Source organism: Medicago truncatula, chromosome 3 (genome assembly GCF_003473485.1).
Source record: "Medicago truncatula cultivar Jemalong A17 chromosome 3, MtrunA17r5.0-ANR, whole genome shotgun sequence".
Lineage (NCBI taxonomy): Eukaryota > Viridiplantae > Streptophyta > Magnoliopsida > Fabales > Fabaceae > Medicago > Medicago truncatula.
The window spans coordinates 46,110,209-46,251,827 of record NC_053044.1 but is presented as its reverse complement, the minus strand read 5'-3'; the positions used below and the strand labels follow the sequence as shown (position 1 = coordinate 46,251,827).

Sequence of the window (141,619 nt, the reverse complement as noted above, 5' to 3'; positions counted from 1 at the left end):
TTCTTCTAACTTTCTACAGGGTCAACATAAGTATAGATATGACTATCCATGCTAAGGTACCAGCAACCATGAAGTACATGATTAAGCAAAAGCAGTACTCAAAACTCAAACATTATCTTGGAATTAAAATCTAAACCAAAATGAGCAGAAGATTAAACATTTGCAAATCCATATCTTATGTGGTCCATTAGTGGTCTGACTGCTGCTCCCCACTGTGTCATTGTGGGAGATCACATTTTCACTGCTTATCCTTCCTTTCCCACATTTCATCAATGAAACTTTTGACTCCTTGGCCCTGCCCACCTAAAGTGCCACATTCATCTTTGCATATATGACTTTACTCCTCACCTTTTTTTGGTGGGAGCTCTAAGCTCTTCCTCCCTCCCCTCTCTCTGATATGTCCATTTATTACTATAGCTAGTTTTACTTTTGCCATATGTTATGTAATTGCATGTTTAGTATCACAGCAATCAGTTCAAATAGCTCCTATATCTAACTATTAGTTCTCCTGACTACACTAAAAAATGGACATGCTACTATTAATTAAGATTTAGGATAAATTAGGGGGAAAATTGAGGTATATTATAATGTACCTTTTATTTATTTGTTTTCTTAGTTACTTTCTAAGAGGGGGGAAAGAAAAATTAGAGATTGAACTCAATCTAGTTTTTGACACAACCATGAAAGTTTGTGTTGGATTTTGACAACAAGCATAAACACTTTAACCTTCTTGATTTGGACTAAACTTTTGAGTTGGGTCAAGCTCTATGCCACGTCCATCGGTCCAATACCACATTCGCTATATCAGCATGGCCTCACAAAACTAATAAGGTATGTCACATTCTAACCCTAACACCTACCTCACGCTTACACTGACTTGATCGTTGAAATGTTTGCAAGTACACTCCCTCTATCACCATCATCTCCACCTCCTTGAGTTTTGGCCTCCACCTCCACTCACGGAGAATTCCTTCCACCGATCCACCATCGTTGTGAGTCTCTTTACCCTCTCTATGGGTAAACTCTGAGTTCTGCTGAGAACACTTCTCTATTTTATTTTATTTTGGTCAAGAAACACTTCTTTTTTTCTTTTTTTGAAAACTTGGTATCTGGCTCAAAGACTGACTAATTTGAAGGATCCAATTTCACCGTTCACTTGTGATGTCTCATTTAAAGTTACGAACTAGCCCATCGAAATTGGTATCGGGTGAATCGAATGTGAGACCTTGAGATGAGCACAGTCCAAAGTCCTATGGCACACCACTAGGTCAACCTAAATGGGTTGTCAAGAAACACTTCTATTTTACTATGTGACTAAATTTTTCAACAGTTTGTATTAAACCTAACGGTGTAATTAATTATTGGATTTTGATAAAAATTATACTACATAGATAGAGAGTACAATAAATGCAATTATGGTAAAATTAGAACAAAGAATTAATAAAAATAAAAAGGCAATCATTAAATAAGCAATAATAACTAGTAGAATACTTTCCTTTTCTTCTTGAGAAACACATCCTTAATTTTGCTGGTTGGTTATGAGCACAACCTTACTGTTGTGTGGTAGTTACCCTGTGTCAGCGAGGTAGAGTGGAATGTTGCCAAAGAAATAGTTCTAGACTCTAGTCCTCAACCAACCAGTTGTGTAAGTAAACATCAGATCCCAAATGGGAATGAAATTGAAGTTGCTTGGAAAATGGACTGCAATGCAAGCCTGTCATGGAGCACAATGCACGTGCACTGACCATGACAGTGTAATGTAAGGTAGTACTCTGACAAACATTACTGGTTATTTATGCAGTTTTGATGAAAGGAATGAAAAGGACAATTGCATATATTTATGGATGATCTCCATGAAATGTATGTATAATAATGAACAGCTAAGGAAGCACAATGTAGAGCAGCTTGGATCATGTGCACTGCAGAATCCAAACACTACCCCCCTTTAAATGATTTGTTAGAATTAAGGAAAGTTGATTGATGATTAAGGAAAGTTGTTGATATCTAGTATACATATAGGTTGCTCTTATATGTACTTACTAACTTGAAAAATACTAACTAATGTGACCTTGAATAAACAGGTAACTTTAAACTTATTTGCATTTGTTAAAAGTCTCATATTTATATTTAGGAAAATGTTAACCGATATTTCTAAGGCACTGATTAAACAATCAAAACTGGTAAGTTTTTATAAAAAAAATAATGTAATTATTATTTTATCAAAAGTAAAAATTTACATTTTCAATACAAAATTGTTATTTATGAATTCCTTAATCAGCACCCTAAGGCACAAGAAAGTTAACATTTAAGGATTTTAACATTATAAGTAGGATAGTCATGTTATGTTATGCTGTGAAACTTAAATATAAGGAGTGCAGTAGTTTTTGGATTAGAAAGTGTTAAAGCAACGTTAATATGAGTGTGAGTGAAATTTATTTATCCCCTCATTATATTCTGCACTTTCCCGCCTTTTTTTAGTATGCATTTCCCGTCTTTGACTTTCAAGTAGGGACACTGACCCATCATGTCTATGACTTTTGCAGCTATTTTGAAAAGAAAATAAAAGTAGCATAAATAAAATTATTAATAATAATGTATCTCCTTTCCATTGTTGGCCATTAATTCGTTACTCCATCATATACTTTTTGGTCTTTATATACAGTATTGATTTCTTTATAAGACACGTTTTCTTTCATCTGCTGAGCTAGCACAACACTGATATCCATAAAAAACATACCAGCTTAGGTTTTCTGGCAGCATGTGTCTCTGAGCTTTGTGTTCTTAATTCGTCCTAGCTAGTTACTCAGGTTCAAGTTTATTTTCTATTCTGTATCATCCAAAATACATCTTCCGATCACTATTATAAACAAAAATTCATTTTTTAGGTTCATTCAATAAATGATGTTGTGGTTTATTATATAGACTACATATATCATTTATTGAATGGATCTACAAAATTGATTTTTGCTTATAATAGTGACCAGATGGTGTATAGTTTTAGTAAATAAATATATAACCATAATAACTTTTTTTGTTATTTTTCAAAATATTTTGGTATGATTACCGTGACAATTCTATATTTGGTATGGCTATGTGTTTTACAAAGTTAGTGTTTTTTGTCTTCATTCCAAAAAAAAAAAAGTTAGTGTTTTCTTTACTTGATGTTTCATGCCAGCAATTTTCCTTTATATATCTAATAATATGTTGAAACTAATATACCTTCGTGTCATCATTCTGTTAGTAGTTCAGGTCTTCTCATTTTTCTGGTGTCTTAAAATTTATTTGAAAATATTATTGGTCTTGCTAGTTGCTACAATTAATTACATTAAATAAAATAAAATAAAAAAAGGTTGTATTCTTTTGAAAACTATATTCTGATTTTCTTTCATTCAGGTTGATGTATAGGACAAACCAAATTCCATATTGTTGTGTACAATTTCCTTCTGATCAATAGACTCATAAATATAATGGACCTTGGTTTAATTATTATCATATCTCTACCAGAAATTAAATAATAATAATACTGATCAAACACAGCAGTACTTCCCCTCATCAACAAGAGCAGATTGTTAAAGTGTGAGATTGGGAGAGAAAGAGAGTGAAGGGGCTTCCTTCAGCCCATGCATATATTTGGGATCTATATGAGTACTCATTCATTCATCAGTTAATACAATATATGAATGAAGTGGAAGATATATGTTTTGCATTGATCCCTATGTATATGTGCTTGGACTGAAGGGGAGCTCCTTCTTTCTCTGTTGTCTCCATTACTATGTATATATGTCGTCTCAATCAACTCATATAAATTCATCAAATATCCCTCAGGTTCTTTTGTAAGTATGTATTATTTAACTATAATAATTATCCAAGATTTGGCTATAGCTAATAAAATGATGCTCTATTAATAATTTGATTTTCTTCTTTTGTCTAAACAAGGTAGCATTCACGCACGGGTTCCTTGACCAGGGCAGGACCTCAATGGACGACAAAATTCTCGATCAAGAGTTTTGTAGTTGTTGCATTTATTATATTGCTGGATTCAAACTCAACACATCAAGTGAAATTAGAAAAGATCCAAAAATCTCATTCTAGGGTTCTTTGGTCCATTAATAATTTGCATATTATCGTCTTTAATTACATTTAAGAATCTATACATAAAAAATTATTAATCAAAATAAGACTATTTAATATACATTGTGACTATAGACTGCAAATAAGATTTGAATAATTTCAATTTAGAAAAGCTTATGTTAAACCATTATTTTATATAAACTATGCATTTATTTAAAAAATAATTAACTTTGAAAGGAAAGGGAAAGGGAGGGTTGGATGATTTTGCATAAATTATTTCATTCGTTCCTTTTTAGTTTATTTTACGCCTTCGTTCTTCAAAATAAGTGAGTCATTTGAAAAGAAAAAAAATTACCAAAATAATTTACTCATTTCAATTTTCAATGCAATATTAATAACTTTATTCCAATTATAAATGTAATTAATACTACCCTCCCTTTCCTTTTAATTCCAAGAAATTTTATAATATGTTTGTATTAACTAGTAATATTGGTACTGGTTAATGATTTTTTTTTGTCAAGTAGCTTAGTGATTAGAGCTCATGCATTTAAACGTGGAGAAGTAGGGTGTCCAGGGTTCGAACCCCGACCCCTGCATAAAATATATAATATCCTTACCAACTGAGTTAAGCTCACAGACATATAAGTTAACAATGTTTTTAATGTTAATATTTCTCTTTTTATTTCCTCCACGACAGTAGTTAACACGAGTCATATAAAAACAACTCAATCACAAAATAAGAAGTGTTGAAATTGAGAATATTGAATAGTCAAGGTTTACAAAAAGAGGCCTCTAAACAAAATCATCGTCAAACCAGAAAAATATGATTAACTAGCATGTAAAACCACACGTAAACATATGAGAGGTTGAATGCTCCGCTGACAAAAAAAAATTAGATTTAATCCATGATCATATCAATTGTTTAACATTCTTTAATAAAAAAAACGTGGGAAAATGATGCATTTATTACATTAAAAGTTTAAAATGTAATTTTTCAAACATAAAACTTATAAATTATTTCTATTTTAAATCCTTAACGAATGCCTTTGTGAGACTACTTATCATAAAACTTAGTAAAGCCTACAAAAAATAGTTTAACAATTTCAACAAATGAACCTTATAGATAATCGTGATTATCGAAAATCACATAACTACGATGCTTCTAAATTGGTCACATACAAGCTAACCAAATTAAATAAAGACAATCTTTTAATTTCTTTCCATGAGATATCAAATCTATAAATTACACCACATGACAAAATGTGTCGTTTCTCAATACACAACTTATTCCTAATCAAGATGGCTTTGATTTTTCAAAAAACAAATGGTTGGATATTTAATTTAAATTACATCATTCCCCAGATTGAGGTGATGTTAAGGTAATCTTAGATAATAAATCTCTACACTCCTCTACTATCTCTACCTTTCAAACAAACAATTTTTTTATGGATATGTTAGTCGAAGAGGCTTACTCTCGCTAACAAATGGTTTTTTTTTTTTTTTTGTGGTGACTGGGATTAGAACTCGGACCTTACACATATTATGTATTGTCCATATCAACTGAGTTAAGCTCATTAAAATGCTAACACATTGTTCTTAAAAAAATGATTCCATTAAATAGAAGTAATATGACACACTAAAAATAAAAATAAAAAAATTATCAAAACAAGTTGGCTCTAGTTTCTCTTTTAGGTTTTCTCTTTTATTTTCTTTCTTGTGAAAGTAATTTTGGATCAATTTTTTTTACTATAATGACCCTTCATCATCTTCTTTTCCTATTTTAGTTTAAATATAGATGATTTCACATAGTGATATGTTTTTTCTTCGTGATTTCGTTAGTCCTCTGAATGATAGTAAAGTCTGACAAAAAATTATTCAATATGAATTGAATTCAATTTTTTTAAACAATTTATCAGTGGTGGAACTCATTAATCATTTGAGTTCAATTATTTTGTTTCCTCTATCAATTATAACAAATGGATATCATTGTATAATTGTATTGTTGTTCTAAAAAAACAAAAATATTATTAATTAAAGGATTAATTAATAAATGGTCCCTATAAATATTCAGAATTTTGTTTTTAGTCTCTACTAAAAAGTGTGATTTTATTTTGTAGGGACTAAAAACAAAACTGTGAATATTTATTGGCACTAAAACCTTAATTAACCCTTAATTAAATATAATAAAATAAATTGACCGTAGTTATCCAAAAATAATAAAATTAGTTGACCGTTCAGAAGATAAGTACTTCCTTGCCAACGTAGTGCACAGTTTCATTACATTACATAACAGAATCGGAGTGAACAAAACGCGCGTCGAAATGGAAGCGCTTTTGTGCAGAAAATTGGGTGACCCAACGGTGAGCGTGGAAGACGAAAACAGCCCAATAATCATATCCAAGAATCACCCAATCCCTCAATTGGATTCTCCTACATCGGTTAGAGTTAGGATCAAAGCCACAAGCTTGAATTTCGCTAATTACTTGCAGATTCTTGGCAAGTACCAGGAGAAACCTCATTTGCCATTCATTCCTGGATCCGATTTTTCAGGCATCGTTGATTCCGTTGGTTCAAATGTTACCAATTTCCGTGTTGGGGATCCTGTTTGTTCCTTTGCTGCTCTTGGATCGTATGCTCAATATCTAGTTGTTGATCAGACCCAATTGTGAGATTCCGTTACTCCTCTTCGTGTTTATTTAGTGTGTGTTTGGTTCGTGGTTGCAAAATTTGATTTTCATTGATTTGAATTTGTAGAATTGATTTTTAGTTAAAAATGGGTTAAATAATAGAGAAATGATGTTTTGAAATCAACATTTTGATGTCATTTGGTTTTTATATGTATAGTTGAAATGCTTGTAAGCTGTAGAAGATGAAAAGTACGAGAGATATAGATAAACATATATACAGTCTTAGATACGGTGTATATATCTTGATGTTCAAATATCACTACTCAATAATAATTGTGAGCCTAAAAATCACATTGGAAGGAAAAATTATTCAAGTTAGAATCAATTCTGGTTACAAAATCAATTCTGATTGTGAACTCCCAAACATAAAAAAATCAATCTTAATCTTTAGAATCACTTTTGGGAGCTAAAAGTTAATCCAAGAAAGCATTTTATTTCATCGCATCACATCATGTTTGTAATGTTTTTTAATTTGAAGGTTTCGCGTACCGGAGGGCTGTGATTTGGTTGCTGCTGGAGCACTTGCTGTGGCATTTGGCACTTCACATGTTGGACTTGTTCATAGAGCTCAGTTGAAATCTGGTCAGGTATGATCTAGTGTTGTTTCACTTCACTTGTTGTTTGCCAATGTATGTATTGTTCTGTTTGCTGGTGGGATTAAGTGGGTTGTGGAATTGTTTGTAGGTATTGCTAGTTTTGGGTGCAGCAGGAGGTGTGGGCCTTGCAGCTGTGCAAATTGGAAAAGCATGTGGTGCTATTGTCATTGCTGTTGCTAGGTACTCTTCTGCTTTTGTATTGTGCTTAATGCCATTATGCCTTTGAGTACGGTTCATTTTGGATTAGCTTCTAGCTCCCATGAGCTTCTTAGCCTATGTTTGCATTCACGTTGCCGCAGCACATTTAGCAACTACTACAATTTGTAGCTTCTTAATTTTCACGGTGTAATCACATTGGAACGCGATAATACATATTCTACTATCAAAAGTATGCTTAGCTAAAATGAATTTTGGGTTCTGTCTTTACACAAAAGTTTTTGTAAAGTTATAGTTGTTTTATGGGTAGGTTAAATGAGAGTTTCTGAATTTTTTTAGATGAGTAAGTTAATTTCAACTTAAATAATGAGAAGCTTTTGTTTAAATACACACAGGTATGCATGAATTCTGTTAACATCTTTTTTTATCGATGTTTTTTGAAAAATTTATACAAACATGCTCTAGATTTCGCATTTTAATCTCTAACTTGGTATCCCTTGGAAAGTTGGAGTTGAGTTTTTCTTGTTTGCATAATCTGGTTTTAGGGGAGCTGAAAAGGTGCAGCTCTTGAAATCAATGGGTGTTGATCATGTGGTGGACTTGGGTAATGAAAATGTGACTGAGAGTGTGAAAGAGTTCCTTAAGGTCAAAAGGCTTAAAGGGATTGATGTCCTGTATGACCCAGTAGGAGGCAAGCTCATGAAAGAATCCTTGCGGCTTCTGAAATGGGGAGCGAACATTCTAATAATTGGGTTTGCAAGTGGAGAAATTCCTGTCATCCCTGCTAACATAGCTCTTGTTAAGGTACATCAGGAATAGATTTTGGACTATGTTATTGTCTTGTCCTGCTTGGTCACTAAATAACTTCATGCCTGATTGTTTGTTGCTTGATCTGATCATGCTTTATTCACATAGATTTTGAATTTAAAATCACATTCTATGATAATCAATTTGGAATTAATTGGGAAGGGATATCGAGGGACCACATATGACAATTTCTTATCAACATTGATTTAATCTCTTCTTTCTTCGTTTCAACGATTGATACCATATCATGACTGTTGCTTTTGCTGTTCGGTAAACAACTAGATATCCCACTTCCAAAATAATGTCATCAGCTACATGCACCCGTAGTAGGGTTAGCAGACCCATACAATTTGTGCATCTATTTTAATGTTGCTTCCTTTTAGTCATTGTTGATTTGCTGACCAGGGTATTTAATATGCTAAGAAACAACAGTAAAGAAAAAGAAAAAAACTATACGCCACTGTCAAGTGAAAATCAATGCTGAAAAATATACAGGGAAGTGATTAATGTAACAAAAAATGACATATGAATGGGAAGAGAATTTTGAGCAGGAAATGCTATACTGATTGTAGACAGTTTATATAAGTAAATAGATATGTACTAAACATGGTAGTTTTGAATTGTCAAAGAGTAGTTTAAAATAGATATGTACTAAACAATATATACAGCGTAAGTTTAAAAGCAGCCGCTTCACAGTTTGCTAGATTTTGGCTGCCCTAACTAACCTTGAAAAAACTAACAGCCTGCATGTATTATTGCAACAATGTGAACTGTCAATTAATTTGCTTTCCTTTTAGATAGTGAAGCTGAAAGCTCCTGCTTAAATACTACCGTTACTTTATGCTATGTATCTAAAGCAGTACAAAACCAAAAGCCAAACAAAATGCCAGTATGATGTAGTCCTTTTCTATCTCATCACTAAGAAACAACTGACCTATGGGTCTATTCCAAAGTTGTGATATATATCCACACACACCTACTTGTTTGGTATATAATGAAAAAGGATGAAACTGAGAGCTGAGACTGGGGAATTTTTAGTCATCTGGCTGGCTTTACAGATAGCTTATCTAATCAATGACATAAGTTTAAGACTACATTAGACAATAAAGGAAAGAAGACCACGACATCTAAGAAACATATTGAATACCTAGGTGGGTAGGGTTCTCTCATCTTTATTCAGCATTTGTTTGATAATACAAATAATCAACCCTGAAGAGCAATGTAAAATCCCATATAAATAAAAGAAAAGGCTGTTACCTCATACATATGACTAAATCCTTGATTCTTAGAACCTAATTTAAACTACATGCATAAACACCATTGTGATTAAATCGCTACAATACTCTAATGGCTGAAAATATTTCTATTAGCCCAACTAAACTAGTGAGATCTTTGGATCTGCAAACTGTTGTTGGCTGCTTTTTTTCCCTTGCCCACATTGCATATTTACATTAAGAGAAATGCTAGGAACACTCACTCTCTTATTGAGTGAATCCCATGTGGGTCTCACCACTTTATGTGGGATCCATTTTCTAAGTGTGAGACCTACATGGATTTCATCCAATAAGAGAATGAGTGTTAGAGAGAGTGTTAGAAAGATAGTGTCCATAGCACTCCTCTTATGTTAGTTCTGCTATAGCTGGAAGTAATTGTTGCTTATTTTTCCTTTTTGTTTGTTAAAATCACTGTGGCAGAATTGGACAGTACATGGACTTTATTGGGGTAGTTACAAAATACATCGCCCAGCTGTTCTTGAAGATTCTCTCAAGGAGCTACTGTCTTGGTTGGCAAAAGGCTTGATTTCCGTTCACATTTCTCATTCTTACGGCCTGTCAGAGGTCAGAAAATCCCTTGTCTATCCGTTCTAATAATTTGTGTATTTCTTTCTCTTTTCTAAAATTCATTGTACATTCAAGGTTTCAACTATTTGTTAAAAGAGATTTCACCACTGTTGTAACTCTTTAAAGGAAATTATTGCTTTAGATAGTTCACTTTTGGGATAAATCAGCATGCTTACTGGCCTTGTTCAGGTTTAGTGCTGACTTAAGTAATAGGAGTCTCGTAATATTTAGTTCAATGTTCATTTTCTTGGGGTTCTATTTGACCAGGTTAAAATTTGTGAGTGGTTAGGGTGGGAAAGTTGGAAAGTTGGAAAAGTTATTAACATATTCTTGCAATTTAGACTTGAAGATGACAAATCATTTATCTAAATACATGATATGCTAGTTTGTGACTTGTGACATCAATGACCAATGGGCAATTAGTAAATATGATTAACTTCATATTCTCATTAGTTTTTGAAATTTTGGTGAAATATTTTATGGATTATGTTGGTTTTATTATTTTATTCCCTATTTTTTTTAGTTTAAATTTGATATACTGTATACTTGGGGTCATTATAACAGTTGGAATTATCATCTACACATCTATTTTTTTGAGAGTTGAAACTATTAGTCAGTAATTTGTATCATTTGCCTATATGCTCCATTGATGTTCAATGAGGACTAGTACTATATGATGGTGTAAACAATTTCTTATTGTTGCAGGCCAACCTCGCCTTCACTGCCATCAGAGATAGGAAAGCTATAGGGAAGGTGATGATTGTATTCGATGAGAAAATTACAAGATCTAAGCTGTGATGATCTTTGCTAAAACTATGCTTGACTAATATCTTCTGGGCACTCAAACATCATAGGTTCATATTAGAGACAAAGGAGATGCTAGTATACAAAAGGAAACCAAATAAATAATTGCCAAACTGTTGTAGAATAGATGCTATTTATTACTAATAATGGTAATATGATTCACGCGAATTGCAATTTGTTCACCACGCGTGCTGCACATCTCTCTCTCTCTTTTATCTGTTAAAAGTTATTATAATTTTTTTGGTGAGATACATGTAGCAATAGTTCCTAATAATAAGCGTTACGGTCACTTTTCCAGCAAGGAACTAGTAAATAATATCCCCAATTCCACATTTGTAATATCCAGTTTACCTGTAGTGTGAACCTTACCGCCTGTTACCGCAAATAACTCCATCTATTCCTATAATTTTGAGCCTATATTCTGGAGTTGAGTTTTATAGGCTTTTACATCTGGAGTTGAGTTTTATAGGGTTTTACAGGGGAGAATTTTGGAGGACTGAGTTTATATGTCAATATATATATTTGATTTTAATTTTTTTTTTTAAGAATATTATGATAAATGATCATATAATATGTCAATTACATTTAATTCATCCTAACATGTATTTAATAGTGTCATTAATTAAAAAAAAAGTTCTCTTTTCTCTACCTTTCAAAATCCTTCATCCATGTAACAAAAAACAGGAAGAAAAAAAAAACCTTCATCCAAACATATCTGAGAAAAAACCCTCTATATTTCTAGGGCATGCTCACTATTTGATATTTGGAAGAGTTTGTTTACTTCCTTTAAAGAAAAAAATTATTGTCATGTTGTATTGAGAATAGGAGCGTATGTATGCTCTAGATGTAATCAAGAGACGATGATTTGATAACATATGTTGAAGTATAGCTTCTAAAAAAAAAAATAGTATATTTCTTATAATGGAATTTTGCTATAAGTCATCATCTTTAAAGGATTTCAAAGAAACAAATAAAGAAAACTGTTTTTGTCACGACGTTTTTTAATGCTAAACTTGAAATATTAAAATGTATTTAGAAGGGAAACTTATTTGATGTTTGTAAATACCCTTCTCCTCATTCTATCTAGTACAGATTGTAGCTATATTCTTCTACAACTCACTTAGCTCCTGCATATCTCAGAAATTTTCATTGAAACATTGACAAATCAGTAGCTCAATCAGGTAAGTCCATTCTATATTCCATTTCTTATGTTCGCTTATCATTCCATCTCTTCTTCTCGTAAACACCTTGTCCTAGCCATTTTGCATTTGTTCGAACCTACTCGTACTCAAGTTGCAAAATCCAAAGATTGGATTAAGGCTATGAGTACTTAATTGAAGGCACTTGAGGATAATAAAACTTGGATTTTGAGAGATTTGCCTTCTGGTAAGGTATCTATTAGTTGTAGATAGATTTACAAGATCAAATACCATGTTAATAGTTCAATAGAACATTACAAAGCCTGATTAGTAGCAAAGGGATACACACAACAATAATGAAGAGGTTTATATAAAGCTTCCTCTTGGTGTGACTTCCTCAAATCCTATTCAAGTTTGCAGATTACTGAAATCTCTTATGGTTTAAAACAAGCAAGTCACCAATGGTTCTCCTAACCATCTAGTTTTCTAATCTCAATTTGTTTCATTCAATCCAAATCACATCATTCCTTATTCATAAGAAGAACTTCTACTATCTTTACAACGTTGACGGTTTATGTAGATGATGTCATGCTCACAGGAACATCCATTTCATATATAGATTCAGTTAAACTCCTTCTTGATGACAAATTCAAAATTAAGGAGGTCTTAGGCTCCTTGAAATACATCGGTGGTTTGGAATTGGCTCAACTTCACAAATGTATCATTTTGAATCAAAGGAAATATGATTTAGATATTTTATCTGATACTAGGTTACTTGCTGCAAAATTGTGTTATACTCCTCTTGGTAAGGGTCATCACAAACATTATCCCTATCATATTCCATACCATGATCCTTCAAGCAACTTTAGATATTTTATCTGACAAACACATTGCTTTGGATCCTACATTTCATGAGCGCACCAAGCATATTGGCGTTGGTTGTCACATAGTTCGTGAGAAGTTACACACATTTTTTTCCATCTTCTTACTATCACCTATATGAATCTATTGACCGACTTTTTCATCAAGGAACTTGAATTTGCTCCCTTTTAGAGGCTTCCTTTCAAACTAGGCATGTTTAATGTACATGCTCCACGTTGCGGGGAGGGAGGGTATTAGACTCAATTACTTGAAGTTCAAGTTAGACATAGTTAGTTATGTAACCATAGTTCAATTTGATAGCCATTAGTTAGTTAAATTTAGTTAAAAGCAGGTATGAAGTTGTTAGCTTAATTTCAGTTAGTTCCCGCTATATATACAAGTGCTTGAACTCAATTTTAGTCAATTCATTCAATAATGATTCCACATTTACAAATTTCTCTGGTTTTCTTTATACAGGAACTTCTATTTTTTTACTCGCTTAGTGTTTGAACTTGTAGCATATATCTTATCGTTTTCTTTCAATTATATCGTTGCTATTTGAACTGAAATGTTAATTAATAAATATACTTTTATGTTATTTCATATTCATCGTATAGTTCAACTATTAATTTTACAAACATTACAAATTCAAACTGCTAGATTATCTACTATCTACTATAAGCTCAATCATGATTAGCTAGTTTATCAATTCTCCATTATTTTTCACCTAACAAAATACTATCATCAACTTATTTGCAAACAGGTGAACGTAATTATGAATAACGAGGACTAAGAAGGTTCGACATGCCAACGTACGTATTATATAATAAAATAAGTTATACATAAGTTTCTGCTACTTATACATAATTTTTAATATTTTTTACTAATATTCAGTTTGATTTTTATATATCTATTATTTTTTCTTCAAAAAAAAAAATATATCTATTATTTTAAATACTTTGTTATATTTTTATATTTTCAATAATACTTTTTTTCCAATTTTTTTTTAAATAACTTTTTTTCCAATTATAAATTTAAGTATTAATGATTCAATTAATAATTATATTATGTTTATAATAATATTCAATTTTTTTTATAAGATTTATAATAATATATATTGTTTCTAACTCGGCCCTTCCTCATGATTAAGAAACCCTGATACAAGAAAAGCCAAACCACAAACAAACCCTGGTGAAGAATAACGATATTCATTGCATCGTAAAGACACTTCTCAGCACTATAAGCCGCCACACCGGCTTCCAGCACGACGTTGGATCTTTCATGAAGTCCAGGTATTACACACTAAACTATATGTTTATCTTGCTCTATATGTTGATATTGATTTCATTAGTTGATGGCTAGTATTATTTAGTAACTAAATTATAATTATCGATTTTTTGTTATACAGTTATTTCTAGTTTGAACATGGAGCAGCATACGATAATGATTGCTTGAAGAAGAAGGTAATGAAGAAAGCGTTTTACTTTTGTAGGAACACTTGCTGAAAAGGCACTTCTTGCTATTGAGTGGGAGCGTCCTAATCTAGATGGGGTGCCATTTGATAGGTTGAGTGTGGAAGAGAATGCTAGTTTGGTGGCGCCTTTTTCGATGGAAGAAATTGAAGGGGTGTTGGAGGATTGTGAGGGTGACAAGAGCCCGGGTCCGGATTGTTTCAACTTTACTTTTGTGAAGAATTTTTGGTACTTGATCAAAGGTGAAATTCGTATCATGTTTGATCAATTCCATGGGAATGACAAGCTTCCAAATGCGTTGTTGGCTTACTTCGTGGCTTTGATTCCTAAAGTTAGTTCGCCCATGGAGTTGAAAGATTTCCGACCAATCTCTTTATTAGGATGTCTTTATAAAATCTTGGCGAAGGTTTTAGCTAGAAGGTTGGCTAGGGTGATGAATTCAATCATCTCCCTTAATCAATCGGCGTTTTTGAAAGGTAGGAATTTGGGGGATGGTGTATTGGTGTTGAATGAACTTGTGGATTTCGCCAAGAAATCAAAATTGGAATGCATTATCCTCAAGGTGGATTTTGAGAAGGCTTATGACTCGGTGGAGTGGAGCTTTTTGGTGTACATGATGGAGAGGGTGGGGATGAGTCCTAAGTGGATAGCTTGGATAAAGGCGTGTGTGTGTGGGGGAAGGATGTCTATTTTGGTTAATGGAAGTCCAACGGAAGAAATTAATATTCATAGAGGATTGAAACAGGGCGACCCCTTAGCACCTTTTCTTTTCCTATTGGTGGTGGAGGGCTTTAGTGGACTTATGAGGAACGCGGTGCGGTTGAGCTTATTCGAAGGTTTTAAGTTGAAGGAAGAGGGGAAGGTCTACTCCCATCTTCATTATGCCGATGATACTATTTGTGTGGGGAAAGCAACGGTGGAAAATTTGTGGACTTTGAAAGCGTTGCTTAGAGGTTTTGAGATGGCTTCCGGTTTAAAAATTAATTTTCATAAGAGTTGCTTGATGGGTATTAATGTGGATCCGGCATTTATGGAGATGGCGAGTAACTTCTTGAATTGTAGTCAAGGTCATCTTCCGTTCAAGTACTTGGGAGTGCTGGTGGGAGGGAATCCGGGTAGAGTTGCCACTTGGGATCCCTTGCTAGATCAATTGTCTAATAAGTTGTTTTCTTGGGGTAACAAACACCTTAGCCTTGGAGGGAGAATTGTTCTTCTTAATTCCGTTTTGAATGCGATCCCTATTTTTTATCTTTCCTTTTTCAAAATGCCGATTGGTGTGGTGAAAAAGGTAGTGAGAATTCAAAGGGAATTTCTTTGGGGCGGTACGGAAGGTGGAAGGAAGATTAGTTGGGTTAGTTGGAAGGTGGTTTGTCAACCAAAAGAAGTGGGTGGTCTTGGTGTTAGGGATGTTTCCTTGGTTAACTTGAGCCTTCTTGCGAAGTGGAAGTGGCGGCTTTTGCAAGGAGATAATGCTCTTTGGAGGGGGGTGTTAGAGGAGAGATATGGATAAAAGGTTGGTGAGTTTTTGGAAGGAGGGGTGGGTATGTGGCCGGTAAACGCTTCTAGGTGGTGGAAAGATTTGGTGTCTTTAACTAAGACTAATGAGGTTGATTGGTTTTATGAGGAGGTAGTGAGATGTGTTGGTAATGGGGCGACAACGTCTTTTTGGAAGGTGGTGTGGAGAGGAGGAGAGGCTTTTATGTATAAATTTCATAGACTCTTTTCTATTGCTATTAACCAAGAAGCAACGATTCAAGAGATGTAGTTACCGGACTCAAGTGGTGGCCGATGGAATTTTACTTGGAGGCGCCAATTATTCGTGTGGGAAAGTAATCTCCTTGATGAGTTATTGGAGGTTTTGGAAGGTTTTGTGTGGAATAATGAGGAGGATAGATGGAGGTGGAAGCTAGAGGATAATGAATCCTTCTCAGTGAAGTCTTTGTATCACAAGTTGGAGGGGAGAGGGTTGGGGGAGGTAGTTCGTCCGGAAGGGGAAAGGAGGGTGTTTCGTCATATTTGGAAGGTAGCGGCACCGTCAAAGGTGAGGGCCTTTGTGTGGAAATCTCTTCTTGACCGTATTCCGACTCGTATTAATTTGGAAAAACGGAATTGTTTACCTCCCGGAGTTGGTAGTAACTGTGTTCGATGTGTGGCGGGGGCAGAGTCTTCCTCCCATCTCTTTCTTCATTGCGATTTGGCGTGGAATATTTGGTTGAGTTTGATGTCTTGGTTGGACTTGCATTTTGTTATGCCTCCAAACCTCTTTATTCATTGGGAGTGTTGGAGTGGGGGATCTCTTAAGAAGAAAGTCCGTAATGGTTTGCGTATGATTTGGGAGGCCGTGATTTGGGTAATTTGGAAGGCTAGAAATGAGTGCATTTTCAACAATGTCATAGCGGGATGGGTTGAGTTAGTGGAGGAGGTTAAAGTGTTGTCTTGGAGGTGGTTGTTAGGGAGATCAAATTGTGCGCCGTGTTTATTTTATGAGTGGATTTGGTGTCCCCGGGAGTGTCTCTCGAGGTAAACCTGGTGCTGCCCTATGGGGTTTGGCTGTTTCGGCTGAGTGGTGTTCAGGCTTGGTCCCCAGCGCTGCTGTCATCACAGAACAGTTGCTGCTGGGGCTGTTTTCTGTCATGCGCGCAGCTTTTCAGCTGCTGTTTTTTCCTGGCCAGCGGCTGTTGGTGCGGTGTGTCCCCATGGGGCAGTTATGGTATGGATGAGGCATAGCTATGGGATTGAATTTTGGTGTTTGTAATTAGATTTCAGAGTCATAGCTTACGACCATGTTTGTTTTGTAGTTTGGTTTTTTGGTGTCCTCGCCGGATTGGTGTTGGAGGTTGGTTGTTACGCCTATAGGCGGCATCCTTGGATTGTTGTTTATACCGACTCTTTGCGTCTTGCATGAGTTTTCGGTTCAATAAAATTTTGCCGATTCAAAAAAAACTACGTCGACGACGTCGAGAAGAGTAACATGTTTGGTCGGTATCTAGAGTAACTCGTTAATTGGAAAAGAGTTAAGGTTCCAAGTTGGTTGACTTACCAAATCCAAGAAAGTCACATGGTAAGAAAAAGAAGGAGAGAAAAGCTGACGTGAAAGGGAAAGGTGGAGAAGGTTCTGTTGCTGAAGCTGGGAAAGTAGAAGAAGAAAACTCTAAGAACATTCAAGAAGCTTTTGTGGCTGAAGGTGAAATATCCGAGAAGGTTCTGTTGTTGAAGGTGACAAAGCGGGAGAAGAAAACTAAGAACGATCAAAAAGATTTTGTGGCTGAAAGTCAAATCTATGAGATGGTTCCATAAGGTTTTTTGGCCGAAGGCGAGAAAGGGGAAGAAGAAAACTCTAAGAACGTTGATGAAGGTTTTGTGGCTAAAGGTGAAATCTCTAAGAAGGTTCCAAAATGTTTTGCTGAATACAATGAGAATGAAAAAGATGGCATGCTCTTTGTGTAGATGCTATATTAAAGATAGAAGATGAAAGGATTAAGGAAGAAACTAATTCCATTTATGTTTGAAAATCTTAGATGCAATTAGTTCCCCGAAGACAACTAATTGCAACGAAGATTTTCAAACATTAAAGGAATCAGTTTCTTCCTTAATCCTCTTATCTTTAGCATAGTATCTACACAAAAGCATCGTCTTCATTCTCGTCCTCGTTGTATTCAGCAGAACCTTCTAGAACCTTCTCAAAGGTTTCACCTTCAGCCACAGAACCTTCTTGAGTTTTCTTCTTCCTCTTTCTCACCTTCGGCCGCAAAACCTTCTGGAACCGTCTCAAAGATTTCACCTTCAGCCACGGAACCTTCTTTAACGTTCTTAGAGTTTTCTTCTTCCGCTTTCCCACCTTCAACAACTGAATCTTCTCAAAGAATTCACCTTCAGCCACAGAAGCTTCTTGAACATTCTTAGGGTGTGTTTGAATGGAGGGTTTAGGAGGGGAAGGTTTACTTTGCTTCTTAAAATTACGGACATTATAAAATGATTTTTTGAAAATTGAATTAACAACATGATAAATGATCATATAATACTTCAAAAACACTTAATTTATTTTTCAAAAAAAAGTAATTTAAAAAATAAAAGTGAGTCCTCCCCTCCCTTCCCCTCTTAAACCTTCAATCCAAACACACCTTTAGAGTTTTCTGCTTCCGCTTTCTCACCTTCAGCTGCAGAACCTTCTTTACCGTTTCATTTCAGCTTTTTTCTCCATCTTCTTATTCTTCCTCAGTGACTTCCTCGGATCCGTTAAATCGACAAACATGGAACCTGAACTCTTCGCCAATGAACGGTAACTCTTGCCACCAAACGTTACTCTTCCCAGCACCGCCAATGTAGTCACTACCGTTTTCAGTTTTGTGTTTTCTTGGTGTCATTTCTCCCAAATGCTCTCTCTATTTTTCTAGTTATGTCTATGATGTAATAATAAAAGCGAAAAAAAAAATGGTGGATTGAATAAACAAATAAATGTTAAGAGACACACTAGATCAATAACGAACAGAGGTGCATTTTTATTTGGAGAGGCACACACCAAACCAAGCAATAAAGACAGTAGTAGCATGTAATTATGATCTTAATTCAAAATTAAGCTTTGGATGATTAATTACTTTTCTTGTTGATGAAATCCTAACTGATAGAAGGTGATGTGGTATTTTTTTCCCTTAAGAAAAGTCAAAATGCAAATATAATAATCTAAGTGGTAACTTGTACAAGAAAACAAGGACATCTTATCTTAGTTTATGTACAAAATACAGAAAACTTACTATTAAATCTTTCTGTTTGTAGGCAGTATGGCATCGTTTCGATGGACATATTTGGTTTAAAAAGAAAGGGAGGGATGTTATTTGCTCATCTATAGAGGTACCTAATTTACCACTTTGTATTGTATACTTTCATTTATTTATTTCATTCGCTGTTATGCAGTGAGCCTCTCGTTTAGGTGTTAGTATTCTTTCTTTGTTATATTGCTTGTTCTGGTGTGTACTTCTCGAAAATTATAATGTACCTCCATTCATTATTGATCTAGTGTGTATCTCTAACATTTATTTGTTTATTCAATTCACCATTATTTTTTTTAATCAGTTTTATTATTATTACATCATTGATATAACTAGCAAACTAGTTGAGAAATATAGAGTGAGAGAGTATTTTGGAGAAATGGCACCAAGAAAACACAAAGTTGAAGAAACGTCACTGACACCGAGAAGAGTAACTCATTCTTTGAAGAAGAGTTCAGGTTCCAAGTTTGTCAAGTTACCGAATCCGAGAAATTCTGAGTCAGAAGAAGAAGATAGAGAAAAAAAGTTGAAGTGAAGGGGAAAAGTAAAAAAGGTTATACAGCTGAAGGTGAGAAAGTCGAAGAAGAACATTCAAGAAACTTATGTGGCTGAAGGTGAAATCTCTTAGAATGTTTCACAAGATTTTGTGGTTGAAGGTGAGAAAGCGGAGAAGAAAGCTCTAAGAATGTTAAATAAGGTATGGCTGAAAGTGAAATCTTTGAGGCGGTTCCACAAGGTTCTGCGGCTGAAGATGAGAAAGCAGAAGAAAATTTTTAAGAACATTCAAGGTCACATGGCTGAAGGTGAAATCTAGGAGGAGAAGGTACAGCTGAATACAACGAGACGGATAAGGAAGACGATGATATTTGTGTCGATGTTATGATAAAGATAACAGAAGATCAAAGGATTAAAGAAGAAATAGATTCCATTAAAAACAACTAATTGAAACGAAGAAATGGAATAAGTTTCTTCTTTAATCCTTTCATCTTCCGTTATCTTTATAATAACATCGACACAAAGAGCATCATTCTCGTTGTATTCAGCAGAACCTCCTGGAACCTCAGAGGTTTCACCTTCAGTCGCAGAACCTTCTTGAATGTTCTTAGAGTTTTTTTCTGCTTTCTCACCTTCAACCGCAGAACCTTCTCAAACTGTATTAGAGGTCTCACCTTCAACCACGAAACCTTCTTGAACGTTCCTAGAGTTTTCTTCTTCCTCTTTCTCACCTTCAACCGCAGAACCTTTTGGAACCTTCTTAGAGATTTCACCTTCAGCCACAAAACCTTCTTGAACGTTTTTAAAAGTTTTCTTCTTCCGCTTTCTCACCTTTAGCTGCAGAACCTTCTTTACCTTTACCTTTCACTTCAGCTTTTTTCTCCATCTTCTTCTTCTTACTCTGTGACTTTCTTCTAGTAACTTGACAAACCTGAACTCTTCACCAATGAACGAGTTACTCTTCCCGGCATCGCAGACGTAGTCGCAGCCATTTCTTCAGCTTTGCATTTTCTTGGTGCCATTTCTCCACTATTTTGCTAGTTATGTTAATGATGTAATAATAAAACTGATTAATAAAATGGTGAATTGAATAAACAAGTAAATGTTAGAGACACACCATATCAATAAAGAATAGAGCTGCCTTGTAATTTTGGAGAGGCACGCACCCGACCAATAAAACAAAGAAAAGGTACTTTGGTTTATGATTGAGAAAATCAACCAAACAGGTTCCCAAATCATTAAGAAAATGAATCCACTAGAATTTTCTTAAACCAAATATGCAGTTAAGTAGAACCAGTAAAGTATTTGTCTTCTTCATTGGTACATGAGTACTTGCATGTTTGATAGAAGAGAAAATTCTCTTGCTTCCACAAAGTTTCTGAACGGGAATAGATAGCTCGATTTTCTATAGTTAGAAGGATTGAAAATAGCTAAATTGGCAAGCTTGACACTTGATATGCACAGATTTTATTCATCTTGAACTTCAAAATCATAAATAATCAACTATTCAACCTGCGGCATAACGAAAAAGTCTTGGCTCCGCCACAAAAGGCGACAGAGTGTAGATACAAGTTAGTTAATGAAATTGAGAGCATGTGCATTAGTAGTTTCTCTTCCTATCCTATTAGCTATTAAAATCCTTTATTATTGAAGTTTGAGATCAGAACTTAGTATTGAAGTTTGAGATCAGAACTTAGAAGAGAAACTAAATGTTTGTGTATATTGAGTATTGAATTGACCACTGTATGAGACTAGCATATTTTTTATAGTGAAACCAAAATTACTGATAAGCAATAACAGAATTACCAACAACTACTACAAGCTAATAAAAGTTGATGTTTAAAGTTGACCGACCATCCACAATTAGTCAACGGAACTATATCCAATATTGTTTAATAATCAAACTGTAACTCTTCCCTGTCAATTAGTTTAATGTAGTACTCAAAACCAAGTGGCATTGGTCCAAAAACAACAATAAACTTGTTCGATCTTCCAATGTACAAAGTTTAACCAAATTATCGTTGCCTTCTGATGGTCATGCAAAATATGAAGGAATTGTTTTGTCGGTGTTACCGCAGTGCGTACAATACGGCAATTGCACATCTTATCTTTCCTAACATTTCTCATTAGCCTCCCATGAATAACTGTCCACAAAAAGTGTCAAACTTTGTCTCTCTTAAATGATAAATTTGTAAAATCAATAGAGGATTCAAGAAGGTAGAGTTGCACATTGACCTCTGTTATACGGTGACAAGTCTATGAGTAGCACATAATATCTTGTTCAACAAATTCGCAAGCTTTTGAAGCTAGATTGGGAGGCCAAAGTGTGCCATTCCTACCATGAAGCAAATGCTTGTTTTGGCGAATATTAGGGTGCGTCGGAGATGACTCTGATCATTTGAGCGTATTCTGGCTAATTTAGTCTCTGAGTAAGTTCCTTGTTTTTTGGGCTTAAGCATCTCGATTTCCAAAAAAAAATCCTAAAATCAATATCAATTATTAATAAATTTAATACCCCTACCATGTTTTTTAATCCCTTGATTTGGTCAAAAGGTCATATATTAGGGATTGAACGTGAAACATAAGAGCATAAAGTCATGTTATATTGGTACTTGCAAAACCATATATTGTCATATATATTCATATGCAAAGGGCAATGCAGTGTAAAATTTCCCACATGATAGTGCAAGTTATACATTCCACAAGCAATTCATTTGTTTAGTTATTGCTGTCAGTATATCTCCTTTTCAATTTTGATTTTCTTTTCACGATATTTACAAGCGAAATATACAGCAACGTATCTGACAATCCTCCAGGGAATCATGTTTACATACAAGGAGAAGAGTTTATTGCTTTGTGTTGGAGACATCATATTTACATGTTGAGAAGAGTTTCCAGCTCGTCGAGGACTTGTAGTGCATGTAGTTTATCTGTGCTTAATTTAACATTTTAGGAAGCGAACATACTCCTTCTGCAACATCTCTCCCCCATTTACTTGATCAAAGCTGCATTTGTAAAAACTGATACAAAAAACAAGTTGTACGTAAGGATGAGGAGAATGACGAGAACCAAGTTCATTAAATGAAGAGATATACACTAATTTGTGTTGTTTCTTTTTTTCTTACAAGGATACATTAATTTCTGTTATTCATCTGAAATATATTATTTTGAGGTTTATGAAATTGTAACATGAGATTGAGATCAACTGCAAAGCATGCGTGAGGAAGGATAACAAATGAAAACAAATTATGCAGAAACAGAGATTGTGTAGAAGAAGCTGCTGACGCTTTCTCGTATTTGAAAGCAAATTACACCTGTGGGCATGTGAGACAAAAACTAACTCCGCTGAATAACTATTAAAACTTCATGATTTTTTTCCATAATTATAAATGTCAAGATTAATCTAGTGTATTCCATCCAACAATATACTTTCAAACAATAAAATACATATCAACTACTGTATTAAATTCAAATGTCTCAATTAGGTAGCTTGATTGCGAGTTAAGGGACACAAAGTTTTAAGCAGTATGTCCACAGTTGGTTCTTTAGAAACTAAGATAACCATTAACTTATTAATATTTGTCTATAAATAAGAAACTATTAAATTCTATAACCATCAACTTATTAATATTTGTCTAGAAATAAGAAACAATTCAATTCTATTAAAGTATGCAGGATTGATCATAAAAATATCACATGATTCAAAGGCCGGATTGTAAAATTGTATTCTAGAAAAAAATATTCAATTATACAAGCACAGCCTGGATCACCATAAACCACTAATTACAATAGCATGCAACACTACATATTATATGTACCTCAACATTATTTGAAAATGTAAAAACCTAAGGATTTAATTTTTGAAAAAACAGGGGGTGTTAGACACACTCAACTGACGAGTCAGCAGGAAGACAGACATACCTTCCATCCATGCCAGAGATTAGGACAGTGTTCTGTGATCCAAATGCCACAATGAATTTAGTGTTTTCAGGCAAGTGGAACTGTGCAAATGACCATTCTGAACTAAAATATTTTGGTAAAACCCCTGCATTGTTTCCAGAGAGAAAATAGGTAAGAACAAAATAATAATAAACCAAAAATATCATGCAATTTTCCATCTTAAAAGTAAGCTAACAATCATGAGTTGATTTAGAGAACATCCATAAATATATGGTTTCTACTAGAAGATGTTATTACATGCTTGAAAGGAGTTGATTATCAAAGATGTAATGCTACCTAGATAACTCATAAACCAAAAGAATGATAAAATAAACAAGCCTAATGTGCAAAATCATTGAAATCATGTAAGATGATTTGTGCAGGAGAAAAAAATTGTTGTTACCCTGCACAAATCCAAAAGTAAATATAATAGAGCACAGCAAGTTGAGTTTTTGTGTCATATATCTAGAGTTACCCCACTTTTGATCTTTTTTCATGTACTATCTCGTTTTATACCAGCACAGTTCATAAAAACAGGAGACTTCGGAGTTCAGATAGCTGATTATGAATCAAACAATTCCATCAAGTTTCCTAAGTCATGAAGGCCTAAAAACTATCTAAAAACGCCACACACATAATGTAGCTCCCTGAGCTGGCTAAGTATTTGAATTGGTAAACTGGAAAAGATGATTGGATTAAGTCTCCAAATTATGATAATAATTTCAGGTGCTCTGCATTACAAAGGAAAAGCAATTTTACCTCTCATGAAAGATAATGATGAATTGGGGTTGGCACCGGTATTTGGAGAAATCAAGGGATCTAAAGCAGTTGAAGAATTCTGATGAAGTAGTACAGGCCCTTGGACAGCAGTTGGGCGTATTAAACTATCCTCCCCAAACACTCTCACTCTCAAGTTGAATATATGAACTGTGCCTTTGTCACTTGATGCTGCCAACCACTGGACATTTGGAGACAGAGCTATACTGTTGATTTCAGCCCTATCCACCCCTCTTCTAACCTACACAAAAGAAAAATCGATTATTGAACACGAAAAGAGGAAAACTGATAAAGATCAAACTGAATCCTATTGGAAAGAAGTTCCACTTCCAAAACTATCGTGGACAACTCAAGAACGTTGACGTGTAAAAGCTTCTTGTCAGAAAAATGTAAAAACAGCAACACATGCTAAAACATTGTTATTGTAAGGAGACCTCCAAAAGATGCAAAGAAAATTGTTATATTTTATATGTATTTAAGAATGATCAAGAATCAGGACTATGCAACACAATAAAAAAATTCACAACAATGAAATGTTTTGCTTGACTTGGATAAAGTAAGTTTGCTCTTTTTCTCGCTTTCAATCAATTATACGAATACAGAAAATTTCTCAACAAAATAAAGCATTAAAAAATGTTTTTAAGTCAATCCACCTCATATATACAGATTTGAAAATAAAAAACCTGGGAAAAGGAAAATATGCAATGGCAAGTTCAGCATATTAATGGTTTATCACGATGACTAAGTACATGATGAGTAACCTACTTCTTGTAAACGAGACCCATCCATTGTATTGAATATTCTAATCAGAGTGCCCTTCTCACTAGCAGTTGCAAGAAGGAGCCCGTCCATTGTCAGAGTGAAGCATGCAATTTGGGAATCATGGGCATTGATTAATTTTGTGACATTCAGTCCAAAGTGTTCAACTCGAACCTGTCCTTTGTGACGACCTGGACAAGCCAAAACAAATGTATTTGAATGGTGTGAAAGACAGCACAACCCCCTAGGATTTGCCATAGTATCAATTTGATGAAGAAGCTTCAAATCCATAAAGTTATAAACATATATCTTGTGCTCAAGAACAACTACAATTCGATCACGTCTTAATTTCACTCCACGAACTTCAGATCTAAATGTGAATTCACCAATGCACCTGCTCTGATGATCATCCCAAATCAAAACTTTATTGGGTGGATAGTTGGAATTTGCTACAGCACCAACAAGCGCTAGGATGTTGCTACGGAACAGCATCTCTACAATTTTGAAACCACCACTTTTTAAATCACGCCTGAAAGTCTCTTTGAAAGGTTCGCAATTATAGATACGGAAACCATGACTTGTTCCAGCAGCTAAGCAACCGTAGTCCTGATTCCATGAAACTGAGAACAAATTAGATTCATCACTATCATTGATGTCTGCATCCGGCCGGGAAAGAGAAGAGGAGGCCCCACTATTTGGGTATTCACAATTTCCGATCATTGAATTTGGAAATATTCCTTGAGATGTTGAAACAGGCGAATTCATATGAGATGAGGGGGTATCTGCCAGCATTTTCTGTACTCAATAACCAAGTGAAGTGTCAGAAGGTGATTTTAATTGTAATAGACAAGAGAAATTCTTTGATATTACTTTAAAAAAAATTATTAAACACAGTCATGCTTGCATGTTGCAACCTGCAGGATGAAAGTAGCAGGAGGGAATTGTCAGGCACTGTTAATGCAACATTTATATTGCTACAGTCATTGCATGTGTACAAGAATAGTTGAGTGTCTTACTACTAACTCAAACATGTGAAAAGGGATTCAACAGGAATGGTAGCCCACAAGATGTTTAGCAATTCAAATTTCATAAGTTTGGATTGAGAATTAGATGTTATTCAAGATTCTTGAAATGATAAACTACAGATGGAGCATTTCCATTATATGTGTGTGTGTGTCAAAAATCCGAGCTTGTTCTAGACAGCCAAATCATTTCATGAGCTTCAACACATTTTCTCCAATTCAAAGAAAAATACTAACTCAAATGATATGAGCTATATGCCCACTTTGTACTACTTCTGCAGCTCAGTCCTTTCCTGTCTCGTTCTCTAGATAACATCATATATATATGATGTAAAATGTAAATAATGGCTTGTTTCCTCCAGACAGCAATGAAAATTAAAATTTTAGTGCAGCACAGTTAATTTCATTGGTACGGTCATTATTCGTATCATCCATGAATTTATGTATCCTACAGTTGCAACACTTCCTAATTCTATGAATTTTCTGTTTTCATACATCAGTTCCACCATTACCAGAACCCCTAACCTAACAACCAACAATTTCAATTTTACTACACTTTTTCAAGCAACTATGGCTTTGATGCTCCTCAAAGTATTTAAGTGATGTAGGCAACATGTCCATACAACACATAAACGTAAAGCAAACATATGAAATAATAAGTTGATAACATAATTATTTCCAATCATTTTTGTGGCCAATGCTACTTCCCAATTCGTGTTGTTAAATAAAATTTACTGGCTTACGGCACCTATAGTGCTATAGCTTAGTGGAATTTAAACAATCGGTTATTGTTCATTAGTACAGGAATTTGAACAAACTGCTATTTTTTGCGATCCACGATTGATACATTGTTTCCGATTCCCATTTATGCAAGAAAATGTAAAAAAAATGTGATTGAGGCAAGAGGGTACCAGGGGAATCAATCAGTCAAAGCAATTCTGATCAAAAACAGCAAATACTCCCTCTTTCAAGCAATAATTTTTCACTTCAACATATCTACATATATACCCACGATCAGAAATTTCAACATGGAAAAAAGCAAAAAGAAAAAATGCAATCTTTAACGACGAAAACGAAGAAATCAAACAGGAATTGACGAGATCAATGTATAAAAAACAAAATTGCGATGAGAAAGAGTCAAAGAGGAAAGGTTGAATTGAAAATGCGCAACAGCATAATAATAATAATAATAATAAAATGAATTATTGCATAAAGACGTAAATCGTGTTACCAGGGATGAAGAAGAAGAAGAAGAATTAGGGATCGGAATGCAAAACGTGAAGGTTCTGAATTCTGATCCAAATTCCAAATTCCTGTCTCTCTGTTTCTCAATCAATTCGCCATTTCATTGTATGTTGGATTTCGTGGTCTTTTGTTTAATTTTTGTCGGAGTAATTTAAGATAATTTAAGAATTTACTAATTTTGATATAAGAAAAAAAATTATATTGAATAAATAATGTATGCAGTCTATATTAAATATCATATACATAATTTATTTTCTTTCAAAAAAATTTACATAATTTATTTAATGAATTTAAAAAATAGTTTTTTTATAATAATGATAGGAGGAAATCTATATGTATATATAAGGAACCTAAAAAAATATTAAATGGAAAAAATAAATATAAACATAAGTGGATGTTTATAATTTTAATGGCAATTATGATATTTAATCAACATTACTTTGTTGATTACATATTATCATGACAATAATCAACATTACTTTGTCTTGATTGTTTTTTTTTTACAATTACTTTGTCTTGATTGTTGTAAAGATCAATTTATCCCTTGTTAACTTTTAATAATTAGATACACTTGTAGATTAGAACAATAAAATCACATTGTAGATATGTTAAGAAAAATGAAGTAATAACTAATTTTAAAGCAGCCTCAAACAACAACAATAATATATTTAGATCTAATTTAATAATCAAGTGCAAAATAGAAACCACAAACAAAAAATAAAGAGATAAAAAAACAAACACGTCAAGAATTTGTTAGCCTAGTTCGACCCGACAATGACCTACGTCTGGAGGATAGAGATCTCTCCACTTTACTATCAATGATTTTTTTTACTGAGTTATAAGAAATTAACTTCAATGAGCTCTCAAAGAAGAAACTTAATTTCTACCCAATTCTCGAATCTCTTTCCGTGATAAAAAAACTCAATGATTTCACTCTTCCAATGTGTTTATAATTGTCTTCCAACACAAGAATCTCACCCAAAAACACTCAACTCTTGGTCTCTAAGTTCCCTACAAATTCCCTCGTTTAGTTTCATGAAATTGCACAAGTTCTATCAACAAATGAGTCAAAAATTGCTTATATAGTTTTTCAAATCCAGGCAAATTGCGCCACGGTTTGAACTCATGAAGACACGGCTGTATAAGACGACAAGCTACAACGCGACTGTATAACTTGAAGAAAACATATAAGGATTCGATAACAATCATGAAATCGACAAAGAAAATGACTCTGAAGACAAAAAACAAATTTGAAAAACGTGTCGACTTACAACATACAATTGGTTGAGAATAGCTCAGCAAGATAATTTCCACGACCATAAATATGGAATTCATTTCGAGACATTTTTCAAAACCAACTCTCGAACTCGTGAATCTACATATTAACTTATTTGAACTCCTGTAGTTGCACTAATCAATTACTCCCTCCGTTTCAAAATACATGTCCAATTTTTACAATGTGCACTATTCACTTGACTTACTTTGACCATACTTTTTAACTAATATATAAATACAAATATTAGCATGTAAGATGTTGTTTGATTTGTTTCGACAAATATTTTCAAAATATTAAATTTTTATAATTTTTTACTTTATAAAATTAAAGATATTAACAGTCAAAATTATGCATTGGCATATGTGAAGTGGTTGACTTGGACATGTATTTTGAAACGGAGGGAGTACTTATTTATGTTTCCGATTTGGTTGACTTTCCATAAACAAAGAATAATAATAAATGATACTAAATTATTTCACTAGGCACAAGTGAACTGAGTTATTGTACTAAATGTCACTCATCTCTTATTTATTTATTGTCGGGTAGTCTAATGGCTAAAACTCACATATATTAAATGTGAAGAAGTGAGTGTTTGAAGTTCGAACCACAACCCCTACATATAATATGCAATATCCCTAACATAAATGATAACTCATAAATGACAACGGTGCAAAAAGAATAGTACAAGTTAAAGGTTCATAGTGCAAATGAATGCATCATAAATTTGAAAAGTAACTTTCAAAACCAATCTAAAGTAAATGTTATTTATTTTTTTGGTAAGAATAAATATTAAACTTAAAAACCACGATAGAATGGCCCTAAAATTCAGATATAGAATAGGCCTAAAATTCAGATGTAGAATGGCCCTATGCCTTAGTCGGCAACACCGTAGACATCATCATGAGAAAGATCACAAAGGCCATCTATTCAACAAATTCAATCGCATGCAAATTCAATGGAACATCATACAAATTGTTTGTAGGTGTTTTTTGTTTTTTTAGTGTTAACTTGTGTCCTTAGAGCATCCACAATGGTGAGGTCTTCATCATTTAAAATCTAGTATCTAATAGGTGCTCCCATTGTGGAGAAAAATTTGAGAGTTTTTTAAGACCTAGGGTCTAATTTAAGACCCTCATCTTTTAGTGGTCTCCACACACTTTTTTTATTAAAATAATATATTAGTAGTGAAATGGAAATGATGAAGAGTTAGTTGTGGAACCCATATAGACTTTTTGTCTGAATGTCTCCATTGGATTGAATGAGTACCTACCTATTAGGTACTGTTATTAAAAAAAAATAAAAAATATGTGCACAAATGGGATCCGTTTAAGACCTTCAAATTGAGGGTCACCATTGTGGATGTTCTTAGGGCGCATGTTAAGAAATCCATAAAAAAAAAAAATATTCTCTTAAACTTTGTGCATTCAATTCATTAAAACATTAAAGATTAAATTTAATGCACACATTCCAATACACTATTTATACAATTGGCTTCTAAACTTGTGCCTTAAATATACAAGTTAACATTTCCCTTTCTTTTTGAGAATTGTTGTTGACACATTTGGTTTGGCTGAGACACACGAGTAATTTACCTAAATGCCCTTCGCCGGTTAACTACCGAATTTTGTGGTTACCGGCTGTAGTTAACTGCCGAGGAAAACCTCGGTAGTTAACTGCCGCTTGTTTCATTTTTCCTCGGTAGTTAACTGTCGAGGCGTCCTGAAGCCATAAAATGGCAGAACCTGTTACATGTGTTTTTACACGTTGTTAAAACATTGTTTCAATGTCAAATCATAAAGTCAATCAAAGAAATTACCAACATAATTGAAACTGAAAATATGATACGGAAACGGACAATTGTCATAAATATATGTCATCGAAACAAAGTAACAACAAATGTCATGAAAATACAACGAAACGACCAAATGTCATGAAAATATACACCAAGTCATGAAAATATATCCTAAACATAAAATACTACTACTCATGGTCCTGCTAATGCTGCTGGTGCCTCCTCCTCGGCCTCTGGCCTCGCCTCTTGGTCAAGATCGGCGCGATGTGCTCCCTTACATGGGTCATGGCCTGAAACCACTGCTGAGGGTTCATGACCTCCTCCTGACCTATCTGCGCATCAGCGGCACTAACCATGTCATGGGTGTCAGACGAGCTTCTCGCCTCATGCCGCTCCCACTACTGTGCAATGATCTGTTCTTCATTTGCTGGCCTCGGAAGATCTCTTAGAAGAGGTGGCAAAATTTGAGGGTGAGACACCTTAGTGTACCATAAAACATAGCCATCCGCCATGTCTGCTCTTGTGTCTGCTCACCCCAATCGACCACCTTAAGCGTGTGAGTGCGGAAGTCGACGAATGCATGCACAATCTGAGGCGGTGGCAGCTCTACAACATTCGTCGGATGTCTAGGGACGCTCTGGATGTATCCGTACTGCCTCAAAACCCTCTCGGGCAAGTGACGCTACACCCTACGAACACCGCACATAATTCAGCCTGAATACCAGAAAGGCTCCTCAAAATCTTGGATCTCCCTGTGCTCTTCGTACGACCTCCAGCATACATCATCAAACTGAATACGATCAAGCAATGAGTGATACGTCACCCCCTATCCATGACCCTTCTGTGGCTTCCACCTCGCCGCAAACGGATAGTTTTTCATATAGTCGGTGTTGGGATCAACACTGTAAAAGCTAGGAAAATGCGCCAAAAATCATGTCTGCACAAACCAAACAAATCACATTTATAAATTATTACATACGAAAAATATAACAAAAAAATAAAAGTTAAGGTTCACATTTATAAGTTTCTTACAGTGAGCAGTGTTATGCTTCCCCCAAGAGCTCTGTCTCCAGGCTTACAGGCCTCAGCTAACTCGTCGTATAGGTATGTAGTGTCATCCCTCTCCATGAATAATTACACATCCCCGTGTAGCCCTCCTCCATGGTCGTCAGATAGACCAACTCGATGCGTTTATTGCTTCTATCACCAAACAAGCATCCAACAAGATATAAGAGATAACACTTGACACAAAATGTCCTAGCTCTCTACAGCTCCTCCATCTCCTCTGGATCATCTGTATCTGCCAATATGTTAGCCCTAGCAAGGTACCTCGTATATAATTCCCTCAGCTTCGAATAACTAATGTACCCACCATACTCTGTACCGCAAATTTTCTCTACCTCCTGCTGCGACACACCCAAGTGCCTCATCAGCAGTGCCGCTCCCTCATGTCTCAACATCTTCTTCCCATGGCTCAACATCCGCCCTTCAATCTGAAGATGCATAAGACATGCGACATCATCCAAAGTCACTGTCATCTCCCCTAGGCATGGCAACAAAACCCATACCCGTGGTTACCCGCCCGATCCAAACCCAATTTGACGGATTTTCCCCGTTTTAACTGGGTTTGGGTATGAGTTTGGGTTTCCCCCGATTTCAAAACACAGGTATGGGACGGGTAACAGGTATATAGGTATGCACCCCGAACCCATACCCAAACCCGTCCCGAACGAAGAAAATTACTTTATGTTGATATGCCATGTTATTTTGTTTGATAATTGCCATGTTATAAAAACTATCATTGATATTTAAAGGAGCAATTAAATCAACCGGTCTAACAAATGTTAAAATGAGCGTATTTCTTGATAATGCATTACAACATTTCTCTAGGGTTTGCAAAAAAAAAAACTTATATTTTTTATTAAAAAATATTATTCAATGCGGGGACGGGGACGGGGATGGGGTTCAATTTCTCATCCCCGTTGGATATGGGTAGGGTAACGGGTAAGTATATGAGAATCGGGTATGGAAATGGGGAATGTAAAACCCGTCCCCACCTCGCCCCATTGTCATGCCTAATCTCCCCCAAGGGCATGTGAAAAGTGACTGTCTCGAGATGCCACCTCTCGCATAGAGTCATCAGCAGAGCATGAGGCACAGTGGCGTAGCCCAAGTTAACCAAATCATGTAACCCGCTCTCCCTAAGCGGATCCCAAAACCAATCCTGATTCCCGTTGGAACGTCCAAGACTCAAAATCTTAGCCCCATGATTAATCGGTTTTACAACACGCAACTTACGAATCTGAAATAATAGAAAAATAAACATAGTTTAAACAATTTATACATTAAACAATGTAAACATTTAACTAAACAAAATAAAATTTAACAAATGCAAAAATAAAACATAACACATGTAAACCTTAAAACTTAAATAAAATACATAACAAAAAAAAATTAAATCATAATTAAACATAAAGAAAACAATAAAAATTTAAATCATAATTAAACATAAAGAAAACAATAAAAGTTGAAATAAAGAAAATTTAAAGAAAATAATTAAACAAACACACATATAAAATAAAAAATTATAACAAACACACATATAAAAAAAATTAAAACATTAATTTGTGTTGCATATGATAATTTAAGATAATTAAAAATAACACTTATATTATCTGAATTATACCAAAGCGGCAATGCCACATGCTTGGCATAAAAGTGCAGCAAAGATAGGTTTTCCGATCCTCTAGGAAAGGGAGGGTCCACAAGTAACACCTCCGGGGGAGCCTCTGCTGCAATGTCATCATCATCTGCTATATGCTGCTGCTCTGGTATATAATCCTGGTCATACCAACCATCAGTCACAACGTGGTGTACCTGATTCTGATAATTCAGGACTCCGCCTCCTGGCTCGGATCAACCACCTGCGACTCTTCAGGCTCTGTAGCCTGAGCAGCCTCCTGCGAAGTCCCTGAACCATCCACCCTCCGACCTCTTCCCTTCTTTGGGATGTGCCCGCTTTGTCTCTCCTTCCGGTGGCTTTGAGTCATCGCACGCCTACCACCAATCATCTTAGATGGATCAACCGGGTTCTGATCAGACATATCTACACAAAAAATAAAAAAAATTAACATCATTTCCATAACCTAATCAAACACATTAAACCTAAACTAAACATAAACATAGTCCAACACATTAAAAGTACAACAATGAACATCATTTCCATAACCTAAAATCATTCAATATAATCATCATTACAATAAAATTTATGTCCATCATTTTCATAATAACCTAAACATCATTCAATAATTAACATACGCTTAATCATTTCTATAGACTTAATCATTTGCGTCCATCATAATTCTCATAACCTAAACTAACTAAAAAATCAATATACACTTAATCAAACTATAATTAACATCATTTCTATCATTTCCATAACCTAAACTAACTAAATAATCAATAATTTTCATTGAGGCATTTGATCAAACACTTTGTGTGCAAAGTATAAAACATATTCAAATTGTGTTCATTTGCCACCATTCAAAGCGACATTATGATTTAAACAACATAGACAACAACTACATCCATTTATCAATTCATAAACTACACATGCAATCATCAAATTGTCAATTTTAAAATCAACCCTAACCACATGCAAACTACTCTAATTTTTTTTTAAAAATAAACCTAAACAAACTAACATTATTATTAAAATGATTGATACAACTGACTTGTGATAATGTGCAGTTGATTTGCTTGCAATTCGTGAAAATGACTTTGGTGAAGATTGGAAAGAATTTGAGAAGTTTAGAGAATTCTTGAAACTGAAATGTTTGTGTTTCTGGTTATGTTCAGCACGTCTCGGCAGTTAACTCTCGAGGTTTTCCTCGGCAGTTAACTGCAACCGGATTTTTAATTCCTCGACAGTTAACTGCTGAGGGGGCAAAAACGTATTTTACTCATGTTTCTGAACCTTATCAAATGTGTCAACAACAATCCTCTTCTTTTTTGCTTTGAGAGGGATCCATAATTTATAATTTCCTTTTTGGATTGTAGCAATATCCGTCATAAATCCATCTTATTAGCTTCTCTTCTTTAAAAAAAAAAAAAATTAGCACACTCCAACTAATTCTTCCACGATACCGCCAAACCAACCAGAAAAGAGATATGGGTCAAAATCATTTCATTCACCAAGCCAAACAAGAAATGAGATATGGGTCAAACCATTTTTTTAGAGTCATGTATTAATTATTAGAGCAATGATATTTGAATAATCATTTGCGAATAATTTTTATGACAACCTCCTTTTTCTTTCTTTTTATTTGTCAAAAACAATGGAGAGAGAAAAAGAAAAAGAGAGAATACAAATATAATGTGAGTATGAGAGAGAAAATTGTTTAAAAGTTGTCAAAAAAATATTGTACAAATATCATTTCTCTAATTATTATTATTATTACTACCTCCGTTCTTAAATATAGGAGCCTTTTGCCAAAACTGCGGAGATTAAGAAAGTTGGTTGTAGTATTAAATTTACATATAATTACTATTGTTTTTATAATTTTATCCTTAAAAGAGAGAGTTAATTTATATTTTCAATATAATATTTATTGTTGATTGAAGAAAAAAATGCAAAATAAATAAAGGTATGTTGGTAAAGAAATAATTAATGTATTTGGAAATACCAAAAAGGTCTTATAAAAAGAGACAAATTATTTTTTCAATAGAGTCTTATAATTAGGGACGGAGGTAGTATTATGTTTTGGTAAAAACATAGATTAATTAATATCATTGGACATGATCAATATTATTACGAAAAGAAAACTACAATTAAGGTAATTGAATAATAAATGATTGCTTATTTTTTTAGGGAATGATTGCTTAATCTTCTCCTCCTTAATATTATTCCATCAAATATGGAAATGCTTGTTTGAACAACCAATATAAAATCACGTGTCATACTAAATATCTCTTCTATCAATCAATATTTATAGAGTAAAGATCCGGTTTAATCTCTCACAATTTTTCCACAATCACTTACAAAAAAAATAATATCCAAATTAATCTCTCATATCAAGAGATTAAATTGTGTGACGAGAAAATTGAGAAGGACCAAACTCGTATATATATTTCTCTACACTTAAAACCAGTTTATCCGTTTGGACAAGTGAAGGTACTGAATGAGAGTTAATGGAGCATTGAGCTTAAGCAGATAAGAGAAGGTGAAAAACAATTTGAGAGAATGAAGAGAATCTATCTGAATTGTGGACAATTGGGTCTCACCCCTCCTACTTCTACTACACCCCATAGCTCTACACATTCATGTAATAAGCGTCCTTCACGGTTCATGATATTTGCTTCTTCATGGCTTCCAAATTATGCTTCTCTTAACAACACCTTCATTGCTTCTGCTTCCTCTTCCCTCGGTGGTTCAGGTCCTCACTCTTCTTCTATCTATACTTCACCATTGTTTGTTTATTTTTCTCAATGTTTTGTTAGAGATAGCTTATATGTAAGCATTTATATGATAAGCGCATATGCTATAAGCACGAAATTAAATAGTTTATCTAAGCAGAGACTTATTTATTTGGTTACTTATATTATGTGAGTTGTTCATGATGTTGGATTGAATCTCATTTGTTCAGAGCAGTTATTGGATGTGGGATCAAAGAAGAAAAGGAAAGAGATAGCTGGAATAGATCAGGATGAATTAGTGGATCCAAAGCTATTAGCTGAACCAGATAGTTGTTTTTGTGAGTTCAAAGGTGTGCATATTCACCACAAGATATATGAATATGATGCTGAATCCAATTCCCAAACACAAATCAACAAGCTGTGTTTGCCTATGATTCTGTTACATGGATTCGGAGCCTCAGTTTTCTCTTGGAAACAAGTTATGAAGCCATTGGCTGAGGCTACGTGTTCAAAAGTTTTAGCTTTTGATAGGCCAGCGTTTGGATTGACATCGAGGGTAAACTTAACTTCTGGAAATGGAGACACAAAACCTCTAAATGCATACTCCATGGCATTTTCAGTGCTTGCTACCTTGCATTTCTTTGATTTATTAAAAGCTGAGAAGGCAATTTTAGTGGGGTATGTGAATATTCTATTTCCTGTTTTGCTTAGTGCCTTTATTTTTCATATGGATATTGTTGTGTGACTTTTGTGAATCTAGGTTGAGCTTACTTGCATCTGTTGTTATAAAGTTGACATCTAAATTGGTGATTATAAGTTGCACCAAAGCATCTAGACATGTGTAAATCTGATTATCCTCTGAATTTTACCTTTACAGGCCAATGCATTGATAGAACTGTAATATTTTAAAATCTAAGGATTTGTTTGTTGTGACTTATTTGATCCTCTTTGCTAGCATAACAACTGTATAAACTTGTAAGACTGTTTGAGAGAACTTATGTGAATAACTCGTGACATGTCCATGACCATAAGTTGTTTTCATGCTCTCTAGGATAGCTTGTAAAAACAACTTATAGCTTATATGAAAAATGTTTGACTTTGTTTTGAGTAATAACTTATACATAAGCACCTATATGATAAACACCTTTTTCAACTTAACCTTCTTCTCCATTGAAATCAGATGTTAAAACTGTATAATTGGTGGTATAACCAATTGAAAGAGGTATATTCTAATATGCCTCTACATTGTAGTCCCTTTTCTTAGAAGTTTCCAAAATGACATGTCAGGCACTCAGCTGGTTCACTTGTAGCAGTTAACACGTATTTCGAAGCTCCTGAACGGGTTGCTGCTATAATCCTAATTGCCCCGGCAATTTTTGCTCCGCTTACTGCACCCAGTTTTTTTAAGGAATCAGGAGAAGATAACCAAAGGAAAGAAGACAACAGTTCAGTCACACGAAATCCAATTGTTGGACTTTACAAGTTGCTGTCCAAGATTATCAAGTACATTGCAAAGGCAATAACAGAGATGATGAAGCCGATGATAAATATACTCAACTCTCTATATAAGAAGCTGTTATCATCTATTCTGCGTTCTTCCCCTGCGATAATGCTGGTAATACACTTGTTCATGTAATACTATATAATCTTTGTTCCAGTTACATATCATTATTGGAAAATATAACAATCCAAGAGAAACATGGAATTATTAGCTCAAATACAATTACATTGAACTCACGAAAACCTTTTCATCGAATCAATGTTCCTTAAAATTCATTTTCTTCAAGTCCTTACATATAGTCAACTACGTAAGGAAAAATATGGTTAGATTGCTTCTTGTGGATACACTTTTATGCATTTTAGCTTCTTTCTTTAATTGACTGCAATTCTTAAGCTGACACTATCTATAATCTTTCTTCATATGAATCGCAGGTAAGAATGGCAATTGATAAGTTTGGGGCTGCTGCAGTTCGAAATTCGTGGTATGATCCAAAACAGGTCTCTGAGCATGTACTTAGTGGTTATACAAAGGTAATGTAATCTGACAAAAAATTCCTATTTTCATATTCTGTAACTATATTCTTTCTTTTATTTTCATCATAATTCTCAAATAATCTGTGCTTACTGTGTGTTAGCATTGAATGCAGCCATTGAGGGTTAAGGATTGGGATAGGGCACTGGTGGAATTCACTGCTGCAATGCTTCTGGACGAAGAATCTAATACAAAGCCAGAACTTTCTAAACGACTTAATGAAATATCTTGTCCTGGTGATTTCACTGACCCTTAATGAAATATCTTTTCTGCTGTGTAAAGATCTAAGTCGCTTCGTAGCCTCGAGTTGAACCTTGATCATAATTGGTGATATTGTTTGACTGTGCAGTTCTGATTGTAACCGGTGATAGTGATCGACTAGTTCCTTCATGGAATGCTGAGAGACTTTCAAGAGTCATACCAGGAGCATCATTTGAAGTAATTAAGCAATGTGGCCATTTGCCACATGAAGAAAAGATGGAGGAGTTTCTTTCAATTGTTGAAAACTTTCTAAGGAGACTAGCGGGTGATTCAAACAAACAAGATCTACAACCCGTAACATGAACTTTGTACAAGTCAGCCTTCCCATTTTACTTCACAGAAAATCCATCCATATAATACAGGAAGACACTAATACAATTGATCAGATGGATTAAGATCATTTAAAGCTTTATTGATACATAATCATTAAATTCATCAGGCATGAAGAGACCAGAAAATGGGAAGATTGGAAGTGGAAAAGTGCCTATAAACAACAAAATAAATTATATATTACGTTACATTACAGTGCTAGCCTTCTATAGTCCTTGAAGATATCTTCGTTATGTTAACCTGCCCGGATGATCTGTAACTCCATTTATAGCATAGGCCGTGGGTCTATATCATAGAGGTATCAGATGTAACTAGACAGCAAACTCTAAATTATGTATTCAATTTCTGGAAATGGATAGCTGCAGGGAGTGAGGTTGATTATCCAGTCATTCAATTTATTGAGTTGAAGTATTTACGATATATACAATATACAACAAAATATATTTAAGGGCTTGATCTCATGCAGTTTTAAAACGACTGCAAATGATTCTGGTACATGATTTTGCTATTAAGCTACCTTTTCTTTTGTGCCAAAACTATTAGCGAGGAACTATTGAATATAACAATTTTAAAAGAAAATATTGCAGATTTAATTTAGAAGTGATAAATAACTTAGTGTTTCAGACCAATGACTGAATCTTTCAGCAGTTTCTTTCATAGAATTTCAATCTTAAGAATGTGGAATCATATACAATAGCCATAACTGGCTTGCTATACTGATTAGCTGCATATGAAATAACTTAAGCTGATTTTAATGCTTGATTTTGGAAGGAGGATCGGTTTATATGTTAACAGTAGCATCTCCTAGGACCGCATGACATCAAATCCTGATAGGAAGTCATCACCAAAAATTGCAGTACCAGCTGCTAAAGCCTCGGTACTTATTTCCAGTACAACATCTGGAGGCACTGTTTGACCGGGTTCTTCCATGGATGGTGGTATGTTTGTGAAGCTTGGAGGTAAGCCATAACTTCTTGGCAGAAAAGTGGGAATATAACCAACATTAGACGGTGGGGATGGTGGAGGAGTTACAGTTCTGTGTGGTTGATAGCTTGGTCCAGCTGCTGCGTGGTAGCTGGGTTCACCCAAATATTGATCAGAATAGATTGTAGGGGTGAACGGCACCGAATAGGAGTCTAGCACGTTTGTGTTTTTATGATCTTCTGCCTGATGAATTGAATCCGGAGGCTGTTTTTGCGGGTAAGCTTGTCTTAATCCTTCTTCTGCAGTCCGGTGGGTATTGTCGCCATAATCTAATAGCCCTTTTCCTTCCTTGCTACCTGCTGTGAACCAACTTACAGCTTCAGACCATGATAAAAATATTTGAAAGAGCTAGAGTTTAAGTTAAATCAAACTTGTTAACTTCCTCCCAAATTATGCAACCATTTTATTAGTATATTGCAGCGTGAATCCTCAAGTTGGTTCCAGAAATTATAGAGCATTGAGAGGTTGATCTGTAAAATCAATAAAGAGGCAAATATGTCTCTAAAACAATAAATTGTTGATTATTTCATCCCAGACATTACGTTATGTTGGCAAATATTTCAAATTAGTCTCTGAAGTTGAATACTTAAAACATCTGGTTCTTACAAAATTACTTGTGGATGTCAAACTTAAAAATTGTCCTCATGTCAATTTCTTGATTTTAGGAAGTGAAATGACAACACTCTACAATGTCAAGGACAAAAATGGACATTCGTAACGAAGGGAAACAGGTGGGATACTAAATGCAGAAGAGGAGAAGCAATGAAGCAGAAAGGCAAAATTGGTTTTGTCCGGTTAGAAATAAGTGAATACCTGTGTGAGAACCCGGTTCTTTCTCATCGTCAGAAATATGAATCAAAATATCAATAAAACCCTTTGGTTTGCTGGATTTCCTTTTCCATAATTGGTAGCTCCGAACCCCATCTTGCTTTGGCATTGACATCTCAGAATTCTTCATTTGCTTGTCAAGAAAATTTTTCAGACCAACTGTAGTTGAGCCATGAAGCTTTTCCTTGAAGAATATGGGGTCTATACTGTAAACTTCCACATTCAATGTCAAGTCTTGGAGGTTTGGCATTGAGTCATCAACAGGAACGGCAAAATTAGTTCTCCAAACAGGATTTGCATTCCCAGAATCATCAATTTTGGTACAATATTTGCTGTTATCATCAATCCACCCAACAGCATACCAGTGACGCTTCCAAAGTGAAGTTGAATGCTGCAGTCCATGAGCAGATATCAAACAGAACTCGACCCATATAATCCCCATATAGGATGCAGAAAGAAATAGAAGAGTTGAAAGGATCTTGTATCCTTTAAGCTTCTTTAGACAAGGTTTACACAGAAAAAGAGACGTTGCTGTATTTTATAGGCTTCTTTTATTTGATATCAAAATTCAGAAGAACCTTATACCTAAGCGTAGCTTCAGGGTCACCTTTCGGCCACATTGCCAATCTTTTCTTTCCCTGTTTAGTTTATCCTAGGAAGATAGGAATCTGATAAAGTTTGAAGCACAGATTTATTTGTTTTAATTATTTTGTTGGGGTTGCTTTTGGAGTTCATATGCTGATGTTTTATATAAAAGAACAATTTAACATCATTTTCTATAAAATATAGTTGTTGAATGACAAAAACTTCTAGAATACTTGTTCTATAAAACATAGTTGTTTAATGACAAAAACTTCTAGAATACTTGTGGGATGACACTGAAATCTTTAGAATACCAATTTAGGATATACTCTGTACAAAAATGTGTTCTTCAAGTAAAAGCAAGAATATTTCGCACATTTACAGTAAAAGCATGACAAAAAGAATCTTTCGACTACACATTTTCCCTGCTTAGTTGAATATACACAAGCCAAGAATGACAAAAAAAATGCCGACATTTAACCTCTTCTGGCTGCTTAAACAACAATTTTCTTTTTGCTAACTTTATACAGTGAAAATGACTCTATATTATCGTCCTTGAGGGTTCTTGAGTCTGTCAATCAGAGGCGGAACCAACAATAGCTTTCGGCCTGCAGGTGTTACGGTTTGCTTGCTTTCCTGGATTGTTGATGAAACAGTTCTCGTGTACATCATGGTAGTAGAGTCCAAAATGTCACCACCAAATCCACAAGCCTTAAAAAACAACCTGAGAAAAAGTCGAGAACATCAATTACTGTTAACAAAGGGATAAAACTAGGCTCTGTAGAGGAATAATGAACAACCTCTCATCCTCTGAGCAAAGGGCTGCTATGTCATAGATGTCTCTATTTGTAAGCATTCTGCAAAATAGACCATATTCATATATTTGTAAGAATTTTGCAAAATAGACCATATTCAGATATTTGGAACTTTTTGTATTGATCTTTAACCAGAGATGGGAAGAACCTTTATACACAACCCTTTATATTTGTTTTTATTTTATTTTATTTGGTGAACAACCCTTTATATTCGACTCCTACAAGGTTTAATTTGACTTAGATTTCAAATTAAAAGCATCAATATTATTCCCAATATGACAGCTTTTATTGCATATTCAAATTCAAATACATAACAATGCTGCAGCCTGCAAGTCTGCAACGTAGAGACCTATGTAGCACCAACGCTTCTAATTGATGGCGTGTAAGATGTCTGACACCAACACATGTGATTAAATTCAACTATTCTGTTTTCTCAGATTATTACTAGTGTCGATGTGTAAGTGTGTATTGATGTCCGTGTTAGTGCTTCATAGTAGAGACTGAAGTGAGTGAGGGCAAACAAAGCAAATATCAAACCAAAACTCTATACCAACAAAAACTTTATGAATGGAATTAGAATCTCATTAGCAAAAGGTTCAATCTGCTATGCTGCATTCTGAAAGTGGGTATCTAGTTCAGGAACCATGCAATGAATCATCACAGAAGATAGGCAAAAGGTATTTACATACCTCACAATTTTTCTAACAATCATTTTTCCAATTCCCATTCTCCTCAAGGATGGAATAACCTGCAAGACACTGAAGTATGTTGAATAATGCCCGTCAACTATGGGAAAACGCAAAATTCAATATCCTCAAATCAATTCCAAAAATTGAAAAGGGGAAACACAAAACATGTTTTTCATTAACAAGTACTTGTAGATATAGCCTATAGGCCCTGTTTGGATAAACAGCTTATTTGCAACTTATAGCACAAACGCCTATGTATAAGCTATTTCTATAGAATAAGATAAATGAAAGTTAAATTATTTATGTGTAAGCTATAAGCTGTTTTCTATCTTGGATAACTTCTGAAAATAAGGAGAAAACAGCTTATAAACAATGTCATAAAGTTGTTTTCATAAGTTCTCAAAAACAGTCTCACAATACTTATGGAAGTAGATAAACTCAAATAAGTCAAACCAAACAGGCATAAATAGTTAGTTGCAGTAATTAGTTACACTAGTTAATTAAGTTAGAATTGTTAGTTATTCTAATTATGGTACAAATTCAGTTAAAATCCCAAAACTAGGAAAACTAAGAAAACCAAGAAACAAAATAACCAAAATAATCATGGCCAAGAACCAAGATATGAAATTGAACTAATGAGCTATTATTAAGAAAACATAAAAAGTTTATTTCTTTTTCTTTGATTTGAAAAATGTAGGTAAGTGTTACCATGACATCATAGATAGAAGCAGTGAGACCAAAATCAGAAACAGCACGACCAAACCCAACGAACAAATCCCGTTCAGGAGAAACAGGAGTAAAGAAATCAACAACAGAAGATAAAGATTCATCTAAACCATCAACATGATGAGGTTTACAGAAAACAGAGACAAGAACATCACTATGAGAAAGAGCAATGCGAAGCTTGTTGATATCAACTTGCTCAGGGGTGTCAGAGATATTAAGGTTGGGGAATCTGTGAAAAGAGTGGTTGCATATGGAGCAGAGGTTTTGGAGATGGTGAGGATTAAGGTGGTGTGGGTTAGTGGAAATGAAAAGTGGGAGAAGGGGTGTGGATAGCGTTTTTTGTTTGTGTGTGGTTTTGGTGATTCTTCTTGTTCTTGTTCTTGTTCTTACCCATTTTAATTCCATTGATTTGGAAGCGAAAACTTCAATTGCTGCTGCAACTCCTCCTGTTGCCGCCATTTTTGTCTGCAACCAACGACTTTCGATAGATGGATAAAACTAGGGAGAATATATATTTTCATAAAAAATAAAAACAACATTTTGACATTTTTTTTTTAATTTAAATCTATTTTAAAAAATTGTAGCAAAAGAAAGTGGTAAGAAAAATTGGGAATATATATATATATATATATATATATATATATATATTCTTTTGTGTCTATTAATTAAGTTAGTGTTTGTATTAATTGAAGTTAAAAATGAAAAATTATGAAGTAAATTGGGCCTTAATTTCTCATCAACTTCCCTTTAGAGTTCTTTATAGTCATGCTATAGCTAAATGAATGAAAATATACATATATTGGAAAGGGTTATACTATTTTCGACGAAAGCATCAAGAATGAATTTCAGCCTTTAGATTTTTCATTTTACTAAATATATGGAAAGATGAAAATAACATGGGTTCCGTTACCCTAACATGTTTGCCGGTCGGGATGATTTTTTGAGCAAGTTTTCGTGATATATATCATTATACTATTGTAAAACGTCGCGAACATTCGTTAAATTTTAGAGTAAGTGAAGGGAACTGAAATCTTAGGTTAGCCAAGTTATAGTCATCAAATAATTATGCTCTTTTGGCCCTCACAATTCCTCAAACCACTAGGTTCGTAATTACCGAACGATATTTTGTGTCTAGGAGCTCGGTAGATTACTACGAACGTTGTTTTTCATAATTTGTGAGCAATCAGGGGGCGAAAAAAACAACATTCCTCATGCAATAGTGCTTGACCCATAATTTGTATATTCCGTCCATCATTCTATTGCTCTGAATGAACATTATAAAAGGAGGGACCAAGAAGAGAAAAGAGAGGGCAATCCATTTGACCTAAACACAAAACACCCAACCTAAGTACGACAAAGATCTCCGATGTTGTATACCGTTGGCAAAGGTCCTGGATGTTCTATTTACGGTAACATATATATCCATCTAAAGACAAAAAAAAAAAACATTTATCTAATGGAAAAAGAATTATAACAAAGGGAGAAACTCTTTATAATGAAAAGGCATTAAACATTAACATGTACACAAACATAGGCCAGAAGAAATCAAATGATTGTGCATTAAAGTTGATGAATTGGTTTCATCAGTTCTTCTGAATGAGAAGATACACACCATGTCCTGGCTCTACAATCATATTATATGCAGGAGAATGCTTATAACTAGGAGACAAAGAGAAGCTGAACTTGGAGACAATAAGGGCTAGCACAACCTTTAGTTCAACCATTGCAAAGTTCTTCCCCACGCACAACCGAGTGCCGATTCCAAATGGCACATACGCTTGTGGAAACTTGATAGCCTTAGACACACCCTCACTGAACCTTTCGGGTTTAAACTCGTTGGAATCTGGTCCCCAAATTTCAGGATCTCTGTGCAAAGTTGGGATCAGAGTCCATAAGCAAACACCTTTGGGAACATTCAGGCTTCCTATTTGGATATCTTCATATGCCTCCCTTGACACAAAGGCTGCTGGTGGGTATAACCTTAGTACTTCTTGAATCACCATGCTCACCTGTAAGCAGTAATCTAATGGTCCATAAATTGTCCAAATGCCAAAATCAAGTAAGGGTCTAATGATATATGCAGATCTTCAAGTGTTTCACATAGCTTATTAAAAATAGCTTAGGCCATAACCATAAGACAGAACTAATATTGGAAATGCATTGTGTTCTTATGGTCATTTCACAAATTATTTCTATTAGCTCTATGTAAGTTTCACAATATATGCATTTGTTTAAGAGTCTGTTTGGATTATAGACTATTTAAGTTTACTTACTATCATAAGCACTTGTGATATTATTTAGAAGAATTTATGTAAACAACTTATGACATGTTCATAAGTTGTTTTCATCTTATTTCCATAAGCTTTTGAAGATAGCTTAACTTATAACTTATGTGAAAACAGTTCGAATTTATTTTATCTTTTGTAGTAGAAATGGATTATACATAAGTGTTTACGATATAAGCACATAATTAAACTGTTTACTCAAACAGGGCCTAAGTGTTTCACAGAGCGAATAAAAATAGCTTATAAAGCCAGTCCTAATATCTGAGAGGCGGAAACTAATTCTGCTATAAGCATACCGGAATACACAACTAATTCCTTCAACCAACTAATAATTTTTTCGTGACAATAAAGTCTCTAGCCGTATCAATAACTATGCATATGTATGCATGTGTGTGTGTGTTTTTGACAAAATCAAATTGGGTGTACCGTACCGTTTTCAAAAGAGGGAGAGAATCTGCATCTGGTATGCCATTGGGGCAATGTTGAGCAACCTCTGTCCTAATACGATCTTGCCATTCAGGGTATAGAGCAAGAAGCATCAAACTCCAAGAAGCTGCAACAGCAGTAGTTTCATGACCAGCAAAGTATATGTTTTTACAGTTATCCACTATGAATTGCTTTGAGAAGTCCTTCCCCAGACTTTGATCACTCATGGCTGCTTCCAGCAGTAACTGCATCAAATCCTTTTCTGATGAGCATTCTCGCTTTCGCTCCTCCACTAACTCCCATATCAGTGACTCTATCTCGCTCTCCAAACTGCTTATTTCATCTTGCTTCTTTGTTCGAAATTTCAGTTTCTCCCTGCAGCCATTAATTATCAATAGTTTTCTAATTAAACACATAAGGTTATAAACATTTTATAACAAGCTAGTAAGAAGTTTAATTGTATATTATTATGATATGATTAAGACTGATATTAGATTACATGTGCATTGTGCAGTACACAGAAACTCAGATGTAGGAGTAGGACTAATGCTCTTAATTACCACTTTTTTTTTTTGCTATTGGTCAAGTAGTCTAGTGGTTGGACTCATAATTACCACTAAATTTAATAATGCCTTTGTATACTGTTGGAAATCAAATAAGGCTAATCACATGATTTTCATTTGTTAATTAGTATAGTAGTGTCACAGTCCCTGTAAAAAAAAATATGTGTCACAGAGGAACATTTATGAAATGTGAGAGTTGCATAGATGCTATGAGGCTCTAAAATAATTTTGAACTCATTAACAACTATTTTCAGATGTATATTCAAAAACAAATTGTGATTAAGTGTAATTGAAGACATAAAAATCAATGTATGTTTGAATGGTTATAATGAATATCATGTATATTTGAACACCTAAAAATTATGGTTAACGAAGTTTAGCAAATGAGTTTTGACTAATTATATCCGTTTACATGTAACTATCGACATATTTAAGCGCATTGAAACATAATATTGGCTTACAGGAAGCCGGTCTGGCGAAAAAGGAAGCCATGGTTGGACATGATCTTTTGGATGCTTCTAAGCTTTAAGAAAACTTCCTTTCCTTTGGAATAAGAATGTCCAAAACAAACCCTTGAAATAACATCAGCTGAAAAGCCCCTCAAATCAGCATCAACTTTAACTTCAGCTTTTGCACCTCCTTGGTCCTCTATAATTTGTTCCCATTTTAAGAGTAATGGCTGTGCTGCCTCTATCATAAGGCCCACCATGCCCTGCCACAATACCATCCAAACATAATTTATTTATCTTAGCCAGAAAAAGACTAACACATATAATTACTCGGGTCCAATCCAGTACACTGTGCAAGTGAAGTGGTGTTCTTTCCTCAAACTGGAAGCAAACAGGTGATGGTGGAGGGACATCCCTTTCCATTTTTTAACTTATTTTTGTTTTAATTAAAAATTTAATTCCATAGACCAGTCATGATCATGGGACATGATAAGCTTTATCTTCTCTTATCTTGTGGGGCTAATTGCATATAGATTGAAGATATTGCTATCCAGCTCCAATATGATTTGTCCATATAGTGTATAACTAGTCTACTAGTAGGTTTTCAGGGAGAAAAAAAGATATTGGTATTGTTAAAAGAATAAATTAGTCTCAAAATTCATGATAGTCTAGTGCTAATTAATCAAAAAATGAGATATAAAGTTGGATAAGATGATTTGGCAGTTGGAGTAAAATGATAATGAGGTTGATGATTCAATGTTCTCCCCCCTCCCCTTGAAGTAATCATATACGAGGCGTTATCCGATATTAAATATGAGCAGCTCTTCCATTCAAGATTCAAACTTTAGTTCGTCATGTTGTAGTCCATACCCTCAATTAGGAGCACATCGACTTCCCCATTTTTCTTCCTAAATAAGTTTAGTTGAGCTAAGTCTTGAAACTCATAAGAGTGGGAACAATATTCAAAAAGGCCTTTATAAATAACTTTTTTTAAAAAAATAAAATGGGGAAGGAAAAATTGTTATTAATAAACACTAATGACCATTTTACCAGTGTCTTATGTGTCTTGAGGTTACAACGTTAAACCGCTGAGTTGACACCTCTTGGACACTAATGACACATTATTATAAATGTACTTATCTTTATAATGTATCTTAGATAAATAAGTGATATATAGAAAATGGATTAAGAATTTAAAATTAATTATAATGTTAATTGTGTGCCTGAACTTATTTAATTGTAATTTTTGTAAAGGTATTGTCAAGAGTGTGTGGGTTCATAGTACATGCAGGTTCTTTGTGTATAAAAGAATTTGTTTTTGAAAAAAGTCAAATAACACGAAGATTGCATAAAAATCTCTTATAGTTGAGAATATTAATCATTCCAAAAATACAACAATATGTAAACAAGGGTGAGACAATGAGGAGAGATCATAATACCTTAACTTTGTCCATGAAGAACTCAGCTGCAACAAGTTTCCTCTGTTGTGCCCAACTATGGCCATTGGCTCTCAAAATGCCATTGCCAAGCATTGGCGCAAGTTTGTTAGTTATATAAGAAGGTTTACCCAAATTCAAAGTAATACACTGGTTCATTTCTCTCACTAGATCCGGTTCATTCACATATAAATGTTGCTTCATCCCTGTGGAGTATGTGTACACTAGACCTGCAAATAGAAACAGATCATGAACCAAATTTATGTTACTTAAAGACTAGAAGAGTAATATTTTTGTTGGTATATCAAGGTAGAGAAGACTCGTTTACCTAATTTTTTAAGGTTTTTTTTTTTTTTTTTTTTGTGAAGATGCAAGTCTAAATCATTTATGTGATTGCTCTTAAGCAAATACAATGATCCTTTAAAGACTCTCCAAATGATCCAACTATGTTATAGAGTCAAAGGTTTGACTAAAGTTGTCTAACTCATTGTATCTATCGAAAGTCTCCCTAATAAGATAGTGAGTCAACAACAATGCAATACCCGTATACTAATGTATTAAGATTTTGGGTGATACTATGATGTCCAAGTACAGTTGGCTACATCGATAAGTGGAGCCACTATGGAGGATAAAAATGAATGAGATGAGTTTTGAGGCATACATATTTTTTCTTATATTTATTGAACTAATATATTAGTCAAAACATCATCTCAATCGTATGGTCGAGGAGGACATTGAATTGAGGTTCTATTTTTGAAAGGTAAGTTTGTCGTCATTATTCAAATTATGTTTCAAGTGTCGATCTACATGTATCTTTTGTCATGACCAAGATGGAGAAAGTAGTTAATTTCTTTAGTTCCTAAGCTAATGGCAGACAAGATATTAGTACGGATACTGATGGATAAGAATAGTATAATAATTGAACTAGTAAATAATCATGATTATTATTATAATTGAAAAATTATCACAATGCATTAAAATGTTAAAGTATGCATGAATGGTTAATAATTAACAATTACTAGTCAAAAAGAAAAGATTACGAAGAATATATGAATCCTTTTGTGGCCATCGGTTGTTACTTTTGAAAGACTCAATCAAATCAAATCAAATCAATGTAAACAAGAATGAAGATGATGATTCCTGGGCAAGTTTTACTGTAGGAAATAAATCTGTACTGCTTTCCCACTAGCCAAATCCAACTAGGAATGTCTAAAAGGACAGCGTTGTCACGTCTAAAGTAGAACTCAAACTGTATACTAGAGTTTTGGCCCGGTAGGGGTGGACAAACGGTCGGTTTCGGTCGGCAACGGACCGAAAATGCCAATCCGTTCAAACCCACGGTTGAGCTTTCCAGACCCATTTTCGTCCGTTAGCAGCTTCGGTTTTTTTCGGATTTCGGTTTCGACGGGTGACGGTTATGTTGGGTGGGTTACTTCGGATACTTCATTGAGTCATTATCTTCATTATTATTTGTAACCAAAAATCCATCACAGAAGAAAAGATAATAAAAATTGACAGAGAGTAAAAAAGAGATGAAGAGAGGAGATTGCTGTTGCACAACATATGAAGAGATAACAAAGAGATGCAAAATCGAAAATAAATTCAAACAGTGTGATTGGTACTACAATAGTATGAGGAAGTGAATCTCATAGTCTCATGAATCATAATAAAAGATATAAGAAAAGTAAGGCAGGTGGGGACGTGGGTGGTTTGTCTTGAGAGAGAAGAAGGGAGAAGCAAGGTCTCAATCTTAAAGGGTTTAGTTTACAATTACATAAAGAAATTAATTTTAGAGACGGTGAGAGAAAATACTCCTTCCGTTTTAAAATAAGTGTCGTTTTAGCCAATTACACATATATTAAAGAATGCAATGAAATAATCATTAGACGTAACACTTTTACTAACTGCCCTTATTTTATAAAAAAATAATAAGCTTAAAGTTGCATTGAAAATTGTGTGAGAAAAAAGTTGAGGAAGGTAAAATTGGAAGAAAAAAATTAAAGTGATATTAAAAATATAAAGTGACATTTATTTTAAAATAAATATTTTTGGCTAAAGAGACACTTATTTTAAAATGGAGGAACTAATAAACAATTGGCAAGAATGAGTGAGTATTTTCATTTTACAAGATCATACAAAAAATTAAAATAAGAATAATTAGTAAGTTGGTTACTTGCTGCTGTAATGAACTATTGATACGCTTTCCAAGAAGATATTGTTACTTTTTTTCAAAGTGTGGGTCTTAAGACACTGTTTTCATGTCACGTCTCTGAAAAAATCAGATATGTATGCAATGGGCATTGCTAGCGGTCGGGTTTCGGATTTCAATGGATTGGTTTTTGATATCCGAGACCGTCCATTTATACTCACACAAAACCGTGATTGTTCACCCGATAACCCGCCGACCCGTTCAAACCCAACCGTTTATCCATTTTTCAACTCGGTTTTTCGGGTTACGGTCGGGTTTTGGATTCTTGTCCAGCCCTATTGGCCCCTACTTGTACTTTTCTTTTAAACTAACAAACAAGCAAACGTGACAAAAATTATACACAAACGTCATCCATCAAAAGTCGTCTAATAAAAAGTGCAACACTATTGCAAAATCACGCAAAAGTGATTAAGCCAGCTTAAATCTAAGTTTATCTTCTTCTTTTTTAGAGAATCTAATTTTATCTATGATTATAGCGGAAATGTGAAACGATTTGGAGCTGTGACCAGAGTCGACATAATAATTTTAAATAGTAAGAGGGAACTAAAATAAGGTTAAATACACGAGACATTTTTTTAAAAAAAAATAAAAAAAATATGAGGTCTTTTTACTTAAAAATTTAAAGAAGAAAAATATTTACTTCCTAAAAAAAAAAAAATATTGGTGCCCCTAAGACAAATACTTTAGTGTCCTTCGTTACCCTTGGGTCGACCTTGTTGGGACGGCCATAATTTTTCTCAATCTAATTTGGAATCCACTGATTCGATTCCCTATCTTAACTCAATCACGCACTCTCTTGGAAATAACTAACTCGTATTTTTTAACTTTGTATTTTAAATTTAACTATCAAAGCTGAAATGTAAATAGTTGATAGTGTGTCATGTGTGATGTGACTATGTAAATAATGCACGAGGTAAACTACATTCCTCATTTTCAGTCATACGACTCATAATAACATTGAAATAAAAAATTACAACTCTTGTTTAAATCTTTCTTATTTTAGACTCTATTTTCGACGGCTCTTATACAAAATCGAATTGTAAGGTGATAATTTGCCCCTCATGTTTAAAACCGAACATTTGAAGAGTGACTCCATTGCAATAAAACTAATAGCATATGTTCAACGGATCTACTCTTATCTGGGTAGATGTAAAATTTTCAGACCATTATAAAAATTCATTGAAGAGAAGTTAATTAATTATGTTGCATGTGCTAACAAATGAGTTAATTAAGCATTTTCATCAATACTCTATTCTATCTAACATGACTGAGTTGAAATGAATGTTAACAATGAAACTGGAAAAAAGAAGAATGAAAAGGAAGAGAAGGGTATATACCGTATTGTTTCCTCCAGTGTTGAAAATATGGGAACAGAGCTGCAGAGTAATCATAAGCTAGAAACTGATCATTATCTTTGGAAATATTGCTAGCTTGCGATGTAATTCTCTGCATATCAGGTAGATTCCCATGTAGAAAAGAAGAAGGTGGAGGCCCTCTAATACCTTGCATTCTGAGCTTTCTTCTTACCCTTTGGGAATTATACCACAAAGTGCCATAAATATAAAAAATCCAGCTCAAAATACCCACAAGAGCAAGTGAAAATGCTAGTTTCATACCAAAAATTATCACCTCCTCCATTTCTTCCTAATTTTCACTCTCTTTCTCTCTCTCTCTCTCTCTCTCTCTCTCTGTGTCTTCTTTGTTAATTTGACTCTAATACAGTGCTTGCTAGCTAGCTAGCTACAAGAAGACATGAATATATTATATTATTTCTATGATCAGAGAGCAAAGGCTGATTATTTTGTCCAGTTGCATAGACTTATTATATGCATGTATGGCATATATAGAGAGAGAAAGAGCAGGCTCCACTCCAGCAAAACTCTGTAATTGCGACACGTGAGCATTTTGCTTCGAAAGTAGACACAAGAAAATATGGATATAAGGACAAGAAAATGTGGAGCCGATATTTTATGCAAGCATGCATCAGTGTATAATGTAGCATTATGTTTTTATTCATGTGCATATTAGACAGAGACCCTATCTACATGAACCTACTAGACATATCATATCTATAACCAATAACTAAATGGTGTATATATCATAAAAAAAAAACAAGGGTTAAATATATTTTTGGTCCCTATAAATATACCAACTTTTCGTTTTAGATCCTCTAAAATTTTCCTTCAACTTTTAGTCCCTATAAAATTTTCAATCTTCACTTTTGGTCCCTCGTTTAAAGTAAACTCATATGTAGAATTCATATTTTTAGATAAAATTTTGCAAAAAAATTTATGATATTATAAGGATCACTCCCAAAAAAAATTAGAATTTTTTACCAAAACATGAATTAAATATGAATTTTTATATTTTTGATGGTAAAAAATTCATATTTAATTCATGTTTTGTTAAAAAATTCTAATTTTTTTTTGGAGTGGTTTTTACAATATTCCATACATTTCTGCACAATTTCATTAAAAAATACAAAAATTTACTTAAAAATAGGGACCAAAAGTAGTGATTGAGAATTTTATAGGGACTAAAAATTGAAGGAAAATTTTAGAGGGACTAAAACGAAAAGTTGACATATTTATAGGGACCAAAAACATATTTAACCCAAAAAACAAATTAGTAAATGGGATAAACATTTATGGGTTAAATATGTTTTTGGTCCCTATAAATATACCAACTTTTCGTTTTAGTCTGTTTAAAACTTTTCTTCAACTTTTAGTCCCTTCAAAATTTTCCTTTTTCACTTTTGGTCCCTCTTTTAAAGTAAAATCATATGCAAAATTCATATTTTTGAATAAAAATTGGCAGAAAAATTCATAATATTATAAGAATCTCTCACAAAAAAAATTAGAATTTTTTAACATAACATCAATTTAATATGAATTTTTACATTTTTTATGTTTAAAAATTCATATTTAATTCATGTTTTGTTAACAAATTCTATTTTTTTTGGAATTTTTTTTTTACAATATTCTACACATTTCTGCATAATTTCATTAAAAAATACAAAAATTAACTTAAAAATAGGTACCAAAAATAGTGATTAAAAATTTTATAGGGACTAAAAGTTGAAGGAAAATTTTAGAAGGACCAAAATAAAAAACTAGTATATTTATATGGACCAAAAATATATTACCCTTTATTTATTTATCAAATTAAAGCATAAACTCAAAAGGATATCATCCGCACACACTCCTCATAGAGGTAAGTTTATATGAGACATGCATTGGGGGAACAAGTTGGTGCCATGGTCCCCCATAGTTTTATAAGTGTATGATTTCATTTTTTTTAGTCAAACTAATTTTAGAGATTAAAAGTTGAATATATGCATCAAGTCAATTGTTGTTCATGCAATAAATTAAGTGTCATGACTCGTGAGGAATGCATGCAACAAACCAAATGTTAAGGGATATACATACAGTAAGTCAAGTGTTATCCATATAATAAATCAAGTTCATGATTTAAAAGAAATACATGCAATAAATCAAAGGTTAAGATAACTAAATGTTACCGATACAATACGAAAGAAGTGCAATTTATCAAAAAAAAAAAAAAAAAAGTGGAAGGTTAGCCAAATAATAAGAAATCCAAAAACAGTTTTTTTTTTTTTTTTTTTTAGGGAAAATCCAAAAACAATTATGAACCACCATTACAGTAATAGCATAGTTGTAGAAGTTTCCAACAACAATACTTATTGCACCTAGACCAAGGTAACAAGACTCAACTATTAAACTAACATTGAGTTTAGAAACGAATGATAAAAATAATACGCAATTACACTGCCTTTTAATTTGGAGTATATAATAAAAATACAATTGCAAAATAATAAGTTAAAACCCCCACTATAACACGTAGAATTATCTCACAAATTTCACCAAATTCCAAACAAAAATAAACCAGACACCCACTCGATTTTTCTCTTTCACCATACTTTCATTTATTCTTTCCAAGTTACTTTATCATTTCTACAACAACTTTGGTTGGTCTATTGCTACCATCAAGTTTTTGTAACTCGAGAATTTACCTTAACTCGTTTTTTTTAGATAAACTCGATTCGTAGATTAAAATTATACAAAGTTTACCTGAACGATTGAGAGTTTATGAGTTTGATATAATTTTCCTCAACTCGTTTTTTATATTATTTTTAGGATGTAAACTCGTAAAACTCGGTCGAGTTTACCGAATGTTAACTCGATCAAACTCGTCAAACTTTTTGATTTTACCAGAAACTAAGTTTATCTCAATGTTAACACGATTTTGGTATCTAAAAACGCAAACTCGATAAACTCGACAAATTAACACTTGATTTACGGAACATTGGCTATCATGTGCACCAAAAGACGAGTACAAATTGTTTTTGTTTTTGTTTGTTGCTCCTCATTACAAGTTTGTGAGTATATATATGATGAACAAAAAATCAAAGCAAAAGAGAGAGGGGATAAGAAAAAAGAAGAGGATGAGTAAGCAACTCATTTCCTTTGTGATATTCTTCCTCTCATGAAGACCCTCTCTACCATATATTTATCACCACGACATTATTTTTTTTTTCTTTTCGAAGTTCGAACCTCAAATCTTATATATAGTATATATTTTCCTTATTAACTGAGCTAAGCTAATAGTACCACCATAATATAAATTTGAAAACATTCATCACACATCAAACTATCTTCGTCGTTTTAATTATAAAAAAAAAACTCAACAAAACATCTCTCACCCATTCGCCAGAATGATACAACTGAGCCACTGCCATAAGCATAGTCGTCAATGCACCTCTCCCACCTGACTATCAATCACAAACCATGACCCTCCTTTTCTTTTTCTTCCCTCTAATTTCTCTCCCAACTTTGCATCCCTCTCCACTGCTGCACAGCTCCCTTCTTTCGGTTCATTTTGTTTCACTATGTCCAATTTTACTCTTTATTTACTATATTATTATGTTTGGGCTATACATTTTTTAACCTAAGTTTGTTTGTTTTTTTTTAAACAAAGTTTGTTCCTCGTTATCTTTAAATTTAAACAAAAATTTGTTACCAACGATGGTTCCAAAAAAAGTTAAGATTCTATAAATAAGATGAGTATCAATTGTTAGAAATTTCAAGTGCAGAGTAAAAAAATAAATTTGAGAGAAGAAAAATAAAAGATTCCATGAATGTTTAAAAGGAAGAAGAAAAAAAGTGGAAGACTCCATGAATGTTCATAGATGAAGTCTTAGCTTTGATTAAAGGAGTTGGAAGAAAGTTAATTTTTTCTTAGCGTTTGATAAATGTGAAGTGGAATAATTTTTATATTGACTTAAAATAATTAAAAAGACATGCACAATATTTAAAAAATTGACAATTCTTTGTTACGAGAGAGTGCACAAAAAAATAGGAATTTACTAGAAAAAAAATAATAACTAAAATTTGTTTGTTACGAGAAAAAAATAACATATTAAATTTATCAAAAAGATAAAGTGTATGCAAAAAAATAGGAATTTATTGATGGATTAAAATAGGATATAATAGAACGAAAATGTACAAAAATACACATCGTTTAATTTGGTGTTAATTTTTTAAAAAGACATTTAAAAGGAACGGAAAGAGTATAAAGTAATTATAAATTGCAATAAATTATAATTATTGCGAAACAAATTTGCACAAGACCCTGTATCAATTTTTTTTTACAAGATATTTTATTTATCGGTGCGAAATATTTTATTTACCGCCAAAAAATTCATATCGAAATTTTAGCCCGGGCTTAAATTTGGGCCTGCAATATAAATTTACTACAGCAAATTGCATTATAAATTACAACAATAAAAAAAAGCATTCAAAGTTCAGACACAGTTCCGCGTTTTATATTTAATTTTTAATCTTTATTTTTTAATTTTAAAAGTTAAATTAAATTATCAATAGCTTCAATCAGTGTCAGAGAGTCAGATTCCGAGTTCAGAAAATTTGAAACGGGATCGACACCAATTGAATTCGTCATTCGTCAACTCTTTTCGTTCCATTTTTTCTTCTTCCTCTTGTCGTTCTCTTGTTCCTTCGTTCGTTCATGAAACTCACACAGTAACAGTACCTTTTCGTACAAAACCCTAATTCTCGTTTTTCAGATGGGAGAATTATTGTTACTGTGAGGTGGTGAAGAATATGGAAGGTACCGGAAGAAGAATCACGGTGAGTCCTAGACCTTGTTGTGGCCGAAGAGTCAGAGTCGACGCGAAGAAGACCGGTCGCGGTGGTCGAACGGTGGATGGTTTCGTTAACAGTGTTAAGAAGCTTCAGAGACGCGAAATTAGCTCCAAGCGTGATCGTGCTTTTAGTATGACCGATGCGCAAGAACGATTCCGCAATATTCGCTTGCAGGTGAAATTAATTTTCGATTTCGATTTCAATTTTCGTGTTTCCATTTCACGAGGTTGAGTTTGTTAGGTTAGGGTTGAGCTGTAGCGTGTTAAGTTTTCTTTATGTTACTCGTTTTATCGTGATTTTGAAGCTATATGCCTGTTTGGATATTAGCCACTTAATTTTAATTTGTAGCTTATAGCTTAAACCCTTATCCTATATAAAGGCTTATTATAACCTGTTTTTGTATAAGCTATAAGTTGTTTTCACCAGCTATCGTGGAGAGCTTATGGAAATAAGCTTAAGAATATGAACATGTCTTAAACGGTTTTCATAATTTCTCCTGAACACTCTTACAAATGTTTATGTCAGTAGATAAGGTTAATAAGTCAATCCAAAAAAGCCCATAGTTTTGTTTGTTACTACTATTATCTTAACGTAGCTAATTATCCTTTGATTATTGATGAATGGAATGGAACGGAACATTCTTTCGTTTGTAATAGTTCTTGGATATAGAATTTGTAGACCAATAGTATAAGCATATGCAGCCTGGTGTCACATGCTTGTATTCTATACTTTTTGTATAAAGCAAGAGGTGTGTGACCAATGTGACAATGGAATCAAAAAGTAGCATGGTGTGAAAAGGTGATTTTCGTAGTGTTAGGGTATGTTTGGATGGATGGTTTTGGAGGGGAGGAGAAGGTATGACTTACTTTTCTTTTTAAATTAAGGACACCATACTATGTTTTTAAAAAATGGATTGCTCTTAAGGTATGCTGTTCTTTCAATTTTTAAAAAAATATCAAATAGTATCAAAACATTGATGTAGCCCTGCAAAACATAACTCCCAAACATACCCTTAAGTTCTTCTAAAGTTATGATATGGTCATTGAGAGGGGTTGAGAGAATACAGATTGGGGGTTTTGATTTCCTGTACTTTTTTTTTTTTTGTGGTGGAATGATTTCCTGTATTACTGTTCAGTCGTTAAGTGTGTTTTTTGTTTGTGGTCAGTCGTAGCAATTGCAATTCCCCACTTGTGTTTAGTCAGGATTCTTTTTTTTTTTTTTTTTTTGAAAAATAGTCAGGATTTTAAATTATTGTTTCTAGTTGTGTAATAAAATCATTGATGTCGTAGACTCTTTTGTTTCTTCTATTTTGATAAGCAAGACATGTATTTTGCTACAAGTATGCACTCTTCCCTCACATGTTGTGCCTTGTCTGATGGATTTATTTATAGGAGGAATATGATACGCATGACCCGAAAGGTCCTTCGTCTGTGGTGTTGCCCTTTCTGAGAAAAAGATCAAAGATTATTGAGATTGTGGCAGCACAAGACATTGTTTTTGCTCTCGCACAATCTGGTGTTTGTGCAGCATTTAGCCGAGGTAGAATTAGTAACTGGTACTTATATATATGCCTTTCAATTCTGTTTGCAATATATTGTATTTTACATGTATCAATTGTTTTATGCAGAAACCAATCAAAGAATATGCTTTTTGAATGTCAGTCCCGATGAAGTTATAAGGAGTCTATTTTATAACAAAAATAATGACTCGCTTATCACAGTTTCTGTCTATGCATCAGACAGTTACAGTTCCCTGAAATGCAGAAGCACAAGGATTGAGTATGTATAGCTGTCTATTGTTTTATAGTTCCTACCCTTACTCCCCTCACTCAAGGAAAAAATACAGAAAACCAAATCATTCAAAATGCACAAAGTAGAAAAGAATGAGAGGAGAATAATTTCTTGATATATTCAAATGTACAAGGGAATTGTCTCTTTAATAGAGAAAGAATTAGAATCCTAATTAATTGCAGAGATCCTACATAATTACAGGTTAATGACAATAGTTGACTACCTAATAATACAATAACTGAGAAATAAACAATATAAATGGTATAATATTCTAATTAATATTTTGATTCTGCGACACTCTCCCTCAAGCTGGCTTGAAAATGTCTTCCATGGACAGCTTGCGAGTTATGTAGTCAAAAGGTTTCTTGGGTAGTCCTTTGGTCAAGATATCTGCCAATTGTTCTGTAGTGGGAATATAAGTCATACATATCTGTCCCCTTTCTATTTTTTCCTTGATGAAATGTTTGTCAACTTCAACATGCTTGGTCCTGTCATGTAGGACTGGGTTGTGTGCAATAGATATTGCAGACTTGTTGTCACAATACAATTTTATAGGTGGAGAATTATAAAAATTCAATTCTTGCAGTAGCTTTTCCACCCACAACCCCTCGCAAATTCCATGAGCGACTGCTCTAAATTCAGCTTCGGCACTACTTCTTGCTACAACACTTTGTTTCTTGCTCCTCCAACTAACCAAGTTTCCCCCGACAAAGGTACAATAACCTGATGTTGATCTTCGATCAGTTATACTTCCAGCCCAATCTGCATCGGTGTAGGATTCTACTTGGAGATGTCCACGATTTTTATAAAGAAGTCCCTTCCCGGGTGATCCCTTCAAGTATCTTAAGATCCTGAAAACAGCTTCTTGATGTTCAGGTCCTGGTGCATGCATGAACCGACTCACCAAACTTACAGCAAAAGTTATGTCTGGACGCGTATGAGATAAGTATATCAGTCTTCCTACCAATCGCTGATACCTCCCTTTATCTACCATATTTCCAGCTTCAGCAGGCTACAATTTTATGTTGGATTCCATGGGTGTCTCAGCAGATTTACATCCAAGTAATCCAGTTTCTTTTAAAAGATCCATAACATACTTCCGCTGATTCATAAAAATACCCTCCTTTGATCTTGCAAACTCAATTCCAAGGAAGTATTTTAGAGGACCAAGTTCTTTGATTTCAAAGACCTTAGCAAGTTTCTCCCTTAAGCTTTTGAGCTCCAAGCTATCATCACCTGTTAATATGATGTCATCTACATATACAATCAAAATAGCAATTTTATTAGTGGTTGAATGTTTATAAAACAGTGTATGATCAGCTTGACTTTGGATGTAACCAAGTCCTTTTACCACAGTTCCAAACCTCTCAAACCAAGCTCTTGGGGATTGTTTCAAACCATACAAAGACTTCTTCAATCTACAAACTTTATTTCTTCCCAATTTTTCCTCAAATCCAGGGGGAAGACTCATGAACACTTCTTCCTCTAGCTCTCCATTTAGAAAAGCATTCTTTACATCAAGTTGATGTGAAGGCCAGTTCAAGTTGGCAGCAAGGGATAAAAGAACATGTATAGAGTTGAGTTTTGCAACTGGAGCAAAGGTCTCTTGATAATCTATACCATAAGTTTGGGTAAATCCCTTAGCTACTAACCTAGCCTTGTATCTCTCCACACTTCCATCTGCTTTGCACTTGATGGTAAAAACCCACTTACAACCCACCTTCTTTTTGTCATGTGGTAGGCTCACAATTTCCCATGTTTCATTTTTCTTGAGAGCATTAAGCTCATCTAGGACTGCTAATTTCCAGTTGGGATCATCTAGTGCTTCCTCAATGTTTCTAGGCACAAATAAATTCGTAATTTTAGAAGTAAAGGCTCGGTAGTTTTGGGAGAGGTTTTGGTAGGAGACATAATTGGAAATGGGATAGTTTGTACTGGTTTTAAGTGATTTCTTGGTGCAAGTTCTGGTTTTTTTCCTAATGGCTATGGGTAGATCAATATTAGAAGTGGAAATTTCAGAATTACCTGTTTGTTCTTGAGGCATCTTTGTTGAACCATCATCCGGGGTTTCTAGTTGATTGGATGCTGAAATGATGGACTGACTTCTGACCTTTTGAGGATATTTCCGAGCATAAACACGAAGCTCTTGTTTTGATTGTGGTATTTCCTTTCCTATTTGGGCACCACCTAAGTCTGGGACAAGGTTTCCCTTATCAATTTCAGGATCTGTTTCCACATGTTCTACTTCTTTATGTGCAATTGTGTGATCAATTAATTCTATATCCTCAATGTTAAAAACAGGATTTGGTAAAGGTTCATTCAAATTGTTGTCACTTGAAAAATTGTCTTCATTAACACTCTCCCCCTGAAGGGAATTTTTTTGATAGAAAGATTGTAGTTCTAAAAAAGTGACATTCATACTAACATGAACCTTCTTTGTGTTAGGATTGTAACACTTTTACCCCTTTTGGTTGGGAGAATAACCAACAAAAATACATTTTTCAGCTCTTGGATCTAGTTTAGAACGAGGTTAGGGGCGTACATAAAAACAGTACATCCAAACACTTTTAAAGGTAAATCGGTATGCAATCGACATGCTGGAAAAAAAGTTTTGAAAACATCCAATGGTGTGCGATAACTTAACACACGAGTGGGCATCCTATTTACGAGATATGATGCTGTTAGAACCGCATCCCCCCATAAAAATTTAGGAACATTGCTCTCAAACATAATGGCACGAGCTACCTCAAGAAGATGTCTATTCTTTCTTTCAGCTATGCCATTTTGTTAAGGCGTATTTGGGCATGTTGAATACCTTTATGTTGAAAAAACTCTCCGAGGTTTTTATTAAAATATTCAGTACCATTGTCACTTCTCAAAATGGAGATTTTTGCATCAAATTGAGTTTCTATCATTTTTGAAAAATATTTAAATATCTTTGGTACTTCAGATTTATCCTTCATAAGATAGACCCAACATAGCCGTGTATGATCATCAATAAAGGTCACAAACCACCTTTTCCCAAATTGAGTTGTAATTTTAGATGGACCCCATACATCACTATGGATTAAATAAAAAGGTTTGGATGCATCATAAGGTCGAGAGGAATAGGGAGTTTTATGACTTTTAGAAAGAACACAACTTTCACATTCAAAAGAAGAACAATTAACATTTTTGAATAAATCTGGAAACAAATGCCTAAGATATTGAAAATTAGGGTGCCCTAGTCTATTATGCCAGAGCATTATTTGATCCCTAACAGAGGCATAACTGATACCACTAAGGCCAAGAGCCACTTTATTCTCAAAAACATCCTCAAAGTAATAGAGTCCATCCATCATTTTAGCACTGCCAATCATCTTCCCCGAATTCCGGTCCTGAAAAATACAATGAGTGTTAAAAAACTTCACTTTACAATTTGAGTCTTCGCAGATTTTACCAACAGAGAGAAGGTTATATGAAAGTTTTGGTACATGTAGCACATTTTTTAAATCAATGTGCGTAGATAAAGGAATTTTTCCTTCTCCTGCAATTGGTGAAAAGCTTCCATCTGCAATTTTAACTTTTTTATTTCCAGGACAAGGTGAATATGTTTGAAATAGAGAAGAAAGGCCGGTCATATGGTCAGAAGCACCTGAATCTATGATCCATGGTGCAGACATATTTGAGGTGCAACTTAGAGAAGTAGGGGTACTAAAATTACCTGTTTGTGCCAAAGAAGCATTAGGAATACCAGACAAAGAACTAGATTTTAGCAACCTTATGAGCTCCTCAACTTGATCCTGGTTGGGCAAGGATTTTTTAGCCTCATGTGCTGCAGGAACAGATCTAGGACCCGGTTTGCCATTTTTCAGATGTGCTGGTTTCCCATGGAGTTTCCAGGTCTCTCGGGTGTGACGTGGTCTGTTGCAGTAGTCACACACGACGTTAGATGTGTTCCTCTGATTTGAATAACTTTTAAGGGCAGTAGTATCCGCAATTAAGGCATTAGTCTCAGGAGGATATGGATCAGATTTTGCCTTTCCCATCATGACACTCCTGCGAGTTTCGTCCCGTCTAACTTCAGAAAACATTTCTCCTAGTGAAGGTAAGGTTGATCTTCCAATGATCCTTCCACGAACTTCATCTAACTCCTCATTGAGACCGGCAAGAAACTGGAAAATTCTTCCTTCTTCCACTGTTTGTTGATGGTGTTTCACATCCTCGGTTGAATTCCACTTATAGGTGTTGAAGAGATCAAGTTCTTGCCAAATCCGTTTTAAGGAATGGAAGTATTTTGTGACATTTTCACTTCCTTGCCGAATTTCTCTAGCCTTCAATGTAAGTTCATAGATCTGAGACTTATTTTCCAGATCAGAGTACATTTCTTTCACACTTTCCCATAATTCTTTTGCTGTGGAATAACACATATAGTTGCTGCTGATTTCCTCTTCCATGGAGTTTACCAACCATGTCATTACCATGGAGTTTTCAGCATCCCACACATCATGTTGTGGGTCATTAGCATTTGGTTCTTTGCGATCACCAGTAAGATAACCCATTTTTCCTTTGCCACGGATATACATCTGGACAGATTGAGACTACCTAAAATAGTTCGACCCATTGAGTCGAAAAGAGGTGATTTGGATAGAATGGGAATCACCGCCATAAGCAACCTTCTGCTCATTTTTAGGCAGCATGTTTTTGGGAGTTTTATTCTCCTCTTCACTATTGACTGAGGAACTCTCAGTCATGGAAGTACAAAGGCGCAGGCTGCAGAGAAATTGCTCTGATGCCAAGTAGAAAAGAATGAGAGGAGAATAATTTCTTGATATATTCAAATGTACAGGGGAATTGTCTCTTTAATAGAGAAGGAATTAGAATCCTAATTAATTGCAGAGATCCTACATAATTACAGGTTAATGACAATAGTTGACTACCTAATAATACAATAACTGAGAAATAAACAATATAAATGGTATAATATTCTACTTAATATTTTGATTCTGCAACAATAACTAAAAGAAAAGCCGTTGATATCAATATTTGCATTTCCAGCTTTTAGTTGTTGTGTTCTATGCTAAAACTATTATGTTGTTCAGATACATTAGGCGGGGTAAACCAGATGCTGGCTTTGCTCTTTTTGAATCCGAGTCTCTAAAGTGGCCAGGTTTCGTAGAGTTTGATGATGTAAATGGGAAAGTACTCACATACTCTGCTCAAGATAGGTAAATATTTCTGTCCTGAAACTTCTTTTGCCAGGGTATAATTACATAATTTATCAAAGTTTCTTGATATTGATATTTGATACCTGCTCCTTTTTTGTCTTACAGCATATACAAGGTATTTGACCTGAAAAACTATACCATGTTGTACTCCATTTCGGATAAAAATGTCCAGGAGATTAAGATCAGGTAACTTTTCTTGATGTGGATTTACTTTCACTTGTAGAAAACTCTTTCGTAAACGTGTTTATAGTTGGTCTTGGTCATGCATGAATTCTGAAATCATATCATATAATCATTTTTTTTCTAATATCAGTTTCCTTTTTTACTTTGAGTATCATAATCACCGCTTTTCTCTTGTTTGATGATTTCTTGTGATTAGTCCTGGGATCATGTTGTTGATTTTTGCTAAAGCAAGTAGCCATGTCCCACTTAAAATCCTTTCAATAGAAGATGGTACTGTTTTGAAATCGTTCAACCATCTTCTTTATCGGAATAAGAAGGTGGATTTTATCGAACAGTTCAACGAAAAGCTCCTTGTCAAGCAAGAAAATGAAAACCTTCAAATTCTTGATGTAAGTAATTTTCTCCTATCTTGCACTATAAATACTTGTTTCTATATCCAGATATCTCACTTCCGTATAAATTTTAGGTGCGTACTTTTGAGCTGACAGAAGTTAGCAGAAGTGAATTTATGACACCTTCTGCATTTATCTTTCTTTATGAGAACCAATTATTCCTGACATTTCGAAACCGTACTGTGGCTGTGTGGAACTTCCGTGGAGAGCTTGTAACTTCTTTTGAGGACCACCTCTTGTGGCATCCTGACTGCAATACAAACAACATATATATAACCAGTGACCAGGATCTTATCATATCCTACTGCAAAGCTGATTCTGACGATTCATTAACTGAAGGAAATGGTACTTTACCTATTTTATTCCTTTTCTGTCACTTTCTAATAATACACATTGTTTGAGACAATGGGAGAGATGATTTTTTAAACTTGTAGCTTAGGTCACCAGATCTGAAAATTTAGGTTCTATTTGGATTAGCTTTTGGCATGTGAGCTTTTCAATTAGGATATGCAAATATGCATTTGGTTCTCAACTAACGAAAAACACATGGGGGTTTATTGGTGGTTATGAAGAAAGAAGACGAGAGCTTTTTAAAATGTTGAGTTGGAGAAACTCATTTCAACTTGGTTATGAAGTTATTAGAAGATTCATAATCATAGTAGGATTATTTCAATCTTATTTTCCTTTAAATATTTTTTTTTTTGACAAATCCTTTAAATATTTATTGAAAAGTCCAAACTGACTCTTTGGCATCATTTGTACCAAAAGAAAACTAACTCTTGGCACTTTTTTTTGGTTTTGACTTGATCTGCTAAACATAATATAGAATATCAAATCACAATAATTTAATAGCTTGCAATGTGTCTTGAGATCAATTTATTATGTATATTTTATGCTGTAAGGAGCACCTATGTTCATAAGGGCATTACTAACAGGCTCTTCTAATTTTTTGCAGCGGGTTCCATCAATGTCAGCAACATTTTATCTGGCAAGTGTCTTGCCAAAATAAGAGCAAGTAATAGTTCTCCAATGGACGACAAGTGTAGTTGCTGTGACAGTTCTTCAGGTGGAAGTTGTAATTCAAGAAAGCGAAAGCATGTCTCCAAAATGAGGAGCACAGTTGCTGAAGCCTTGGAAGATATTACTGCTCTCTTCTATGACGAAGATCGCAATGAAATCTATACGGGAAATAGGCACGGTCTAGTTCATGTCTGGTCTAACTGATATACCATGTTAACTTCACTGTTGCCTTGTGTTTTCTTATTGGCTTTTCTTCATGGGTAAGGTGATCAACTTGATCTATTGTATGAACATCCGGGAGCTGTAACACCACTAAGTGTCTGTATCATTCAGTTTTTTTCCTTGTCATGTACGCCATGTGAGAGTTTGGTCTTTAGTTGGTAACAAATCTTTATGAAGTGCTATGCTGGTAAATCACCAGATGTTGCTTCTGTTGTAATCTATCGTTACATTAATGGAGCGGCTTGGATAGACCAAAATATGTTGTAAACAATGCCAAACCCTCTTCCGAATTCATCTCTTTATTTTTCTCTTTTTTGACTTGTGGCATATGGTGGAAATTCGTTTGCACTTTTTTGCACATGACATGAACTGTAACTTGTAAGGGCAGCGATGCCAAATATGGGGTAAAGGTACAAAAGCAATCAATAAAATCAGAGAGTGGTAGCTTTACGATTTGCCAATCTTGTCTACTCAAGTTTCTGTACTCCGATCAATCCACTTTAGTGTTCTATTCCATTTCTATCACTACTTTTTCCGTCGTGGCTTCTTTTCTGCCAGGTGACCCAATCACAGCAAAAGCTGATTTACATGCTTTGCATTCTGCTTTCACTGGGCTTCCCTATTAGGGATTAAATAGAGAGTATTACTTTTCCCACCATATGCCTTTCGTCGCGCGCCCTATTATTTTTTCTCAAAATACCTCTAGTCCGGATTATATAATCCGGAACCATTCCGGAATATATAATCCAGATTTATTCGTGTATTTTGGCACTTCATCCACCCTGATGGATGATGATGCCAGTTATGAATATATTGTTCCGGATTATGCAATTCGAAAAAGTTAGATAGCTTCCGGATTATATAGTCCGAAACGTGTAGATCACCCCGTTGAAAGTCAACAAAAGGGGGGTGAACGATGATTCCAGATTATATAATGCGGAATGTGCTAAAACTGTCAGAACTATATAATCCGGACTGCATCAGTACAGAGGCAGAAGCCATCTGTTTTGGCTGAGCCTCTATTTTGGCGCATTTTGCTTGCTTCCAAACAGACATATCATGCCGGTGACATGTTCTAACAGTAAATCGAACTCATAAACATTAAAATCATCAACACAACATAATTTTCGAACAAAACCTTAATCAAATATAATTAAAAATTATCCAAGATTACATAACATTAAAAATTATCCAAGTGTTACATAATTCAAAAACATTCAAAATGTTCAAACATAAACATAAAATACAATTCTATTAGCCCATAATAACTACACCCGTACCAACGTCATCCCTGCCACCACCTCTGGCACCCCTGCCACCATCAGTAGCTCGCCGACGACGGTAAACTTTTCCATCTTGCACCTCTCTCAACGCATCATCCAATTGCTGCCATTCCTCAGTCCCTTTCGGCACCATATCACTTCTCATCACAGCATAGATGTGGTCTCTGATGCGGCTCATCCTTCCGCTAAGTTGTAGCTACGCAAGGTCTCCATCCTCCTGAGCAGCTCGCGCATCAAGGATCTCACACTCCGGTGGCCTCGAAACCGGTACCGGCATGTCGGGAAGAATCATGCGTGGATGAGATACCTGGTAAAACCACTCGATGTATCCTTCTGCTGCCTCCACACCATGAACTGCAATCTCTCCCAACTCTTGAGGTGTCAGCGTATAATCAAGTACACGCTGAAAGCGGTTTGTGATCTCCGCCAAGTTAACATCAACAGGTGCACTCTGAACAGGATGTCTCGGTATGGTCTGAACCCATCCAAACTGACGAATCACCCTCTCCGGCAGATATCTCACCATGCGCTCTCCGCATCTCAGCCATCTAAAGCAAAGGCTGACCCGCTCAAACTGACATGCCGCACGGTGGTCTGCATATGGGGCCATGACAACCCTCGACAAATCCAGCGCATCTAAATAGTTTTTGTAGTTGTCCACTATGCCTAAACCAGACAGTGGTAAAAAAAAGCATCGCGCATGGATACTGATTCTCTACATATCGTTCTCAGACATCTTTGCTTCCCATACCTGGGAAGTGATGAAACACCCAAGTCTGCACCAAAGACAACCACATATAAATATACAAACCATATACACTTACATTTTAAAAAATAAAACATAGTTTTAAATTTATACCTGCAACAAACTCATATATCCTGCCACCTGACAGGTGTTCCAACGTGCAACATTGTTGAGCTACTTATACAAGTGAGCTAGTGCTGCAGCTCCCCATGAATAATCAGCAACAAGATCAAGGTCTATGAAGTACTTCAAGTAGACAAAATCCACAACCCACTGGTTTTTGTCACTGAAGATCATGATCCCCACCAAGTATAGCAAATATATGCGGACATCCTGGTCCCACAACCTCTGCACCTCCTCACACCATACTCGGCCGCCAAATCCCTCTGCTCCTTCAAACGCTCCTTGAATATCCTCTACAAGTAGCTAAATCTACAATGTGCACCTTTAGTCTTGTCGACCTCAATAAGAGCATCACCTGTATGGACCTGTGGGACAGGAGCATGCCATCAATGAGGATATGCAGCAAAGAGGCCACATCATCAAGTGTGACTGTCATTTCCCCAAACGAAAGGTGGAAGCTGGAAGTCTCCTCGTGCCACCTTTCCACAAAGGCACGGTTCAGACCATGGTCAATCATGTTGTAGCTGGTGTCCTGTAGCCAACCAAGGCCGGTGCCCTGCAATCTGTTCTCCCACCATCGTGCAGCCATGATAGGTCTGGTGTCATCATCATGCATCACTTCTATCTTCTTTCCGTTGCTGATGCATTTTAATTTTCCACGCCACTGCAAATAATTAAAATTAATAAAGTGAGTTTAAACTGATGGCTTCACAAACATATTTAACAATACATAAACAGACAGTTTCAGATATAAAGTGAGTTTAACATTAATAAATACCACACCATCAGCCGCCTTCCTGGCCACGTGCACATGGTACCTCCACAGCAGGCCAGTCTCGTGTGGGCCACCGGGATAGTCATCTAGTGGCTCAGGCTCCACCACCTTCTTCTTTCGCCTTCGCCGTGGCTAGGCATCTTCCATTTCCTCGTCCATACCATGCAGCTCCTCCTCAAGCTCCTGCTCCTCCATATGCTGCAATTCCACATCAGGCTACTCTTGCTCCATGTCCATATTCTCTTGCTGCTCCGGCTGATGCTCGACATCAGCACAACGTCCTCTACCACCCCGACGCCTCGGAGGAACACCACCTTCCTCCTGCAGCCGTCGGAGACGCTCTCTCCTATGGGAAGCATGCCCTGCCTCCCTTACGCGCCGAGTATTAGATGTTGAACCATCTGTAACATTCAAATTAGGGTAATCAAACATCACAATCAAACAACACAAAACAAAAGCAAAAAAACATTATGGGTTTGTCTGGATTTCAACTTCCGGACAACAACAACCAAGTCCGGAAAACGAAATCCAGATTGCATCCGACCAGAAATCAAAAAAAAAATCGACGAAATTAACCATGCATATGTACAGAAATCGAACTTACCTTCCATGATGTTTGAAAATGGTTGAAATGCGATGCTTTTGATCAACAAAACTCCAAGTTTGGACAAGATTTGTGGTGTTCGGGACTTGGGATAATGTAGAGAGAGAGAGAGAGAGAGAGAGAATGTTGAAAGTGAAACCGTAAAACTGTAAAAATGGGCGGTGAAGTTCCTTTTATACTTCGCAATTTTCCGGATTCTATATTCCAGAATACGCATAGATGTTCCGGATTATATAATCCGAAAGGCGTTTTGGTAATTTGCATAGGGCGCGCGAGAAGGCCATAAGGTAGGAAAAGTCTTAAATAGATTGTATGCATGTTTGGATTTGTTAAATGCAGTTCCTAATGGATTCATTTGATTAGAATTGGGTTTGAACTTTTTTATTATTTTTTTATAAAATTGGATTTGAATAAGTGGAGTGATTTACTCCCTCTTCCCATAACAATTGTCACATTTACTACAAAATAAATGTTATTTCAATGTAACATTAACTTCTTTTTTATTGTTCAATCAATAGTTCATGTGAAATTAATTCGATAAAATTGTTTTCTCGTGTCTTCATCTATTTTTTCTTTTTATTATTTGAAATGACCTAATGCGACTATTTTGTGGGAAAGAATGATTAGGGAGTATGTTCTACTAATATTTTTGCTCTAAAAATAATTTTCACATAAACGTATGATAAGTTTTTGATCCCAATGCTAAAATTACTTTTAACTGTTCTGTAAAATCAAAATTTGCATTCAATATCCGCTTGGCTACAAAATAATTGAATGCAAGTATACTAATCCTATTAATCTTGAAGGTCATTTTTCACATCACAACTGTGCTTCCAAACTTGCAAAAACTTTGTGCTTGTTATAATCAAATGTTCATGAACTAAATTGAATAGTCTGAAATGAACATTTGGTTTGGAGTGTCTGTCCACCTCAAATTATTTCTTTGTTTGCTTATAGGATACTTATATTCTCTTTCTTTTATTGTTTTACTATTTCTTCCATCATAAAAGAAATGCGCTACTTTTTTTTTTTTTTTGGTACAAATAAATGAGCTACTCTATTAACATAAAAAGAAAAAAAGAAAAAAATGAGCTACTCCAACGGTAATGTAATTGCTTGGATGCCCTTCAAAATCGAGAGCACATAAACGACAAATGTCTCATTAAACTGAGTCACATGTGGAAGGTAATATCTACTATATTAATGAAGAAAAAAAGAGTTTTAATATTATTGCATTTTTCGGGTTAGGTTTAAAGTCAAAATCACTTGTTAAATTTAGGCTTATACTATCCATCTAAATACTCCTGTGTGAAAAAAACAATCTAAGCAATACGACTTTCACAATGTTTTATTTGCTTAAATGTTTTTTAGATCTATTTTATAACACTCATGAAAATAGTTCTCTCATTTTAAAATCAAAATTTTTGATCGTCAAGTATTAAATTAGTTGCAATTTTGCTTTCAACTTAGATTTTGACCCTAAATATGATGATTTTTGGCTACAACAGTAATCATTTTATTGCTTAAATTGTAATTTTGAAAATAAAATACCACCATAATCGACAAAAATCTTAAGAGTGTGCATGTTTTATATCTTGATAGATTTGTAAAAATTATGGTAAACTCACCGTGATACATAACATGCACATAAATATGGCTTTTGTAAAATGATTGTGGTTTATCATAACTTTATTAAATATGTTTATGTTACTTTGATCTCATCTAAAATATTGGTTTAATTTCATCAAAATAAAAGTACAGGTGTTAATAAAATTACAAAATGATCAATAATTTTGATTCGAATAAACATTTTCTGATAGAGTTAAAGTATAAGTTCAATCAAATGACAAATCATTTAAAAGAATTTAAGTTTAATTCCTATATGAAATAATATTGATTAAATATTATATATCTCTGTCCGAATTTCAAATTGCTAGAACCTCTTCCCCTGCACCGAAGGTTAACAAATAGATTCAAGTAGCACTACAAAAGGCAATCTAATCACGTTATTGGTAATCATAATTAAATTTAAGAACAACTTTTTAATATTTGTATTCTATAGTATAATAGAGTAACCAAAATAAATGAACATGGGAAACTTTGGTGTTTGTCTTGTTCATCAAGCGCGTACTATACAACAAGGAGACAAAAAACATATAGTGAGATTTACGCCTTTTAATGATAGGCGAAATTTTATCTCAAAAAAAAAAAAAATGATAGGCGAAATTTATAGGGAAGGGCCTTGTCTTACTCTTTGTACATAGTTTTGTAGAGATTGCGGGGCATGCATCGTAAATTACCGTTATGGTTTGAAATAAATTTAAAGATGAATCTACGAACAAACTTACAGTATTCAAGTTAATGGCATATAACGACATAATGCCTACAAAAATATATGATAAAATTAAAGTGACCGGAATATTCACGACCTCCGAATCTGCAACGTTGACCTCCGAATCTTTGATTGAATAATCGATCTTTCAATATGAATCAAATGAACACCGCACGAAGACGGAAAATCAAACAACGCCGCACAAGACGACGAACAACAAACCACCACACTTAGATGATGAACTCACATAAAAACCTAGATCTACATGAAAATCACTTATTTAAATTGAAATAGAGAGAAAAATACGAAGATGAGTGATTTCAGGTCAAGAATAACTCAAAACCACCCTTGAAGAAACTGGAAGATAAAAGAGAGAAAACTAGGACTGGCTTGTTGAAGAAGGAGATTATAAATTTGTAGATTAGAAAACTAGTAAATTGACGAGGTGGAACATGTTTATATTAGGTTTTTTTTTTTTTTTTTTTTGAAAAAAGGAGGAACATGTTTATATTAGTGTTTTCAAAAATATTGTTTATATTAGGTGTGGATCTAGAAACCCCAAATCCACGCGTGTTACGCATTTGGGCGCGGTGAGAAATTGTCGTTTATTTCGATTTTCTGAATCCAATCTCTGTCAACCTTGATTTGCCTCCCTACCTATTCAAATTAATACAATAATAATAGCAATACCCACATACTTTCTTTTTTTTTAGAATAATACCCACATACTTAAATCACTCTACTAACAACACAGTGATGGCAATACTATCTTCATAAAGAACGGATGGCAGTATTCAATTTGAAAGAAAGTGTTGGTAAAAAGGGCGTTAGTAGATTATCAAACACTTTTCAACACATTATTTTTTTTATTGGTGCATATGCTTCGACATGGACACCTAACATAACAGTGACACGAACACGTCGATATTGCTGATGTAAAAAACATAGGATACCTGCACCGCTATCTATTTATACATTGATTTAATTATAAAAGATATAAACTAAAGATCAAAATACATACATATACATCTAACATTTATTTCATTAAATAAAGTTCTATAACAAAATACATCTACTATTGAAAATTTTAAATGCGTTGGAATCAACTTTAATGTTTATAATCCCTCGTTGTTCAACATTTCTCACACGTTTTAACTCTTAAATCTATTGTGTGTGGAAGCAGAGATTTTTTTTTAGATATTTGTCTAAGTTATCTGCCACATCTCATATAAGTATTATATATTGTGATACGAACAACACTCAATAGAGCGTCGAAGTGAAGAAAAATACTACTTATTTAATACATTTGTGTGACATGTGTCATACGAATGTCGACAATGATGCAAGTGAAACAATGTGACATGCCTAATTCTAAATATGTTCATGCTTCGTATGTTAAAATCAATATAAGGTCCATCAAATCCATATAATTTTAACAGCAATGATATATGTACATTCATTTAATGACAATTTTGGTGACAACTTTGTTTCTCTCTTTTGATTGGTCAAAAACAATGAAGAGAGAAAAAAGAAAAGAGAATATAATAACATCATGTGAATATGAGAGAGAAAGTTGTTAATAAAATGGTTGTACAAATATCATTTCTTTAATGAATAAAAAAAAGAAGGTGAAAAAAATAAAGAAAAAAGTGAGAGAAGGAAGAAGGATTAAAGAAGTAGTGGTGGGGGGGAGCGTGAGTAGCACGTACGCGTGGGGGTAGAGAAGATATTAATGAAGGATGATTCGATTGGATGGTTATGCTATGCGGTGAGGGGTGGTGGTAGTGGTGAAGTTAGTAAGTAAAGTAACTATAGTTGATGATTTGATTTGAACTTAGTTACATTACACATACATCAGCGAGCGGACCGGACCGGACCGGACCACATTGATAACCCACTTTTTCGTTCTTTCTTCTCTTTCACAGATTCAAATTGCTGGATGCTGCTGCTGCTGCTGCTACACCAAGCAACCAACACCTTCATCTCACTCTCTCTGAAATAATCCCCAAAACTCCTTTTCAGATCTCAACAACAAGAGGTACTCACCGACTTCCTTTACTTCATTTCTCTTCTCTTCTCTTCCCTCGTTTTCAACAATCGAACATGATTTTCTTCTTTCTCCTCTTCAATGCTATTCACACTACTATCTTTCCCCTTCGTTCTTTTCTTTTTTCATTCACACTTGCTAGATCTGACTTCAATCAACTCATTTTGTACTATTATTCTTTTTTCTTTCTTCGTCTCGTTATTATTAATATTACTTGTTGATTATGTGTATGTTTTAGGTTTCTTTATTTGTATTTGTATTTGTATTTTATATTTATGGATGATGGAATATGATCTAGTTGCATATTTGGATGGATTTGATGATGCTGATTGGTTTTCACTTAATTGAGCGAATTTGAAGTGCCATTTTTCATGTAGTTTCTCTAAATACTATTTTACTTTCAGGTTCAACTTCATTTGTTTTTCATTTGAAACTTTCTAAATGGGGGATGCAATTGAAGGTGATGCGTCTTTGGATTATGCTTCGATTAACATTTTTCCAAATCAAAACAGGTCAGTATCCGCAAATGCAATGGTAATATTTTGACTTAGAATAGAGCCTCCTATGAGGTTTCCAATTACAAACAGTGTTGTCAATTGCTGAAAATAGCAACTCATTCAAATGCCACTATGCTATATGGCAGCATTTTATATTAAATAGCTTATCGCAGGTCAATAGCAATTTGTTCATATTTCGCTATGGTGTAGCGCTATCCTGCTGTAACCGCTTTCTAACAACGCTGATTAGAAATAGAATTTGTCACATGAACCTGTCTTAGTTTTTGTTTTTTTAATAAATTTGTTTTAAGGATTTTTTCCTCATTGTAGTTGATTTTATTTTATATCGTGAGGAAGAAATCTTTTGGAGTGATTGTGTGTATTATATAGCTTGACTATATAAAGATTTGAGAAGGAAAAAAAAGAATGGAGGAACAAAAGAATCAGAATTCTAATTTGAATTTTAGTGGTAAATTTCCAATTTTATTCCACCTCGAGCTCCAACACCATCATCATTCTAATGGGTTTTTACCATTTTTCATTGATTTTGAAAGAAATTTGCATAATTAAAGATGAAAATATCTTTCAATAAATATAATAATTTCAGAGACATCTTAATTGTATAAATTTGAAGTTGTTCTTTGACAAAACATGGCTTTATCACTTATTAGCAAAATTTTACTTATAATATGTCTTAGACTCTCAACTACTGTACTTATGTACTCTACTAGAGCAATTATAATTTGTAGTACCTTTGCAAGTTAGTTCTTCCTTCAGCAGATTCAATTCTGCATTGAATAACTCACATTCAATCTGCCATGAATGTTAATTTTATTACATTTAATCTGTTAATACTCTATCTTTACACATTTCCCGCCATGGTGGTTGCATAGGTATGAGGCATATGTCTGCAAGGGGAATCAATCTGAGAAAGTGGCAACTGGGCATTTGGAACACCTATTGCCACATTTACCTGGAATAAATGATTTGCATGCTAAAGGATTTGATGCAAACTTTGATCTTAAATTACCAAAAGATCTGCATGCTGCTGAATGGTTCTCAAAAGAAACTGTAAAAAGGTTTACATCAAATGCTGGTTTATTGTTTATTTTTATTTAGTTGCATTTTACTTGTTGGAAAATTTTACTAGCTCTGATATTATTTTGACTCTCAGGTTCCTGCATGTTGTTAGTTCACCTGATTCAATAAATGTCATCAATACTATCATGGATGAGATGTCTCAGTTGGAGGATTCGAAAAAATTCCATGTTTCTTTATACGGAAAGGTTATATAGTCTTTCTTTTAATAAATCAAAACGAGACGTGTTTAGCTTTTTATTAGTTGTCTTTTGAAATCAGGACTGTCAGGATAGTGTTGGTTTATTTTGCTAAATCATTCACACTACTACCAATAGATCAATCAACTTCTTCAATTTCAATTATCTGGTGTTTTTCTTTATTACATTACATCATATTCAACTAACAACTTATTGCATATGAACAGCCTGAAGTTAGCACTGTATCATCCGATGCTTCAAAGTATGTTCTTATGACTATGATATTAGATTTATCAGATGTATATTGGTTGCATCTACTATTAAGTTTTCTGAAAATATGTTGCCAGGAATGAATTGTTACGAGCAATGGATCTAAGACTCACAGCTTTGAGCAACAAGTTAGCTGAAACATTTAACAAGGCTGCAGATGCTAAATGCTCCCCTAAAGATATGGCTTATTTAGTGAAATTCTCCCAACATTTTGGTGCTACTAATTTAGAGTAAGTTTCAGACAAATTCATTAACATTCTCTCAGAATGTGTGACTGCAAATACAAAATTGTGCCTATATGATTTTATCTTGCACTAAGATCATGGCTCTGTTGTAAAGCATCTTTTCCTTCACTCTGTTTATGTTCTCAGGTATTCTTTGTGCAAGTTTATAGAACTGAACCAAAAGAGCCAGGATGGTGGTCCCCTGAACAATGAAACTACCATGCCCACATGTGATGTAACTAATGTGTTGAGCGATGATGCAAGCAGGGCATTTAAAGACCTGCAGATGTCCAAACCTTCAACTTCAGATGCACCAGTTAAGTACGGTGTTTCACCAGCTAAAGTTGCTCAAGTTGAGAGATACAGTTCAACAGGAAGTGAGGAATCTTCAGACTCAAGTGAAGAGGACCAAACATCTGCTGAGAGAAGTCGCTCCCTAGTAAGATCTGTAACACCCAGAAGGTCAGCATCCCCAATGCGAAGAGTACAAATAGGAAAAGCTGGGCCCCGCAGAGCTGCTGCATTAACTATTAAGAGTCTCAATTTTTTCCCTGCTAGATCTTATAGAGATGCCGCTGAAAATGGTTGTGAAGGGGAAGTATCAGAACAACCTTATAAGAAGACAGAAATTGATGTGAGGAGGATAACTGTGCAAGATGCCATCAGTCTTTTTGAAAGCAAACAACAGCAAGACCAATCCAAAGATATTCAAAAGAGGAAGTCATTAACAGATGTGTCTCTTAGTACAAATAAATCTGTCTTGAGAAGATGGAGTTCAGGTATGGGGGAAACGTCTGCTCAAGGCCAGCCAGAACACGGTCCTGAAGATCCTGTTCCGGTGACTTCAAATGATGCGATACATGATGAGATTCCAAAGAATTCTGAAGTAGAAATGGTGTCTGATTTTATTTCTGAAAGTCACAATAACAATGAGATCCCTGACTGCGATGCCACACCAGAAAAACAGAAAAACATAGATTCTTATACTGTAGATAATCAAGAAGAAACCAGTCCAAAAGCAAGAGAGGAAACTATCAAAAAGTTAGCAGCCTCAGCAGAATGGAATCAAAGAAAGCAAGCAGAGTTCAACCAGATTCTTAAAAAAATGGTTGAAAGTAAGCCTGTTATATTTGGAAAGTCCCAGCCCAGTAAAAAACAGAACATCTCATCTGAGCAGAGAGGGCAGTCATATGATCATTATAAGGAGAAAAGGGATGCGAAACTCCGAGCAGAAAAGGTTGGAAAGCGAGTAGAAAAGGAAATTCATGGAATGCAGCAATTAGTTGATAAGAGGAAGGCTGAAATGTCCAAAAATTTGAGTGCAAGTAAAAAAAGTTCTCCCAAGTTACTTCAAAAACCTCTTAGAAATTCACCTCAGCCTGCAAATTCCCCAAAGGAAACCCCTAAACCCACTGTTGCGAAAAAAGCGTCTGCTAGATCATCATCAATGCCTGCTACTCGTAAGTCATGGTCAGCAACACCTTCACCCAAGACTTCTGGGACATCCCCTGCTAAAGGCCGTGTTGGGACTTCATCTGCTAGCAGCACCCCCATGAGTCGGAAGCCAGTGTCAACAGCATCTGTTCCCCAACCAAGCCCACAGAAGGAAAAATCTCAGCAGCGAAGCAGAAATGAGAAAGAAATTCAGACCAGTAATGCCAGGAATCTCAAAAGCACGAATGTGAAGCGGCAAACAGGTGTCCCAAGCAAGAGCAATGCAATAAAATCAAAAGTGACATCAGATTCTGGAGAAACCATTCCTTCAAGGACTACCATAGGTAACAAGGGGACCAAGAAAAGCAGTGTAGTTCCATTGGAGTCAAAACCATTTCTAAGGAAGGGTTCTCGAATGGGGCATGGTACTGTTGATCCTAACAAGAAAAAAACTCCTCCTAAGCAGGACAAATCTCACAGAGATGGTGAAGATCGTATTGAAGATCCAGAAAATGAGTTGATTGTTAATGCTTCTGACTCGGCCAGTCGGCATTCAGACGGGGACACTATGACACCTAGTCATCATAATGCCGCTACAGAATCTGACACTCAGAATCAGATAGATAACCATTTGCTATGTGGTGAGACGGAAAACTTAGACCCGGATCCTAGTGATGTCTTGGCATATACAGAAGAATCTTCTTTGAATGTAAGGAATGAAGAAGAATCAACCATATCACCTTCAGCCTGGGTAGAGACAGAAGAGGATCTGGAGCAGCCAAAGCCATGTGAGGATAGCACATTTCATTTTCAACCTGCATCTCTGGCCAATGCTGCACCAGCTGGATCAACTAGTCCTCGTGTTCGTCATTCTCTATCACAGATGCTTCAAGAAGAAATTAGTGAACCTGACATTTGTGAGTGGGGAAATGCTGAGAACCCTCCTACCATGCTATACCAAAAAGACGCACCCAAAGGTCTGAAAAGACTTCTGAAATTTGCTCGGAAGAGCAAAGGTGATACAGGTTCAACAGGTTGGTCTAGTCCATCTGTTTTTTCTGAAGGAGAAGATGATGCTGAGGAGTTTAAAAATTCTAATAAAAGGAATGCTGACAATCTACTGAGAAAGGCTGCACTCAATGCGAAAAGCTATGGACAACCAAAAAGTTCAGTACATGATGGATATGACTATTTAGGTACTAGTAAAATTATCTAGTAGATTTCCCGTTAGGTTTTGTCCTCTTATTTTTGCCTTTCTGTTTTAATTTACTTTCTTGCTCCTCATTTAAACCCAATGACAATGCAATAAGTTTTGATGTCCTCAATGTTGTCACATTTCTGGTAATTACAAATCTTCCCCTAACATGTGCCTTAATGTCTTGTGCTGAAACTCTTGCCAGCATAACCTCATACATTTGCAACTTAGTTAAACAAGCGATGCTCTACTTATTTAGTACTCAATTTTAGCCAGAAGTTTCTGTGATTTAGTTATTTCAGACATATCTTGGTTAAACTTCTAAAATTTGTTAATTATAGCATCCTTGCTACCGGGAACTCTAGACTGAAATTAAAGTAAAAAGGATAGTGCCCTAATTTCATGCTGCTAGTTTCTTTGTGCTGTCTTTCATGTTCAGCTTAGCTGATCTAAAAATAAGTTGTGCTTTTCAGATTGAGATACCTTCCTTCCTCGTGTCAATATTCTCATCATTTATAAACATCTGTTATGCAGCAAGAGATGATGGAAAGGGTTCCCACAAGATGCAAGGCAGCCGTGATTCAGGGGCTGGCACAGCCACAAGAGGTCAGTCTCCACTCCATGACTAAGAGTTGTAAAAATGATTTTAGTGATCTTTATGCCATGGAATTGCACCTTTTTTTTTTTTTTCCGAGTGGTGATGATCCTCAATAATTTATTCTAATGTTCATGTTCCAGGATCAAGGTCATTCTTTTCACTTTCAGCTTTTAGGGGTACCAAGCCCTGATTCAAAGATTTATTAATGGCATGGGAATTTTTTTTGCTATGCCATCATCTCAGGAACATGTCCATTTCAGGATTAGTATATGGAGTTCTCCCTTTTCCTCCTGCATGTCTTGCATCAACAATTGCTAGATCAGAAATAATTCCAGAGGATTGGTGATAGTTCTGAAACGTAGTTGGGTTGGGTGGAATGTTGTAAATTCATTAAATTGTGTCGAGCTATTCTATTTATTTGCTCTAAAATTATAATTCATATGGTCCTGCCTTGGCTCCTAGAAAATTTTCCTATCGCTGGATTCCTTTTCTAATGTTGTCAACGACCAATTGGTCGTATGGTTGCGTCCCTCCATAATACCGTTGCAGATAACCAATGTAGTTAGTAATTGCTTATAAGAAAAATGTAGTTAGTCTCCTGTATATTATTGTTGTATAGCTTTTTCTTGTGACCCTTATTAGGGGGCTCCCGAAGAGACTTCCCGACCTTGTAAAACAAAAAGTTTTAGGAGATATACTCTAAGTTTAGGGAGAATTATCAATTTCAGCTATAAATACAGTTGGATCAACCAAAAATTGACTTAACTGGTCTATTTGGACCAAATAAAGAGTGTTATTTTTCCCACCCTACTGTCTTCTCACGTGCCCTGCAACTAGCTTCCGACCTAGCTCTTGCTCCACTAGAAGATTGATTATTGGTAATAATCGAAGTGGAAGTCTCATTCCTATTTTGTCGATTTCAATTTTCAATGGATAGATTCGGATTACATAATTCGGATGTTTTTACACATTCCGGATTATATAATCCGAAATATGTAAATCATCCCATTGAAAATCAACAAATAGGGTGAAAAATGATGTTTCCGGATTACATAATCCGAAATGCGTTAAAACAATTCGGATTTTATAATTCGGAATGTGATTATATGGAGGATTTCTCTAGTATGACCAATACTTTTTTTTTTTTTTTTTTCTTCAGAAACAAGCTTTGAATTGCATAAAAAATGGTTGGGAATATTTTGTTCGGAAGAATAAATCCTTGGAACCTGGTGTTGGAGTATTTATTTCTCTACATAACAATGCTCAAAGTATGAAGCTGACATATCCAGAACTCTAGTGATGAATGAGAAAAGTAAAGTTTCAATACTCACTTCAAAGCATTAGAATCATGAGTCATGAATTGTAAAGATTTCAAATTTCAAATTAACTTGCCTCATCAAAAGCTTAAAAAATATCAATGCTTGGTTGGTGAATTGTGCACACAACAATTCCCCCTGTGTTTCTCACAGTTCGCATCACAATAGCAGCAACTCTAGCATCAAGGCCTGATGTTGGTATTGAAGGGTTAGCAGCATTCCGTATTATATAACCTGGAATGTTCTTAGGGTAATTTTGGAAAAAAAAAATAGGGCGCGCGAGGAAAAACATAGAGTGGGAAAAGTAATGCTCCCAAATAAATGGACTAGATTTTAGACTTAATTCATCTCTATAAGATGAAAATTGCTCAAACCTACTTATGCTAGACTAATTTTTTTTTTCTCCATTCAATTCCCCACAGCCATTACTATTGGAAAATTGCTCCTCTCATCTAAAATTGCTCACTCCTATACAAACTGACGAAAATATCCCTCACGCGACTTAAGTTACGCATGTGTTATACCCAACCACACATGTGTCATACCGAGCTTGACTTAAGTCATGTACGCTTCCACTGTCCTCCAATTTTAAAGTGCTTGTATGAAAGTGATGCAAAAATTAAAATACAATCCCATTTGTTGTCGCAATCATCAACCATAATCAATGAAGTAGTCTGTTTGTTCAATGTCAACTCACAAAACCCAAGATACTCAAGCCCCTGCAAAAAAAAATTGATTTTAGTAAAAAACTTATTGGACATATGTACAATTTTCATTGGTACATCAATTTAAAATAAAAAAACATACCAAAAATTCGCAAGTAACATCATATGGATACAACCTCTTCTCATTGGAAAACCGAAAGTTAGAGAAATGTTAATTTGTGCCTTTAGAGCACCTTTAGAGCACATATTAAAAATTCCACTAATAAAAATTATGTATCGGAAATTAGTGTTAATTTATTGATCAAAATATTTAATATTAATTTGTTTCAATAAATTCTTAAATGATGTTTAACATATGCCCTAAGATAGTTAACATTACCCTTTGTTTTAACAAGATAAAAAGTCAATATTTAGACACACTTATAGACATCAAATGAGAGACATTGATGACAGAAGATTTTGGAGAACCGAGAAAGGAAAGGAATTTGGACGGTCTGTGCAAGGAATAAGCGCTAGTAATGGTTGGGATTGAAATTCTTTTATGGTTTTTATGAAATTTTCTTGATACAAGGGGAAATGATAGATACATCAACAAACTGCATCAAGAAAAATTTCATTTCCATTCTCTTCTTAAAACCAACTTTAATTTATGTAAGAATATGGTATTTCAGGATTGAAAGTTTGAAAATAAAGACGGGGGCTGGGATTGCTAAGCTGGTACCCTTGCCTTTTATAAAGGTCCTCAATTAAAACTTTTAAGTCATCATCAATCATCACCTTCTAGGATCTCCGCCACGTTTTACGCCCTATGGTTGGTGCTACAGGCTTTTGTAATAAAGGACCACCCTTCAAAGTTAATCTTTACGACTCTCCAATGTTTATTAAGCTCAATTCAGTCTTTAGCTGTTGCCTTCGCCATAGAAAGGGACATTCAGCACTGGAAATTGGGTTGGAACGTCACCTTCCTCGCTATAGCCTATTGTGTAATCCTCTCAATTTGTGCTGGTAGGGAATTTATAGCCACAGGGGTCGCACTTTACTTAATGACATGGGTTATAGAGAAGAAAGGATCTGTGTTTCTTTCTGATTATTACAATCTTCTCCTCTATAATTCTCTTACCTTGGAAGGTAATTCTATCTACTGATTAATTAATAAATTTCGAAACATCTATCTAGTTTTGTCTTTATTTGTGTTTGTTAATTCTCAAATTAGATTTTATTTTATTTTATTTTTTGCTCTAGTTATTGTACAAAGTTACCAATAAAAAAGAGTAGTATATGATATTGTAGGTGGGTTCATGTTATTGTAGGACTGTACAGTGTAGTGTGGGGAAAAAACAGAGCAAACACAGAAGGCATTGCATGCAACGCTATTGGAATAATGATGACTCTTTTTGTAGTCGCTTTGTAATAAACGAGTTACATTCACTTCAGATACATTCTCTTATCTTGATTTTTTTTTTTTTTTTTTTTTTTTTGACAAATCTTATCTTGAATTTTTCTTTCTCTTGAATTAAGTATCACTTTGTAATAACCAATTTTTCTTTTATCTTTATTATATCTTACGACAATAATAAAGATTAGGATATTTCATATCTCTTGACAGTTAATTTTAGATGACTGCTTTGAATTCTTAACCCTTTTTGAATCGGATGGGTTCTTCTTGTTAGGTGTGGTTCATCTAAATTTACCATATACGAACTCATAAAATACCAACTCGATGGCGTTTAGGTTGGACCTTTATAAGTTTTGGTCCAAGATGGACCGATGAAATTACCCGTTATGCTCTGTTTGGTTCTCTTTGGCATAATGCTTCCCATATTCACGAGACTACGCTATAAAAGAAAAGATGTCCTGGTAGGAACGTAGTAAGTGTTATAACAATATAATAACTTGCAACAATTATCAATTTTCCTCGAGAACCAAGTGTGTGACATGTAAATATCGGTACCCCCTTCTGACTACAGCAAAGCCTCAAATTCCATCCAGACTGATCTTGAGACAATCTCTCAAATATATCTTCTCCCCTTTAACTACATCGTCAACAAAATACACATCTCTGTAAGAGAGAGCAAATCGAAAACACACCTGAATATATCAATTCAAAGAATGTATCTTATTTATGAGAAAGAAGCACTGACTGTTGAGCAGCTTGGATGAGCATCGAGTAATTTTTCTTGAGGTTTGACCATTGTAGATCTTTCACACCAAATGACCTATCATTTAAACTGTGATTGATGATTTTTCTATCACTTTATAGCCCACTTTGCTGGAAAAGCATTTGATTGGAGAGATTTCACTGAAATTTCTAAATTTCTCTCCTAAGGTACTGAAGATAAGGAAAGACCAAGTCTGCATGAAGTCCATAATAACGTGAGAAAATAGCACCTATTCGACCAATGCTGTTGACAGCACTATTGTCACCCAAGGAAAGTTGGACGGATGAAAGCTTCACAAGTTCATAAGCAATAACGATATCATCAGGATCATATATCTTCTCCAAAATCTGCAACGGAAAAAAGAATGAATTACTTTAACCATCATTCTTGGAAAGTCTGATTAGATTGATGACATGACCATATGGGAAATGCATTCACTCAAACAAAACACAATACAACAAACAAAAGCTTGCTTATGGGTGCATCCATGGCTCTACAAGACTTAATTCAATAACAACTAATCTGTAATTGCAATCGTCAATCTCAACAAATCACACAGCCCAAGCTAAAAACATTCCTATGATAAATGCTCACGACCTGTATGGCTATGTGCATTAAAAGACCTCTCATTTCTCAACGGCACCACAGGTCACTCAAATTCTGCCCAGGACATATATAATAGCTCCTCCTAATGAACACATAAACCTGTGGAGCATACTAGATCACGCTTCCCCTCTATCCCAAATGCAGCAACTCGCCATTTTTTTATTTCCCTCTCCATATGGCTACGTGCACTTGGTTATCACGTTAATTCTCATTGCACTTCTCAGCGGCACCATAGGTCATTTCCCTCTCCATATGGCTACATGCACTTGGTTATCACGTTAATTCTCATAGCAAGGCATCCATTGTAAATGCACCACGATTTCCAGTGTTACGCTACAGGTAGGGCAATTTTGTGAGTTCCACCAAGATTATTTATATTTCCACTGCCGAAAAGTTACTTGGAAACTGTCAAGTCCTAGCTATTCAGAAAGAGATACTAGTAGCTAAAAATATGCCAATAACCAAACTTCTACTCCCCCGTTTTTTTTTTTTTTTTTTTTTTTTTTTTTTGCTTTTGCAGAAACCAGCCAAACTAAGATAGCAGGCTTGTTAAAAAGAAAATTACCTGAATAGATGCTTTACAATGATCCGCCGATAATTGTAATTCTCCCACTAAACAAAAAGCTTGGGCAAGGTTGTCTTCTGCCTGCAACAGCAGACCATGACAAGAAAATGAAAGTTAAACCGTCATATTCACTCATCCTATCTCTGACTGTGTGTTTGGATTAGCATATTCTGAGTTAAATAAATCTTTTAACCAAGCTTCAGAAGAATGCTTTTGCAGAACAAAACAAAAAACTACGCCAAACATTTCATGAATCTTGTCATACTATTATGCATGCCAAGTTTGATATTGTAGGAGAATCATAATATATCTGATTTGATTCTCCATGATTTTACTTTATTCTCTTTATTTTTATTTTATTTGACTATGTAATTATTAGTCCTAATTCACAATTAATAGGACAACTACTAGTGTAATTTTTTTCCAATATAAATAGTCCAACAAACATATGAAAACTGTACTTAGGATGGAGAACTTTTGTGAAGGCTTGAACTCACCTCTGCAATAACCTTATTGCATGCATGCAAATTTGATCTAAGCAAATGAAGAGATCTCAAAGCGTCTGAAATGGAAGTATTTGAAATTTCTTTTGACAGTATTGCATCCTGCAGCCTGTCATTTCCATATTTCAGTCTGTAAACTGTTGAAAAATTAAGCAGCCATCTAATATTTACTATCAGCTCATGCAGGATTGATAACTGGTGTATTTATCTAGCTAGCCTCCAATTGGAAACTATTCAATAGTAGTTCTGAATAATTTTCAAAGGTGAGGGAAAAGCTGTAGTTCAGAAGCTGTTATTAGGGTCCAAATTGAACAGTGTGTACCTTTTTATGCATATTAAGGCTTTATCAACTGTTGCACGTGAAGACTCCAGATCACGGTAAGAACTGCATTTCAAACAGAATCCGGGTTGAATATGAATAGAAGCGTCATTTTGGTTAAATGCATGAAGACAAACTTCATAGATGTCATCGTTCTTGATAACCTGAAAAAACGAAGTGTTTTAAAGGGAGAAAATAGTTCAAACATAGGACCATATATCCAAGCTCCCAACTCCTAAATGCTAAGCAACATATGTGACAGCACAGAAATGCCAAGTCACTCAACTCTACATACATTCATAATGTAGAAAAAAAGTAGTAATTAAGTATTGATAAATGTCCCTCAAAGTGGCTTACTTTATCAGCAACAGCTAGGTGTTTAATTTTCTGCTTTTCACATTCAAGTACTCTGCTTTCCAACACTGCGCCAGAACAATTTGGGTTCACACAATGAAAAGCATTGAGGACGATGTCAGATAGATTGACTTCTGAACAACCAGTACATTGACAATGAAATGCGTATTCATCTTTTAGAAAACTTTGGCGATCTTTACAATCCCACAACCCAACCTGCAAAACAGAATTTTATCTGTATATTGAACCATTGAACAAGGTGTTTATACAGCAGACTTGATTGTTGAAAGTCTGACGAAACAAATTTTTTTCCCATGTTTTGATTTTTTATTTTTTTTATGTTGAGTGGAAATGATCGGAAACCATATGTCGTGGAAATACAATTCCTATAACTTCCTAAAAGCTCAACAAAAATTTGTTACAATTGCTTCAAAATGGTCGTATGCCAAGATTGGGGTCAATGCTACTCATGTATAGAAGTGTGATTCATTTCAAAGGCATATAATTTCTTTTGTCCTTTCCTCTAATTTTATGTGGGGGAAGACTACATTTTCTCTATGGGAAGATCAGTAGTCGCAGCAATCTTCTATCAGTGGGCTTGGGCTTGTACCAGTAGTAACAACAATACCTGACCTAACTCTTGGTATAAGATAATTTTATGTGCTTTATATCATAACGCACGCTGTATCAACCTACTACTATATTATTTTGAGCCTCATGTTTGCCTATCGTAGCTAAAATACCCCTCAATGCCATTATTAGCCATAGGAAAACTCACTCATGATCCTTCTTTTCACTCTTAAGCTTTTGAAATTGGTTTCTTGACAAGACAAGAGAGCCTTTTCAGCCATGTTGTCAAGAATATGAACCATGCAACCCCAAATGTGCTAATTATGAAATCAATATTTCAACAGAAATTTTGCCAGGTCACTATTTTATATATGCTTCAAGCACAAAGCGCATCTGTGCAAGGCATGCTTGAGATAAAAATAAAACTATTCTTTAACAGATCAAGCTTTAGGGATGCTTGATTACTGGCTTTCAATATCAAGAAAAATGTATAGACATAATTCAAAACTGAAATCTCAAACCAAAAAACTAACTACTAATAATAATTACAGGTGTTAATCTTCAAAAATAAGTTACCTGTGGACCGTAAGACAATTCCAGCTGACACCCAGCTGCTACGGCTTGTGTTGTTCGTAAATAGAGTGTGCGCGAAAGAAAATATGCATGAACATTTGGTTGGCAAGAATGGTTGAATAAACTGCCAACTTTATAAATAGCTTTGCCCACTCTGACCTAGGAGATATAATGGAATATGGCTCAGAATCACGAAGGATATCACCCACAAAAAAATTGCCATCACCAATAATGTCTAAATTATCATAGTAGGACTTGCAGTGCAAAATGCATAAATATAGAACAGGCTAATAAATGTATGAAGAAAGAAAATATGCAACCAATTGATAAATATATGTGCAGCGAAACATGTACCTGTTCCACATTACTAGTTAAATGTACACTGGAATGAAATGGAAATCCTCCAGACTGATCTGACAGTCCATGAGCGTCTATTGATTTTAAACGAACAACAGTCATACAATTCACTTTAATCTGAGAAATAAGTATGACCACCTGTATTGACAAAACAAGATGAAACTTGGTTATGATTTATTATTCTAATGATTATATCAAAATAAATTGATATCTTCAACAACAAATACTTGCCCTATCATATTGAAAAAAATATTCTGCTACACAAGGTTTATGATGGTTCTATTATGATATGATTGTTATGTTATTGTACAAATAGACACATCCATACCCAAAAAAAAAAAAGGAAAAAAAAGAGTGCCAAAACAACCTGTAATATAGAGATTCCATTGATGGCAAGCATAGCTCCATAAGAATGTTTAAGACAATATAACAATACAATGGCGTATATATGTGAATCTAATTTACTTTCAAATGGCATATGTTCGTAACAATGAGAAAGCTCCTGCACAGTAAGAATAAAAGCTGTAAGCATCGAGATACCTATAATCAGATAACAATGATGCAATCAGCTAACAGAAATGCAAGCAATTAAAACATACCAACTTTTCCACAAAACTTGTGATATCTCCAGATGAGTTCTTTGACAAAAACTTCGCTAGAAGTCTGCCAGCCAAAACTATGTCAGAAGGCAGTACAGCAGGCCAATGTACTCCTTGACATTCATGTTTATGTTCAGTAACATTACCAATCTTTTGCTCACAATCATTGTATTGAATCACTTCGGCAGCATATTCAGCAAGATCGTTGGGTAAGTTTTTAAGAATGTAATTATCTTCTGTGGATATCATGAACATTTGCCCACCTGCCTTTATTTGGCATTGGTGGGAGCAATACAATGGTATTGAACACGATATACAAGGAACTCTATCAGCAGGTAGGTCGTTCAAGCAATAATGGCAATGAGTTTCACGACATTGCTTTAATATTACCTGAAAAGAAAAACAGTATCAAGTTAAACAAACCCATTCATCTCAAGGAGACTGTGGATTAATGCTTATAAAATATGGACAAATTAAAATCATGTTCCTATTTGCTTACAGAATCGCCAATATAAGCAAACTCTTGTAGTTATTATAGATGACAAGTATGAATTTGCTTTGAATTAATTGGGTTTACAAGTTTGAGATCTGAACTGTTAAGTACAGTTCCAAGGGAGGTCAGGAGTCTCCAGTTCTCTGAAAAGAAAACCAGGCAATAAAAAAATGCTGAATAACAGATCATTTGCAATAGAACCTCCTGTGCTTTCAATTGAAGCACTTATTTCCCTAAACTTGCGAGATTGTAAAACACACATTTCTACTTTCCATTTATCTAAAAGCATTCTGTATGTGCACGTGTATGATAAAATAAACTCGATATTAAAAAGAAAATAGTTGTTTCTTACCATAGCATATGGTTCTTCAGCATGAACCAACGAACCTGGTGAAACATCAGATGGCGGCACCATGCCTCTTCCTTTATCAGGTACGGAGACACTTTGCAGCTTTATTTGAGGCATCTCACCTGCCACAAACGCACTGTACCATCTTATTATCTCAAAAAGAGAGGAAAAATAAATGGATCTTTCATAAATAAATGCAAGGACTAGACCATAGTATAGAATGCATACGGATTACACCATATGTAAAAGAGCATTGAATAGTGGTCAGGGCAAACAAAATGTGACCAACGAGGCACTGATTGTTTCTGAACAGCTTTACATATTAGAAACCTTCGATTGAAGTTTTCTAGCATATTAGTTTCTTAATATGGGATTAAAATGAAGCATTTGATGTAAATTAGTACTGAGGTAAAGTTCTGAGAGAAAGGTTAGTTCAAGAAACACCTAACTCATCTAGCATACAATCTCAAACGCTTGCACACATTTCATTCCAGGAATGAGAAGAATAACGTAAGGTCCTCTTGATGTATACAAGTGACTTTTTGAAGGCTTTTTAGGGATGGAAAATCAATTGTAAAGAGAAAGTAAGCCACATGTTTAAATAAAGGCAGGGGGCTTTCAAGGGGAAGTATAAGTCTATTTCTGCTCCAAAACAGTGAGTTGTTCTCCCTAGTCCATAAGGTGCATAATTTAATTCTATAAGGAAAAGGGTTTTTTGGCTGAGTTTCTTGGAGTTGATCATTGAACCTTAGTTTCATTCATCTTCTAGTATTTTGCGTTTGAATCTATTTTCTCATGCTTAATTCTGGGGAACTAAAGGTATCCAAGACTGAATAGGCACCTCAAGCTCTAAGCCGATATAAATATTTCAGTCTTTTCTCGGCAACCCTATTTACCTACTATTGCTGTAGGCTCATCTCCACATGTATCTTAAATCAACATACTGTTTCCAGGATTGAAGTACATTTCTGGTTTTTGGCATGATTAAGAAATGGTTGTAGACATATATCTTATGGACAGAAAAGTTGAAAACATAAGCAGACCAAAGAATCACACAGAATTCAAAAGTGAAACATGATGAATTCAAAATGCAACATGCTACTTTTTAAACATACTTCAAATGCTATTACTATAACAAAAGTGCCCTCAACAAAGCCTTGACCAATTTGCTAGTTGCTTAACAAGGAAAGTTTCTTACCCGTAGTACTCAAGCTGTTCTCCTTCTGTCGCGGCTGTACTACTATATCTGTGCTCTTGGATTGGTCTAAAATAATTTTCAGCTCACATTCTATTTGTCGCTTCCCTCCTGTTGATGATTCGACACTCTTAGCTATATTTAAGTCACAGATTGCATCTCTATTATTTCCAAATGCAATATTTGCCTTTCCTCTCCTATACCATGCCTGCCGCCAGAATAATAAAGTTATCCAAAAGAAGAATAAAAACTAGAAAGAAAGTTTGCATCGTTATTCTTTACAATAGCCAACTACATCAAACTTCAATACACACAACAAACCTGAAAAGTTTGTAAGTGAAGTCAGCCCCAATAAACTTTCCCACATTTATTGCGCATATGAAAACAAACCTAATACAAATAAACTATGATTACAAAAAGGTAACTGAAGCAAAACACACCTTTGAATAGCTCGGACATATCTGAAGAGCTCGATCACAGTCTCGCAAACATTCTACTAAAAGATTCATTTTCTTCAGCATGGCCCACACACATAAACATGAATAAATGGAAATTACATCATCAAGACTTGTTTTTCATAATTAAAAAGTGATTATGAATGTGGTTAAGGCTAATATCAAAAAAATTAAATTTAACTTACATGCAATACAGTAGCTCGATTAATATACAATGTTGCAATGAAATTATTTTCAATTTCACCAACTTCAAAAGGAGCTTTTTGCAATGCCTATATCTCAAATTGCAAAAACAGTTAATAAAAATAAATAAATAAATAAATAAAGTAAAGAGAGGATGTTATCATTATTAAATAAAAACAAAATTAATACCTGGGTATAATAATCTAAAGCATTTGCATAATCAGCATTAGAGAAGCATTGATTACCAAGTTGCTTATACTTCAACGCAGCTTCTTTGCTTTTCCCGCAAAGAGCATAACTAGGGTCTGCAAGTTGAGTCACAGTCTGAAATGGCAAAAGAGTAATTACATTGAGAAATTAGGGATATGGTTGAAATGGGAGAAGGCAGTACCTGGTGAAAAGGGTCGAAATGAAGAAAGAAGTGATGAAGAGAAGAACATGTGTCTTGAAGAGTGTTTACAGTGCTATCCCTAATTGCTTGTTTTAGTTTCTCTGGAATCGCACCTTTCAGAGTATCCATCTTCTTCCTCTACACCACTTCCAACGCTTTTGTCTTTGTTTTATTTCCCTCTCTTTCTTCTCCTTTTCCAACATCAAACGACCTCTAGTGTTGTTTGTGCTAATTTGGAGCTTAAATCGTTTTTTCGTTTTAATCTTCGTAATATTTAGTTTTTTTTTTTTTTTATCTTTGATGTCAATTTTGTATTAAAAAAATTGATGCCACAATAATTATTGGACATCTTACAGAACAACCAAAAATATACAAAAAAAAAAAAACATAGATCGACACAAAAATTAAAACAATAGAACGAGTAAGAACACAATGAAATTATAAGAGTTGTCCTAAAATACATGTATAAATAACATTTTTCCGCGGCAAACACAATACACTTCATTATATTCATACGAGATATGTTTATTTGAACATTCATTTGTGGGATAACTTTTGTGACAACCAAATATATACAAACAAAATTAGGTATATGCACGAAAATTAAAACAATATAGAAAAAGTCAAAACACAATGTAAGTTTGAAAGAGAAAATTATCACAAAAGTTATAACAAAATAGTTGTACAAATATTTTTTTCTTAGGGTGTTTTTGGATCGAGGGTTTAGGAGGGGAGGACTCACTTTTTGTTTTTAAATTACGAACAATATAAAATATTTTTAAAAAATAAATTAAGTGTTTTTGAAGTATTATATGATCATTTATCATATTGATAATTCAATTTTCTAAAATTTATTTTATAATGTCCATAATTTAAAAAGAAAATATAAACTCTTCCCTTCTAAACCGTCCATCTAAACACACTCTTATATAATGGGTGAATATCATATTGGATGATGATGACGACCACTTGCCACATTAACATATAACACATGCTGATATGGTATGAAGTGAAATCAAAACTAATACATGAACAACAAGCAACAAATATTTCTAAAAAAAAATAACAAGCAACAAATATTATATTATAAACACTAACTAAAATCAAAGTGTCTCCATGATTTTGTTGAAAAATTTTAATTTTTTTTCAAAAACTATTATTATAATATTCTAAAGATTTTCATAAAAAAAAAATCTTTTAAAAATATTAAGGTTACCCTTGAGTTGCTTAAAAGAAAAGTGTTGAACCTAAAATGTTTTATGTTGAATACATTTATTTACTAAAAAGAAAATGTTTAAATACATTAATGTAAGAGTGAAATGAACAAGTTTAAGTATAGAAGTCATATTTTTCAATTATTCTATTTTTATGTTAAAATCAATTCTTCGAATAAAATACATTATATATAAAAATCAAATATGTCAACATTAATCTTATATTATTATACATCAAAGTGCGACCATACTAATATTAATGTACATGATTTTATCAAAACTCTACAATTTAACATGTTTAAACAAGAGTAGTATAAGATGGATGACCCCTTAACAAAAAATTTCAAGGACTCTAAAAAGTCCGTGCTGCACTTCTCCATCCTTTTTCTTTAAATGAAATTAATTTTATTTGCTTTAAAATAAACCAAACATACGTCTATCTTTCAAGAAATCACTTAGTTGAGAGTTTTTATCTTCAATTTCAAAAAATTCGATTCGAGATTCGTCCGACATCCAGAGAATCTTTATGTGTGAAGTGTTTTTTTTTTTGTTTTTGTGATGGTCGAGGTTTGAACCCGAACTTTACATATACTATGCATTGTTTATACCAACTAAGCTACGCTCACGGGGACTCTCATTCCTTCCGTTGATTCTATCATTTGATTATTACAGCTGTCCCTATATCATCAAAATAAAAATTACATACGTCCTTATATGCACTGTCTTTTATCGAGCTGAATAGTAAACGGCAGGCAAGTGAACAATTGGTGGTATTTTAAGAACTCTGAATGGAATCCTAGTATGTTAAGCTTAACATATCCCAGAACACCAAGAGCATATCCTAAACATTCTTCGAACAGACAATTATTTTTTTAATATGCAAAATATAATAGACCATTAGACCAGTTTTGTGTATCTCGATAACATCCTGTCTCTTAGTTTTAAGGATTAAATAAAATTTCTGTCTTCAAACACACTATATTAAATTTTAATTTTGATCCATAAAAATAAAAATGGGAGTTTTCACCTTCACAAAATTGTTTGTTTCAACCCATCAAAAAACTTGATCTTTTTTTTTTTTTCCTTCATTTTTGGACCTTATTGGACATAATTTTAATACATTCTTCACTTTTCTTGAACATATCATTTGGACATACTAAATAATAAAAATTTAACACATCTTGAATATAAACGAGTCACAATATTGACATTAATATGAAGACCGAAAAAACTTATTTAACCTTAATTTAAAACTTAATTATCAAACGTACGAAATAGAAGATAAATAACAATTATGTTCTTCCCTATAAACAAAACAATTATATTCTTTTTATTTTAAAAATCTAATGGCAAACATCAAATTATGAAAAACATAGTTTTTACATGTTGGAACTCCCGACCCATCACATCGGATGTATACACAACCTTTTATCATTTTAGATTAGTCATGGGAGATAAGAACTTTTTTTTTGTTAAGTTGTCTAATGATTAGAATTATATATTTTTTAAGGTGAATCCAGGATTCGAAATTCGACCTCTGTGTAAATAATGCAATGTCTATTATACCTAGCAAATGAGTTATGCACTTATGCTCATAGAAGCAAGAACAATTACGTTCTAATCCCATCTAATCAGTTTTTCTCATAATTAATTTGCTTTATGAAAAATCTACACCTTGTTTGGAGGAGAAATCAAAACCATTTCATTTATGATTAAAGGATAATACATGTAGGTGGATGATAAAATATTTGGGGATTAGGGGTTGTTCAAGTCATGAACTCGGAATTATTAGTGAAGATAAAAGAATAATATATCTCACATTTTGTACCAAAAAAAAATCCCACATTAATGAAGGTAGATCAATGAAAGAAAAGCTATGTTGGTGGGGTTTTGGCCGGAATCCATAGAGAAGACGATGTCCAACGATAGGGGCGTGCCGGTAAAATACTTCAACGTTCAAGTCCATGTATGAGGGTAAGAGATTTAGAATAATGAGTATCTTGTTTGATAGTGATGTGGGTTTATATAGCATTAAGGAAGTAGTATTGGGCTTGGGTTGGTCCAAAAGTCTATATCAAAAACTTGTCCCCAGGTCGATTGCTTATGTTAGGATAAGGAATGAACTTGTAACAAGGTTGTCAAAATCAGGATTTTGCTTCAGGTCGAATGAGAAGAGAAAATCGACAATTGTAAAATCGCAACTAAAATTGAAGGATTTTATTCAACTACTTTTGTAGAATCGATATAAGAAATCATAAACTCGCAATCAAAATCGATGGATTTTACCAAAAAAAAAAAATACCAAATATATGTTATAAATGGTATATAGTCATAAATGACTTAGTTTATAAGAAATCGTAAAATCGCAATCAAAATCGATGAATTTTGCCTATTTTGAGATTCTACTATGGAAAAATGTCGCAAAATCCTGAATTTTATGATTTAAGTCGGGATTTTGACAAAGCATAGCCGTTTGTGGGGTATTAACATGCAAAGTTAGCTAGAACCAACAATATTGTTAATTTTTGTTGTAGGTATATAATTAGATTGAGCTTGTGTCAGCATCTCGTAGGATGTGACTTTAAGGTTTGACGGGATGACCGTGGGATTGAGTGTTCTGGCTGGAAAACCAAACATATGTCTTTGTTTTGTGCTGTAAAAGAAGTTCTTAAAAAGAACAAACGTTAACCGTCAAGGTATAGCTCTATTGAAAAGGGTTGCAATAAGAAAACTAATTATTAGAATACAGGTAGCTTTGGTAAATTATTGCATGTTTTTTTATGTGCGTATGCATGTATATCTACTGTCAGCAACTTTGTAAACATCGACCAAACAAGTGAATTAAACCAATAACTCAAAGCCATTTAATAACAATTTTTTATGTTAAAAGTAATCTTCTCAAGGCATATTCTTCCCACATTTCTATCATGGATATAATTAAATACAGAAAACTAGTCTATTTATACACAAGTCAATTAATAATAGTAGACATTCAATTTCAATCCCAAAAAAATATTTCACAATATTGTTGCCATAATACTTAAATAATGGCACCACCAGGTAGACCCAAAAAAGTTGTGCAAATGGCAGATATTACTGAAGAAGAAAATGGTCATGATGATGATGAGATGAAGAAGAACGTGGTGAGAGCTTTGCCATTTTTTAAACTATTGAGCTATGCTGATTATGTGGATTGGATTCTTATGGGTTTGGGAACATTAGGTTCGATTGTGCATGGCATGGCACTTCCTGTTGGTTATTTGTTGTTAGGAAAAGCTCTTAATGCTTTTGGAAACAATATTAATAACATTGATGCTATGGTTCCTGCTCTTAAAAAGGTACCTACTGATACTATAATAACACATTTTTATACAAGGTTCTAGATGTTACCATGCACAACAATATGTTATACTAGTTTCAAACGTTGCAATATATGCACCAGCATAGAAATATTGCTTTAGTAGAGTACAAAAAACACACTAGTGGTTATATATAAATGTTCTGTAGTAATAACTGAAAAGTTTAACAACTAAAGTCTGAGTAACAAACTTCAAACTACTTGCTGACATAGTTAAACTGTTTTAACTAACTTGTTTAAATTCAGTTAACAAGATATACGAAATAAGAATACTCACGTAATAAAGAGAGAAACTTCATAACAAAGCAAATATTGTAGCATTAGATCGTCCAGTATAAAGATACAGTGAAACCAGATCACTTGCAAAGTATTCCAAATTACACCATTACTTCAAAGACATAATTCAGCAGAGACAACATGTGATGAAACTTGGTGCTATTATAAATTTCTCACATATGAAAGCGCTAAACCAAAGCCAAAGCTTCCACCGATTCAGATACACGGCTTTCCGCAGAGAAAAACAAACCGGAGTTCTATTTTTGAAGTTGTCCATTTGAGAGTCGGACCAATCTCACGCGTCAAAAATCAAATGTTTCACTCTCAACTCAAAGATTAGTCTCATAACAGATACTAAAAAAATATTTATAAATGAGAGACTAATCATGGATGTGTGTTGAAAGTCTCGTATTAAATGAGATATGACATGAAAATATGTTTATAACCGAGAAACATTTCTCACCTTATAAACCAATTCTATAAGATTGAATTAGGTGTAACCCAAATTGGACCCAGAGATTTTAGGGAGTCAAAATGCTCAATTAACTTGAGTAAAAAAAGATAAACAGCAACTTATGGATTCCTTTAATTGTACCCTTGATCATCTGTATACACTCCTAGATACCAATTAGGTTTCCTTAGGACACTTGATTGATAGCAGAAAATAGTCTAAAATTATGCAATAGAATGATAGATATCGGGTTCAATCCAGAAAAATAACAATACATCCCAACACCAGAAGTCAAAGCCGTATATAAATACTAAAGAAGTGATCAAAAGATCATAAGTGTTGTTACATTTCTTGAATACAAAATATGTACACCCATGTTTATACACATGTCTGAGATACTTGGATATTCACATGAGCACACACAGACAAACCTTTAAATTACAAAAATTTCTGTGAGTAGAAATTTGATTTGAGTAAACTAATATATGTTGTTCTTGTCGGTTTCAGGTTGTTCCATTTGTGTGGTACATGGCCATAGCCACATTTCCTGCTGGGGTACTTGGTATATTTTTCTTTCATGCTTTTCAAGAATTCTAATTAACTGTAATTATTCTTTTTAATTTGTAAAGTGAGTAGTAGTTTATTTCAAAAAGTACTTAAGCGGGCAATGATCCTAATTTTTAACTTATAAGATGAAAAATTGAGAACTTAATGTTCTATGAAATAGTACAGTTTATAATTCATGCACGTATAATATTTCTCATTAAACTTATCGTCAATCAACTAAAGCTTGTTTTATTTTAGAAAGGACAACCCGTCAATTTTGAATTTATTGCGTACAACATATAATCTTATATGACCAATTGGTAATGTCCATTACTTTATAAGCTTACAGTATAATTTTTTCCCCTTTGTTTATAGCATTTTTTTCATAGGTCATTTCAAATAACGTTTGAGCGTATACCTTTTTTTATTTATTTAAAACCACTTTTCCGCTAAAGACGCGTAACAATTCATATTATGACAGTTAATTTTTATGTTCATATATTGAAAAAAATGGTACTTCTATTCCACCATTCAGCAGCTGCATTAATTTGGGTTATGAAATTAAAAATTATGCAGAAATTGGTTGTTGGATGTATGCAAGTGAAAGACAGTTATCACGCCTAAGATTAGCATATCTGAAAGCAGTCCTCAGTCAAGAGATAGGAGCTTTTGATACAGAATTAACAAGTGGAAAAGTCATCACTGGAATAAGCAAACACATGAGTGTCATACAAGATGCCATTGGCGAGAAGGTTAGCAAATAAAATCATTGTCACAAGATTCACCTTTTCTTTCTTCTTCCAGCACATTTCATGACTGAACCCCACAAGTGAATTTCTTGTTCACAGTTAGGTCACTTCACCTCTAGCTGTGCAACTTTCTTTGCCGGAATGGTGATCGCCACAATAGCCTGTTGGGAAGTGGCACTTCTATGCTTAGTGGTTGTCCCTCTTATTCTTTTAATTGGAGCAACTTACACTAAGAAAATGAACAGAATCTCAACTACCAAATTGTTTTACCATTCTGAAGCCACATCTATGATAGAGCAGGTACTGTACTTCTATTCTGTCACATAAATGTACATTGTGTGACCTCGCATAACTTAACCAATTTAAATTATAGCCGATTATAACAAACTCTAATATTGACATTATGACAGACAATATCACAAATAAAAACAGTATATGCTTTTGTTGGAGAGGGATTGGCAGTCAAATCCTTCACAGAGAACATGGATAAACAGTATGTCGTAAGCAAAGGGGAAGCACTTGTGAAGGGAGTTGGAACAGGAATGTTTCAAACTGTGAGTTTTTGTTCCTGGTCTCTGATTATATGGGTTGGAGCAGTTGTTGTCAGAGCTGGGAGAGCACAGGGAGGAGATATAATAACTGCAGTTATGAGCATTCTTTTTGGTGCCATGTAAGGAATCAAGAAACTTGTTGAGGCTAGTTTTAGAATGAAGAAAACAAAGGTTAACAGTCCAGTAACAAAACTTTCTTTGTGAATTGTGTAGATCTATCACTTATGCAGCACCAGACATGCAAATATTCAATCAGGCAAAAGCTGCAGGATATGAGGTCTTCCAAGTGATTCAAAGAAAGCCATTAATACATAATGAATCAAAAGGGAAGATGCCTAATAAGATTGATGGTTCCATTGAGCTTCGAAATGTTTACTTTTCATACCCATCACGGTCAGAGAAACCTATCCTTCAAGGACTGTCATTGTCCATTCCAGCAGGAAAGACAGTAGCTCTAGTTGGCAGCAGTGGCTGTGGAAAGAGCACTGCTATTTCCCTGATAACTAGGTTTTATGACCCGACTAGAGGTTAGTTTAACTAGTTTATTTTTCCTTTGGTTCTATTCTATATTTTATCATGTGGTTAATGCTCGTGCCAATGTTTTTTCTTAACCAGTAAACAAACTATGTCAAGGCAAGAAAATATATTAAGTTAATATAGGTACACCTTGACCGGAATTTGTATTGTGTGCAGTGTGACTGCACACAGTCAGCCACATCTGAACCATCCAATCAAGATCGGACGGTCCGTATGTGGTTGATGTGTACGGTCACAGGATTATGTAGGTACAAGATTAGATGATAATATAGAGTCTAAAAAATATTGATATTGCATTAGAAAAAATAGTACTGTAGGAATTGATAGTGTGATCTTGAACGCAATCAATGATGCCAAGCCTGACATTGTTCAATACATTCCAGGAGAAATTTTTATTGACAGTCACAATATCAAGGATCTTGATCTGAAGTTCCTTCGAAGTAATATAGGGGCTGTTTACCAAGAACCATCACTCTTCACAGGCACGATCAAGGACAACTTGAAACTGGGAAAGATGGACGCCAGTGATGAAGAGATTCAAAAGGCAGCAGTGATGTCCAATGCACACTCTTTCATATCACAGCTTCCTAATCAGTACCTAACTGAGGTGAGCCACTCAATCTAGCATGTCATTTTCGTCAGCTCTAATTGTGGCATGTGTGATTTTCTACTTTTAGTATTGATTTATATGTTTTGTATACATTAATCATATTCTGATCCTTTTTTGTTTAACACCATATAATTAAGGAAGAAATGAAGATAAGTAACAAAGATGTAAGCAAAGACAAAATAAGACCAGAAACATGTCAGAAGAATCTCAAGGTTGCCTGTTAGCATATACAAGTGGTTAATTAGAGTAGTTAAGTAGTCAAGAGTTGTTATTGTAGTTATTAGTTAGTTAGCTAGTTAGATAAGGTTGTTATATGGCTATTTATATAAATAGGAGAATACAATGTTAGAGTTGATCATTGTAATCATTTGTGAATAGAGTAGTAACTCTATTGTGAAGGGGAAAACCCTTGGAGGAGAAATTTCTCTTCTATTTCTTAATAAAAGTGTTCTTTCTTTGGAATCCGATTCTTGGGTTCCTAACATTGCCTCTATGATTTGGATCATAATTCCATTCATGAGATTAATAGTCCCATATGTGTGCTTGACATGCCAGGTAGGACAAAGGGGCGTCCAAGTATCAGGAGGTCAGAAACAGAGAATTGCGATCGCAAGAGCCATACTGAAAAATCCTCCCATTCTTTTGCTTGATGAGGCCACTAGTGCCCTTGATTCAGAGTCAGAAAAGCTGGTTCAAGAAGCACTTGATACAGCTATGCAGGGAAGGACTGTCATCTTGATTGCACACAGGCTCTCAACAGTAGTAAATGCAGATATGATTGCCGTAGTGGAGAATGGACAAATTGTAGAGACAGGAACACACCAGAGTTTGTTAGACACAAGTAAATTCTATAGTACATTATTCAGCATGCAGAACCTTGAACCAGCTCCTGAGCTAAGGTAATTAGCCACTTTATACTCATATTTTAATCTCGAACCAATGGTTGTCGAGGAATAACTCTAACCAGATTTAAATGTTTAATGGACAGAACTACAACTTCCAAAGATAAAAGTGCCCGCCGAGAAGACACTATTGATGAAACTAGACCAGTACCAGAGACACAAAGAGAGGTCCAAAGAGATCTCATAGAGCATTCTGTACTAAAGGAACAGAACAAGACTGGCACAAGAGAAGAAAATATATTTTTCAGAATTTGGTATGATTTAAAAAAGAAAGAGCTTGTGAAGATTGCTATTGGATCCTTTGCTGCAGCTTTCTCTGGCATCTCAAAGCCGTTTTTTGGATTCTACATCATCACCATTGGAGTAGCATACTTCCAAGACGATGCAAAACGAAAAGTTGGACTATTCTCAGCCATCTTCTCAGCAATAGGACTACTTTCATTATTTAGCCACACCTTCCAGCATTACTTCTTTGGAGTGGTTGGAGAAAAGGCCATGGCAAATTTCAGACGCGCTCTATATTCAGGTATCGGATATTCCATATTAGAATTTCTACATACTCACTTAAACTCGCTTTCCTTGAACGAGAAAAAGAAAACTATAGCCATGAGCTAAAAAGCATAATACAATGTGTCATATACGTAATATTCCTGTTTTATTTAACAAATACCAGTTGATAATCATTTAAAAAATTTCAGGTGTGCTTTGTAACGAAGTAGGCTGGTTTGACAAACCTGAGAACACTGTTGGTTCATTAACATCACGCATTATCAGTGATACTTCCATGGTCAAGATCATAATTGCTGATCGCATGTCCGTGATTGTGCAATGTGTTTCCTCCATACTTATAGCAACCGGTGTTAGCATGTATGTCAATTGGAGAATGGCTTTGGTAGCATGGGCTGTAATGCCCTGCCACTTTATAGGTGGCCTCATTCAAGCCAAATCTGCCAAAGGATTTTCAGGTGACTACTCTGCTACACATTCAGACCTTGTTGCTCTTGCGTCCGAGTCCACAACCAACATAAGGACTATTGCATCATTTTGTCATGAAGAGCAAGTGCTGGAGAAAGCCAAAACATATCTGGACATTCCAAAGAAAAAGTACAGGAAAGAAAGTATCAAATATGGCATCATTCAAGGCTTCTCCCTTTGCTTGTGGAACATTGCACACGCTGTTGCTTTGTGGTACACTACAATTCTAGTTGACAGACGACAAGCCTCCTTTGAAAATGGAATAAGAGCCTACCAAATTTTTTCTCTCACAGTTCCTTCTATCACAGAATTATACACATTGATCCCGACAGTCATCACTGCCATCAATATGCTAACCCCGGCATTCAAAACCCTTGACCGTAAAACTGAAATTGAGCCAGATATACCGGATGATTCCCAGCCTGACAGGATCCAAGGAAACGTCGAATTTGAAAATGTAAATTTCAAATACCCTTTAAGACCTACAGTAACTGTTCTAGACAATTTCAGTTTGCAAATTGAAGCTGGATCTAAGGTGGCTTTTGTAGGACCAAGTGGCGCTGGAAAATCATCTGTTTTGGCCCTTTTACTAAGATTTTATGATCCGGTGGTGGGAAAAGTATTAATTGATGGGAAAGACTTGAGGGAATACAATCTAAGATGGTTAAGGACACAGATTGGGCTGGTACAACAAGAACCGCTGCTTTTTAACTGCTCAATTAGAGAAAATATTTGCTATGGAAATAATGGAGCTTTTGAAAGTGAAATTGTGGAGGTTGCAAGAGAAGCCAATATACATGAATTTGTCAGTAATCTACCAAATGGATATAACACTGTTGTTGGCGAGAAAGGCTGCCAGCTTTCGGGAGGACAGAAGCAAAGAATAGCCATTGCCAGAACCTTACTAAAGAAGCCAGCAATATTACTCCTTGATGAAGCAACAAGTGCTCTCGATGCTGAGTCCGAAAGAACTATAGTAAATGCTATTAAAGCAATGAATCTGAAGGAAGAAACTGGTTTGCGTTCAAGAATCACCCAGATAACAGTAGCTCATAGACTTTCCACAGTCAGAAATTCAGATACCATAATAGTCATGGAAAAAGGTAAAATTGTAGAAACAGGCTCCCATTCAACCCTAATTGAAGTGGATGCAGGACTCTATTCAAGATTATTCAGACTACAGAGCTTTGATGAAACCTCATAAGTTGATATAGTTCTAAAAGATCTGGTATCTGAAACAATGAAAATTACTTGTATAATTTCACAAAACTAGGTTTTTTCTAAAATTTCTTTTCTGATGTAATAATTATATTATTGTCAGAGTATATGCCAAAAAATACACTTTGATGAAAAGAAATTAAAAATAGATCCTCGACTTGGATGTAGCAAAGTGTTTTATATGTTTGCCTATAATTCAAGGAAAATACTATCAATTGTCTTGAGATCTTCCATCTCCTCCTCACTAGCAATTCCGGGATCAACGTAACACAACTGAAATAGAAACAAGACCATCAAGACTACTCAATTACTGATCAAATGCAACTGTAAGTTTTTTGTTAAAAGTAGTATACCTGGTATTGTGGCTTTTTCAGCGTATTCCGATCCTTTTTTATGAGTTTTTGCCATCCAATTTTCTGCTTTAGTGATCTTTCAAGAGTAGCCGTACTCTATAATGAAAAAGTAATAAATACGAAACTTGAAAAGATGCATAATCAATACACAATATGGATGTGCAAGCGTGTGAAACAGACACTGGTGTGATATGCTATTGCTAAAAATAATTGAGATTACAATGAGAGCGTGGATACTAACAACTAAATATGAAAAGAGTAATTTACATGAGCAGGGTCCAAAACTAGGAGATTATATGGTAGAATTCCATTCTGTTGATGTTTGGCTTGAACTCCAACTATTGTTCTCGAGTGACCATCATGTTGAAAGTACAAGGGCCTGTCCAACAAAGCTTTCAAAGTTTAAACAATAAGAAACAAAATTGTTGATGTGGTTAGCCATGTGTATCTAAAATGTTCCCTCACGTTTTCTCGCAAATCACAACATGCTGCTGACCAAATTGGATTGAGTTTTCATCAGAAAAGTAATTCCACACAAAATCCATGAGAACTTGATAAGCCTCACTTTTAACTTTACTGTTTGCCATCTTATCATTTCTTGTTTTGTCCACAGTGTTATCAACACTTATTCCTACGACAGATTGGGATTCCTTAGGACCGAAATCCACTATTCTTGCCCGAAGAGCAAAAGAACGCAAGAGAGCAGAACACTCAGTAGTTCCTATCCATTTTTTTGAACCGTAAACAGCATGATCCAATTGAGCAGCTCCTGGGGCATCAAAGCCCTTTTCCCAGGCAATCTCAAGCCATCTCTGCAATGACAGGATATCAGGAACAAAGCCCGAACCACCAAACAAAACCTCTCTTGCTTCCGGTCTCTGTGCTAGTAAGTGAGAGCTAAGCATCTGAATGTTACGCCATCCACAACCCCATCCAGCATCCTCAGAATTGAGGCTCTGGAAATGATCAATGCAACAGGACAAAATGCTTTTTGAATTCTCAGTTTCAGACTCCAAACAATTTCTCAATAAGGCGATCAAACCCGCTTCAACTTTGTAGAAGTTGCTCCTTGTCTGTAAACCAATTAAGCAGGAGATTTTTTCATCCATTTTGCATTCCCCGTTATCTCTACTAGTCTCACCACCATGCCAATTGTTACAATCTCCAGAAACTGCTTCAAGCTCCGAGCCACTGACTGATTGTTCACTCTGCAAAATACATAATGTAAGACAATCTACAACACAGACTGAATATATATCTCTTCTGAATATGTGGATAAATTTTTCAATATGCACTAGACATCAGAACTTATAATCTAACGGAAAAGGGATAAAAGGGAAAGATGTAAAAAAGAGCACTAAAGAAGATGCAAGCCTGAGTTGGGTTTAGCAGAAATTGTTGAAGATAGTCATAGACTCATCATAGAAACTATTGTAAACATTAAATTTAGTCTCTAAATAATCACTCTCTTATTTATCAAATTAGTCTCTCAGCTGTTTTTAAGCTTCAAAATAAGAGAAAGTGATGGTTTATGAACTAACTTGATAGATTTAGAATTCAGAATAATCTATAAATAGGACTATTTATTATATCACGGAGTAATAGTTTAGGAATCAAATCATAAGTTCAAGCCTTATCTGAATAACCATTTTGTTAGAACACCAACTCGGTACAAAAGGATCAGCGAAACGATAAACACAAAACAATGAACACACGATGTTTGTTAATGAAATTTGGTCACCTGTACTTAGTCTCTGACTATAAAGTAGTTGTAGTTCAATTATCCATTTTATTATCACTGAAAAATTAAGGTTTACAGTGTTACAACTTGTATTTAAATATTAGGTTTAATAGCAGTTTTAATCCCCTAAGTTTCAAGAAGTTATGGTTTTGGCCTCCTAAAAAAAAATTACAAAACCTTTCCCTAAGTTACAGTTTTGGCCCCTTAGACCAATTTTGACTTGGTCAACACACACGTGGACGCCACATGTGTATTTATTTATTTTTTAATTTAAAAAATAAAAAATATATGTTTTTTTTATTTTTTTAATAAAAAATTATTAATTTTTTTAAATAATTAAAAAATAATAATTGATCTTTTTTTAATAAAAAAATGTTTTTTTAATTACAAAAATAAAAAATTTATTTATTAAATAATTAAAAAAATACATGTGGCGTCCATGTGTGCATTGACCGAATCAAAATTGGCCTAGGGGAAAAACTGCCACAGGGACAAAACATAGGGGACGGTTTTGTAGTTTTTTTCTTAGGGGGTCAAAATCGCAACTTTTTGAAACTTAGGAGGTTAAAACTGCTATTAAACCTAAATATAACGGTCCAACTTACAACAATGCTCGTGAACCATACCTATGAGCCATCACACAACCCTTCCCACTTGTCGGTACCTACGAGCCATACCCAACACGTTTAATCACGGGTTTGTGTTATAGGCGCCTATGCGCTTACTATACAAGTGTTTTTGTATAAATTGTTATTTCTATAACATGAGATAAAATAAAGGCAAATTATTTAATATAAATTAGGCTTATTAGATCATTTGATCCCTTAAATAATTCTATGTTTTTATTTTGATCCTACAATTAATAAAACAGGCATTTTAGTCCCTCACTTTTTTCTCTGTTTGTCAAATAAATCTCTTCAGTCAAATAATTAACGCTTCAGTCAGTGAGTGCCCACCTGAAAAAAAAACCAGGCTTCTTCCCTTTTCCCTTTGTCCTTCATCATCTTTGTAGGATTCATGAAGAAAAAAAATTCCAAAAAAAATTAAATTTATCAAACAAATCGTGCATCATAAAAATCCAAACTCACACATACAAATCTCCAAAATCACAAAAAACATGTCAAATTCACAACACCATTTCCTCTTTGGACTCGTCTCCTCTCCAACACAACATACACTGATGTAACAAATCTCAATTTTAATTTTTCTCAACAAAAAAGGAATCGGATCAGGAGTGATGTGTGAAGCAAAAATTAAACAATTCTGAGTTTAATCACAACAAAGCCAACACACGATTACAAAATTGACCCAAATTAAACACATCCCTTAATCACAAAAAACAAATCAGATTTTGTTATTGAAGATGATAATTGAAGCAATTTTGAGTTTGAAAAAATGAATCGGAACAAGCCAACACGCGATTACGAAGTTCGTCGACGAGAAGCACAAGGATTTATCTCAAACTTTCCGCAAACTCGTTCTGTTTAATCTCAAAAAATTCGTGGCTTCTAGCTTCTGGTAAGCTCCTGAAGGTGAAAAGCTGCTTTTAGTAAGCTCGTGAAGGTTAATACTCCTTTGAAGAAAGTTGAAGCATTGTATGGTGCTAAAATTACACATTTTGGACAACTTTGGTTCATCGTCCATCGACAGTGGTTTCTTGCTAATTGATACTCTCCACTTTTCTCATTAATAATGCTGATATGAATGCGAACAAAGGGGTCTGGAAAGAGATGAATCGAATCTGGGTTTATTTTTTGTTGCTGGATTTCTTTTTTGAGGGGTTGTTGCTGGATTTCTCCAATTTTTTGTTTGATTTTGCGGATTGGTTTTAATCCTTTTTTTTTATGTTTCTATTGTATTAATTCCGGGTTTTTCTCATGAATGTTGATGAATGTGAGTTGAAGATGATGAAGATGGGTAAAGAAAAAATTAGTTGTTGTTGGTACACCGTAATTCAATGGTCATCTTTTTAAAAAACAGATCAAACGGTTTAAATTAAAAAATTTAATAAGGTTTATGGTGGACCACTCTTAAGCTTGGTTCACCATAGACATTTGGGGTTAAACTTAACAGTCAAGGATTTATTTGGTAAACATAGAAAAAAATGAGGGACTAAAACGTCAGTTTTATTCATTATGGAACCAAAATGAAAACTTAAAATTATTTAGGGAAATGGATCAAATAAATCTATAAATTATAAACTATTTTGATAACCTGAAAACAACTAATGAGGTTGTTATGAGTTATTTTCATAAGCTCTCAAACTGTCTCTCACAAATATTTACTTAGTTCAAATAAGTTAATCCAACCAGTTATTGGAGAAAGATGAACCTGTTGTGGCAGCGCAGGATCATGAAAATGAGCATTGGCATGCCTGCATGTACATGTATGTAGAATCATATTGATATATCATCATCATCGTCGATGTCAATCAAGTGAGGAAGAAGAAAGGGACAAACGTAACATAATACGTACCATTGAAGCTGAGAAGAAGGAACTGGTAAATCACAAAAGGGACACGTGCTGCATGAATCCGGATCCATGTTTTCTTTCTTGTCGCACCGACTCTAGTAAATTATGGATTATATTGCGAAATATCTACAAAAAGTCACCTTATACTAAAAAATGTCATGTTAACCGGTTTTCGGAGCACTTGTTAACAAAGTTAAAAGAAGAAATTGTAAGTTGAAAAAGATATTTTTAAAGCTTTTAATACATTAATTACACAACTTACAATATAAAAATTACTACTACATTTGTTTCGTTAACAGATATTCTGAAGACACTGGTTAATATTTTTTATTAAAAAATGGTATATGGATCACCCATTAAATATGTATTGTAAATTATTCCTTAAAAAAAATGTATTGGAAATTATAAATTGTAAAATATTTACAAAAAGTTGCATTATATTTTTTGAATTCTGCAAAAAGTTGCATTACGTTAAAAGTATAGTATATGGGTCACCCATTAAATGGCTGTAATGTAAATTCTAAATTGCAAAATATCTACAAAATTATATTAAAAAATTGTGTATGGAACACTTAAAAATATGAGGAGTGTTATTTGAACATCCTTTAATTAACAACTTATGGAGACAACCATAATTTGTAAAGAAAGAACAGGTATTTGCACGAAAATCAAAGCAATAGAGAGATAAAGTAAAAGATAATGTGGGTATGAAAGAGAAAATTGTAACAAAAATTATCACAAAATGAATGTTCAAATATCATTTCTCTAAAAATATATATACAAAAAGTCACCTTATATTAAAAAATAGTGTCTGGATCACTTAAAAAATAGTGTATGGATCACTTATTAACCAGCTGAATTGTAGCTTATAAATTGCAAAATATCTAAAAAAGTCACATTGTATGAAAAAAAATAGCATATCGATCACCCAATAACCGACTGAATTGTAAATTATAAATTGTAAAATATCAACAAAAAGTTGCCTATATATATATATATATATATATATATATATATATATATATATATATATATATAAACAAGCACATGGATGATATAGATCACTCATATAATGACTGCATTGTAAATTATAAATTGCAAAATATCTACAAAAAGCCACCCTATATTAAAAAATAGTAGTTTAATTGTGGATCACTGATTAAAAGTAGCAGTGCTTAATTGGACCCATATATAAAACAAAACATTGTATATATAATATAATATAATCCTTCAAAAAAAAAAATTGTATATAATATAAATAAGGTGGCGGCAAGTTTTTTCATGAGTAATTTGAGTTCAGTTTTGTAACTTTGTATAATAACGTTACATATAGTGGGTGTCATCATCTGTCCAAAAAAAAAAAATGGGTGCATCCCTTCAACACTAAAATACAAATACAATTATCTTGTCCAGAAGCCCAAGCTCAACGGGTAAAATATCGAAATTGTTGAGCCGGATTCTATGATCAGGGTTCGAACCCCGATACTTCCACTTATGTGTGTGAGTTTATAATGGTTTTATCATTTCGTATATCTACAAAAAAAAAAAATACAATTATCTTAAGATCAACCGCATAAATTTCCAAAAACTTATAACTGTTTCATACTTTGTTAAATTACTTCAAATAAACGTATACTAAGTTTCTTAAAAATATAAATAAACATCGACTATTAAATGTAAAAAAAAAAATAAAAAAATTGGATCTTTTAAATTTTGTGTGCTTGATACATGTCTTGATCATTAATAATAGTATATGTCCTTGTTTTTTCGATGGCTAATACATGTCTTGAAAATCAAAAGAGGATGTTTGTTATCGAACCTTTAGAGTCTACCGTGGTCCTTTGGAAGACAATTTAAAGTGCAAGAGGGGGGACATTCCAGAAATTCAGATCGAACTGTGGAATTTTTAACCCTTAAGCAAGCATCAATATTTACGATTTGATTGAAAATATTGATTCTTGAAAGGACTGTCACCATGAACCCAAGAATCTTGCCATAACAAAACAATATTAACATTACCAACGCACCAAGCATAAGTAGATTGAACAAGGTTCCAATTTGTCCAATTACCCCTGCAGAGATTTGAAGCCTTGGAATGAGTTCTTGACCATAATTGTATTTGGATCTAAAAACTTAAACCCATATGGCATCCTTTTTACCCTAAGATTCCAACCTACTTACATCATAGAAGACAAATTGACTTCTTTAGAAACTTTAAGCCTAAGACCTCCATGAATCTTGGGTTGATATACATCAGACCAAGCTACCATATGCATTTTCCCTTTGATATACATTGTCTCCCCAAACAAAGTTTTTGCATCTTTATAAATATCATCATAAATAAGCGAGGAAGATCAACAATTTGCATATTATAGTGTAGAAGAGATTTAGCTCGAGTAACACGACTTGTCAAGGAAGATGTTTGCATTTTCAAGTACTCGAAAACTTGTTCGTCTTTTCTAACACCTCGTAGAAATTATCACAGTTCAAATTTAGAAATAAGAGTGAAAGAATACCATTTAGTTCTCGAACCTACGGAGGGTCTGGTATTTCTAACATTTTGACAAAGAGAAAAGGTCAACAACATTCCATTTTCTTTGATGAAAAGCAACATTGAATCCATCTGAATAAAGGGGTAGCATTTCGGAGATTTTGAGTTCGGTGACTATGTCTCTATCTCTCCTAGCCAATAATTATCTTCTATCAAAATAATTTATTTTAATTACTCATCTATCATTCTCTTTCGTATAAAAGACATTAAAGTTATCAAATTTACCAAACTCAAAATCACTAAAGTGTTATCCTTGAATCAGTTGCCTAAAACAACCCCTCCCATATTCCTCATTACTCCCTATTCTTAACTTTTGGTCATTTAAATTATTATTTTTTGTTAAACACTCTTAGTTTTTTTAAGAAATTAAGATTACGTTGAAGTATATTTTTCATTTTGCATTGAATAATTTTTTCTTAAACTATTTTTTTTTTCAACCAAACTCCAAATTATTAAAGTTCATTTCTCCCGAGTACTAGAGGGATAAAAAAAATCATATGATAAATGATTTTGCTCAATTGGTTAATAAATTCCACATCTATTAACGAAGAATTAAAGTTTTATTTTTGGGTGAACAATTATTGATCGAATTTTACTTATCTCTCTATTGAACTTCAAACTACGAAATTTTCTTCGTCCATAAATTGAAGGGTCATCACCATTAATAAATATATAGTTAATATATTTTTACAAATTGAATTGATGTTAAATGAACTTATATTCACCCTCCGCTCATAAGAAAAAATTTACATTTTAAGTTTATTCTATAAATGATGTATATGATTTATAATGTTGACCACATATATCATTTATTAAATGAATTTAAAATGTAAATTTTTACTTATAATAGTGACATCGGATGATGTACATTTATATTTTTTTAATATGCGCGTAAATCTTATGTAAACTATTAAAAACAAACATATTTTATTCTATTTAAGTTCCACAAAATTTTTAAGATTAATCTCCAAGGTTGCTCACAAAGACCATCAACCTAACAAAAAATGTTATTATTGTTGTTCCCACATATAAGAGAGAATTGATGTATTTAATTTAATATTTATATCAAATACATCAACGAATTTGAAATACTATTTAAAATTGATGTATTTGGTATAAATATTATAACAAATACATGAACGAATTTGGAATAGAAAAAAAAAAATTAGAATAGCATTTAATAGTTTTGTTTTACATTACTTAGATCTCACACAAACGAGCAAAGCAAATGCGTCAGCAACGTTGAACGGGTTAAACTTAAGAAACAGTTAAGAGTAAAAACCAGGTTCATTGAACCTGGACACACTCGATTACAATCTATTTATACCATACATCGCTACACAGCATAATCACACAAAATCACAAAGCTTCTTCCTTCCACCGCATCTCTATTATCTCCATATAAACATTTCTCATATTTAGAATTTCCTTCATTTTACTTTTAATATAATGAGTATTTTCATTTCACCGATGATGGCAGTGATCGGCACCGGAGGAAAAAAAGAGTCTAAGAATGCGGTGCCGGTGCCGGAGTCGGAACTGAAGAGAAGAAACGATCAGCTTGAGAAGGAGTTGAAGGAAAGTAAGGAGAGAGAAGAGCAAATGAGACGGCAGTTACAGAGCGCGTGGGAGAGGCTGCGCGTGGCGGAAGAAGCGGAGGAGAGGTTATGCTCACAGCTCGGAGAGCTGGAAGCAGAAGCTGTTTATCAAGCGCGTGATTATCACGATCGTATTGTTTCTCTTATGGACCAGCTCTCACGCGCGCAGAGTCTTCTTCATATTGCTTCTTCCAACTCGTTGTTGTGATTGTTATTCTAATTACATATGTAATGTAATGTAAAATGTATATGTATAATTTATGATTTTTGTTTATTTTGATGATTGAAGATCTATATTAGCGTGGATCCAATCCAATCGTGTGTTCTGTTGTTGTAACATTTTTGTTTGATTGGTTAAGTTGATTATAATTCGTAGGTTTGGTTGAATGGGAATGGTTTTGGAATTTCAAAGACTTTAGTTTGGTTTCTCATTATGTGAATGTGAATTATTTTCTGGCAATTCTAGAACTTTAACTGCCACATTTTTCAAAAGTGATAATAGTCAACTTGATTATTTGATCTTTTGGTTACAAGGAAGAAAAAAACAATATTCTTCTACTCAACCAGGTCTCCAGTTTCCACGGAGATTAAATTCAAGAGGCAAGATGGAGGAGGAGAGGGATGAATCATGATATTTATGCTTGTAGATAAAGCACAAACATCCTAATGAGAAAATTGGTGTGAATCGTTAACTTAATTAAACACATTTTGACATATCACTATCAATTGTTAAACTTGAAAATATGACTAATGAAATACATGGCATTTGAAATATTGATGCATTTTTTTTCTTCTTATTCTTTGTGGGGGGTGCTTAGATTTGATCCAAAATACCAAATAAGATGACATTTCAACCAAGTGACCACTCAAGAGAGCAAATATTAGTACATTATATCTATTGACTATCTAATATGTGTCAAAGATGCATAATTTTTAGACGTTCAAATGATTTTATTGAAAAAACTAAAATTTATTCACTAGGCAAGGGCTATGCGTCCACTTTGTGGATCTGTCCGATCATTTTGTACAATTTATGAGGTTTCTTCAAAATTATTTGATATTAAGGAAAGAAACTGTTGTATTTTTCAACAGAAAAAGGATTTGATATCCTACTTGTTCGATAAAGTTAAGCGTTTATCTTTTTGATGGTTGAAGACGAAAATTGAAATTTAGATTTTCATCTTCATCATTGATGACTTAATCCTATTGTGTGTTTAAGTTTTATTACTTAGCTTGTTGATTTCTTTGTTGATTGTTTTAGTTTGTTGGTTACTGTCGTATAATTTTTGTTTTTGAGGCATATGAAAATTTAAATTCATGACGTTCAATTATTCAATAATAATTTTCTGAACGTTATCTATGTTAAAATAATTTTCTGAACGTGATTAACTATATATTTCAACAACCAAATTAAACATATAAGTAGTTTGTGTGTCCAATTAACTAGAGACAACGTCTTGCTTGTGAGCGAAGCGCATAATGGGATATTTGACTGTGAGTTTTTATTTGTTTTGTTCGGATCTCATTTTATTAGTATATAATCAATCATAAACTAAGGACGCATGCGTGTTTCTTTTCTTTATTCGATTCGATAATAACAAATGAGTTTCGTGTTTCTAACGCCTAACTCTCTGATTAAGTATTTCAATCAACAGTGTGGAATTTCAACTTTTCGCTAATTTCTTTTAACTAAAGACAAGCAACCGGCTGAAATCCAAACCTAACGTAAATCATTTACCATGACAATTTTCCTCATGCTACGTTTTGTTTTATTATATTTTGTATCTTCTGTATTTCATCCGGTGGGTTTTTAGAGATTCATTAATACTAAAAAGACGAAACAATTTAAAAGTTTTTTAAACAATAACTACAGTGTTTCTAAAGCATCGATTAATCTTTCTTTATAAAAAAATAAAGGATTTAACTTTTTTAAAAGATAATTTATTCATTTAAGATTGTTAAAGAGTATCACGGGACACTGACGGTCAAGATTCATAAAATTAAAATCTAACCAGACGTCTAGCGTGTGAGAGCATTTAAATTTTAAGGGTCATGTTAAACAGCTAAAAGTAAAAAGAAAAAACAAAGTCAACATTAAAAGCAACACTTTTTCAAATTTTAAAAAGTAAAATACACAATTTTCGAAAAAATATGTCCATATATAATTCTTTAAATAGTGCACTTGGAGCACCGATTAATATTTTTCAAATTTTAAATACGATTACAAATATTTTAATGCAGCCGTGATCTCGGAGTTAATACGAATCATACTTAACACATTTGAGAATATTCCCCTCTCGCGTGTGTCATGTGTGGACGCAAAGAATGTAGGACCACCCACCATTCACTCAGCACCACATAGTTAGACACAAAAGAAGGTGGTGACTGTCTGCAAAGTTGAAAATATGTATGCTGAGAAAGTTTTGGTTGGGCACAAACCTAACATCTCAATTTTAGGTACACACAAAAGCAATAAATAGTTAATAGAAAATAAAATTATAATATATCAATTGATATGATTAAATACATTTTATTTAATTTTGTTAGTTTTATTGAGTATGTGCCCAAAATTGAGGTGTTGGGTATGTGCCCAAACAAGACTTTCTCTATGTATGCCTACGCCAAACTCTTACTTGTCACAAAATCAACACCTCACATTTAAGTATACATCCATGAAACTAAAAAAATGAAAATAATATGAATTGATATGACTATTTTATTTATCTTTAAATTTATGTTTATGTGCCTAAATTTTATGTTTAAATGCTTGGGTCTATGCAAGACTTTCTCGTATGCCTACATGCTGAACAATGAACGGTGGTAACGAAGCATCTAATTATTTAAAATATTTTTGTATTATCCAACCAAATTTTAAGCTGGCCAATCAAACTTTATGAAAGAAAGACTTGTTTGAACATAAATATAAATAAAAAGGGTTTGAACACACTCGTAAAAGTAAAGAAAAATAAATGAAAATAAATTTGATCATATCTTCAATTATTTTTTTCTTTAATTTTGTTCAATTATATGTGTGCCTAAACACTTTTTTCTTATATTTATGACCAAGAAAGAATTTCTCAGGATATTAATTTATATTTTGATTATTGATCAATGGAAGTGAACAATTGGTCCACTATAGTAGACAAAAATACAGTCAAGCGTGATGGTATTTGTAAATCGTAATTAATCATGTCATTAGATTTTGTCGCTGTCCATATTCTATCCTTAAAAAAGGTTTAGGAAAATGCTAATTTATGCTTGAAGGCGCAAGGTAAGAAGCTAGTAAATTTAAAAAAGTTTAGGAAAATCCTAAATTGTGTTTGAACTTTGAAGACGCAAAGATGAGTAATACGAATTAAAATCGCATCACAATACATCAAATATTTCGACAGCTTTAGCTTAGAAAAAAAAATAAAAATTAGTGGTGGGCTGATAGTTCAAAACAATTTTATACACACAACCAATCAAAATATTCTGAATTGCCATGTTTGATCCACGTAAATTAAAATCATTAATTGATGTGATAAAATTATCTCCTTTTGGTTTTAATTCAAGAGATATATCTTTTTGGTTTAAGAGATCATTTTTTGGAGGTTTTTTAAAAGATTGATGTTTATATTTTTGGTCTTGTTAACGAGGGTTTCCGGAGTACTTTTTAAATATTCTTAATGAAAATATTTTTTTTTTAAATTAAAAATTTCAATTTTCAATGTAATAAATGCACAAACTTTCATAAAAACTTACCACTTTTGATGCTTAAAAAATGCTCAAGAGACACTTGTTAATATTTCCCTTATTTTTTTAAACCAAATATCACATAAGCGTAATTGAAAAAACTATTTTTCAAGTTGGGTAACATTGCAAAGGATGACAAAACTCTTCATTAAAGGATTTAACGTTGATGGATACCCATCACTCGATTCAAATCTAGAATCTCTAGTTAATTCGAAAGAGATTTTTTACCATTTCATAATTTAATGTCAACTAAAATATCAACTAAAAATCAAAACATAAATCAAAATAAATATTTATCTTGAAATACCAAAACTATTTAATATTTATTTTATAATAATTTAAAATATACAAAAAATATATTTTTAAAGTTTCTCACTTGTTCTTTAAAAAATAGTTTCTCAATTGTTTTACTTAAAGTACATAATTTTTTTTTTTTTAAAGCAAGAAACATTGCGAACTCCCCAAGTAAAATAGGTATACTGAGATGAGATTAAGACATTGCAAACTCCCTAACAAGAAACATAGACACATAGATACTAAAGTATAGTAACATTTTGATTAAAAATTTAAAGATAATTTTTTTTTTTTTTTTAAGAAATCAAAATGGAATTAAATAACACACCAAACAGCAGTCCCCAAGCACAAGGTGTGCCTAGGAAACCACTAAAAGTTACAAGAGTTTAAAAAATACAACAACCAGAGATAACACTAGCTAGCCAAGCCTAAACAAGCAAAAGGGTCTGACCACCATCTCTGCGTACCATAAACAAACACAACATTTTTAGCTTTCAGCCACCCCAAAGATAACAATTTAACCTTATCTAACAATCGAGGGACAAGATTAACGGACTTATTGAAAAGACGGTTGTTACGTTCACTCCACAAAATCCACGAACACAAAAGCCAAATAAGCTGTAAGAACGATCTTTTAGCTTTACCAACACCTGCCAAATGAGTAAACTGCACCAGATGATCTGTAATGATAATAGGGTCCACTCCTAAAATACCAATCCAATCACGCACCTGCTGCCACAGAGATGCAAACGTATTACAAGATAAAAATAAATGATCAGCTGTCTCCACATGACCGTAACCAGACACACAAAAGATATCATTTGCGGAAATAACACCACGAGTCGCCAGGTTTGCTTTCGTTGGTAATCGATCTTGAATAAGCCGCCACGCAAAAACAGAAACCTTCAAAGGAACCTGAGGATGCCACACCAACTCAAAAGGTAATCCCATCTGAGAATCCTCCCCTATCGTCAACAAATCATAGGCACCTCTCACAAAATATCCCTCTGCAGTATCCGGAAGCCACTCCCAAGTATCTGAAACATTAGGAACCAGAGAGATATCAAATAGTAACGCCCTACATTCCTCTAGTAAAAGCTCCTCCCACGCCCATAGTCTACGCCTCCATCTCCACCCCTCCCCCTCCTGCTCCGTACCCAAAGAGAACAAAGAGGCTACCGTAATGGTTTTGTTCTCTACTAAGTCAAACAAGCGGGGAAACCGCACACAAAACGGAGAACCTCCAAGCCACCTATGCGACCAGAACAACGTCGCAGTACCATCACCCACCCTCCGTCTAACACTATCACCGAACCACCCGCCACCTAAGTCACTAGCACCATCACGGATCCTGCCTACCTCCCGCCACCACAAAGAAATACTCCGGCCCCCACCTCCAACCTCCCATCTACTTCGCCATAACGGGCGACTAAAACCTGATACCACAACCCTTCTCTATCAACTAACATCCTCCAACACCATTTACCTAGTAAAACAATATTAAACTCCTTCAATCTCCTCACCTCCAAACCTCCATGCTCCTTTTTAGAACACAAAGTATCCCAACCTATCCAAGTAATTTTTCTACAATCCTCACTCCCACCCCAAAAAAAAAATATTCAATAAAGATTCAATGGAAGAGATTACACCTGTTGGAGCTTTGAAGAAAGAAAGAGCATAGACAGGCAGAGATGTCAGAACTGATTTGAGGAGAATCAAGCGGCCACCAAAAGAGAGAAATCTACTATTCCAACTCGTCAGTCTAGATTTAATGCGATTCACGATCGGTTCCCAAAACTGAAGTCTCCGCGGATTACCACCTATAGGCAGGCCTAGGTACAAAAAAGGAATTCTACCCACTTTACAACTCAAAACCAACGCTGCCTCAAACAACCACGAATCAGAAATATTAATACCCACCAACAAGCTTTTATTAAAATTCACTTTCAAGCCAGACAAAGATTCAAATAAAACAAGAACAGCACGAAGGGCCCTCACATTAGCCCAACTTTTTTCTCCTGATAACAGAGTATCATCCGCAAATTGAAGATGAGTCACCTCAACCTGATTACCCGAACCAACCAAAAACCCCTTAAATACCTTATAGTTTGGTAGGTGTATTTTATTTCTTTTTAAATAAGTTTGGTGGATATCAATACGACGTCTATTTGATATTTGAATATATCTTTATATAAATGAATACAAAAATGCGTCATGACTACTGTGTTCACCAAACTTCAGAGATACCATTTTCACCAAATTTAAATGTTAGCAATTTAGATTCAACTATCATGGTTGGTGGCTTAGTCCCTTTACTGTTCTAGGCATTGGCTAATTTATGTTCTTTTGGTTTGTTTTGTGGTGTTGGCTCTTGCCTTGTAAATATGTCTTGTTTCTTTGTTTTGACTTTTCGGATTTTTATTCCTTGGTACACCTTATGCTAGGAAGACCCTTATGATGTTAATATATTTCATTTTAGTCTCTTAAAAAAAATGCTAACAATTTAGTCTAGATCACAAATAACATGTCATGTCCTCTCACTCATCCACCGGATGCTCACCACTTGCATATACTTGGCTAAGAAATAATATCCTTTTCCAAAATTCTAAGTGATTTAGAATAAGCCTATTTGATCCGACATCAAGGATACACTATGATAAGACCAAGTTATATGGTGGTGATTATGTTATTTGAACAACTATTTGTATGATAATTTTTAAAACAATTATAAATTTACAAGAAAAAGTAGGTGTTGACACGAAAATCAAAGGGGAAAAGAGAGAAAGTAAAAACATAATGTGAATATGAAAAAAAAAATTATCACAAAAATTGTTACAAAATCGTTGTACAAGCATCACTTCTCAAATAAATATTATGATAAAAAATATCGTTAAGTATTGCTAAAAAATTTATAATAGAAATTTTTTCTTAAAAAATTCAAACCAAATTATTATTATTATAATAAAAATTATATTATTTGTTCATATAAAAAAGTTATCCCTTTTAATTTCTTAAAAATACTTTTAACCACTTATTAGCAATCTCCTTTTTTTGATAATTTTTGGCTTAATTGCACTTTTCCCCCTATAGTTTGTCAATTGTGCGATTTTGCACCCCATAGTTTTAAACGAGCGATTTTGCCCCCTATAGTTTTCCCCCTTTCTGATTTTATGGTCCCCATCAGATTTAGTGTTGGTTTTTTTATCAATTAATGTGTGCCACGTGTGTAATTCCATTTTTAAAAAAAATAAAAAAATGGTATTTTTCAGATTTTGAGAGAAGGGGGCACGTGATTTTTCAAATTTTAAGAAGAAATATCACGTGCCTCCTTCTCTCAAAATCTGAAAAATACCATTTTTTTATTTTTTAAAAAATGAAATTACACACGTGGCACACATTAATTGATAAAAAACGGACATATCAGCACTAAATGTCATGGGGGCCATAAAATCATAAAGGGGGAAAACTATAGGGGGCAAAATCGATCGTTTAAAACTATGGGGTGCAAAATCGCACAATTGGCAAACTATAGGGGGAAAAGTGCAATTAAGCCATAATTTTTTTTTAGAAGAAAGCAATCTCCTTAAAATAGTCAAACAACTAGACTACGCATAAAAAACATACATAAAATGATATTTGCACAACTATTTTTTGATAATTTTTGTGACAAATTTTTCTCTCATATTCACATTATGTTTTTACTTTCTCTCTCCATTGTTTTGTTTTATATACCAATATCTCATTTTCTTTTTAAATCATGGTTGTCCCATAAGTTATAATTGCAATGATTGTTCAAATAACACAGCTCAAAGTATTTCTATGTCTTAAGTGATGTAGTAAATAATAATGATGTCATTGAGTTTAGTTGATTATACTATCATTTTTTAATTATGATAATTAGTCAAATCAAAACATTGGATAAATTAACAAACTTATACTCATTGAGTTTAGTTGATTATACTATCATTTTTTAATTATGATAATTAGTCAAATCAAAATATTGGATAGATTAACAAACTTATACTCATTGAGTTTAGTTGATTATACTATCATTTTTTAATTATGATAATTAGTCAAATCAAAACATTGGATAGATTAACAAACTTATAAAGCCACAGTTTAATCTTGACAAAATCTTAGAAGTTGTGTTATTTAAATAACCATAATTTACAAAAGAAAAAAAAGCATTTGCACAAGAACCAAAACAAGAGAGAGAGAAAAAAATATAATGTAAATATAAGAGATAAAGTTGTCACAAAAATTATTAAAAAGTGATTGTATAAATATCATTTATCAAATTTTAAACCTTGTGTTTCTCATAGCAACTTTAGTGCATGATGCACTAATCACTATGCTCAAATTTCTTATAAATGATACTCCCTCCATTCCTTTTTAAGCGTCATTTTTGGAGAAAATTTTTGTTCCTATTCAACTGTCACTTTTAAAGTTCAATGTAATATTAAATGTTGTTTTACCAATATTGTCCTTAGTTATTTATTGCAGAAAGAGAAATATATGAAATAAGATATTAAATGAATAAGGTTATTATAGTAAAAGTATAGTTTATTGCATCAAAAGTAATATCAATTGTTGATTGTCTTAGTTTATATAAAATGTCAAAATGTGACAATTAAAAAAGAACGGAGGTAGTAGCAACTAACTACTATATAAAACTTAGTGTACATCGACTATAGAAGCAACGTCAAAAAAAATCTCAAGCATTGAAATCATTGATGAAAAAATCTCAAGCATTGAATATTATTATAATTTCATAAACGTGTTATTGTTGTGAACTTTGCATCATTTTAAATTTTATTGTTATGTTATTATTTGCATTCCATTAAACATGTACTCTCTCCGTTTCTTTTTAAATGTCTCTTTTAAAAGAAAAAAAATTGTTCTTATTTAAGTGTCACTTTACATCATTCAATGCAACATTAAATGTTAATTTATTAATATTATCCTTATTTATTATTGTGGAGAGAGAAATATATGTAATGAGATATTAAATAAATAAAGTTATTATAGTACAAATATAAATTATTGTATCAAAAGTAGCCACATTTATTGATTGTTTTGGAAGTAGTTTTTATGAATATTGTTGAAAACTTTGTATCATTTTAAATTTGTTGTAACATATTATTTTGCATTCTAATCATTCTGAAAAGTGGATTTGACATTTACATGTGTCCAACAACTATAATGTCACAAATGCTTATAATCATTTGTTTAGTTACTTAATCATATCGTAATTTATAAAAATTTCATGTATCTGTGTATCGTATTTGGGCTCATATTTTTGTACTTTCTCATTTACTGGAAAATAACGAGTAATTTTGGTGCCATCCCTGCTGCGAAGTTTTTTTTTTAGGAGTATCATATAACACCCAGAATCGCAAAATTGAAAATCCACTTCCATTAATGCATTCATAATTGCGAGCCACGGTCCTTTTTCTATTTTTTAGCAAAGCTAGACATTATCATCATCTATGTTATTGATTGATAGAATTCACGCATAATCGATCGTTATAATTCTTCCACAAACAATGACTTATCTTATTTAAAGTAAACAAATCCATGCACCATAATTTGCTTTTGAGCCCATTTGCGTTTCAGGGCAACCAAAATATGACTAGTTAACCAAATTTTATCAAGTACACTGCAACAACAATGGAACATAAAGCATGATAAACAAAAATGACAAAACTCATCTGCGATGCAAACTCCCTATCCTATGCTTTTCACCACTTGTAGTTCGGAGGTAGGAGATTATGCATGTCAGTTAACAGCGGCTTCCTCGTTTCTCTCTCAAATCTTGGTCCCTGGAGACAGAATTTAGCTTTAGCATTTAAGAGTATGAAACTATTACAATGTAAAAGCAGAGAGCACCATTCCCTACCTATGGATGTGGTCAAGAATCAAAAGTCTGGGTCCTGGAGGAATTTTCACATCTCTCAGAGCGCTGAAACAACACATCATAGGAAAACAAAGTACTTTAAGTCAATCAATAGTAAACAAAATAAGTGGAGAAAATCTGACAATAAATAAATTAAGCATCCTACCTGTCATTGAGTAGAGGCAAAGTGTTGTCTGATAATAAGCCTTTCTTAAAATTCTTCTCGTAATTCTGAAGACCAAGGTTTTGCAACATGTTTCTTGTTTTAGCATAGTCAGCATCTTCAGCAGGTGGTCGAGAAAACTTTTGTCCTATCTGCATGATTAATGTATAGTTTAATACATGCTATGGGTTTAAGGGGGTACCAAAATAAAAATCGGAAATACATATAACAACGAATCAAGGCAAGAACATCTCACTTGGGCAACAACCAATAAACCATGTCTAAATTTTTTAACAACACGTAGAAACACAACAAAGATGAACCCAAAAAATTTGTTAATAATCAATAAACATTCACTGAGGCCGCCAACATGAAAAATGAAAAATGCAAGACACATAAGACCTGGACATTCCTTTATACAAATTTGGCATGGACTAAAAGGCTATTAAAAAGTCTATCTTGAAAGAGAAAAGTAGACATGCACTGCCACTGTAAACTAGTTTTACATTGACATCCAATATGAATTGAGTATTTGACAGTTATTTTCAAAGATCGGTTATACACTTAAATAGCAAGCAATATGATAGGTTCTTATTGGGATCTATCTTAATCGTTGGTGCGTCTCCGAGAAACCTCATCTTGCAACAAGGCTTTCAAGGTCATAGTGCTGTTGTAAAATAAATTCTATACATAGGCAAAAATGTTTACATTCTTGAATGGGTCAGTAAGTCAAAGACCTGATGCTATATATACACATACACACACCTACCTAATAGGCCCGACAAGACTTTTTCGATGGATGGCCGAAAATCTGACATTTATAACTACCCAGGCTTGTATTTTACATAGCCCGGTTGACTTGGTAAATATAAGCCTTATGCAACATAGCTTTGGCATAGGGTAGGCACTAGGACTCCAAGGGTGGCCGACCGTTTTCCATTCCTAGTGCAGCATTTATGTTCACCACTGACGAAATGGGGGTACTGCTACAAGATTATTTTGGTTTACAAAGCTGTCAAAAAGATGCATTTTGTTCGTGCTCACCTGGAAAACCCCACCTTGAAAGAGTGCAAAGAATAGTCCAGATGTGACTGCATTTCCTACTTTATTTGGTCCACCCATACCACTTACCAACGAAAACGTGACCCCAGAACCAAAAGCTGCCGCCATGCTGCAATAAATAATTGATTACTGCTATAAGAAGACACATCAATGATGATAAGGACAACAAATCAAAATACTGAGTAGAGCGTTAAGAAATAGGAAATGGAAAATAGCTGTTATATCCGATTTAAACCAAAAGCACCACCACAAGAGCAATTTCATCTACAATAAATCTGTCGGTAAGATTGTCACAATACTAGCATCATAAATCTCTTCAAGTACATGATATATGTTTTTTTTTTTTTTTAATTTGATGACTTGCAACATAAAGTTTGAAATTTAATATTGAGGCTACAACCAGTGATACTCCATCTTATATTGACTTATAAATACATACACTACACCAAGTATATTAAAATATGCATCATAAACGTAACCAGACCAATAACATAAAACGGTGATGACAACAATAACTAAAACCTTATAGCACAAGTTGGGGTTGGCTGTATGAATCATGTAACACCTTAACTAGTCATGAATTTAAGTCCAAACAAAATAACACAAATGAGATGATTATTGCACACTGTTCCCACACTATCATGACTTATTTGACCCTTTTAGACAATCTGTCCTGTCTAACCTAGTGGTTGTGTTTTTAACAATAGTTTTAGCATTTCTAAAACTTGATAACCCTTGCAATGTTATGCTGACATATCTTTGATGGTTTTACCTATGGCGGAGAAAATAAAAACACACAAAATGCTCTTAAAAAACATTCAGGGAAGAAATTTTGATTCGGAAGTTTAACATATCAAAGTATCCAAAGTTTCAACTGCATATGGGTTTGGAGAAAGAATAGAAGGAGAATTCAAATTCAGAGAGAAAAAATTCAGATTTTGTTGACAGCAGAAGGATAATTCAAGTTGAGAAAACTAGATATCTCAAGGCTTATTACTTAATCTTTTCATAAACTCTCAAAGGCTATTTCAAGATTTGCCTCCATCTTGTTCAAAAAAGATTTGCCTCCATCAATTTATGCAGTATTTATTTGGCTTACACTAAGGCTTTGTTTGTGAGTTTGGAGAGGAAGGGAAGGGAGGGCTTTGGGGGAGAAGAGTAGGTGGGAAATAGATAAATCTTCTATATTTTTGGAGAAAGTGTTTTTGTAGATAATGATAAATGAATGTTTATCATTGGTACATTTTTAATTTTGAGAATATTATAACAACATAGATTATTAGGATTTTAACATTTAGCTAAACCCTCCAAAATCCTCCTCCAATACAATTTTTGAGTACCTCCATTTTGAGGGGATGTTTTGTATGAGGCAAAGCAAAAACAAACCCCCAATTTAAGTTCAGGACTTATCCTTTCTCTTCATTTCCCTTTCCTCCTTCCTTTTACGCAAAGCTTTCCCCTCCAATCCCCTCGAAACTCGCAAACAGAGAGAACAGAGAAACTACATACATCATAAACTCATTGCATTTTATTTTCACCTTTATAAAATAAAATACAAATACTATTTTCTGAAGAAAATCATTTCCAGTTATTCAACTAAACCACAATTCACAAAATTATAGCAAAAGAAACCCAAGAACAAATTAAAACCAATGAAATTACATATCTATATATCATACCTAGCAGCAACACATCTGATTGAAAGCATGTCTAGTGTCCAACACAAACACAGAACCAACGCGTGTGATTATATTAAATTATGTCATTTTCTCAAAGTATTCTCATTGTCAAAGTGTCAGTGTTTCTTGTGTCGTGTCGGGTGCTCATGTCTATGCTTCATAGTATCATACAAATAGTTTAGTGTTAATAATTGGACACAGCTATATGAACAGAAAAATATGTATAATTTCACCCACAAGAGTAGTTAATTTATGCAAAAATTGACTCAAGAAATTTCACCTAGATTTAACATCTTCCTTTCCTCTCAACCTTCTCAAAACACAAGTAATACCAGCACTCACACCAGTCAAAATAGCAAAATTCCGAGCCTGAATCAATGGACCTCCAGCAAGAGCCTACAATATCATAAACAACCAACCCTAACTTTTCAAATTCAACAAAAATTAAAAACAATTAGGTTATCAAATTACACATAGAAAATTCGATGAAACCTGTGCTTGTTGAAGAGAAGCCATGGCTTGAGGGTTAAGAGAAGCATTAGGTGGAGGAGTAGGAAAAGCGGAAGATGCATCACCGGTGAGAGTACCCAGGAAAGCACCAATAGCGGCACCTTGAGCGGCGCCGGTTGTGGTAACGACGGCGGCTTCAACGGCGATGGACTGTTTAGAAAGCCAAAGCTTGAAACCATTTTCTAAGTGTTTGTAACGAGTTTGAATTTGGTCAATTGGGTTTTGAAGTTGTTGTGGTAAACCTTTCAACACCATTGCTCCTTGCTTTCCTTGTTCCATTTTCTTGAATTTCAACGCCGCAATGAAATTGTTGGAGGATTGTGTGGAAAGTGTGATGCAATGGAATGGAATGGATATTTTGTTTTTGATAACGTTTGCTTTAGTACGAAACCTTTTTTATAATCTTCTTTATTGTTTTTTAGAGGATTTTTTTATGATTTTATTAATTAATACTTTCAATTTGTAAAATTTAATAATTAGGAAACCGGCCATTTTAAATGGAAAAACCGAAGCGGTGCCATCGTTTTTGTACGCTACTCACCGGATCGCACTCTAATGTGCACAAGTATCAATATATTTTTAGTTAAAACAAAATCAAATTGGTAGTACTATCTTTAAAAAAAAATTCAAATTGGTACCGGGAGTATCATTTGAAATTCAACAATATTTAAATGAGATGGTAAGAAATTTTTTAAGTTTAATCAGATTTTATAATTTTTTATAGAGTTTATAAATGAGAGAAATTTAAAGAAAAATGGTGTTGAAAGTCTCACTTATGCATAGATACTTCGAAAAATAGAGAATATTTACGTGTTAAAAGTCTCATTGTGTATAGATAATTCAAATAATAGAGAATATTTACACAATTTGATTTTGTGTTTTTTTTTTTAAACGGATGTATCCTCCACACGTATCTGCAGAGATCATTCTCTTAAGCATTGTAGAACCTAAATGAACGACATGTTCTCCCTGAAGTTTTGTTTGAATGGATGAAATAGAATGAAGCGGAGCATAATGAAATAAGATGGAATGAAGGTGAGCGAAGCGGAATGTAATAATTCCATTCCACAGTTTGGATAATTTATGAAGGACACAATAATGTTTTCATTTCGTTGTTTGGAAAGTGAACATAACAGAATAAATTATGTCTTTTTTATTTCATTTTTACCCCTATTTAAAAACATCATTATTAATATTTCGTGAGCTTAACTTAGTTGGCATGGATATGCATTGTTAAATGCAGGGGTCGGAGTTCGAACTCCGGACACCCCACTTATTCACCTTGAAAAAAATGAATTCTAATCACTAGACTACTTAATAAAAAAATTATTATTTTAAAATACATTTTTTTTTAGAAACAAAACATATACATATTGGAATTTCTTTCCCGAATCAAGATTCAAGAAGAGAACGAGTTGATGAAATTAATTTTAGATATCCAAAAAAAGAATGTAATATCATCTACTAAACATGTCTCTGGAACTGTCTAGCTATTAAACAAACTAGATGGGTGACCCGTGCGTCGCAATGACTTATTAGCCGAATTATAGTTGGAAATCATAATATGAAATGAACAACAAAATAAACGGACATTTGATTTAAATGTCTTGTCAATGTATAGTTAATTAAAGGAAAATTCTATGGTGAAGTTATGATAATGATTTTTTTGGTGAAGTTAATATTTTAACCAATCATTGAAGATTTGTATATTTAATGCATGACACGTCAAATTATGGGGTGTATAGCACATTTGCTCATATGATGTGCCACTATATCTTTTTTTTTTGGTACATGTGCCACTGTATCCTTACTTGTTGCAATTGTGTCATGATTAAATCAAAATTAAACATTTTTATTATTATTTTATTTTGTAAATCATTATCTCTGTCAAAATTTGATACGCCCACTTCCATCTTCCCCATTGTTGCCCATCACTCCTTGCTTGATTGCATCGGTTACAACATGTGAATTGAGAAAATTGTGTTTAAGGATTGCAGCACAAATTGAATGTGAGATTGATTCCAAATTCCTTAGTTACTGTAGATCGATTTCTTCCTCCCTTTCTCTCCAAAATTCCATATTGATTTATTCCTTCTCTTCTCTCCAAAATTCATCTGCTCCAACACCTTCCATACCCATCTTGCTTAATCAAAATTCATTTGCTCCATCTTCGCAACTAATTCGGAACGGAATTACTCACACCACACAAGATAAGATCGATTTGAATATGTTTTTATTGTAACGGGTTAAAACGATATGAATGTGATTGAAGTTTTATGATAATAACAATCGAATTTGGGGATTAGGTGATTTAGTTGAATTTTCCTGAAATTTTTGTAATTTTTACTGAAACGCAATAGAAATATATGAAAGGATAGCACTTGTGTACCATTATGTTATATAACATTAGCTAATTAAGGTGTGACATGTGGCACACACTTTAAAAAACATATATCAAATAAAACATTTATAAAATAACATTGGTATGTGGCACACTCTTATTGGTCAATGTTATATAACTTTGGTACCTTAATGGTACACAAGTGGTGTCCAGAAATATATAGCATTATCTCAAACCAGACAAGACATCATGACTTCTCATATTATTTTACTTTCTTATGGTTTATTAGCGGCTACCGTTGATTAAATGATTCAAAAGTTTTCTTTCTCCAAATGCCGTCTTGTTTATTTGACTATCAATGATGCTCTGATCAATCAGTGTATATGTTATAGAATAGATATGTTGAAATCTCACGCTAAAATTATGACAATCAACGATGCCGCCTTGTTGAATTTCGATTTCAAACCGCACAGAAGAACATGTTTTAGATTTTGAATGGATTTAGATTTCGATTTTGAATTGGATTTCGAACCTCATCTCAATCTTTGCATTTCGATTTTGAATGGGTTTCGAACGATTTTTGTTAGTGATGAACATGTTTTTCGAATTTGGGACGAAGATGAAGAAAGTTGAATAATTTGCAGATGAAGAAGAAAGGACGAACAAAATGAACAAATGAATAACAAAAAATGATTTTATTTAAATACAATCAGTTAATAAATCAAAAGTAAATAATTTTTGTACGAGGACTGATTTGTAATAAAGTAAAATTTAGTCTTACAGTGGTTTATCACAAAGACACTAGCTGACATGACATCAACAACTATACTATTGACTAAATAAAATAACTTTTTCTAAAAAGTCATTTTCTTGACTACACCATAGAAGCCCCCTTAATTAAAATGTAATATATACCATCACATAAATTATAGAATATTAAAATAAATGTGGATTTTTTATACTACACGTTACGGAATACTTCCTTGTAGACAACATTGGAGGTCATTTCAGTGTCTACATGTTACTCAGGTTTGAGATTTTTGTCCACCTAGAGTTTTGCATCATATTGATCTTATATTTATGTGAAGTCAGCTTGAATGGACCATTTTTAAAACCGACCATAACTTGCGCAAGCTCGTAGGCTGCTCCCTCCTCAATATTCGTCTAAAATTCTTTTACCAATCCTTTCCGTAAAGTGGCATGGATCTTATCCGCCTATAAAAAAATGACAAAATTAACTTGACAAAAAAAACAAAACCTTTGGTAAATGATCACAAAGATTTAGGTGGCAACTTAAACACTTATCAACATGAACACAATTTAATTAATAAACTTTCGTTATAAATTATACAAAATCATAATTAAGTATATGAAGCATCCACTAAAACAGAACCTGACTTAAAAGAGAACAAATATCTTATTCGGCATTCACACCTTTTTTAAACTATGCAAACCATTCACCAAACACTTATCAGTAAAATGTTATCACAAAAAATTATAACAGCTGATTAATCCTTGCATATAGTATGTTAGAAGGGACACTAAAACATGACCTAATATAGAAGCAATGATGGATGAATTATAAGTGTGAGAGCTGTTATTTCATAATGTACGAAATAATTATTTCTCCTGATTGATGAAAGGCAGGACACAATCCATATAAAATTTCAAAATAAACATTAAAAAAAAAAAAACTGAATCTTATAATAACTTCTCATTCTATTTACACCTGAATGATATCGACAGACATAACGTCTCATCCACCAGAAGAAGGTTCATGCAGCTGATCTCGTTAGGATTCTCTTTGTCAGGAATGCATCAGATATGGCCAACCCGAATCTTCATTTTCAGTCCCTTCCTTCCACCAGATACCAAAGAAATTGGAGTAAAAATGGATGCCATGGTTATGAGTAAAATCGCAACACACCAGAAAGCAACAATGATAAAACCACTATATAGATTGTGGTATATAAATGAGAGGGAACAATTATGTTACTTGGCTTTTCACTATATAAAAGTCAGAGTAGGGCAGTTTCAATACAAATACATGCCGTCCAACAAAAACCATTTAAAGCCACCAATTAACACTGCATGGGAATGTGAATAGGTTACAAACAACAGTTATAATCTTAATATATTACTCCCTCCGCCCCAAATTGTATGTCACTTTGGAAAAAAAATTTGTTCCAAATTGTATGTCGCTTTACAATACCAATGAATCATTAATGTTACTTTTTCTATTATATCCTTCACTATTTATTGTCTTCTCTACTTCCAAGTCATTCATTTATCTTTCACATATCATTTATTAAGGACAATTTTGTAAAACAACTCATAATATCTCTTTTCCACACAAAATTAATTACATTTCTTAATACGTGTGAAATGCCCAAAACGTCGTATAATTTGGGACGGAGGGAGTACTACTATAGGGAGCGGATTGTCTCCCGTGAAGTTTCTCTCCAGTCTTCTCCTGTGAAATCCTAGCCTTTCCTTTTTAAAGACATGTCAACGGCTACGATTAAAATCAATTAAATCACAGATTTTGTCTCTTTCACAAACCATTTTCTGCTCCATCCTGCACAGGATTGATTCTAATAAGTTGATTATCAATTTAATTTCAGATTTACTTACTTGGAATAACACTCCCACATGTTGGAACAGATGGAATTGGAAAGTTAAAGGAATTAAGAGAACTTATAATTCAATATTGTTTATTGAATAACACTGTTTCTGAATTTGTGAAATGCCAGAAAGAATTGGAGACAATTTATTTGGAGAAGTTGGATATTTCAAGTTGGACATATTGTGGAAGAGGTTAAGGTTAGTTATGTCGTGGAGATGGGGGTTAAGTCGATTGCAAACGTCTGCTTGCTTGTTCTATGAGTGGCAATGGAACCCTATAGAGTGCTTGTTGCGGTAGGGCTTTGGTGGTCTGTTGTGCTTTCGAGGTTGAAGCTGTGGTATTCAGCGCGTGCGGGACTGTTTTGGCACTGATGTTACTGCTGTATATGACAACATCAGTTTTTCTTGTATGATAGCAGAGCAGATTTTTGTGCCAGTACAACATCAGTTTTTCTGGTTTGATAGTAGCAAGGTTCAGCTGCTGTTTGTTGATAGCAGGGCAGATTTTTTGGGCCAGTTTTTAGGGTGTTGGTTTCGAGTTTTCCGGTATATCGGTGACCTCTGTTTGTTTTCCTTGTCCGCGAGTTTGCTGCGCTTCTTGTACACTCTCGACGTGAATAAAATTTGTTTATTCTAAAAAGAAAAATGTAAAAGAGGAAGAGTTATTAGTTTGTATTAGATTGTTTGTACTAGAATGTAAAATTATAGTCCTGGTTGTAAAAGAGGAAGAGTTATTAGCTTGTATTAGGTTATTTGTACATCAATGTAAAATTATAGTTATGGTTTTAACATGTGATCTTCAAGATATTGTACTTTGAAATTTCGATCAATGGAACCTTATTATTTGTATAGCTTGTACTTGTGATCAATGCAATATTTCTCTGCTTGTCGACAGCTTAAAATAACACATAAAACTGCTCTGCTACAGGTTTTGTTACGGGTATTGCACTGCTAGAATAATGCAGAAAAATAGCACATAAAGCTGCTACAATAGTGCAGAAAAACAACACATAAAGTTGCTGCTACAACACATAAAACTGTTGCCCGCAAAGTATTCTGATTGTAGACCTCTTATGATCAGCTATGCACTGCTAGAATAGTGCAGAAAAACAAATTTTACAGATGCGAAACCAACATGTATAGCAATGCGCAGCCTTACAATTGTAGCAGCAATTTTCTGCACTGTTATAGCAATGCGCAGCCTAACAATTGTAGCAGCTGATTTCTGCACTGTTATATCAGTGTAGGTGTTGGTTTCTGCATTGTTATATCAGTGTTACATTACAAGTTCCATTTCATCTTGATTCAATTTTTACACCTAACAATTGCTTCCGGATCTTTCACATATTACAAGTTTAACTCCATTTGAGTTTAATAGCAGCAATATGCTAAACAATGTATACAAATAATTTGTTTTCATTGATCACAATTTTAAAGTACAAGATTTTAAAGATCAAATGTTACAGCTCTAATTTTACATTTTTTTATTCACGTCGGGAGTGTACAAGAAGCAAAACAAACTCGCGAGCAAGGGTAACCAAAAAGAACTCGCGAGCAAGGAAAACAAACAAAGGTCACCGATATACCGGAAAACCCGAAACCAACACCCTAAAAACTAGCCCAAATAATCTGCCCTGCTATCATCAAACAGCAGCCGAACCTTACTGCTATCAAAACAGAAAACTGATGCTGTCATATACAACAGTAATAGCAGCACCAAAACAGTCTCGCACGCGCCGAATACCACAGCTTCAGCCTCGAAAGCACAACAGACCACCAAAGCCCTACCGCAACAAGCACTTTATATCGTTCCATTGCCACTCATAGAACAAGCAAGCAGACGTTTGCAATCGACTTAACCCCCATCTCCAGGACATAACTAACCTTAACCACTTCCACAATATGTCCAACTTGAAATATCCAACTTCTCCAAATAAACTGTCTCCAATTCTTTCTGGCATTTCACAAATTCAGAAACAGTACTATTCAATAAACAATATTGAATTATAAGTTCTCCTAATTCCTTTAACTTTCCAATTCCATCTGTTCCAACATGTGGGAGTGTTATTCTAAGTAAGTAAATCTGAAATTAAATTGATAATCAACTTATTAGAATCAATCCTATGCAGGATGGAGCAGAAAATGGTTTGTGAAAGACACAAAAATCTGTGATTTAATTGGTTTTAATCGTAGCCGTTGACATGTCTTTAAAAAGGAAAGGCTAGGATTGCACAGGAGAAGACCGGAGAGAAACTTCACGGGAGACAATCCGCTCCCATTTAACATTAACATAGAGGCATGTTTACCCCTTTCCCATGTTAAATCATAAAATAAAAACTTAAATTTATTTTTTTAGAAACAAATGAGTGTTTAATAAACTATCAAAATTCTTTCAAAAAAAAAAAAAAACTATCAAAATTCTATCACTTTTTTCCACTGATACTTTAATTTATCAGTGTGCCATAGCCATTAACATTACTTCCTATAATCTATAGAGACAGACGTTTAGCAAAGGGGTAAGCATGCATAATGTTAAATAAACACAGAAACAAATATTCAGAAACAAATGAATGTTAAATAAACTATGAAAATTATACATTTTTTTTTCCTCCAAAGACCTTGAGATTAGTAACTACATTGACCAAAATATTTACCAAAACATTCCCAGCACCTACTTTTACGATTAAGAAATAGTTATAATTTTTCAAAATATTATTATGAAATCATCGAATTTTAGTTATAGTTATTAACTAAATAAGTATTGCCAGCAATGTCCAGATACAATCTACATTTATCTAACTATAGAATTGCATCAAAACTTAAAATCATTCGTGATCAATAATAAAAAATCCCGTTATTTACATTACTTCATTGCTGGGCTACGTAGGAACAGCAGAGTTGACATATAGAGTACACAAAAAAATAAAAAAAAGAGTGGTAGCTTCGACACTGTTTTATTCTAAGTCCTCTAGTTGCATTGTAAACTTTCAGAGTTGATTATTGCTAATTTTTTATCAATTGTAAATAGGGTAACTACAATATTAAGTAAGAACCTTGAATATCTTTTGCTGTTAACCTTTATTCATCCAAGCATTATTGATTAGGCATTTTTTGTTCATCTTAACAAACAAATCTATTATCTTTGTTGGGAATTTGATGAACTATAATATTTATTCACTTACATAAACTGTTTTAAGAAAAGAAGTATGGCCAATACTGGACCTAATATAACTAAAAGCAGACATAAAATGGCTAATATATAAAATACTGCAACTATTTTATTGAAAACCAATCCGATGAGCTTAGACAAATCTTATTACATTTTGGCTTAATCAAAATACTGAAACTGAAAATAAAAACAGAGAGAACAGGTTTACCAGTGAGGCAGTGGTATGACAAAAGGGTTTCAATAGTTCGCCCAGACATGATGAATGCAAAAGATAAAAAAGATGAAAAGAAGATGCAAGGGTGTGGTTTGATCAAGCAAAGTATGCAGGTATTTATAGGAAGAATTGTGAAGAGATACCAGTGTATGCATTGGAAACGCTCAAAAAATATGAGGAAGTTCAATGTATTCTAAAAGCATGATTAGAAGGAACCGAAATATTAAAAGCTAAGAAATGCATTAGATGAAACCGTTCAATTAGTCAGCAAAGAAGGCACTAAATGTTGCATGAAAATAGGGAATTTACATAACAATACCGAGGCTTTCTGCTAATTTTGAAATTGACAAACATAAGGAGTGAATGAGGGATAATTTGAATTTCAAATGGCACATCGGATGGAGGGAAATATTATCAGGGCTAACATATTAGTAGTAATTAATGATGGACTAGCACAGGTCTTTTAGTAATTTGAAAATATTTTTATATGATAAACCTATAAATCCTCATTATTTGATCAATTATGAGGGGATTCATAATTAAAAAAAAAAATGACAATACAAATATCATTACGTTGAATATATTGATCGGGTTTAAACTCTAATCTCGCAAATATGTGTAAGTTTTGGTAAATTCTACGGTACATCCAAAATATTTGAATGTACCAGTACGATAAATTCTTAAATTAACAGTTAAATGAGTTGTTTTTTGAAGAAAAATATTACATTTTATCATTTATAATTATAATAATTAAATCTTATTCACAAAAAGTGTCAAAGAAATAAATATTGATTTTTTTTATTTTTATTGCTCATAAGAGAGAACTTTTATTACTTTTTACGATAGTATCAAAAAAAAATTAGTATGATTCTTAAAAACAATGAATGATATTTCAAAAAAAAACAATGAATGATGTTTTGGTTCTTATGAAATGATGTTTTCTAAAATATAAATGCCAATAAATAACTCTTTATATCTTAAAATTGATCATTAATTTATAGAATTAGGAAGCAAGAGTACAAGAACATCTCAATTTATAAGTGTACCGTAGAAGTTTCCGTAAATTTTAAGTGATATTTGCATTTTTCATCTACATATCTAATAAAAATGTTTAAAGAAAATAAAAAAAAGAATAAACTTGCAATAATTGTCCTGGAGTTGTACAATGCGCTATATTTTTTTTAGAAAAAATAAGAAATTTGAAAAAAAATATTTACGTCAAAAAAAGAAAATAAATTTGAAAAAAAATATATATCTCAAACTTCAAATTAAACCATTCACTATTTTACCCATTAGACAATCACAGATCTCTAGCTTCAATTCATAAGTCATTCTCTGTTGATTTTGGAGGGCATCTCTTTTTTATCTTTGGAACCTTGGTCTTGTTGCTTCATGGTACCTTTGGTGTGAAGTTTGATCAACATATGACCTCCTTCCATCGTAAACTTTGGCCCTTCCTAGCACTTCTTTTTGTTTTGGATATCATCATTGATTTTGGATATCCTTGTTTTCTTGTCTTGTACTTCTGTTCATGATGGTTAAGCTATGTTGATAGGCTTCTGTCATGAATGGTTAAGCGTTGTGCTTCTGTCCAAGGATGGTTAAGCGTCGTTTTTCTTCTTCTTCTTCTTCTTCTTCTTCTTTTTTTTTTTTTTTCTTCTTCTTTCTTCTTCTTCTTCTTTCTTCTTCTTCTTCTTCTTCTTCTTCTTCTTCTTCTTCTTCTTCTTCTTCTTCTTCTTCTTCTTCTTCTTCTTCTTCTTCTTCTTCTTCTTCTTCTTCTTTCTTCTTCTTCTTCTTCTTCTTCTTCTTCTTCTTCTTCTTCTTCTTCTTCTTCTTCTTCTTCTTCTTCTTCTTCTTCTCTTCTTCTTCTTCTTCTTCTTCTTCTTCTTCTTCTTCTTCTTCTTCTTCTTCTTCTTCTTCTTCTTCTTCTTCTTCTTCTTCTTCTTCTTCTTCTTCTTCTTCTTCTTCTTCTTCTTCTTCTTCTTTCTTCTTCTTCTTCTTCTTCTTCTTCTTCTTCTTCTTCTTCTTCTTCTTCTTCTTCTTCTTCTTCTTCTTCTTCTTCTTCTTCTTCTTCTTCTTCTTCTTCTTCTTCTTCTTCTTCTTCTTCTTCTTCTTCTTCTTCTTCTTCTTCTTCTTCTTCTTCTTCTTCTTCTTCTTCTTCTTCTTCTTCTTCTTCTTCTTCTTCTTCTTCTTCTTCTTCTTCTTCTTCTTGTGCTTCTGTCTTGAGTTATTGAGAACTCTTGATGGTTAAGTGTTGTGCCTTTTATGGCTTTGTGGTTGTTGGCTTCTACCGGATGGTGGTTAAGCGTTGTTGCTATTCTCTTGGCCGATGTATTCCCGACATCTTTCCTCGTATTTTCATTTGCTTAGTGTATTTCCGTGTATTTTCTCATTTCAAGTTGGAAGTGTTTTGAACACCTTCCAACTTGAGGGGGACTATTAGAGATATATGTTAGTCATATACTTACTAGGCTTAAGGTGTCACATTGTAACTAACTTTCTCACCATAGAGCCACAATAGAGCATTGAAAAATGGTAGTAATAATGAGGCACTGCTTTTTTTGCATTGGAACTGTATCCAATAGGTTATTATACTCCATGACTCTTATTCAAATTTGAATGTTATTGGAGGGCAGTGCATATATGCATGGGAAATAGGGTGGGAATAGATAGTGGCGTGGGAAATAGTGTAAATGTCGTACAACATTGTACATGTATCTGCCTTTATCACTAAAACTTGTAACCAGAACACACATATATATATGACACATGTATATATGGGCATGGGAAAGAGAGTAGAATAATATGTACATGAGGATAGGGTATATTAATTTTAGACATTCCTTTGGTATATGCATCGGCAATTAGCAAATGTTATGGGAGGGAAATTTAAAAATTGAACTTAGCTTGATGAGTAGGAAAAACACTAATCAAAATTAAATGCTTGGGTGATGAAGGGAAAATATTATGTTAAAATTAGGGTGAACAATAGCTTGACCAGACAAGCTTTGGTAAGAAAGATAGTTAAAGGGAAAAAGTTAGGTTTAACAATTGCTTAACCTAATAAGCTTTAAGAGTAAAGGATTTGGGATAAAATTGCAATGCAACGTAAGCGCAATTTCTTTACTGATGACCTGATTCTATGTTTTGAAAGAAAAAAAAAATTGTTGGAAAATGGCATTTAGGGAATACGAACTAAAAAAACAGGAAAGCTTACACGGTCAAACAGAAACAAACATCGTTTAATCCAGCGTTTAAACCCTAGTTACTAAAAAGAAAAAAAACAAACATCTCAAATTAAAATAGATATACATAGTGAATTATCTTAATCGAAGAAAACACTTTCATCTCAAATTAAAATAGATGAAATGTCGAAAACACTTTCAACTTAAGTAATAGAGATAAGAAATGTCGAAAACATCGATTAAAATAAAAATCATAGTGTGTATAATTAGATTCTAATTAAAATCACATACAATTGGATGATGATATGCAAAACTATTTATATTAACGATGTATGTAAATAGTTTTCATGAGTGTTTACGGTTCCATACATGGATATAAAAGCCAGCTATCAACAATGGTAAAACACGGAATAAAGCTAGTCCACTTATGATGAAAATCGAAAGATAAATCACTTTTTGTTGCTTGTAACCACCTAAAAGACAATAGTTTTGCCCTGACCACCAATTGCCGTAATGATTAAAGTTTTCATTTCTTTTAATCTAGAGAAGTCATCAAGATCACATGAATTTAAGCAAAATTATTAACGATAACATTAAATATGGTAGATAGTTTGTTGTGTTTTTAAGTCTAAAAGATTCATTTATAGTCAACAAATATAACCGTTGATCGCTAAATTTTTACATGTGTAATCTAGTAAAAAAAAAATATGTTTTAAAGGATGATAGCATTTTTCTTTTACAATACTATTGTTTTTTATGATCCATATTTAAACGAGCAAATAATTTTAGTGATAATTCTTCATACAGGTTGTAAATTTTATTTTATTTTTAGTCAATACAGATTCTAAATTTATTTCCTAAAAAAAGGTTCTGAAATTTTTGTGTATTAAGAAATACAAATATTTTATCCATCTGTTGGTACGAAACGACATCGTTTTACGTTTGATAGATTTGGATTATGAAAATGAAAAACCTGTCTTCAACCCAATTTCTCTTCATCTGTATAGTTCAGCAGTTCCCGCCTTTTCCCTCTGTCGTAAAGGTAATTAGATCTTGACGCAAACACATCAATAATCGATAATTGAATTTCATTTTATGTTATGTTAGCTTTCAGATTTTAGTTCGGTTAGTTCATAATCTTTACACCTTCACTAGTCAACATTGCTTTGTGTTTTACTCGTGCCCATAGCCTGTTCGATCATTTGCTTCACCAATAACACAGCCTTATACACTTGTTTTTCATTTTTTCAGTGATCAAAACCGCTTTCTCGTCTTCATTTACCTCAAAAATGAGCAGTTCTGGAGATAGTTCCCCTGATTGGTTGCGTTCTTATCAGGTATCGACATATTTTATCGACGATTATATGCGCTTTTCGATCTACTTTCACAATTTTAGTCTTCAGATTATACATCAGTTCCTAAGGATTAAGTGTGCAATGCTAATACCATGGTGGTTACACAATTTTGTGCTACTAGGTGCCTACTCCTAATTCGCCAGTTACACTGTCATCTGATTCCGAGTATTTACATGATAGTCGTAGTTTTTCTGATGAGGATATAATTGACGATGAAGATTCATCTCCTAAGTCACCTAAGAATCTTAAGGCCAATAAGAACAAGGGTAGTGCCAAGTCTTCAACTAAAAAGACATTAGAAAGAAAAAGTCTTACGATAGAAGATGAAGCACCGCCCACAAGAAAGAAATTGTACACGCGGAAGGATAAAAATGGTACGCTTGATATTTTATTTTCATTTGGAGTTTTTCTTAAGATGAAATAGTATTTATGGTCAATCAACTTGAGTTATAGAACCCGAGAATCATTCGAGAGTGTTATTTTTTACTGCGTTGTCATTTTGTACTATGATGCAGGAAAGAAGGAGGAAAAGAAGATCAAGCTCGATTCAGACACCGACAAGGAAGCAGAGCATAAAGTAAGACCCATCGCATCTTTAAATGTTAGGTGGCATTTGTAGATTTGGGGAAAAAAAACACATCTCTGTTTACCTTATTATGCGCATTGTGTCAAAAATATGGTTTGGTTTTGGCCTACTATTTATATTGTGATTACTGGTTATACCAATTTTTTTTGCATAGGAATCTATTCATTCAATGTGGGAGCTGTCATCAGACTCTGAGTCATGTCGTGATCATAGCCCAAAAACTGAAGATCAGATTGATCAGGTGGAAACTAAACCCCAAACATCTCAACCTCCTGGTGAAGATGGACTTCTCCGTGACAATGACGGAAAGTCTCCATCCAAAAAGGCTTCAAAGGCAAAGGCATCACAAAAACAAACAGACTTAGAAGATTGCACACCAGTAAAAGGGAAGAAAACGAAGGTTAATGCAAAGGGGAAAGGTATGAAATGGTTAATTTTTATTTTTTAAGAAAAAAATGCAAGACATTGCTCTATCTTCATGCATATGGATATGAAATAGGCACTTTCTTACCATTTTGTACATGTATCTGGAAATGAGACAGGTGGTGATGGAGATGTAGAAGTTAAAGACGAAGAAACTTTTGAAAAGCCTGTTGAACCTAATGTAAGAATTACATTGTTATACTGATTTCCTAAAAATGTTTCACAGCATGGCCATCACTTTGATACGTGGACAAATAATAACAATCAAAGACCATATTTACTGCCTATCCAGCCTGGCATTCTAAATTGTACTTTCTATTTGTTCCAGGTTTCCTCCTCAATATTGCCTTTGATGCTTTCTGAGAAAGTTCATCGCACAAAGGTCAGGTGGCAACTATATAATTTACAGATTCCCTTTGCTATATGATTGGTTTTATAGTTGTATGGGCCATGTTTAAATACTACCACAGGGACAACCAGATGAGTAACACATTTCACTTTCGAAAACATAAATTTCGTGGAAGAAAAGTTGATAGTCTGGTTTATAATTTCGTTTTGAATGGAACGACAAATGGCATGTGGGTTTTTTCGTAAAAATCATATTTGCTGTAATGATTTTCCTTTTTCATGAAAAAGGAAACGAGCCAATCCTAAAAGGCTGCTCTGTTTTGCAGGCTCTTGTTGAGTGTCAAGGTGACTCCATAGATCTAAGTGGTGATATGGGAGCTGTAGGGAGGGTTATTATCTCAGATTCCCCATCTGGGGATCAGGAAATGTGCTTAGATTTGAAAGGTATCTTAGTGCACATGTTTTCTGATTAACTAACAAATATCGCTGTCTTTACCGTATAACGACAAACACACACATCTTGATGATAACACTGCGTATACATGCAGAACCATAATACAGCTTAGCTATTTTAAGGGCTGTCTGATTGTTACGTGTTGAGTTTTCTAGAAATAGCTGACTGTATCTTACATGTTTTAAAAAAAGGGAATCTCAGACTCATAATCATAAAACCTTGATTTTTAGCGATTACCTCTTTTTGACATTTTGATTTCTACTCCAAGTTATATGCGATGTAATGTGTCCATTGTAAGTCTTAATTTTCTTGTTACACTACTTTGTCTAATAGTGGTATCCTAACTGATTGTTCAAATCTTTATTTTCTTTTCAGGAACAATATACAAAACATCTATAATTCCTAGCCGGACGTTTTGCGTTGTATGTCATCTTGGATGTAATCTGCATTTATCATCATGGCCTTGAAAGTTTTTATTTGGCCTTGTAGCTAGTGACTTCCATGATTAAGATACGATACCTTTTAAATATTGCTTTCATACGAGTTTTCTTCTTTTTTTCTTTTCAGGTTAGCTTTGGGCAGACAGAGGCAAAGGTCCGTTGTTATCTAGATTTTACTTATTTGCTCACTTTACGTTGTAAATATGTCCAAATACATCTTGATTACTACTTATCAGTTATCTACGTATCTCCTCATTTATTTACTTATCAGTGATTAGTCAGACTTGACCAGGATTTTGTTAAATACGGTGCCATTAATATTTAACCTGTAACTTATTTTCAGATAGAGGCCATCATGAACGACTTCATACAGCTGAATCCACCGTCTGATGTTTATGAAGCTGAAACTATGGTTGAAGGTAATTTGCATCCACCAACAGTTAACTGGGGATTTTATGTCTGGTAGTGCTGCTTTAAATATTATTTTACCAAAAAAAAAGGAAAAATATTATGCATGAATTCTTTGCCTGACATCTATTATTTTCATGTGAAAAGGGACATTGGATGGTTTTTCCTTTGATTCTGACGAGGAAGATGGTAAGAGGCAGAAAACCACCCACCCATCTGATCAAAACGAGCACGCTGAGGAACAGACACCTGGTAAATCCAAACGGAAAGCGGACAAAACATCAGTAAGTTTCCCAGTTGCTATTGGTTTTAGATTTGTCTGTATTTATAATTGAAATTGCTGGTGCATACATATTTAGTTGCTGAAAATTCGATGCAGGGTGCTGAAAAGAAAAGAGGTAAAAATACTGGAGGAAAATCACAGCCAAAGACAGCAAAGAAGAAAGCTCCAAGTTCCAAGAGGGCAAAGCCTAAGAAATGAGTCAAAGAAAGATTCTATTATTTACTGTATATGCCTGTACTAAATAACTGATTCTTGAATTAAAAGTAGGATGCTGAATCAATTTACCAATGACAGAGATGGTAAATCCGCGATAGTAGATCAGTTGCTGTTAGAATTCTTACCAAACCCCGAGCAGGAAAATTTAAAAATATGGTCTGCTGAATGAGTTATTATCAATTCCTTGTTATATTCCTCATTATAATGTTTCGATACACTCATTGTGATTTTCTTTTCCAGTCAAATGTTATTTCATTTTTTTTTAAAGGAAAATGTTATTTCAATTTGTTTGCTATCTTTTCTTTTAATTTATCCGCACTAGCTAGCTGGTTCCAGTGGGTTCTCAAGTGTAATATTATCACTGCTCATCATTTCCACCACATTAAGTGGCCTTTTTCTTTTGATTTATCGGGTTCTATTTTGTCAACAGGAATCATACATAACGGGTTTGGAAAAATGCTAAATTGAACAATTATTTGAACCAACCTAGTTGTTTTACATTGAGTTGGTCAGGTCATCAATCATCATGTTGATTTGGACGCGTGCCCACCCCAGCTACCAATTAGAATGATATTAATTTGAAGGAAGTGATTCTTCACGAACATGTTTAAACATCGATCGAAAAGCTACGACTCTTCATGAATCATGAAACATGAATAGACACCAATTACAATAATATGACTCTTCTTAAAGACCCCCCACCCCAATATATGGACTCAACTGAAACATGATGTAGCTACCCAATATATGCTTATTACCAATGGAGTCTTTTGCACCATTCATTATTAGAAGAGTAATTGGCTTCTTATTTTGATGCTAATACTGTATAATATAATTTGGGTAACACAATCAATACTTGCACATGGTTTGGACAGTGACATCCTCATAACATGACGGGATTGTTAACGTGTATATATACAGGCAACAACTGGAAACAAAATTAAAATTCATAAAACATTGGAAAATTGTTCCTCTTTCGTGGTAAGAACAAGACATATATAAAAAATTAGAAAAATTCTCCAAATAAAAAGAAGGAACATTCGTCAAAAAAGGGACCTAACATTACTGATTCTCAACAGAGAGTGATTAAGGATTGTAATCGAAAGCTAAATGGTCAAGAAAGACGGTTGGTTATGATAATTGATGAGTAAAGAACCAAGGAATGGTTCAGTGTGGCTGTGTGCAATGGAGAGACAAGGGTGGCGAGAAAAGGCAACTTGGTGAGAAAGAAAGAGACTGATTGTATGACATTCAGAAATAAACAGTGTTAAAAAATTTATTAAACTTAAAAGAATAAATGGAAACTTGATGCATTACAATATCTGGATACAAACTTACATCTGCCTATAAAACAAAATAAAAAAACTAGATACTGACAATAAAACAAAATAAAAAAACTGACAATATCTGGATAAATAGAGAATACTGTGGAAGACAAACTCAACGGGTCTAATATTTCATAATGTTGGAACTTAGAATAACACTAGATACACTTAACAGACAGCTAGATAAGGTCTACAATTAAGTATATTGTTTGTTGATAC

The 141,619-nt window shown here is 33.9% G+C and overlaps 14 protein-coding genes, 1 long non-coding RNA gene and 1 pseudogene across 22 annotated transcripts; 8 read left to right on the top strand and 8 right to left on the bottom strand.

Annotated features, from left to right (window-relative positions):
- The first annotated feature begins 2,657 nt into the window (after positions 1–2,657).
- LOC120579446 (uncharacterized) lies at positions 2,658–4,234 on the top strand. The gene is made up of 2 exons (XR_005645289.1): positions 2,658–3,837; positions 3,937–4,234. It is a non-coding gene; the product is annotated as an uncharacterized lncRNA (long non-coding RNA).
- A 2,100-nt stretch (positions 4,235–6,334) lies between these two features.
- On the top strand, positions 6,335–11,160 carry LOC25489800 (quinone oxidoreductase-like protein 2 homolog). The gene is made up of 6 exons (XM_013606021.3): positions 6,335–6,736; positions 7,237–7,345; positions 7,443–7,534; positions 8,056–8,314; positions 10,012–10,155; positions 10,864–11,160. Exons 1-6 carry the CDS (start codon positions 6,393–6,395, stop codon positions 10,954–10,956), a joined length of 1,041 nt encoding a protein of 346 aa, XP_013461475.1. The 5' UTR covers positions 6,335–6,392; the 3' UTR covers positions 10,957–11,160.
- Positions 11,161–22,307: 11,147 nt separating this feature from the next.
- On the bottom strand, positions 22,308–27,583 carry LOC25489798 (autophagy-related protein 18d). Of its 2 annotated transcripts, XM_024779695.2 has the most exons (7): positions 27,424–27,583; positions 27,104–27,188; positions 26,041–26,084; positions 25,177–25,965; positions 24,394–24,652; positions 23,617–23,740; positions 22,308–22,715 (listed from the first exon to the last, which is right to left on the bottom strand). In XM_024779695.2, exons 4-7 carry the CDS (start codon positions 25,960–25,962, stop codon positions 22,637–22,639), a joined length of 1,248 nt encoding a protein of 415 aa, XP_024635463.1. In that variant the 5' UTR covers positions 25,963–25,965; positions 26,041–26,084; positions 27,104–27,188; positions 27,424–27,583; the 3' UTR covers positions 22,308–22,636. The 2 variants fall into 2 exon arrangements, with proteins under 2 accessions (XP_024635463.1, XP_013461473.1); XM_013606019.3 differs by lacking the exon at positions 26,041–26,084 and having other exon boundaries at positions 27,424–27,582.
- A 7,889-nt stretch (positions 27,584–35,472) lies between these two features.
- LOC25489797 (2-hydroxy-6-oxononadienedioate/2-hydroxy-6-oxononatrienedioate hydrolase) lies at positions 35,473–38,991 on the top strand. Its single transcript, XM_013606017.3, has 6 exons — positions 35,473–35,940; positions 36,151–36,598; positions 37,208–37,535; positions 37,853–37,951; positions 38,068–38,188; positions 38,302–38,991. Exons 1-6 carry the CDS (start codon positions 35,748–35,750, stop codon positions 38,514–38,516), a joined length of 1,404 nt encoding a protein of 467 aa, XP_013461471.1. The 5' UTR covers positions 35,473–35,747; the 3' UTR covers positions 38,517–38,991.
- Positions 38,992–39,192: 201 nt separating this feature from the next.
- On the bottom strand, positions 39,193–40,866 carry LOC25489796 (uncharacterized). The gene is made up of 2 exons (XM_024778554.2): positions 40,341–40,866; positions 39,193–39,826 (listed from the first exon to the last, which is right to left on the bottom strand). The coding sequence occupies exons 1-2, from the start codon at positions 40,795–40,797 to the stop codon at positions 39,348–39,350; spliced, it is 936 nt and encodes a 311-aa protein (XP_024634322.1). The 5' UTR covers positions 40,798–40,866; the 3' UTR covers positions 39,193–39,347.
- Positions 40,867–41,226: 360 nt separating this feature from the next.
- LOC11443491 (uncharacterized N-acetyltransferase ycf52) lies at positions 41,227–43,685 on the bottom strand. Of its 2 annotated transcripts, none has more exons than XM_039831697.1 (4): positions 43,150–43,685; positions 42,442–42,500; positions 41,738–41,794; positions 41,227–41,648 (listed from the first exon to the last, which is right to left on the bottom strand). In XM_039831697.1, the coding sequence occupies exons 1-4, from the start codon at positions 43,624–43,626 to the stop codon at positions 41,606–41,608; spliced, it is 636 nt and encodes a 211-aa protein (XP_039687631.1). In that variant the 5' UTR covers positions 43,627–43,685; the 3' UTR covers positions 41,227–41,605. The 2 variants fall into 2 exon arrangements, with proteins under 2 accessions (XP_039687631.1, XP_003602454.1); XM_003602406.4 differs by having other exon boundaries at positions 41,227–41,661; positions 43,150–43,681.
- A 950-nt stretch (positions 43,686–44,635) lies between these two features.
- Positions 44,636–52,334, bottom strand: LOC11428221 (cytochrome P450 714A1). Its single transcript, XM_003602405.4, has 5 exons — positions 51,873–52,334; positions 48,330–48,556; positions 46,903–47,153; positions 45,884–46,253; positions 44,636–45,176 (listed from the first exon to the last, which is right to left on the bottom strand). Exons 1-5 carry the CDS (start codon positions 52,171–52,173, stop codon positions 44,751–44,753), a joined length of 1,575 nt encoding a protein of 524 aa, XP_003602453.1. The 5' UTR covers positions 52,174–52,334; the 3' UTR covers positions 44,636–44,750.
- Positions 52,335–56,431: 4,097 nt separating this feature from the next.
- Positions 56,432–65,981, top strand: LOC11421685 (uncharacterized). The gene is made up of 8 exons (XM_003602404.4): positions 56,432–56,891; positions 58,109–58,256; positions 58,345–58,495; positions 63,589–63,714; positions 63,820–63,900; positions 64,094–64,286; positions 64,364–64,634; positions 65,245–65,981. The coding sequence occupies exons 1-8, from the start codon at positions 56,676–56,678 to the stop codon at positions 65,511–65,513; spliced, it is 1,455 nt and encodes a 484-aa protein (XP_003602452.1). The 5' UTR covers positions 56,432–56,675; the 3' UTR covers positions 65,514–65,981.
- A 7,085-nt stretch (positions 65,982–73,066) lies between these two features.
- On the top strand, positions 73,067–79,538 carry LOC11425218 (COP1-interacting protein 7). Of its 2 annotated transcripts, XM_024779543.2 has the most exons (10): positions 73,067–73,189; positions 73,319–73,431; positions 73,845–73,952; positions 74,831–75,016; positions 75,112–75,223; positions 75,442–75,476; positions 75,562–75,714; positions 75,856–78,338; positions 78,872–78,943; positions 79,076–79,538. In XM_024779543.2, the coding sequence occupies exons 3-10, from the start codon at positions 73,882–73,884 to the stop codon at positions 79,123–79,125; spliced, it is 3,162 nt and encodes a 1,053-aa protein (XP_024635311.1). In that variant the 5' UTR covers positions 73,067–73,189; positions 73,319–73,431; positions 73,845–73,881; the 3' UTR covers positions 79,126–79,538. The 2 variants fall into 2 exon arrangements, with proteins under 2 accessions (XP_024635311.1, XP_013461466.1); XM_013606012.3 differs by lacking the exon at positions 73,067–73,189 and having other exon boundaries at positions 73,221–73,431.
- Positions 79,539–82,659: 3,121 nt separating this feature from the next.
- On the bottom strand, positions 82,660–90,823 carry LOC11418507 (SET and MYND domain-containing protein 4). Of its 4 annotated transcripts, XR_003010440.2 has the most exons (16): positions 90,588–90,823; positions 90,386–90,520; positions 90,199–90,285; positions 89,999–90,070; positions 89,562–89,766; positions 88,367–88,485; positions 87,522–87,911; positions 87,290–87,424; positions 86,920–87,060; positions 86,569–86,724; positions 85,426–85,638; positions 85,072–85,232; positions 84,744–84,858; positions 84,247–84,327; positions 83,058–83,422; positions 82,660–82,949 (listed from the first exon to the last, which is right to left on the bottom strand). XR_003010440.2 is itself a non-coding variant. In XM_024779545.2 (15 exons), the coding sequence occupies exons 1-15, from the start codon at positions 90,714–90,716 to the stop codon at positions 83,225–83,227; spliced, it is 2,337 nt and encodes a 778-aa protein (XP_024635313.1). In that variant the 5' UTR covers positions 90,717–90,823; the 3' UTR covers positions 82,660–83,224. The 4 variants fall into 4 exon arrangements, 3 of the variants coding, with proteins under 3 accessions (XP_024635313.1, XP_024635314.1, XP_039687630.1); XM_024779545.2 differs by having other exon boundaries at positions 82,660–83,422; XM_024779546.2 differs by having other exon boundaries at positions 82,660–83,422; positions 90,386–90,501; positions 90,588–90,786.
- Positions 90,824–94,897: 4,074 nt separating this feature from the next.
- On the top strand, positions 94,898–101,992 carry LOC11440460 (ABC transporter B family member 19). Its single transcript, XM_003602397.4, has 10 exons — positions 94,898–95,139; positions 96,394–96,448; positions 97,009–97,184; positions 97,281–97,481; positions 97,592–97,851; positions 97,946–98,259; positions 98,653–98,876; positions 99,435–99,778; positions 99,868–100,307; positions 100,480–101,992. The coding sequence occupies exons 1-10, from the start codon at positions 94,930–94,932 to the stop codon at positions 101,958–101,960; spliced, it is 3,705 nt and encodes a 1,234-aa protein (XP_003602445.4). The 5' UTR covers positions 94,898–94,929; the 3' UTR covers positions 101,961–101,992.
- Positions 101,993–102,030: 38 nt separating this feature from the next.
- Positions 102,031–106,628, bottom strand: LOC11418506 (zinc finger-containing ubiquitin peptidase 1). Of its 2 annotated transcripts, XM_003602396.4 has the most exons (6): positions 106,544–106,628; positions 106,400–106,442; positions 102,793–103,535; positions 102,595–102,706; positions 102,328–102,423; positions 102,031–102,247 (listed from the first exon to the last, which is right to left on the bottom strand). In XM_003602396.4, the coding sequence occupies exons 1-6, from the start codon at positions 106,609–106,611 to the stop codon at positions 102,164–102,166; spliced, it is 1,146 nt and encodes a 381-aa protein (XP_003602444.2). In that variant the 5' UTR covers positions 106,612–106,628; the 3' UTR covers positions 102,031–102,163. The 2 variants fall into 2 exon arrangements, with proteins under 2 accessions (XP_003602444.2, XP_024635055.1); XM_024779287.2 differs by lacking the exons at positions 106,400–106,442; positions 106,544–106,628 and adding an exon at positions 104,069–104,106.
- Positions 106,629–110,422: 3,794 nt separating this feature from the next.
- LOC11424580 (protein RESPONSE TO LOW SULFUR 3) lies at positions 110,423–111,120 on the top strand. Its single transcript, XM_003602394.4, has one exon. The coding sequence runs from the start codon at positions 110,541–110,543 to the stop codon at positions 110,895–110,897; it is 357 nt and encodes a 118-aa protein (XP_003602442.1). The 5' UTR covers positions 110,423–110,540; the 3' UTR covers positions 110,898–111,120.
- Positions 111,121–120,226: 9,106 nt separating this feature from the next.
- Positions 120,227–124,412, bottom strand: LOC11421679 (chloroplastic import inner membrane translocase subunit HP30-2). Its single transcript, XM_003602392.4, has 6 exons — positions 124,011–124,412; positions 123,799–123,914; positions 121,822–121,948; positions 120,781–120,929; positions 120,618–120,680; positions 120,227–120,540 (listed from the first exon to the last, which is right to left on the bottom strand). The coding sequence occupies exons 1-6, from the start codon at positions 124,305–124,307 to the stop codon at positions 120,501–120,503; spliced, it is 792 nt and encodes a 263-aa protein (XP_003602440.1). The 5' UTR covers positions 124,308–124,412; the 3' UTR covers positions 120,227–120,500.
- Positions 124,413–136,425: 12,013 nt separating this feature from the next.
- Positions 136,426–140,302, top strand: LOC11443488 (DNA-binding protein BIN4). The gene is made up of 13 exons (XM_003602387.4): positions 136,426–136,604; positions 136,814–136,899; positions 137,039–137,291; positions 137,433–137,494; positions 137,658–137,922; positions 138,046–138,107; positions 138,255–138,308; positions 138,601–138,718; positions 139,104–139,150; positions 139,296–139,322; positions 139,512–139,587; positions 139,724–139,860; positions 139,956–140,302. The coding sequence occupies exons 2-13, from the start codon at positions 136,852–136,854 to the stop codon at positions 140,055–140,057; spliced, it is 1,251 nt and encodes a 416-aa protein (XP_003602435.1). The 5' UTR covers positions 136,426–136,604; positions 136,814–136,851; the 3' UTR covers positions 140,058–140,302.
- A 1,306-nt stretch (positions 140,303–141,608) lies between these two features.
- Positions 141,609–141,619, bottom strand: part of LOC11444234 (uncharacterized) — a 4,734-nt pseudogene continuing 4,723 nt past the window's right edge.

Bases quoted from the DNA above. Each gene is read 5' to 3' on its own strand.
- LOC25489800 (XM_013606021.3), top strand. From the start codon at position 6,393: ATGGAAGCGCTTTTGTGCAGAAAATTGGGTGACCCAACGGTGAGCGTG. The intron at 6,737-7,236 runs GTGAGATTCCGT...TTTAATTTGAAG, and splicing joins GTTGTTGATCAGACCCAATT to GTTTCGCGTACCGGAGGGCT. The intron at 8,315-10,011 runs GTACATCAGGAA...TCACTGTGGCAG, and splicing joins CTAACATAGCTCTTGTTAAG to AATTGGACAGTACATGGACT.
- LOC25489798 (XM_024779695.2), bottom strand. From the start codon at position 25,962: ATGCTGGCAGATACCCCCTCATCTCATATGAATTCGCCTGTTTCAACA. The intron at 24,653-25,176 runs GTAGGTTACTCA...TCTTTTGTGTAG, and splicing joins ATGGGTCTCGTTTACAAGAA to GTTAGAAGAGGGGTGGATAG. The intron at 23,741-24,393 runs GTAAAATTGCTT...GAAACAATGCAG, and splicing joins ATCATTATCTTTCATGAGAG to GGGTTTTACCAAAATATTTT.
- LOC25489797 (XM_013606017.3), top strand. From the start codon at position 35,748: ATGAAGAGAATCTATCTGAATTGTGGACAATTGGGTCTCACCCCTCCT. The intron at 35,941-36,150 runs GTCCTCACTCTT...TCATTTGTTCAG, and splicing joins CTCTTCCCTCGGTGGTTCAG to AGCAGTTATTGGATGTGGGA. The intron at 37,536-37,852 runs GTAATACACTTG...TATGAATCGCAG, and splicing joins CTTCCCCTGCGATAATGCTG to GTAAGAATGGCAATTGATAA.
- LOC25489796 (XM_024778554.2), bottom strand. From the start codon at position 40,797: ATGGGGATTATATGGGTCGAGTTCTGTTTGATATCTGCTCATGGACTG. The intron at 39,827-40,340 runs GTATTCACTTAT...GTTGGTTCACAG, and splicing joins AGAACCGGGTTCTCACACAG to CAGGTAGCAAGGAAGGAAAA.
- LOC11443491 (XM_003602406.4), bottom strand. From the start codon at position 43,626: ATGGCGGCAACAGGAGGAGTTGCAGCAGCAATTGAAGTTTTCGCTTCC. The intron at 42,501-43,149 runs GTAACACTTACC...AGTGTCTTGCAG, and splicing joins CTTCTATCTATGATGTCATG to GTTATTCCATCCTTGAGGAG. The intron at 41,795-42,441 runs GTATGTAAATAC...TCTATTTTGCAG, and splicing joins ATTGTTAGAAAAATTGTGAG to AATGCTTACAAATAGAGACA.
- LOC11428221 (XM_003602405.4), bottom strand. From the start codon at position 52,173: ATGGAGGAGGTGATAATTTTTGGTATGAAACTAGCATTTTCACTTGCT. The intron at 48,557-51,872 runs GTATATACCCTT...TTCTATTTGCAG, and splicing joins ACACTGGAGGAAACAATACG to GTCTAGTGTACACATACTCC. The intron at 45,177-45,883 runs GTACGGTACACC...TACTGCTTACAG, and splicing joins CTCTCCCTCTTTTGAAAACG to GTGAGCATGGTGATTCAAGA.
- LOC11421685 (XM_003602404.4), top strand. From the start codon at position 56,676: ATGGAAGGTACCGGAAGAAGAATCACGGTGAGTCCTAGACCTTGTTGT. The intron at 58,257-58,344 runs GTAGAATTAGTA...TGTTTTATGCAG, and splicing joins TTGTGCAGCATTTAGCCGAG to AAACCAATCAAAGAATATGC. The intron at 64,635-65,244 runs GTACTTTACCTA...AATTTTTTGCAG, and splicing joins TTCATTAACTGAAGGAAATG to CGGGTTCCATCAATGTCAGC.
- LOC11425218 (XM_024779543.2), top strand. From the start codon at position 73,882: ATGGGGGATGCAATTGAAGGTGATGCGTCTTTGGATTATGCTTCGATT. The intron at 75,477-75,561 runs GTATGTTCTTAT...ATATGTTGCCAG, and splicing joins GTATCATCCGATGCTTCAAA to GAATGAATTGTTACGAGCAA. The intron at 75,715-75,855 runs GTAAGTTTCAGA...TTATGTTCTCAG, and splicing joins TTTGGTGCTACTAATTTAGA to GTATTCTTTGTGCAAGTTTA.
- LOC11418507 (XM_024779545.2), bottom strand. From the start codon at position 90,716: ATGGATACTCTGAAAGGTGCGATTCCAGAGAAACTAAAACAAGCAATT. The intron at 87,912-88,366 runs GTAAGAAACAAC...TTTTCTTTTCAG, and splicing joins CTGAAGAACCATATGCTATG to GTAATATTAAAGCAATGTCG. The intron at 87,061-87,289 runs GTTGTTTTGGCA...TTGTCAATACAG, and splicing joins ATGGAATCTCTATATTACAG to GTGGTCATACTTATTTCTCA.
- LOC11440460 (XM_003602397.4), top strand. From the start codon at position 94,930: ATGAAGAAGAACGTGGTGAGAGCTTTGCCATTTTTTAAACTATTGAGC. The intron at 96,449-97,008 runs GTATATTTTTCT...AAAATTATGCAG, and splicing joins ATTTCCTGCTGGGGTACTTG to AAATTGGTTGTTGGATGTAT. The intron at 98,260-98,652 runs GTTAGTTTAACT...AATACATTCCAG, and splicing joins GTTTTATGACCCGACTAGAG to GAGAAATTTTTATTGACAGT.
- LOC11418506 (XM_003602396.4), bottom strand. From the start codon at position 106,611: ATGGATCCGGATTCATGCAGCACGTGTCCCTTTTGTGATTTACCAGTT. The intron at 102,707-102,792 runs GTGAGGGAACAT...TTTGTTGGACAG, and splicing joins GTTGTGATTTGCGAGAAAAC to GCCCTTGTACTTTCAACATG. The intron at 102,424-102,594 runs GTAAATTACTCT...TTTTCATTATAG, and splicing joins TAGTTTTGGACCCTGCTCAT to AGTACGGCTACTCTTGAAAG.
- LOC11424580 (XM_003602394.4), top strand. From the start codon at position 110,541: ATGAGTATTTTCATTTCACCGATGATGGCAGTGATCGGCACCGGAGGA.
- LOC11421679 (XM_003602392.4), bottom strand. From the start codon at position 124,307: ATGGAACAAGGAAAGCAAGGAGCAATGGTGTTGAAAGGTTTACCACAA. The intron at 120,681-120,780 runs GTAGGATGCTTA...GTGTTGTTTCAG, and splicing joins TTGCCTCTACTCAATGACAG to CGCTCTGAGAGATGTGAAAA. The intron at 120,541-120,617 runs GTAGGGAATGGT...TTCTGTCTCCAG, and splicing joins ATTCTTGACCACATCCATAG to GGACCAAGATTTGAGAGAGA.
- LOC11443488 (XM_003602387.4), top strand. From the start codon at position 136,852: ATGAGCAGTTCTGGAGATAGTTCCCCTGATTGGTTGCGTTCTTATCAG. The intron at 138,719-139,103 runs GTATCTTAGTGC...TTTTCTTTTCAG, and splicing joins AATGTGCTTAGATTTGAAAG to GAACAATATACAAAACATCT. The intron at 139,588-139,723 runs GTAATTTGCATC...TCATGTGAAAAG, and splicing joins AGCTGAAACTATGGTTGAAG to GGACATTGGATGGTTTTTCC.